The sequence below is a fragment of the Chelon labrosus genome, assembly GCF_963514085.1.
Source record: "Chelon labrosus genome assembly, chromosome: 4".
NCBI lineage: Eukaryota > Metazoa > Chordata > Actinopteri > Mugiliformes > Mugilidae > Chelon > Chelon labrosus.
The window spans coordinates 31,145,117-31,267,217 of record NC_140340.1 but is presented as its reverse complement, the minus strand read 5'-3'; the positions used below and the strand labels follow the sequence as shown (position 1 = coordinate 31,267,217).

General features: G+C 41.8%; 2 protein-coding genes across 4 annotated transcripts; both read right to left on the bottom strand.

Annotated features, from left to right (window-relative positions):
- Positions 1–777: 777 nt before the first annotated feature.
- Positions 778–27,168, bottom strand: slc41a1 (solute carrier family 41 member 1). Of its 3 annotated transcripts, none has more exons than XM_084543780.1 (12): positions 26,910–27,168; positions 24,734–25,169; positions 24,016–24,482; positions 18,708–18,815; positions 13,951–14,022; positions 11,404–11,548; positions 10,248–10,394; positions 7,505–7,652; positions 6,325–6,404; positions 5,872–6,006; positions 5,318–5,466; positions 778–5,055 (listed from the first exon to the last, which is right to left on the bottom strand). In XM_084543780.1, exons 3-12 carry the CDS (start codon positions 24,454–24,456, stop codon positions 4,870–4,872), a joined length of 1,611 nt encoding a protein of 536 aa, XP_084399906.1. In that variant the 5' UTR covers positions 24,457–24,482; positions 24,734–25,169; positions 26,910–27,168; the 3' UTR covers positions 778–4,869. The 3 variants fall into 3 exon arrangements, with proteins under 3 accessions (XP_084399906.1, XP_084399907.1, XP_084399905.1); XM_084543781.1 differs by lacking the exon at positions 26,910–27,168 and having other exon boundaries at positions 24,734–24,802; positions 25,057–25,067; XM_084543779.1 differs by having other exon boundaries at positions 24,016–25,169.
- A 12,526-nt stretch (positions 27,169–39,694) lies between these two features.
- On the bottom strand, positions 39,695–56,828 carry klhdc8a (kelch domain containing 8A; the record flags this gene model as incomplete). The annotated part of the gene is made up of 7 exons (XM_084543796.1): positions 56,012–56,828; positions 55,347–55,557; positions 51,020–51,184; positions 50,694–50,912; positions 41,771–41,872; positions 41,254–41,402; positions 39,695–39,748 (listed from the first exon to the last, which is right to left on the bottom strand). The coding sequence occupies exons 1-7, from the start codon at positions 56,174–56,176 to the stop codon at positions 39,695–39,697; spliced, it is 1,065 nt and encodes a 354-aa protein (XP_084399922.1). The 5' UTR covers positions 56,177–56,828.
- Between the last annotated feature and the right edge of the window lie 65,273 nt (positions 56,829–122,101).

The following is a 122,101-nucleotide window of genomic DNA, read 5'->3' as shown; positions in this document are numbered from 1 at the left end:
TGTCATTCGACCCAAACATTCGACCCAAACACAGACTCTAAGCAAGCTGCCACACTGTTTGCTCAGGCTAGCATCCATCGTCCTGTTGCTCTGCCACAAAGGCCTGCTGATATGGATTGCTGCTGAGACGGGCGCCTTTCTGAACCTGTCACTCTGTAGGACTTCTGACTGCTCTCACCTCCCTGCTCTCACCAGGGAGGTCTGGCAGTTTTTTTTTTGTTGTTGTCCTTTATTATTAGCAAATCGGTTCTCTGCATTTAACCCATCCATCCGTCCACTCGGGCCTGAGCACACTTGGAGCAGTGGGCAGCTGTGCATGTGGCGCCTTTCGCCTAGGCGAGCAGTTTGGGGATTTAGATAGCACCTCAGCTGTGGATGCAGAGATACAGACCAGTGACTTCAAAGTAGCAAATCTTCTCTTCTAACCACGAGGCCAGAGTTACTAGTTGGCCACCTAAGAGTTCTGTGTTCAGGGAACACTCAAAGCTGCAGAATGAGCTGTATACCCTGTCCCTGGTCAAACTTGTCTTGGCACAGTTTCATCACCGAGGTCTACACAGAATTACCCGACGCACGGTGTGAATGAACTATGTCCAGTGAATTCATCCATTTGAAATAAAACCCACCACACAGTGATGTGTATTTCTGGAAGCTAATCGGCCAGTTTCTGTATTTTTAATCCACAACAATTTACTGTGACTGTAAAAATGGTCAAATTAAAGGGATGTTTGGCAGATAACCAATATATGATCAGTCAGTCCAACAACACTACGACAGAGGAATGGTATGAAATAATATAGTCCTTTATTTCCAGCAATGTACAAAGTCCTGCAGGGAGAAAGCCTTCCTCCTGCCTCACAGAAGGAGGGCTTTAACAAGAAGAACACACAGAGAATGCAAAGACCTCAGACCCGGAAAGACTGTATATGTGTTTACGGCCACTCTTCCTTAAAGGCATCAGTGCCAACAGAGACCGGTGGGCATTCAGAGTCCAGGGCTTGATCTTGATGTGGATGTTGTCAGCCTGAGGGTCAGCAAGGTTCCCTGTGAGTTCAGGGGCTCGAGGATTTGAAGCACTGAGGTTAACAAGGCAGTAGGTGGGTGACAGGGTTCAAAGGCTGGCTATGTTAGATACAGTGAGGGAGCATCTGGAATCTTTTTATTTTTTTAGATTTACGGGTATATTTGTGGGTTTAAATGCTACTCCTAATATGATTCCAGACTCCCCAGATGCCATGTAAAGCAGCCTGCTGAAGTTTCCAGCTTTCAAATCCTCATTGTTGCAGAATCATGTGATCCAGAGCTTGTAACTGATGCTGTAAGCCATCTTCTCCACCGTCATATGTCATATAAAGTCACTATTACATTACACATCATAATCAACATACTGCACATTTTTTTTTATTAATCAAAGCTAATTAAAGAGAGCTACTCTGTGGCGAACCCAGCTCCTGATTGGTTACTCTGAGTCGAGCTTGGCTCTGATAGGTTAAGGCCTTTCTATGTCTTATACAGTAAGTATGCTTTCCTTGTGTGAGACAGCAGCACACTGTATGTGTGAGGTGTGTGAAGTCTGGTATTAGGCACTGCGCTAGTCATTAGCCTCGCCACCATTTTATCATGGAGAGCGCCAAAAAGCTTTACTGGCCTTTTGCAAAAGAAAAAGAAAAAAAAAAGGAGAAGAGGAAACTGACAACAACATGGTGACAAAGAAACAGAGCCACAATGAAATGACAAAATAAACAACCTTATATATAGAATAAATATAGTATGTACAATTTGCTCTGTGTGCTTCTAAAAATAAATAGACAAAGCATTACTTGCCCCTTTATAGAAGTATTCACAACTTTCCATTAACATAGAGGCAGAACGCTGGCACCTGGTCAGTTAGAGAAGAGATGATACAGACAGGGAGTGGATAGATCAATGCTATTTTTTTTTTTTTTTTAACAATAAACAGCGAGACTAGACGCTCACACAGCTGAGTTTTGTGAGTCTGAATTGAGAGGACACACGCAGAGAAGCTGTCCAGTTAAGATCACCCCTGCCTCGCTCTCTGGTGGCCGTTTTGCAGATTACAGTACTTTGCTTTTCATGATCAGCGCAGACGAGTCGCCTCGTGTTTAGAGTGGTTGTTTCATGACACAAAACAATAATAGTGAAGCGTTAAGAAGATAAAGGGAAAGGAGGAAAGGAATACTGAAATAAAATCACAATTTTAAATTAATTTTTTAAAAAAATGTAGGAGCAAAACAAAAGATTTAAACAGGTAAGAGAATCAAGTTTTGCACATTCACACTATGTGCCCCGCACATGCACTTTAATTGGCCCCCTTTTTAAACAGACAAGCGCTGATAAGTCACATGCAGGTTTCTCCCGGGTTAACGTCTGTACTTGGTACAGTCTGTCAGAACGGCTCGTGACATACTTTTTCCTTCTCCTCCTCACCTGTACGTCCTCAAAGACAGAGTCAGCTTCACCTGATAGCAGACAGGCAGATTCATGTGGGTTTGGATTTACACCGATAGTAGCACTACAAATTTACCCCTTAATTAATCATCCAGTTATTAACTTTCAAAAAGTCAGGTTCCTCACTCATTAGATAGATTATTATTATTATTATTATCATTTTTATGTGTGACGAGAGAAAAAAAACAAAAAAAACACACAACAGAATTGAATAAACAAAACTAATAAAAAATCTGCCTCAGTGCCCGGTCACAGCAGGAACTGGGACAGCAAAATGAATGTGTATTTGACAGTTAACTCAAAATCAATCATATTTCCAATACTAATAGATCATCTGCCACAGGTTCACTGTGGAGTGGGGTCATCATTGCCAAGATGGTCTGGTTAGCAGTAAAAATTTACATGTTACTCATTATATCATACCCACGAGCTCTGTGTGTATGTTAGCAAGCTGGAAACAGGCTAGTACTAGTCACTCACGCTATTTTTTTCTTTGCTCTGCGCTTTTACTGCCCCATTTTTTTTCTTAGAATTGAATATCATTTCAGCTAGCAACATTTCAGCTAGCAAGTACCAGAAAAGTTCTGCAGCTAACGAGGCACGCTAACTGACAGCAAGCTTTAGCTTAGGCATCTTGTGGTGGCTAACAGGACTGTCATTTTACACACGTGACTCAAACATATGTATTTCTTTCTCCTAACGGTCTACTAACAGTTCTGTAGCAGTTTACATTTCAACAGAGGGGTTAGTTATAGTGGGTAGTGCCACACTGCTAATAAATAACGATTTTATTTTTTTATTTTAGACTACCACCAAAAACAGCTTAATGCTTTTAATCTGGTGTGTACTGGGTCTCTGTTTGTGCTGGTGTGACTGGGCTCTTTGGACACCTTGAAGAACTCTACTGATCTTTTGTTAAATCCTCCTTTAAATATTAGTCCCAGCACTAAAATACATGAAATACGTCCTGTGAGCATCATTGGTATGTCATTAACTAGAAGGATTCAGTGCTCCATTGGGGTCTAAATGGCATAAATGAATTCAAATATCCACCAGTAGGTCATCTTTCATCTGGTGTCAGACTTTGCCAGCTGAACCTGAGACAACTTTCAGTTGGCTAAGCTCTGTCGGTTTGTTCCAGTGTTGAGCCTCTTGTCACTTACTGTATGCCCAGCTTGGGAAACACAACGACAAACACAACTAGCCTGCTCTGGTAGAGAGTTGGCAGATGGTTTCAGACAAGGGGACTGGTGCTGTTCTGACCTGGAACAGCCCACAACAAAATAAGACCTTACCTAACCTCATCAACTAGTGAGTAACAGCTCTGTCATTTTCCACATCCATTCCACATTTTCCAGTGTTTTGTAGACTTTGCCAGCTTTCTCGCTCGATGAAGACATTTCATAACTGCCGTATTCAGTAGATTTGGCCCAAAACTCTAGTAGTAACTTTGAGCAGAGGGCTCTAAGGGCTGAGTGAACACACAATCCTTATTAGCAGAAATTAATGAGGATATTCTGGACCACTAACAGAATCAGAGGTTAAGTCCATTCTCGTAGTGGCTAATGAAATAATAATAGAAAAACAATCGTGGGAATTACAGCCTTGAACTTCCTGTCTCTGTTCAGACTCAAATTAAGCCACCTGCTCACGGAAGTGGCGCCAGAAAGGATTTTGCTGTTTTGTTTGTGATCCAGTCCCCTAGTAAACCCTCCAAACTCTGTTTCCTACCATCACAAGGCCAAAGCAATCACCTATGCATTCGACTAAATCAGAAATTAGCCTTCATATTTATTCCGTATATTTGACAAAGCACTTGGTGATTAAGCATTCTAGGCTTGTCTGGATAGATTCTTTGCTTTCTTTTGTCACTGTGGTTTCAAGTGTTAAAGTTGATCTTTAAAAAACAGGAGGGCTATGGTCCCCATTGAAAATAATGAGGACTGGCCGTGCACATAGAACAGATATAGATTCATATCAAATGCATTATTTTCCAACAATCTTAACGTAATAAAGTAGCAGGATTCAGTTATGAAGCAAAATATAGGAGGAGTAGTGGAGTCTGTGGGGCTGTAACCATGACAGTTGGAGGTTTGTTGGGTGGCTGAGGTTGAGATACGTGGGTTTCCGTTGTTCCATAGGTGAAACAAAGATACAGTCTGGATTTCTGGGCGGCTGCTGTGTCAGTGGCACAACAGCGTCCTGATATCCTGTAGATGAAACGCTACGTATTCTAAACCACCAATCAGAACTCTACAGGAGATTAGCCCTTTTATTCTAGGTGTCCACATTCAGATAGTGTCCCGGCATACAGGTGATCGTTCATCACTGTATGCCACTGCATGTGAGCGTACAGTATGTGGAAGGTTTTTCATCTTGTGCGTGTGTCTGTGCGTGCGTTTAGTTGCCCAAGTTACTGTCTCTGTCTCCGATGAACCAGCGCATGTGGAAGCAGAGGGCGAGGAAGCCGGTACCCAGCAGGTCACCCAGGGCGGTCAGGTAGGGGATGGAGAAGTTGTCGGGGTCCATGCCTCGGCCCCACATCCAGTGGACCATCCAGTCTGCCAGGTAGAGGAGGATCATGACCTGGAGGGAGCAGAAAGAAACTCGGTTTGCAACAAACACTGACTGTGGATGGAAAGTTTGCTCAACATAGGCCATTTTAGAGAGTTAATCCAACACTAATTACTAACCTTATAGACCGAGTTCAGGGAAAAAAGTTAAAGAGGTGTGCTCTACTTAGAGAATAGCTTCAATCTAATATTATATTTAACTCATAGATATTATTTGTTCATTTTCTTTTCTTTAACTGCAACGAATGTGACAAATGCGATGAGGCCGTGTGTACCTGCAGTAGTGCAGCAGCCAGGTAGAAGCTAATGAAGATGGGTGTCAGGGTGGTGTGTCCCCCCCTCAGGGAGTTGATGGTGTAGAGGAAGACGAGGTGACCCGGGGCAACCAGGAGGAAGAGCACACGGGCTGAACGAGAGTTCACAGCTGGAAGAGAAGGAGCGAGAGGAGTGAAATATTTAAGATGTTACTATGAGCTCAGATAAAAACACCCAGACCCAGATCAAAAAGACTGTTGTTTGTAGGTCTTGTGTGTCTTTTTGTGGCTTTGCATGTTTTGTGTTTCTTTGTAGTTCTCTGTAGTTGTGTTTGTCTGTTTGTAGTTGTTTCTGGTCTCGGTAGTTCTTTTGCATGTATTTGAATAATTTTTTTTCCTAGTTGTGTTTGTGCTGCTTTGTCTGGTTAAAGTTGTTGTTGAATCTCTCTGTGGTTGTTTTGTGTCTCTTTGTGGCTTTTTGTCTCCAAACCCTCGGACACCTGGAAAGATCTGTTTTTATGAAATAAGGCGTGTACAGAAACAGTGGAAAATTCCACCGCTACCCGGTGACTTACTGGAGCTTAAGAAGGAGGTGCAGGGTGTGGGGCACTTCCTGGGGGTGGGGTTGGGGTCCCCCATGGGTAGACCATTCATGTGGAGATAGGTGGAGATTCGACTGGCCTGAACTGCCACCAGGTTACCTCCCACGCCTGGTGCACACATACAGGGGAGAAAACATGGAAAACATGAACACACACAAGTTTCGCTTCTGGTGTTTTTGAGCAGCACGCCATCGCCATCAGACACTACCTCTGGCAGATGTTTTTTTGCAAATTTGACTCATTGACTGTAACTAAAACAGCTTCAAATACCAGCACAGATTTGTTGTTTCACTCAATAGCACATCAGCAGTTGCTATTCCCATTACTAATTTTCTTTCTCTAGCTCAGACTCTGTTGCTAAGGTCGCCCATTTCTTCCGGTTCTGTCAAAATCGAAGCACTACCGTTTAGTTTTATGACTCCTCACCGTTAATAACTGGTGTGAAGACGGCCATGCCAGCAAAGTTGGGGTCGGTGACAGTCTTGTCAAGGATCAGGCCACCAACACTGAAAGACAGAGAAGAGAAAAACTGAGATCGGTGTTTTGTGATTCAATAAAAACAGATAAAAATGTTAGAAGGGGAGAAAAGGATACCCAACCCTCCATTCTATCCATAGTCTGTCAAAACATTGTTACCACGTGGAAAACATTATTGAATTTGTTAAAGCAACCGGCTGCCGTGATCCATCAGTTGGACCTGAACAGCTGTTAACAACAGAATCTCAAGTGCTGTATTCACGGTACCACATTTTATGTTTGATATCACATTTGTATATACTGCGTGTCTGTTCTGTGTAGGATGATTGCATCAGCTTTCCAAGCCCTAGATACAAATATAGCCTTTATAGATGCTACTGGTGTATTCCCTGGATATGATCTTAGCTGTTCCAAGTACTGCACTCTTCTGGAAAGAGATCTCAGATGTTGTTCCTAGAATTTGTTGAAGCTACTCTCCCGTATACAAAAGTCCCACATTTTCAAGGTTCGCTATTCTCCACCACGTTCAGAAGGATCTCCCATTTGACCATGGGACTCTCAGTCCATACTCTGCACTTATGTTTCTATACACTATGTCAGCAACTTGGTTATGTTGTTCCATGTATGCCCTGCCTGCTAGCATCTCACACCTTGCGATTATGTGCTGGATTCTCTCAGTGTGATCTTTGCATGATCTGTAAAGTCTAACTACGAGTCTTAGACCCTGGCCTCTATTTAGGATTTCCTGTGTTCCTAGCTCTCATTGTTAGACATGAGGTAGGCAGGTAGGGCAAAGTCGGTGGTGAAATTGACTGACTTGAGAAACCTAAAGTCATCCCATTGACCCACTGAAAGAAAACCTGATTCCTTTAGAGCAGGCCACATTCTTCAATTTGTCAATGGTCCAATTGTGGCTCTCACATGCATTTTGTATTTGCTTTCAGATGTGAAAGTTGGTCATGCAAGCCATGGCAAACTGTGGGTTTTCAGTGGGATCAGACCACATGGGCTAGCTTTCACACCTCACCTCCCTCAGTGAGCCTTGTGCAGACTGGAATGCAGTCTGTCTGAGCTGATTTAATAGATCCCTAATGCTGATGGTCATAGCAGCGATCAGAATGATCCCTACCTGCTGATGGCCATAGCAATGATGACAGGCTCCCAGCCGGAGTAGAGGACCTCTCTTGTGGATGGGATCTTCCTGGCTATGAGCACCCATAGGGGGCATATCGCCACAAACACTGCGCACACCAGCGGGTTGGCATAGTCGTTGTAGTCTGAATAGGAAGAAAATAAGAAGAGAAAATATTATATTATTCATATTTTACGTTATTATTTAAAGCATTTTGTGACTTGTTTACTGACTATTTATCACAGACAAAACAATAGAATCATTCTGTGTAGCGCTATCAAATCTATTAAACTTTAAATGTAATAGCAGCTTGTTATAGAGCTTGAGCTAACATTATGACCACCTTCCTAATATAGTGTAGGTCTCCCTTGTGCCTCCAAAATAGTTGTGACTCATCGGAGAATGGACATGGGCCTTCTGAGGGTGTCCTGTGGTGTCATGGCAACAGGATGTTGTTAGTGGGGGGGCCTTTGAGGGGAGGGGCCTCTGTGGATCATCCCACAGATACTTGATCAGTTTGGGATCTAGTGAATTTGGAGGCCAGGTCAACACCTTGTGCTGTTCTTCATGTTTTTTTAGTTGTTCCTAAAGCATTTTTGTGTGTGTGTCTGTGTCAGGCTGCATCCTGCTGGGGATGGCTGCTGCCATCAAGGAGTGTCATTGCTATGGGGTGGGGGTGCCTGGTCTGGTCTAGGTGGGTGCTACATGTCTAAGTAACATCCACACCAATGAATGCCAGGTCCAGAAGTTTTCCAGCAGAACATTGAATTGTCACAAGATGGTCAATGTTATTTACTTTTCCTGTCAGTGGTTTTAATGTTGTGGCTGATCGGTGTATATGACTTTTAAGCTTGTGAGGACTGCCATTAGTTGCCTTGTTTATCCTGTGGGAGGCAGCGTTACAGCTCAACTGACACCTGCTGGAGACTTCAACCCACCACAAACACAACATATAAGCAGACTGACCAATTACAAGACCCACACACCAGCTGTGTTTGCGTGTGCCTGGGTCAAAATATCCCAAAACAAGTTCAATATAGCACCAACTGTGGCGTTTAAAGTGAGTAAGAGTGTAAAGCTCGTAGACTCTGACAGGATTACTCCACACTAAGGGTGACAGTGTTTGTCTGTCTCTCTCAGTCTGTGCTGTGGACATGATGGAACAGTGGGGAGTGTGGTGGAGCTGGGTGTGTCACTGGTGAAGATACCATCACAGAACTAACAATAAAGCCAAATAGCTGCAGAGCTTCTCACCCTAAAACGCAGCGAGGTTAGGCGTGGGAGGCTTTCATCCTTATTTACCGCGCACAGCCGGACGCTGAGCCACATTTTACACATGCTGCTCCCTTTTATAACTTCAAAGGTAATAAAGACTTTTGGAGCCTCTATGATGACTCCATTATGAATTATTGTTCCACGGATAACGTTGGAATGACTTCCGGGAATGAACTGCAGTTACTATTTAGAAAAATATTTTACGATTGTTGTGGAAGAGGAGTCCTTTGTCAGGGAGTACTTGCAGCACTTCGGTGCTCATGTAAGTGTGGTTAGGTCAGAAGGCAAGTATCTATGGTTAGAATTCTCTAAAGCAGTTAGCAAAATGGTCATTTTAGGCCATTAAGATCAAATCTGGGCTAGCCAGTCACATAAAAGACAGGTGTGAACACCCCCATTGAGATCACATTTGAGAGATCCAATCTCTGGACACATTTGGAGGTGGTCTGGGTCGCACGTGTCTGCATTCCTTTGTTAGTGTGAACGCAAAGAGTCCCGAGTCACATTAAAGACTTCCTACTCAACAGGGGTGCTCCTGCGTCAGCTGTGTTTTGCCTTATTCATTCAGAAAATAACACACAGCTGCTATTGTAAATGATTGCCTGAAAATGAAAAAGCACTGTAAGTGATGTCTGTTCATTAACAGGTATTTCATTCATCAAGTAAGAATTTAATGAGTACATGAGTGTGATTCTGCTTTAATTACTGATGTGGTCATGTTGATGTATGAGGAGCTGTGTGAGGTTAAGTATATTTCCTCAATCACAGTTGTCCTTATTTACCTGAGATTATGGTGCATATGGAAACTTCCAGGGCTGGAGTTATAATCTGAGTTTTGTGTCAAAGTCATGACCTACACTCATAAAACAGCGCTGTTCTTGGTTCTGGAGCAGCGGTAGAGATCCATTAGAGACAGCAGCTGTTAAAATATTCTACTGCACCCCAGATGATGTCAGGGTTTACTTGCATACAGAGTGCGAAACTGAGATCAGATCTGGAGACGCATTTGGAGATGCACGTTAATGCCAGGTCTGAACACGCGGATCTAAAGCTGGTCACTTGAGATCGGATAGACCAGATTGGATCTTAATGCAAGGTCTGGTCAATGTTTACTTTAGGTGAAACTTAAAAACAGATGAGTTAACATGAACCACTGAATCACAACAGCCACATCAATGGGAAGTGCGACAGACTGAAAAAAAAAATGGAATTTGTAAAAGTGTAAGTATACTCAGTTGGGTGTAAATTCATAACTGAATTGTTACTAAGTCCCTGGACTACAAGTTTGAATAAATCACATGTAACTACATCTGAATAAAGCCACAGCTATATTTTGTCACACACTTGCCTTAAACGCTTTATGTGCTTCATATGTTCTTCAGCCACATTCATTTCATTAACATGTACCAGCATGTACAGGTAAATACTGAGCTGAATGCCTCCTTAAACATCAGACTCATGTTACCTAGCTCCTTGTAGAGTCCTGTTGAGATGCCTGCCAGCAGGGAGAGGGTGATCAGGTCTCCCAGGCTAGCAGCAATGGGCGTTGCCACGTTGTCAGGGTTGATGCCGACCTTTCTGGACGCAACAATCACGCCGATCATGATGAGACCTGGGGGGTTTCAGGACAGAGATGTCACAGCTTGCAAGACATCCGAGGACACATGTGATGCACATTTACAGTAAACATTTGAAGCACAGCTCTAGTGTCTTTCTGTCATTTTAAACACCACTTTGCCCCAGGATGAAATATGTCACCAATCATTTTTTTACAGATGCTCACTGACCTCAGAGGAAAAATCCTACAGATACTTCCTGATTTTTCATCTATATATGGTGTTGTATTATAGTGAAATAGAGCTATACTCTCTATCTGATGGATAAAGAGTAAAATATATTTGGAACCGAGATTCATGGTACCCACAGAATAAACCCTAATCCAGTTTAGGTGAAATATCCTCATGATGAACTTGAATGAATTTTGTATTCTTTTAAATTCTCATTTACCACTATCATCAAGTAGACATTTTCAAACACTTTGGTTAAAGACCAAAATTCAAATACATCTAGTTTCTTAATTGTATGCAAAATATTAGCATCAAAATATACTATGATGATGGACATTACACTTCTAATATCTGTTTAAAGACTTCTATTAGCCTGGAACAGACAGACTTAATTCATATCAGAAAAAAAATTCTATTAGTTCTGAATGGTTACTGTTTACTCATCGCTTTACATAGAGATGATTTTGTTTGATTTTGAATATAGATGGTGCATGCAGGTCTATATAAGTGTTTATTTGCAATGAGTGTTTCCATTGCACTTGGTTACATTTAGCTTTTGACAGTTCTCCAACTCAACATCAGCGTAACAACTTGTGTTGAACTTCACAACAATGTCTTACCATTCTGGTTATGTAATTTATCTAGCTGAATGTCATTCAATGTAACCAACCTTTAAGCTTAAATGCCATTCTGCTGATACATGAGCTTCTGGGAGATGTAACTCTGGCTTGCTAAATTTAGACCTGGCACCACAAGTTACTTTAAACCCCGACATGCCTGATGAATAGCTGTTTACACTTTGAATATCCCTTATTTCCCATTTGGTGGCTTTACCTAGCAGCAGAGAAGCGATGAATGCGGTGGCTACGCTGGAGGCACACAGTAGCACTGCGTGGCCCAGCCTGAAGTGACCCTCTGGGATCCAGCCAAAGATCACAGCAGCTATGGAGGCAAGGAACCCTACCACCGTGGCCTGGACCTGGACACACACACATGGAGAAAAGACATTAAAATAGTTTGTGTAGCTATCGATTACAGCTAACACGTTAACCTCAGAAGTATGAAACTCTACTGTTACATGTGAGCATGGACTTCACATATACAGACTGTAATACTACACACTATACACGTGCATTGTCCCAAAATACACAGCACTTCGTGCAGCACCCATGTGACCCAGTGTGAGTGCGTGTTGACCCTATTTAGGAGGTTGTGTCAGCACCCGGCCAGCACCGGTTTAAAGTGTTCCAGGAACCACAGACTCACCAAACATTACATAACCACAAGCCCACATCAAATGGCAGCCCATCAGGAGAGCTGACTGACTCACTGAGACCACTGGAAAGATTCACTTAAGGAGATCAAAAAATATATCATGTCCAGTTGGTTTGGCATTGGGGACACGGCCAACATCTCATTCAGGAAAGATTCTTCATACCCTTGTATACTGTATGTACAGGAGATGCAATGCAAATGAACATCAGCAGAAGAGAAGGAGAGGTCCTGCCTGGCTGTGGAGATTGCAAGTACATTATGTGCCTGCTTTTGCCTCAGAAGGGATTTTCAGCCTTGACTGACATCTCAGTGACCTCTGAAGGTCTAAGCAGGAACCCCTGTACATGTGTTATTGCTGTACCCATTAATGACTGCTCTCTTTGTTTACTGTACACACCTCACAGTGCACTTAGAACTGCTTCCAGGTCTGACAGTAACTTGATTCCTGAATTGACAAATAAACACAACAGTTTTCATTATCAAGTCAAAAGAATTAAGAAAGCTGGTGTTTTTCCAAACAACTAAGACTGAATTAGAATAACTATACAACTCCCGCTGCCTGAGGAAGGCCCAGGCGATACTAAAGGACCCACCCTGGACACTCAGTCTTTGAACTGCTACCATCTGGTAGACGGTACAGAACACTGAAGGCCAGTACTAACAGACTGAGGAATGGCTTTTATGCGAGAGCCATAATCGCACTAAAGAAATAAAGTGAATGTACAATAATTCCCATAGTAATGTGCAATACATGTGTGCAATAGTTTCATATGTGCAATTTATAAAACTTTCATATGTGTAATGTGCAATAATTTCTCACAAACAAGTGCAATAACTTCATGTTGCAATAACAGTGTTATGTCATGCCAGTGTCCATAGTCTTATAGTTTTGTACGTATATATATATATTTTTATTCTAGTTTTCTTACATTCCTCACCTTATTTATCTTTTTATTTTATTTATTTTTATTTTTTCTATTCTGAGACTGGGATTATGCTGTTGAGAGTGAGTCAACAAAATTAAATTTAAATTTAGTAAATATAGTGCAGTAAAGACAGAAAGGTTTTCAGAGTTATTTGACCTAAAAGCTTCCAAGTTACTAAGCACATTTACTGTTTAAGTTACTGTACTATTTGGAGGTACCTGCAACCCTATACTGCTACTCCATTGGACAGCAGATATACTGATCAGGCACAACATTATGACCACTGACATAAGAAGTAAATAACATCTCGTGACAATACAATGTTCTGCTGGGAAACTTCTGGACCTGGCATTCATTGGTGTGGATGTTACTTAGACATGTAGCACCCACCTAGACCAGACCAGGCACCCCCACCCCATAGCAATGACACTCCTTGATGGCAGCAGCCATCCCCAGCAGGATGCAGATACCGGCCCACAAAAATACTAAACTGATCAAGTATCTGTAGGATGATCCACAGAGGCCCCTCCCCACTAACAACATTCTATTGCCAGACACCACAGGACTCCCTTAGAAAGCCCTTGTCCATTCTCTGAGGAGTCACAACTGGGTAGGTCTCCTACACAATAATCTTATGCCTGATCAGTGTACAATACTACACATTTAGGTTTAAATGTTTGTTTCCTGAACCTTGGTTGCTGAGCACTTACCAAAAGGATGTGTAAAGTCTGCCTCCTTGTCATGTTTTATATATCAATGAATCTTAGCATTTGCACCAAAGACACATTTCACCTCAGCATTTCTCACCATGTCACACATTATCAAATAATCCAAGGCCTTTCCACAGTAACAATACAGGTTAAAAAAAAAGTCCATAGCAATGGAAGAGGTTTGACCCCTCAGATGGGAACCAGTGGGCAACAAAATATAATTTGTTATAAATCAACTGTAAAAGGGAAGGTTGGGCTGAAGTTTTTTCCATCAGATCATTCAACTCAAGTACAACTCGCCAATCGTATCTCTCGTTAGTGAGATATTATAAGAGTACGTTCAAAGGGTATTCCACCACTGATCTGACCGCTAAACTAAAAGCATGTAAACTCATCTGATTATTTTTGGATGCAAGTGTCAAAGCTGCACCATGAAACTGGAACTGAGCACGTCATTGTGTTTCATTTACCTGGATGAGGGCCAAGTTCCCCATGATCATCTTCCACATGTCCTTAGTTGTGTCCATTTGACCAATATTTGCCTGAAAGAGACATAACAACACACATCTTATTATCATTACCGGGTGTGTGGCTGCATATATGACATGTACACATTGTGCTGCCTCTTGGTTCCATCAGAACAATAGGATATCAGTTTTCTGGACAAAGACACTCTGATCTGATCCCCCACCCTGTGGCCGACTCCACTTATCTCATCTCTCCTCTTTCACACACACAAACACACACACACACACACTGATGTCTCAAGAGTCAAGTGGTTGTGGCTACAGTGGGCTACTGTGTGTCCAGAGCAATGATTCTAATACCCATCCAGTGTGGGAGGACACAAACAGACAATCTCCTCTTCCTTTCAGTCCTCTTCCATTTACATATGCAGAGGGCTGGGAGACATCTGGACACATGAAAACTGCTAGTGAGAATATCCGCTTTATGCATGGGTTTAATTAACCAGTTTAAGGAGAATCTGTGCGTAAGACACTGCTTTCAGCATGAACAAGCAGTTTCCTGTTTGGTAAAACGATGCATTCTGTGTAGCGTGACACAATTTCTCATTTTAATTTGAAGAGTTAAGATGGAGATAATGACAGTGAAATAAGTTTAAAACATGAACACTGAACATCGATTAAGACATTTGTCGAGACTACCTTAAAGTCAAATATTCTGTTGCTCTGATTTGTAGGACTACCCATTTACATGCAGAGGGATTTTTTCTCACTCTGTATTGCTATTTTAATATGGTGCATTTCATTAAATCTTTTTAGAACATCCTAATATTTTCCCTTTTTTAACATTTCCCACCTATTTACGATATATTGATCTTTGTCTCATAGTTAGAGACTAGTAATGGAAACTGTTACACATCTAGCATCTGAAGAGATGCTAGAGACCAAAATAGAGTTAAAAGCTGAGTAAATGTTTGACGTGGTCATATAAATGACCACCAGTGAATTGTAAGGTTGAAGCAGCCTGTCTGTGCCTCATGCATTTGCAAGCAGGCAAATGTTTGCTAATCCAGCAGCTACAACAACTCATGGCTGTGCATGTATTAGCACATTTCTTTATTATCGTGTTTCTGAATAATGTACATCCTGAAACAGCAACAACATTTCTGAAGTTAGTTTCATTTTCCTTCAAAATTGTAACCAAAAGCATTACAATTCTGCATATGGCTGTGATTTTGTGAATTACAGGCCAGGTTTAAAAGCGTTTCAAATGTCTAAAATGTCTACAGAGCTTAATAATAATGAACAGTTGATGTGTGTGGTGTTTCTCTTCCTCACACATTTCACTTAATCTAGCACCATCTAATATATCTGGCAGCACGTCAAGCCTGACTAAAATGATAATCATGTGTGCAGGGCCTGTACTTCAGTGAAAGTTGTGCGTCTGCCAGATACTCAGAAATACAACACAAGAACCTGCTCTGCAAGCGTGTGCGCAGGTGGCTGCTGCAACGACAGTCACACTCAGAGGGGTCTGCCACAAATAATGATAAGAGGGCTTCAAGCTTACAGATAAGAGAAGGTCAAATATCTGCGCAGAGCGCTTGAGCAACCATGAACTCCCTGTGCAACGATAGACAAGTAGCTGCTTACAGACACATATTTTATCCCTAAAACCTTTGAGGACGAGGAGCCTTAGTTTCATGCAATAAAAGTGTTTTTATATAGATTTTTGAAAGGGTCACAGAATCTAGAGCAATGTATAAATTGATTGATTAGGCAGATGATTCTCAAATATTCAGAGAAACATAGCTCTGAATTAATTTTGAGATGATCTGTGACGATGATGATGATGATGCTACTTTTCAGAAATTTGTGTGTGGGCGGCTGGATTAGCGGTGTCTGGATCCTCACAGGGACGTCGTAAAAGTTTTTTATAGATGGCACAAGATGCATGAGAGGCTGAAATACCCTGAGACTCAAAAGCATTGCATTGTTTTTCAGTCGAATAACACCAGCCTTCACTTTCAGGGACGAACTGTGGAGAAAATCTGCTGTATGAAGCGCTGAACATACGTGACAGGAGTGTATGTTGAAACATTTAATACACATAAAGTGAGTAGACTTCTGTAGCTGTAATCTGATTTCAGTGTGTCCTACTGCGAAGCTCCAGTTATCGACCAAATATGAGGATCCAAATCAAAAATCAGTTAGGCTCAATAACAAGAAAAAGCATGAAATAGAACTGTGAAGCAGTCATTCAACATCTCAGTGCAATTTTAAAAGACATAGAGGTTAAAAAGGGTAAAAATCAAAAAGGAAACACAGTCATGTGAACTGAAACCTCCTACAGCCAGCCTGTACTAGGGATTACATGATTTTTTTTCATTAATAAGCGCATTAGGAAATTTACAGTGGTTCTAATCTGCTCATAATTAGCAGTGGCGTGGAAAGAAACGTGGTCCCGCTGGGGCCAGCCAGCAGAGCTAACAGTAATGTCTCAGGATAAGCACCAGACTCTGGCCTACTTTGTGATGATTGATGTGACGAACATTTAACAGCGATAAAGAATGCCTTAATGGCTTAAAGTCACATATTTTGTTGTTCTGATTGATTGTAGGATTGTCCAATTACACGCACAGGGATTTTTCTCTCCGTGTGTTGGTTGAAATACACCTCATAATAAAATCTAAATGATATGTTCCCAGACTCATATTCTGATAACAATTGAGTCTGAATGATATTCTAATTAGGTACATTTCATTAAATCTTTTAATTTATAATATGTTTTTTTTTTCTTTTCTTGAACATACGCGACTATAGAGTATGTTGAAACATTTAATACATAAGCATGTGTACACTTCTGTTGCTGCTGTAATCTGATTTCAGAGTGGTCTACTGCCAAGTTCCAGTAATCCCCCCAAATACAGTATGATGATCCAAAAAGAAATAATCAATTAGGCTCAATAACAAGCAAAGGCATGACATTGAGCTAAGAATATGGCCACTTATTTCATGTCATTCAACATCTCTGTGCAATTTTTTAAAACACAGACCTTAAAAAAGGGTAAAAATCTAACAGGAAATACTGTCATGCGAACTGAAACATCTTACAGTCAACCAGTACTAGTGATTACATGATTTTCTTTTTAAACAAATCACATATGGATATTTGTTTCTAATCTGCCACTCAACAAATATTGACTTACGGTACAATCAGTGTTGAAGCACTGATAAAACATTGCTGAATCAACTTCCCAACCTGACACTGATTTACCATCACGCTGTGAACTCCATATTCACTTGGAAACAACACAGAGAATTAAAAAAATCATTACACAGACCTTTGGGAAGTAAAAACCAAAAATCAACTTCAGTGGTGTCTCATAAATATTTAACTTTTCCAGTCTGTTCCGCTTGGTCTTTTTATTCTGAAAGTGTTATATTCTACCTTCAGAAGACGATAAAGTGCAGCCTAAAGCAACATAAGCAGGCAGTTAACACTTAATTTGTTGATTTCAAGCTTTGATGTAGCTGGTACGACGCATTCATTAGACTAATTGAATAGTTTAGTTGACCCCTGACAATTAACACCTGTGCAATAAAACAAGAACAGGGGCCTTTCTGAGTGGATTTTGCATGTTCTCCCTGTGTCTGCGTGGGTTTTCTCCGGGTACTCCGGCTTCCTCCCACTGTCCAAAGACATGCTTTCTAGGTTAAGTTGTGATAGGGTCCTGCCGTCCCGCAACCATCCAGAGGACAAGCGAATTTTGGTTTGGTTCAAGCGTGATGCGATGTATTTGTTAATTATAGAAATTTTCCAGGACAAACTGCAAATATGTGCATGAACGGTATACTTTTGCTTGGTTCAAGACTTGAAAACTCTTAAACTAATTCTGCATGTCTTACTAGAAATTGCAGTGGTAATGTGCAGCGCTCTACATGCTGGGTGGGCCACTGCTTGCGATGCTAATCAGCTTCTTCGTCACCTGTTTCCCAGAGGCAAGTGGAAAGAATGTGAGGATTGGTGCGCTTAAGAGCAACACTGGGCTAAATCTCTTTTGCGTTAATAACTGTAGGGTGTGCTGGTAACCTCTGGTTAGAAATGCCGTCAGGTCATTGACCCCCCTGGTGTTTACAATGGACAATGGTGGTGTTAGTTAAGAGAGAGCAATTATAGGCAAGATCTCAATGGAGATTCAAATGGCAATTGTTATATATACATGTAGAATCTAATTCTACTAATGGTAGTTTATTCTCTATGCTATATACAGTGTATTCTCACATTGTCTGTCAGCTGCATCAACACTATCATTGATTCATGATCATGATCATCGATCATTGATTGGCTAAACTAGCACAAGGGAATTAGCAAGATCACTATTTTAGTTACTAGTCCACATTTGGTTCACAGTATTTTCTGTGACTTTGAGGACGGCTGAAGTCAGCATCTTCACACAAAGTTATAAAACCTCTGTCCTTTGACTTAAAGAGACAACTAACCTGTGTGTTCAGTTAAACAGGCTGGGCAGGATCGGTAGAAACATGAGAGGAATGAGGAATGAGGAATGTTGCAATCAGTTTGCCTGAAACCCATATCATATAGCCAATATGACCTCTGACCCCAAGAACAACTAGCTTTAAAGGGTCGGACAATGAGACAGGTTGGGTAACATTTGAAGGCAAAGGAATGTCAGTTAAAGTGAACACATCCAAAAGTAAGACCTCCCCAACACAAATGCAATCCCACCCAGTCTTCTTACCGCTGTAGAAAGTCTGGAGGCCAGCGTCATCTCCAAGTTGCCTTTCAGCCCTAGCAGTGCTGGAACCAGGATGAACACCTCTGACACCTCCGTAAACACCGTCCAGTGCTGCAATGACCGCAGAGTAATATCAGCAACACAACACCAACACAGTAAACACACTGGGATATTGAAACCAGTTTCACAGGACACAGTCACGTACACAGACAGAATTCACTTGTATTTGGGAGCAGAATGTTCTGGGTCTCTGCGACCTTGTTCTTTAATATTGATTCAGGCCTGTATGATGGAGAAGACAGTCTGTCTCTACAGACCTTCCACACTATCTAGCATGCCAGCTGTTCTTCAACAAGCAAAAGTTCAGTGGGTCTTAATGCTGAAATGATTTATCACCCTCCTCTTTTGGCTTCCAATCTCTTATCCTCACAATTGCCCTCTTTCACCTGCATCCACTGCAGATTAAACACAGGTTGACTAAGTCATAGTGATATACTGTTCGCTATTGGTTGTGATATTATTGTTTTTACTTGAAATCTTCCTGTTAACGTGCTATATTTGATCCCTTTTGATGTGTTTATTTTACTGTATACTGCATGGTATTCCAGAACAAAAGAAGACTGCCTTCTCTGTGGTTGTGTAAGTAATGTCATCATGTACTGTTTTACAGTTGTCTGGAGGTCCTAATCCGGTTCCAGACCTCAGATTGCTGCGCACATATTTGATTTGTTCAGCAAATCTAAGGTCTGTTTTGGTGCCCACTAATTAGTCTTTCCATATCCAATAAGAGTGAGATTAAGAAGAATGAGAACATCATTTTGCTAATATACTATCTTGTTACACACATGAAACGGCATCAAGAGAAAGATTAAAAAAAGACTAAAAAGAATGAATGAGATCCCTGGCGCTATATAAAACTGCAGAGTCAACTGAAAAGAGGTGGAAGACTGCCCCGCTATTTTTTTTAATTTTCCTTTTTTATGTGAACACGCTTTTCTCATGCATTGGATGAAAATTATGTTGAAGGACCCCTCCCCATATAAACTGAAATTGGATAAGATTAACATTTATCTTGCTGAATGAATGAAGTGAAATGAAATGAAATGGCAACAGTACAACGAACACATGGATGCCACGTACCATCTTGAAAGTAATGATCATTAAATCCAGTATGGTGTTTATTCAGTTTATTGCTGGTTCAATACTTCTGCCTCAGAGTGATTCAGCATCTAGGCAATCATTCCACTGAGTGGCCTTGCTTGCCCAGCCTCTACCTCAACATAAAGAAGACTGAGTTTGCTGAAACAAAGTCAGCCCAGAGCTAGCCTAGCTAAATCTAAAGAACAGCTTTGGATGGCAGTGGGCTTGCTTGAGAGAATCACAAATCATGTTTAGACTGTGCATGAGCATGTGACTGCTCAGCTATACATATCCAGCATTTGTCCTTTAATGAAATTTATAGCTGGTGATAATAGGCCTCACCCTCAATGCTGGATGCAGGCCAGTTCTTAAGAGGTGGGTTCCCTCTGACTCCCTGCACTTGTCATTGTGGTGAAGCGCTGCCTCCATTAGACTTCATGCAGTGATGGCAGGTTTGTGGTATTGTCAGCCTATTGCTGAGGCTGATGCCATCGATCTATCGCCAATAAAAGTGCTTATCTTTGGAGCTGATCCCATAGGCACCCAGCACTTACAGTTCAGTCTGCCACAAGCTGAATCAATATTCACAGAGGCTGACACAGAAAAGAAAAGGAGAAAATAGACTGTACTGTATGGAGCGACATACAAATACTGCAGGACTATGTTTCACTGAGTTTCTCTCAACAGATGTTCACGACTGATAGGGAGTCTCGTGTACACTTCACTGAATGCGTCATATCAGTAGGTGTGGCAACAAATTTCCAGTGTGGGTGAAACTCCCTTTATCGTCCACTTAGCTGTCATCAGTCCAATAGAGCTCTTTTTCCAACAGCCAGTCTCTCAGCTTGGCTCACTGCCCTCTGCCAACCCAGCAGCCTTGTGAGCACCTCTATGAGCACTCCTCTTCTTTCATGGCCGCATGTTTTCAAGCTCTCTCTCTCTCTCTCTCTCTCTCTCTCTCTCTCTCTCTCTCTCTTTTTCTACTTCTGTCTCACTCGCCTATCTCCCTCTTTGCCTCCCCTGTGGTGATATATGTTGTTGTCTCCATGGAACACTGGCTCTGAGCCAAACAAGCCCTCCCTCCTCATGGCCACCTCCTTGGTTCTAGGAACTCCACTGGACAACCCCAGTACCTCTGTGTACAGACCTATAGGAGCTCTGGTATGCAAGGCCCACAAGGGTCAGGTTGCCCCGTATTATTTGTGATCACTGTATTTGCTGTACTGAGTGGGAAGTTGACCCTGATGGCGTGCAATATGAATGCAACTCCAGCAGTGTCACAGAAACTACATCAAGGGGTATCTGTTTCATTTTCCTGGTGTTGCAGCATAGGGTCCGGCGTTTTATGCAATGATTACATTGTTGTGCCAAATAAACAAAGCTGTGGTCAAGATTAAGGAGCTCACTGGTGCTGAACCTGAAAGATGAACATCAGCAGTGCAACTTAGAGAGAGAGAATTTAGTACGTTTCACTGGTTTTTAGTCTTAGGTGGGACAAATATAAAAAAGTTAAAGTAATTAGACACAAAGCTGTCCTGCATGTATGCAAATTGTGTGATCAAGCTTTAAGCTAAGTTCTAATATAGTGTATGTCCTGGACTAGATGAAGATAGACAAAGGGTAAAGCTCTTAACTATCTGACCAAGGGGAAAGCAAACAAGCAACTTGGGACTTTCCAAGGATTCCTGAGGATCCCTGACAGAGTGAAAGATTAGCAAAAGCTTGGAGAAACACAAAGGCGCTCTAACCTAATAATCCATTCAGTCTCTATCACTCACATCCTAACCAAGTGTCTAAGATATTGTGAGGTTCTAATACCTGTAAGCTGGTATGTTGTTAATGACTATCAGGACATAACATCGTAAGCAGAAAGGGATGAAAAATGGCAAAATCTAACGGACTAACAAAAGAATCATTCAGTCAGTACACTCTGCGTTGCAAATGATCAGACGTTGTTTAGAACTTGTCCAGCAGAGCCACGGTATGAAACCAGGAGTTGGAAAGATGATTCAGTTTGAGAATTAAGCCCACGTTCTGGTTTTACAGTGGCTGCTCAGTAAAAACCAGGCAAGTGGATGTGGTTGGACCAAAATGGTGTCTGGTGGGTAGCGAGGGCTTGGCTGGTGTTAAACCTTTGTGTTGACAATAATTTCCTGTTTACTGGTGCCTATATTTTTAGACTGTTTGTTTTTGAGGCTGAAGCTGTGTCCTGGTTCTTTTCTTTATTTTTGGTTTAAGTCCACAGACACCACAGCGCAGGACAGACGGCTAGACTCTGAGGCAGACATGCACACACAAATGCAAATGATAATTACTGCGCAAGCTTTTTGCACAGCTGACCAAAAGATTTTACACTGCAAGGGTTTTGTGACAGAAAGTTACTCATTTGGCCTTTTGAATCTGGCATTCCAAAGAAGCCCTAGATGACCTTTACAAACCACATGTAACCTTCAGTCCAACTGAGCCGCTCACCCTCACAGTCCCCGGCTTTGGCAGCGAGGGACTGACAGTTTTGGGTCATTCTGCTGCCAAGTCACAAAACAGAACTACTGCTGCAGACGTCTCACTCTCCTATACCAGCCTGGAAAGTCTTTTCTGCATTAGCCTTGTGCAGGAACAATGCCAGAGGCTCTGTGTGTGCTGTAAGGAGTCAAAGTGACCAACATTACAGATGTCACATTTCCAAAGACAAAAAAAGCCAAGTCACACAAGCCTAAACTTCTACACTCAGACTAGATGGACACATTACGTTTCTAGCATGTTACAGTGTTCTAATTCGCTTTTAGCAAAGTGACTGGTGCAGTCTGACTAAACTAGTGCGTGAGAGAGAAGAGATAGAGGGGGAGGCTGAGATAGAGTTAGACAATTACCTTCCCGCAAGGACAAGGGGGGATTAGCTGAGTTAGCGTTTCACGGTGTCACGGAGGGGAGATTTAGGCAGCAAGATGACCTGCTAGATTCTAAGACGAACTCACTGGAACAGTCGTTTCAGACAAGCCTTGCCTCCCATCTCTGGAAGCATTTCTTGCAGGTTTGCCCCCAGGCACATGTGAGGCAGACTAGAAAGGAATGACAAGGCCCCGTACCTCCTATGTGTGTTTTTTCCCAGTCTCACCTCTGAAGGAATGGTGCACGGAGTGTTTTGGAAATTAGAGAAACTGCAGCAGCATGGTGCCTAAGTAGAGGCAGCATGAAAACTTTTTGACCTTAAACCTCTGCATTCCTGGTTAAGTGAGAATACCTAACCACACGGTAATGGAGGCCTTGATGCCGCAATGCACTTTGTTTTCACTCTTGCTCTAGCTCAGCTGTAGTGTGCTGCCATTTGAGGTGCTCTAAGAAAGTAGACTTATTCCCCTGCCTCTCCCCCTCCCCTGTGTGTCGAGTTTCTGGGGTCCACCATGTTGGCATCAGTATCTGTGTACAGAATGTGCCCGGACTGGTCTCATGGCAGCCAGACACCTCTAGCTTTATCTGCACTACAGGCTGACTTAAAAGAAATACATAACCTGTCAGGATGACAGCATTTTGCACAAATAGATATGCTCAGAGCAGGATAGCACAAGCAGTGAGTCAACAGGAAAAACAAATAAGTTGAGTTATATTCTTTAGTGGGATGTAAAGTGAATCCAGAAGCTCCCTGGCTACACACTGCACTGCGCTACAACAAGCAGCTGCCACATCCACCCATTCCCAAATGCAGATGGGCAACCAGAAAGGCCAGCAGCACAACGACTGACACACTGCAGGGAAAACAGGCCTTGCTAAACTAGTTCATTCAAGTGGTCTTGGGGCAAGCTCGTCCCATAGTGTGACTCTGACTCTGCTCAGAAACACAGCTGTTGAATGTTGTTGTTTGGATTGCTAAAAAAGGAATGTCTACTACGTAGATCCATGTCTGAAGATAAAAGTAGGTTGGAAACATTTTTTCTTTGTCCTACCATGGTCCATAGTACACAAAACCATTTGCATTTCTACACATGTGTTTTAGGCTTGTTCAACAGCAGAAAACCATTTGGTGCCAAGAACATTTCAAGAGGGCATATAAGGGAATTAATTGCTGTATGTTGTTCATTCTGATTTGCTATTAAGAGCTCACCCTCATCAAAGAATGCTGCATATTTTCATGATGGATTTTTGCTACACTTTGAGAAATATTAGCATCACTCACCTGGACAATGTCTAGCACCATTCCCGCTGCCACTGTCCCAAACCCGGCCAGCAGGAAGGGGAAAACCACCTGCAGACCAATGGAAAAGGAGGTCTCCTTGAGGGGCGCGGGCGGTTCGGGGCTCTGGTCAGTGCTGGTGTCATCGCTCTCGTTGCTCTGGCTTGCGTTCTCTAGAAGAGCATCCTCTTCCCGCTGACCTTTGGCATTGGCACGACAGTCCAGTGCCACCACAATCTCCGACCTGTCCTCAACCTCCCCAGTCTCACCAGCCCTCTCTGTGAATGTTGTGACCTCAGTGAGCTCAAACTCACCACCAGTTCCTGGGCTCTCCTCCTCAGGGCCCTTGGTAAGGATGACCGGGTGGATGGAACAGTTGGAGTTGACGAAGGCCGGGGTCAGGGGACCTCCCTCCTTCTTCACCTCAATGGCCCCAGAGGACATGTCGATGTCGGGGAGTTTATCTTGTTCTTTCGACCAAAGTACCATGCGGAAGCCTTTAGAAGACAGTGGGCTTGACAAGAAAAAGTCAGCGTGCCTTGGCCTAACAAATTTGGGGGAGTCTGAATGGAACTGGCCACCTGATCTGGTTTTGAACCTGATCAGTGCAATTGATTTATCCCATTAAAGAGGCTGACAGGGAGTGTGGGTCGCTATTAAAGACCAGGAGAAAACTGCCCTGTGGGAAAAAACCTGCGGCAAGGCACATGCAGCTGTGTACCTGCAGAGCCCGTGTTCCTGTCGGTGCTTTGGGAGCTGAACCAGTATGTTCTCCATTCACTTCAAGGTGCTCAGGGAAGGCCGGCAAAAAAAAGAAGACATACTGATTCAAAACAGAAAAGAAAGGAAGAAAAAAACAGGTTTTGGGGCTCACCACAGAAATCCCATCCAGTCACTTGTAAACAGTCTTTCAAGTTCAAAATGAGTAAAAGAAAAATAAGCTAAATCAGAGGTCTGCAACAGCCAGACTGAAGCACGGGCTGGTCATACTCAGTCCACTGATCATATCAGACTGGTCAGTGCACGAGGCTCGGAATGTCTCACCTTACACCACGTGGCGGCTGGGAGATTTTTCAAAGGAGATATTTAAAGGTCTGCAGTGTGAGGATTGAATTACCAACTGCGGAAAAGTACCTCCAACCAGAGTGGACAGTCACCTGGGAAAAGAACAAAGTCATTAATTATTTACTCATAAATGTCTCACATGAAACGACATAGATAAATAGTGATCATGGATACCAGCTATGATGAAATTAGCTGTACATAAAAATCCTAATAATAACATAAGAGGCAAATGTAACTTTCCATCTATAACTGCATACTGGAAAGAAACAAAAGTGTGGTAGTGTTCAGGCTTCCATCTTTGGAATCTTTTCTGCTTTTAAAATATAGCAAAATATAATAAAATATAAGACATTTTAACTTGGCTTATTAGAATTCCTATTTTCCTATTTTTTTTTTTTTTTTTTAATTTTTTAAAAAAAAAAGAAAATCCTGGATTAACTATACGTCTCTGTGCTATTCGCAATGATAAAAAAATAGACTTACTTTTAATAGGCCTTCTAATTTCACACTACCTCATATACCCTATAAGTCCTTGTAACAGACTGTAATAGTATTCAAAATGAGCAGACAGCTCTCTCCGCTGTCATTATGGCAGCGTTGAGGAGAGCAGTGAGTTTAAAAAACAATTTCATCCAGCGCCAAATTTCCTCCCGGTGGCTAAAAATATTCACCATTAACAGAAGTGCTGCGTACATCCTCTGGAAGTGGACGGTCACAGCACCGTAAATTTCACGGCAACACTAGCGCAACTATTCTTGTCGCTCCTTTCAAAATAAACTCCCATCACGAGACTGTATGGCGCTACATACAAATACTGCAGGACTATGTTCCACTGAGTTTCTCTCAACAGTTTAGCCCTCCCCTTTTCTTCCCCAGCATAACCTATAGTCAGCTTGAATAAAACTTGATGTTCAAATCCACTGTATGCAACCATGGAAGACTAAATTGAGCCTTTATTCGCAAGTTCATGTCCCTATTCTACAAAATAGACTAGACTAATAATAATTTGCAAGCTTGCTGTTAAGACGAGACAGGTGCTGCATTACCCACTATGGAATAAATGGAATAAAGACACACATGAGAGAAAACTGGCTAAAGTTGAAGGACAGAATCTGCATAGTCATGTCACAGAGTGTGTGTACTTCTAAAGCACATTCTTCCCATTCTTTCCTTCTTTTATTCTCTTTATATTAAAATGGAAAACATCGTCTGGACACTAGCTGCTGTAAAGGGATAAAATATAATCAGATCAAAGTTGAAGTTTTGCCCCAAATTGTGAATACAAAAAAATAAATAAATAAATAGCAGCTGTTACTTTGAAGGCACATTTATTAGCTTCCGGTTTTATTGTTGCTGACCTGACGCAGCTTTCCTCCGGCTGCGTGTTGCGACATCCGCACAGACTTTGGCTTTCCCCGCTGAAACAATCTTCTGTTTAGTAGTCAGGACCAATACCACCCGAACCCAACATGGCAAAGGCGTAAATTAGTGCTCCCCTGGTCAGAGCTGAATAGACGAGCCCTCCTATTCTATTCTACTGCTCATTTAAACAGGGGCAGAGGGCTCCCTGTTCCAACGCCGGGCTGGAGCCCATGTCACTGCCACTATCACCACGAGTATTCAATTCATAAAAACGAACTCCATGAGCTCTATTACTCTTAACAATAACATGCACATGTTCATGTAAGTGAGGTTGAAGCTGGATTTTTCCAATCCGAGTCACTAAATAACTCATTCCGTCAGATAAAGGAGTACCGTGTCTGTCTCTCATGTGAAATTAAGTCTTAAATGTTTAGCAAGTAGTCAGAGAAAAAGCTCCTCGGGGTGGTTACCTGTTAGTGTCAGCCGTCCAGAGGGAAACAAGTGGACAAACCGGAGTGATGATCAGTGTGAGCACAAGTGACTCCGTGTGGCTGGCTCACTGTATCCTCCACCTCTTGGTAACGCGCTCAGGCTGAGGCGTGGACGCCGGTGCGCACGCCTTTATGTATAGGGTACCGGCTCTGCACAGCTGCCTTAATGGATAATGGTGGTTAATGGTTAAACCCTCCCTCCCGCGTGGTAAAGGCTGCGTCCCAATTTTTCCCGACCCCGTCACATTGCACCCGTCCAGTGGCCCCCGCCGCCCGGCTGCTTGGATGCGCATCTATAATACACCCGTCCGGTGCAAGGGGGCAAGGAAGCCACAAGGCGGGCCCTCCCTCCACACTCGAGAGCTGACGATAGGGACGCCCTCCAGCCCTCCTCCTCCTCCCACCCGGCCCCTCTCGTTCCAACTGCACACAAGCACCCCCACCCCTCCATCCCAGTGAGTGTGGAAATTTGTGCCCGTGCGGTGACAGTCTCCTCCACAAGCCTACTAATTTACTACCAGAGGGCCGAGAAAGAAGTTTTAATTTAACAATAGGCCTAGATTCCTGAATGAATGTGCACCCACGCATGTCTGTACAGTCTAACTAAGCTGGAGGGGATTTTAGTTACTGATCCACGCGAAGAATAAATAAGTCTTACATAAGGGAACGTTTTGAAATATCACCAGTGTGACCTGAATAGCACGGATCCGAACCGAATTTTAAATATGCAAAATGGCAAAATACTCACAGACAAAACAACAAAAACAAAACAAAACAAAAGATTGAAATACCAAAAATAATTTAATATTACCACGATATATTTTTAGGGACCCATGATGAATCCCTGTATTTGACCAGTAACGAGCTTGCTGTTAAAGCAGGTTTAAAACGAACAGTGGAGTTCCCCAAAGCTCAGTCCTGGGACCACTTTTGTTTAACACCAACATGTCCACTCTGTTCTGTTGCAACAGCCACATTGAACAAAATGATTGGAAAGGGCTTAACTGGTTTCAGCTAAACACAGAAAAAAGTAAAATAGCTATAAAAGAGAGTGACTTGACTGACACTTTGATCACTAGAGGATAGGATCGCAGAGTAACCTACATGCAGAATTTACATATAATTACAATATACATTTATGTCCAATATTCATTTTACTTTTAGCTCTGGTTTGGTTTTTCCATTACATCTTCAAAAGTAGCTACTAAACTGGTAGAGTACAGAGAGTTTGTTAGATGTGCTAACATGTGCTTGCTGCCTCTTTTGATGAGAACCATGATAGTACTGTGGGCTGGAAACTGGAATCATTACACTCAATACATCCTGTGATACCATTTAACTATCATATGTGCATGCTGGTTATATTACAATAACAAAGCTCTTCTTTAATGACATGCAAAGTGTGTGAGTGTGTTTTATGTGTTACCTTCCTCAGCCTTCCTATGCTCTTCCTGGGGGAGCAAATGCTCTAACAACGTCCCCAGAGGACTTGCAGCTTTGTTGTGTTGTTTGCCTGTTGCTATACAGCAGCCACTCAGCTCAGCATCAGCAGCCCCAACATAACCCAGTGGGCAAAAGCTAGAATCCATCCACCCCCTACCCCACTGAACTGAGCCTGTTTGCACACAGCATACGCATTCAGTTAAAATGGGGGAATAAGAGTAGGGCAAGATGTAGGAAATTATGGCCTGTGGGCAGATGTGTTTTGGTACTTTCACCCAGACAGTGGGTGAAACAAAAGTTACAACTTCCTTGGACTCTGTGGCAATATTACTCACACTGCAGTTATGCTTGTGGATTGCACAACAAGAGTCACATTAAAAAGTCTGGAAGGAGATGTGTTCTGTTTAGGCTGCAATGTCTTTATGAAGTACACAAGTTTACGGTGAGGCAATCAGCTCTGAACAGAAGACCAGATGGTTTATTCAAAATTAAATTTTAGGCAATAGTTGACACCAGACTGGCCACACAAAAAGTTTTCTGTTCTATACAGCATTTACACAAGTGGCAGGTATGTGTGGATACTACATCATGTGATAAATTAGACTGACAGCTAAAGAAACTTATTTTTATCCTGTTAAAGTATATCAATATCCTAATTTTACTACTGCATTTACACATACATTCTATTTTTTTTTTTAAAGGAAAAAATGCACTTAAACTAACTGAATTATTAGCAATTATTGGTTTCCAAGATGCTTACATTACATCAATGTGCATCTGTATTTCCACCCTAATTTGAAACACCTTTGATGAAATTTGTGGTGCAGACTGTAAAAATGATCATGAATGGAAAATGAGCGGACTGTATCAACCTCTGGGTTTTCTGAGAAAACCCAAATGGTCAAGTTATTTTTTAACATTGCAGATGTGAAACAGTTTCTGTATTTCTAACGTTAATCTCTGACCACAGGCTAATCCTTAGTGTGTTGGTTAGACTTAGACTTAGACTTAGATAAACTTTATTCATCCACAAGGGAAATTGATTGGTCACAGTAGCAGTAACACTCTTAAGAACCACAGATAAAGAAAGATTAAATAAAATAAAAATAAGTAAATAAAATCTAGTAGAATAAAATAAAATAGTACAAGCAAAATGTACAAATTTGCATATTAGCATATGGACAAATGTACAAGAAATAGAGACGGAAGAATATATTATATACACAGGGATGATAGTAAGGTGCAATAGTGTCCACTACCATGACTAACATGGCGTTATCTGTTACAGAAAGGTGAGTTGTTGTACAGCTGGACTGAGAATGGTATGAAAGTAGTCCTGTAGCTGTAAAGTAGTCCTCCAGTGTGGGAGCGGAGCTGGATCAGTCTGTTTGAGAATGAGCTCCGCTGCCCCTCTATTGTCTGGTGTAGTGGATGTGACGGATTGTCCATGATGGAGAGCAGTTTGTCTAGTGTCCTCCTGTCCCTCACTGAGACAAACGTCTCCAACTCACTGCCAATGACATGACCAGCCTTTCGGATCAATTTGTCGATCGTACTTATGTCCTTTTTGCTGGTGCTGCTCCCCCAACAAACCACAGCGAAGTACAGGGCGCTCGCAACAACAGCCTGGTAGAACATCTCCAGCAACTTGCTGCATACGTTGAAAGACCTCAGCTTCCTCAGGCAGTAGAGTCTACTCAGTCCCTTCTTGTACACAGCATCACTGTTGTCCCTCCAGTCCAGTCTGCTGTTCATGTGGACGCCTAGGTACTTATAGTGGTCCACTACTTCCACATCCACATCCACATCCACATCAACATTAGCATTAGTAGCTGCCATTTCCAAATGGAATTTTATTTTCTACAATTCCCAAGGTCATTTAATATCTGCCGGAAGCTGCTGGACATATTCTACCAGACTATTCTTGCCAGTGCCCTCTTCTATGCTGTGGTTTGCTGGGGAGGCAGCATCCAGAAGAAGGACACCTCGCGGCTAGACGAACTGATACAGGAAGTGGGCTCTGTGAAATGGACAGAGCTGGAGTCCCTGACATCGGTGGCAGATGCAAGAACCCTGAACAAAATCCGGTCCATTATGAACAATGTCCACCACCCTGTACAGGACACCATAGTCAGACAGAGAAGCTCATCCAGTGACAGGCTGCTGTCTCTGTCTATCTATCTACTTTGGGATACTATCACGCATATAAAACTCACTCAGCTACATCAACAGTACTACAGATGTCTCCTTTATAATGTTGGTCAATTTGTCACACTGTGCATGTTTCACTGATCTGAGTTAATAGGCACTGCAGGGAAACCAGTAGAGGCCAGAGAAGCAGCTTTGGGACTGTGAGGTCACAGGTTTGCATCCCACTATGTGTGGCTGAGGTGCCTTGAGCAAGCACCCGAACCCAGTCAACTCAATGCCCAGTGCTCAGAGGGTGCACACTGCTGTGTGAACAAATGGGTTAAATGCAGAGAAAGAATTTTCCATGAGGGATCATTCATTCATTCATTCATTCATTCATTCATTCATTCATCTTCTGTAACCGCTTGTCCTCTGGAGGGTCGCAAGGGGACTGGAGCCTATCCCAGCTGTCAGCCGGCGAGAGGCAGTGTCCACCCTGGACAGGTCTCCAGTCTATTGCAGGGCTAACACAGAGAGACAGACAACCATTCACACTCACACCTACGGCCAATTTAGAATCACCAATGAACCTAACCAGCATGTCTTTGGATGGTGGGAGGAAGCTGGAGTACCTGGAGAGAACCCACGCAGACACAGGGAGAACATGCAAATTCCACACAGAAAGGCCCCAGTTGGCTTGGATTCAAACCCAGAACATTCCTGTTGGGAGGCATCAGTGCTAACCACCACGTGCCGCCCCATGAGGGATCAATAAAGTAAATAAAAATGTTAACGCTTATTCACTGCTTACTCTTTATCAATGCTGAATTCCTCTGTGGGGCTTTTTCTGCTTCCTGCTAAGGATCAGGTTTGGCTCTATAAATGACTCTGACATGGACACACACATACGCACCATTCAGTCTACAATGGGTTGATTACATTCAAGTGAGACTGACTGCGTGTTTGTGCCCCCTCTATATGGTCGCTCTATTCCTCTCTGTGTTTTTTCCACATTAACTTGCCCCGGCAAAGCAGCATAGACACATGAAGGGGTGGTTATTAGCCTGAACTAGTGACACCAGCTTAACCATTCAGGTTAGAGGAGATTAAAAGTAAATGACTTTCTCCTTAACAAAAAGAACTCTTTGTCTCGGAAAAGTGTGGAAAGAGTGTGGAAACGCCACTCCAAAATGACGTGACACAAAAGGGCACATGGAAATATATTCATTCCGTAAGGCAGCCTGATAATAGCAAGCTTACAGTTTATGCCACAATCTTTATCTTGTTTAAAGTTGTGTATCAAATATGATACAGCAGGTATACTGTATAACATTCCTCAGTGATGCCATCTGTTAAGCTGCTCCTTTTTTTTAAGCTGCAGATCTATTTCAGTCATCTTGGATACTTTAATGTCTTTGCATTGCTACCTGCTACATGTCAGCTCTGGATATCTCCAACACACCTGTGCGCATTAGTGTGACTTTGATGGCGCACACACGGGGCAATGTACAATAAACTGCACAGAGCGGTGACTCACTGTGGATTTCTGCAGTGAATTGATGGTAGTGGGAGTAACAGCTATGGACTCAAAGTGCATGCTAAGTGCTGAAATACCCTTGTCATTCACCTCATGTGATTTATTCCACAGTAGGAGTTTAAAAACACAATAGAAATTTTTTTACCATCTTTATAGAGATTATTTTTTCCATTTACACCCCACCGGTGTCTGCAACCTGACCTTTCTGTTTTTGAGTCTTACCACAGATTTGCAGAACATTTGACCTCCATCTAGCTTGTTTTATTTTGTGTGTGCACCTGCTTTATTCCCGTTACCTCATAAAGACAGACGACCCCACCCGCAACTAAATGGAAATTGTTGTGTGGACACTTTTGCACATGAACTGACACCGAAACAACACACAGCTGCTCAGGAAAACAAGTTGCCATGTTTGAAACTTTGCAAACTGTTCTTTCTAAATTGATACAAACCTGCATTTCATTTCAACATTTCAGGCTGTAGCATCCAGTGTTTCATTTCAAATTGAATGTGCTCAAGCACATAGCCTAAAGGGCAAAAGAAATGTAGAGGGAACTGTGAAACTAAAAAAATAAAGCCCTATAATTACTATATTAACATGCAAGACAGTGAAGAAATAATCCAATTCTTTGCCAATATGTTTAGACAAAAATACTCTGTTCAAAGTAAAATTCTTGCATTCAAGATGTCCCCTAAGTGGAAAAGTGTATAATACTGTATATAGAGTGTACACCGATGAGCCACAACTTTAAAATCACTGACCGGAGATGTGAATAACATTGACCATCTTGTGACAATACAATGTTCTGATGGGAAACTTTTGGACCTGGCATTCATGTGGATGTTACGTAGACATGTAGCACCCACCTAGACCAGACCAGGCACCCCCACCCCATAGCAAATTCACTAGATCCCAAACTGATCAAGTATTTGTGGGATGATCCACAGAGTCCCCTCCCCTCAACCCATAGGACCCAAAGACCCCCACTAATAACATTCTGTTTCCAGACACCACAGCACACCCTCAGAACTTAGGCCCATGTCCATTCTCTGATGAGTCACAAGTGTTTTGGAGACCTACACTATATTCGGAAGGTGGTCATAATGTTATGCCGGATCAGTGTATACCAGTTCAAAAAAGAAATTCACACATTTGTTTTTCAGTCCATTTTTGCCGTTCTCTTTTTCAACCACATAACAAAATAAAAAGGTTATAAAAAGAATCCTGTTAGGGAAACAATACAATAAAACCAGAAACCATATATATTATTAGAAATGTTCAAAACAGAATGCACTATTTTTACTGTTCTAAAATAATATGAAAACAAATTGCATAAATAAATTGTCATAAATGTCTTATAAGAATAAGAAGAATAAGAATAAGAAAACCTTTATTTGTCCCACAATGGGGAAATTGCAGTTTGCAACAGCATGCAGAAATGACAGAGATAGAATGGTTCGAGTAATACTTTGTACGATAAGGTACGTCCCACTTCTCTCTTATCTCCCCTCAAACTATTTTTGTCTCCATTCTGCAGATTTCCATCTCTCCATGATGAGATGAGTATGTCTGTTTCGTTTAATAGGTGAACCATGAGCTGCCTGCGAGAAGTTACTCTTCACCCACCCCCACATGTATGCACAAATTCAGTCATACCAGTACACAAGATGATTAATGGGTACAGCTGCTTGTCACTCTCTAACGCCTTTCTTCCATTTATACCAAGACTCATTGCGGTGGAGCTTCCGTCTGTCTTACGTCTTTAATCATCGCACAGTTCCCTCTATGTTTGACATTAATATTTTCCTACCACAAACATTGGCTTTGTGTTGTACTCGCCTGCTGGAACAGCCATTTTGAAGGTCGGAGCTCATTCATTACAAGAGCCAGGTCAGGACAACCACTTTCCACCTGTACCCTGTGATCCCCAGTCGAGTTAAGTGTTTTAGTAGTAATGGTTACAAGATGTATTAGTACCAGTAGCTATCGTGGTACCCAGTATGTGGGTCTTAACCTATGGTTGTCATTTTAAATCTACAATAATGTCTTAAAATTTTAACTTGGAGTCCTTGAATTTTCCTTTTCTGATGAGTCCTGGTATGTTTTTACTACGTGCCTTGAATTTCTGAGCTGGGTTCTTTGTGCCTTTCACTTTTATGATCTCACTGACACAACATTATCTCATATAATAAAGGAGGAGCAGCATTTGATCAGCACTGTCATCTCTTGGATGCTCTGGTTTCTGGGTTTTACTTTTGTAATTTTTGTCCTATCTTTTGATTGCTTTGTGTCCTGTTTACAGCATGTACTATGTCCGCTGACTGTTGAGACTGTTACTACACTCACAATTACTATTGTAACATTTTGCATTAAATCACAATTGGCTTAAACTATATCTAGGGCAATAAATAACGAATTGTTGTATATCACTGATTAATTCTTTGTCGCCACTTGTCGCTGGGTTGGAGTCTATCCCAGCTGTTGGTGGGCAAGAGGTGGAGTATACCATGGACAGGTTACCAGTCGATTACAGGGCTAACACAGAGAGACAGATGACCATTCACACTCACATGCCCACCTACGACCAATTCAGAATGACCAATGAACTTAAAAAGCATATCTTTGGATAAAACACCTAGAGAAACCCCACACAGACACAGGGAGAACATGCAAATTCTACACAGAAAGGCCCCAGTCGGCCTGTGGATTCAAACCCAGATCCTTCTTGATGTGTGCCTTGCTGTAGATCAGTTGTTCGGTATTCCTTTTGATGTAGAGAATCTCAGTTTAACCTGGAAGCTCATAGAAGTCAGCTGAGTCAGGCATGAAAGACAGATCCTGCCATCTAGTTACTTCGGAAGTAAGAGCTTGGAATGATGCCACATCTGAGTTGATAACATTCTAGTAAAACAAGTCAGAAAACCGGATACAGTGCAGTGGTATTTGCTCAGTAGCCAGGTTAGTCATTGTGGGCATACAAACACCATACAGCAGCAACAAGTCACCAGATAAAACTTGGGCAGAACTGCCTGTGTGCCTGATTTACTGAGACACACGTAGACAGAAGTGCGAATGAACTCAAAGAAAAAAGCATCAGTATACAGCTTTCAGTTAAACTATTTATGCTGTAAGAATGTACGCTGCAGAGAATTCAAAACTTTTAGCTTATTTATTTTTGACAAAGCATTGTCTGTGAATCAAACATGCAATCAAAACTGCAAAAAGTATCTTTTGCTCAAAATGCACATGTTGGTATTAAAGTTGTCCTCTCAAATTTACATGTAAGCTTCCAAGGATCCAACCCAGTACATAACCCCTAGTAACCCCTGTATATAAAGCTGAAGAAGAGGGCACAGTTCAAATAAATTGCTCATTGCAATTGGTGGTTTCGAGACAGCAGCCATGCTAGCAGTGTAGCCTGGTAATGGTAATGCCAGCTTGGCTGTCCCCCATCCATGGTAAGTCTTTACAACAGATGGCTTGGGGGATATTTGCATTAAACTGTTTCATCCATATAAGTTTGTCTCACTTATTTTTTTCTTACTTGCATAAAATGTCTGTACACATGTATTTCTTGCTCTTCCCGACATCTCTTAAGCAACTTTGATTGGATTTGAGCGGTCAAAAATGAACTTGTTGAGTAGGTTGCCATCACCAAGAGAAATGATGGTGAACACTTAAAGGAAAACAAAAAGTTGTGACGCACTGTGAATGTCTTTTAAGCCAACTGAATGAAATGATATCAGTGACATCACTCTCACCATTGGATGAGAAGAACACCGTCTCAAGCGTGTTGCAGTTTTCTGTGTGCAGAGAAGGAAGGCTGGAGGGTATGGCAAAGAGTGAGTGGGACAACCATTCATCCTGAGCTAAGGGAAGGTTTCCAAAACCCCCCCTCTACCCCCAACCCCTGACATTCTTGTGGGCTCAAAGAAGCCCAGGGACCGAAGTGGCCCAAAACTGGCACAGACCGCCTCGGTGTTGCCAAGGGCTGCCACTCTGCCGAGGCGTTGCTGGGCCCCAGCGCTGTTTTGTCTTTGGTTCTCACCTCACTTCCTGGTTTGAAAGGAAGGAGGAGGTAGAGGATGGAGGATCATTAACCACCAGAAGCACCCCTAACACACTGTATGTCCACATGTAGCCAGACCTACATGTCTTCATTCAGTTAGTTATTTCTGTCTTCATTGACATTACGTGGTACAGTTTTCCTTTCTTTTTTTTCCAGTGCTGTCATCGGGTTCTTAACCTGAAGCAAAGATTATTTATAGCTGAAGTAGTCACACAGACCAGTTGCCAAATGTGTGGGATCATACTGTTCCATGTCTTGTCTCCATGGCTTACAGTGTAACTTTCAGATTAAAAATGTTACATATATCTGGTGACTGGATGAATGCTGTCCTATTTCGTCAGACTGTGAGGAATATTCTTCTTTCAGAAAAAAAAACCGAGACTGTATTAGTTTTCCAGTGATCCTTCCTTGTAATTGGTTACTGAAGTCGTAGGGGTGTGATTTCTTCATAAATGTTGACCTTATTCTTTTGTCATTTAAGCTCCAAAAGTAGGAGAGAGTAGTTTTAAGTAGGCCGACATTCACTGCTGCTATATAAGCCTACTATGTATAATGTGTTGCATGTAGGACAGACAGACCTGGAATAATGCTTTCTTCAGTGTGACAATTATATTTACTCGCTAATCAGATCAACTCTCCCTCACGTTACCGGGACCAGCTTGTCACATTACTCTTATTAAAGTCACGGCAAGTGGTATGGTTATGTTTTGTTCTAGGTTTATAGCAATTATTTACAGCCATTCAGAGGGCGAGATACAATATCTGTTTATCCAAAATAGTCAGATTAATTTGATTGGTTACACTGTTAACCCCAGTCCAATCGTTTATGGTGTGGATGGCTGATTAAGCAAATACATATAACTGATAGTATATATAGATACGCAGTGTAAAAACAAATCAGCTTCGGGGCCGGCAGAGCTATGTTCAGAGGTATTGGATTTTTTCATAAAACATCATGTTGCTTCTATAATGCAAAGACAATTTTACAAAGAGTTTAAGATGTGTCAAGCTGACAAGCGGACTAACTAAAGGCTGCTTAAACTGAGTAGTAGTTTAGGGATATGCACACGTCAGGTTATTGAAAAAAATGTCCAGACATGACTTATCTTTGTTTGATTTAGTTGCGTCCTAAAAAATATGCTGTGTCTCTTTTTATATCCATTGTATGTACAGTGCATGCAACTAAAGGTTGATAACTTGATATGTCTCATCTGAGTAAATGTTAATGATTTTAACGATGTGTTTCTCTGATATCTCTTAGGACACGAAAAATGACATCACATGAAACAAGAGTTCGGAATTTGTAAAAAAAAAATTGGGCTGAGAAGAGCATTTTTACAGAGACTCTCGTGTATTTTTTCATATTTGAAAATTGCATATCATTCACTTGGAAAACTGCTGCACATGGTAAAAGAAGTGTATTATAAACTATATCTTTAAATCGGACTTGGGTTTGTTACACAGTACATTCAGATTTGAATATGAAGCATACTATTTTTGCACTTTTAGTCTGCTGTTGCTTATCTTAGGTATTCATTTATGTCATTTATCACGCCTTTAAATATATAGCATATATGGTATGACATTAAATGCAGATCAATTTGGTAAAGGCTCATTTAAACCAAAACAAAACAAAATCACGCAAAATTTAATGCAGAAGCAGAAACATTAACACACAGCTGATGCTATCTGCCACTATCTTGCACATTAATTTGAACTAGAACTAGAATATATCTTTAACAGTAGATCATCAACAAATGTCTCGTTGTTTTTACTTAAATGAACAGTACTATACTAGCCTTGCAGCTACATAATTAGCTTGAGGTATAGAGCCGTTTCATTTCATTATTCTTGCAGGTCCTGCTGTTAACAAGACAAAAACCATTTCTAGCTATTTTTGCCAGTAAACTTAGCCATTTATGGCCTGGCTTTGGCCTGTGTTTAAATAAATACACAACTTTGAATTGTCTGTGAAGGTTCTTCTTAGTCATCCAGGTCATGGTATATTGTGCTGTACTTGGAGGAATCTTTCAGCTTGTTTTTGAATATAACAATCTTGATTATTCTTCCCGTCTTTCCATATCATGGTATTATTGTATTGTACTGTGTGTTTTTTTATCTTGTAATAGTGATTCTAATACTTCCTAATAATTTGCTCCCGCATTTATTTTTCTTGCAAAATGGGGTTGACGAAACGTATGGCAGATGTGTTATATTGGATTGCACTACGTACCTCAGGTGTTCCTAAAATAGTGCTTAGAGAGTACAAGGTTTAAATGCAAGGATTTTCATTTCTAATTATCTATCTACTGACTTAGACAACACATATACACTGCATATACAGTATATTAATATAATGTATATTAATTAACACTGAAATAGTATGTGTAACCACTGCCATCTTGTGGAAAACAAAGGCAATACAAACTAGAGGTTCAGTTTATTTCACTGAATATGACTTTTCATGTCCTCAATAATACATGACATGAATGGGTGAAAGAGCATGTTGTAGAATGAAACGTTGCAGATGAATTATCAGCACAACTATTTAAAAGAAAAAGTCTACAAGTTATTCATCTGTTTCATGCCAGCCTGAGCCAAAGAGAGCATCAGCTACAAGAATAGCAAACATGACACCACTCAGCAAGATATTTAGAGAGAAATCAATCTGTTGATTAGATCACAGCCTGAGAGAAATATTAAGGGATGACTATTACTGCACAGCACGTGTTGCACAAAAGAAGACATAAATCTGCATGGATAAAATGTGTACAATCAGCATGTGAGTGGGTCAAACAGAATTCATCCTTTTTCTTACAACAGCAGTCTAGTGATTATCATTCAATACACTGTAATCTGTTACATCATATTAATGAGCATTAGCACAAATGTGAACTGTTACAGCAGAGTGACAGATGTTACAGTATTCTTAATTACAACTACACATCACCACTAGAAAAAAATGTCAATGGCATAAACCCCAGTTGCTTTAGTGCAAATTCTATAACAGAACAATTGACTAACGCAACATTAAAGAGTTTTCTTTCCTAAACCCTATTAAATAATATCTAATTATTGCAGTCGTGTCAAACTAAGTTAAAAAACTTGTGTTTAATTCACTCTACATCTACAGATGCTGAGTTGTTTGCAAGCAAAGAAAATAAGACACAAAACCAAACATGAAATGCAAATGTAGGTTTTCCATATATTATCTGTCTACAGCCCTGGACATGATAGCTACAAAATAGTTCCTTCTCCCAGTATGCACTACAACGTACAATACAGAAGTATTACATACTTTAAAGTGTCGAGGAACAACTCGGTAAAAAGAAAGAGCCAGCTCCTCCGGTGGGCATACAGTACAGTATGTGTGCTAACATGTGGGTCTCAGTGTCAGGCAAGCCCAGCAGGGGGCAGTGTTCCGTCACATTACATGAGATAGCCAGACTTGCACCTATCTTTCTCATTGTTTTCAAGGCTTCCTAAGTATTGCACTACAGTCTAAATCAGGAGGGCTCTTCAGAAAGGAGAAAGTGGAGTCACTGATGTGCTGCATACATCTGGATCTAGTCAGCCACTACAGGCTACAGATATTCTTCTTCTTTGATATAGAGGATCTCGTGGGCAGAGCTGGGAACCTGAAAGAGGAAGGAATAGAGGCTTCAGACACTTACCTATGGAAATATTGATATACTGGATGTAACACTGACACATTAAAGAGATGAAAACACTTCAAACCCTGTTTTGAACCTTTGCATCATATTTTAATTACACTACAATGTAAAATAGGACTGCCACTTGGCCACATTTACCATCACGTTTATCACGTTCTGTAAATGCGCTGTAAACTTTGTAATTATAACGTTGTGCTCTTACTTTTGAGCCACTTATGGCTGAGCTGACCAGGTCTCTCGTCCACAAGATTTGATTGCACTGTTAAACCTGTGTTAACTCTGCACATGACAAATAAACCTGAATCTGAATCGTATAGGAAATAACCACCACAGCAACAGTATTTTATCACTAACCATGAATTAGGTGACTAAAGCAAAAGAACCTGGGCAAAAATGATGTTATATTAGGTGTCCTGGTTGGGATACTTTCAAAGGGATGTAAAACTTCAATCAGTTAACATGTACAAGTAATCTGAATCTAGCTTTACGTAACTAGGTAACATGCTAGATAACATGTAGGTGAACAGCAGGTTGAGCCAGAAGTTTACAAACCAGGGTAAGAGAAATTGAACTGATTAATGTCAGTCTCATGAACAGAGAACAGTGAGGCCTTCTGCTACACAATGCTACAAAGCTAACATCACCGAGCGCTCCCTCTCTATCTCATATACTCAGCCGTCTCCCTGTCACTCCCTCACTCTTACCTGGGTTTTCTTTATTTTCTGTGCAGTTGTGGTCACATGTCCTCGTCATCTCTCCTTGCCTCAGCAGCTCTCCCTCACACTCAGGCTGCTAGCTAGCGTAAAGTCCAATACCCTCCCACCGTTGATGTGGGTTTACAGAATCGTGCAAATCAAAGTCTCACAAATCACAACCCGAATGTGTTATGATCTCCAGTCATAACACATTTAAAATTACATTTGCGCGGCTCTGACGGAGAAGCTATTTATCTGTTGTTGCTGTTTACAAGAATAGAACCTAGCTCCTTAGCTGAGGCACAGCTGTTGCTGTTTTCACCTGCTGTAGAGTTCAGAAAAGCTAACATCTCATGAGTTGATGTAGGCTGGTATAAAAATAGAAAAGTAACACTAGTTGTTTTCGAACGAACGTCATACACACGACAGAGCAGAAATAAAAGAAAAACAGGTCCTCTTTAGGATCTGAAGCTATTTTAGGGGTAATAAGTCAATTCAGAAATGGGATTAATTTAAACTGAAGTGTTCCTTTTGAAAAACACAAACTGGGCTTAAAATGCTAAATGAGTGGTCTACTTTTCCAGTCTCGAATTATTCATCAACATAAGATAAATACAGTACTAAAGAAATAATGCAGAAAACACTTATATGGAAAAACTTTTACATGTATTGATCTGAATCTGCTAATAGATGTCTTGGTCCTTTGGCTGCGAAATGACTGTAATTCAGCTCTGTGCAACCTTTACACTAACTGTATATTGAGGCCTGGCGTACCTGGTTGACCCCTCCCACCACCAGGAGGCGGTCTCTGATGACGATGGAAGAGGTGGAGCATCTGGGGAAAGTCATGGGTGCCAGCCTCTCCCATTTCTTCCTCTGAGGATGAAAGGCCTCCGCTGTGTCCAGAGCTGATGGCTCATGACCTAAAGAATGTAGAAGAACATGTAAACTAGCCAGCCCCAAACATCCCCCCGCTCACACAACGTTTGTGGTGAGAAGTTGATCTGGAGTTGCTCTGCTGGGAACTGATCATGTAAAGATCTGATGGACCAATAAAAATGTTTGGGCGGGCTTTATGTGGTGATGAGCAACAACGTCGTAGTCTTTCACATCAGTTAAGTACCATGGAATTGAATCTGTTTACAACAAAGTGTCTCCGGTTGAAGGAGTATCCAACAGAATGCAGAGGCATTGGTTGAAAAACGTCCCATAATGAAATCCAATCCAGCCAGGCTATAGAAGCCAAGGTGTACCAAATATATCTAGTGAAATGTCTTTAAACAAGTGTTACCTAGCCCTCCTGCCACCACCATGCGGCCACGCAGAAAGGCAGCAGCAAAGTCGGCTCTCTTCGTTTTCATGGCCACCGTCTCCTCCGACCTCAGCCAGGCGCCTGAGGAAGAAGGATAACAAAAGATCAGCTGCAGCGAGCAAATGTGTGAGCTTGTAAAGTAATAGGAGGTGAAGTCCAGCGGCGTGGTAATCCACCTTCAGCCGGACAGGATGCCGCTGAGTTTTCAGAGTGTGACCTGCACAAACAGGTCACCCGCAAGACAGCTACAGCCAGGACATGCACAGCACAGACGCACACCTGGCAAGGACGCACAAAGGTTGTAACACACTCAGAGCACTGACAGAGAAAAATCCATGGAACAGGAAAGTCAGACTACTACTAGGATGGGGAGAATGTGGAAATGCTGTTGTTGTCAGCCTGCTTGAACATCAAGAACGAACTCAACCGAACTGGGAAATTACTGAAGATCAATTCAAATGGCTCTAAAAACAACCCAAAACCCAAGTGTTGATCAGCATGCTTTACACATCAGATTCCCTGTTTCTGATATGTGGCAGAAATGTAGGCAGCACAGTGATATAATGTGGGTGGCTTTGTTTGTGGCTATGAATAGTCTTTCACACTGTGCACTTTAAACTGATATCCCCTTAGAGCAATTGTGTTACCTCTAAATTGAACAACACGGTATTTGCTCTTAACTTAACGTATTAACTGTCATTGCATTGAATTTCTCCTTTTGTACTACACTGTAACTTCACAGATATCCTGACTAACTAGCTGCAGTGGCTAATAAAACCATGTGCGCTCCCTTAACAGCCACCAACCCATTACATCGCTGCAGTGTTACTGACAGTGTTTCCTACGAACCTCTTGATTGTGGTTGAAGGAGAAAGTGAAGCAGTCGTAAATGAGAACATAGCCGCTGAATGTTTTACTTTCCACAGCAGGTTCTGCAGAAGTTTTCTTTACATTTTCAGGCTTTGTTGTAGCCCAGTCTTGTTTATCTAAAGGAAACCCAGGCAGGCATAAATCTTGCTAAATGAAGAAAGATGACTTTATTAGGGAGCAGGGGACAACAAGAGAGAATTAGAAAGATAGAGACGGAACAAAGAGAAAAAGATAGTCTTACTCTTTATCTTTCTCATCTTATCCCCACAATCCTCTCATGCTTTCGTGTTTTTCTCCATAATTGTTTCTGCCTTTGCCTTGTTGTTATTGTCCTTTCTTTCCTCCCTCTTTCTCTTTTTGCCATTTCGCCCTTTCTATTTGATGTAGTCTCAGACGCTTTCTTACACAAGAGGAAGAGACAACAATGTTGAGACAATGAAACTGAGATACGAAGCCAGATGGTGAGTCTTCCTTTGTGTTGCAGCAATGTGTAATAAAGAGCTGTGTCTCCCTTTCCAGCCTAGTTCAGTTAAACCGAAGAAAACAGAGGAGAGATCACAGCTGGCCGTCCACTCTGGTTAGTTTTCTTCTCATCTGAAGTATTCTCTTGTATTTGTGTATATGTGTACTTGTATTTGTGTTCACTCTTGTGCACCCCAATGTAATGTAGTGAAGTGTAAACCTCCAATTAGAAAATACTGTGGCTAAATTTAAACTAAAGACCATCTGGTGCTTGGTCACCCCTTTGATCCAGACTCCAATATTTCACCGTTTGGATTGCCATTGCATTTGAATTTGGTACAGACATTCTATCTCCCTTTAAGCTGGGCTTAGACTACAGGAGTATTAAAATCTTACCCGATTTGAAAATCAGGTTGCGTCACGCTGTTAAGGTGAAACTTCACAGATATTCTTCTTTAATCTTTCTAATCACTCAGGTTTGCAGCCCCTCAGGATGTCATGAGGGGATAAGTACAGAACACTGCTGGTTCACATGTGTGAAATTGAACTCTTTTTTTCTCTTTTCATGACCAGCCGTATATGATCTCTGCTGCCCCAGTATCGGCAGATCCAGCACATTTGCATTTAAAGCTCAGGCACTGAAACAGACCCGGGGTTATCCAGGCGTGGCAGAATCAAGAGTCTATACAGTATTTTGAGCTGGGATTTGACATGTGAGACTCGTTAAAATAAGGTACTGTATATATGAGACCTTTAAATGTAGTAAAACAGTTTTAGATGTAAGCTTGGGTAGTTTGAAATTGCAATGAATTCAGAAACCCAAGTTCAAGATGCTTAAAGCTAGATTCTTGCACTCTGTGCCTCCCAAGTGAGACTGGTCATGAGTCACACTTATTTCTTGTCAGCTGAGGCTGGTGAATAAGACTCAATACCAGAGACAAATCAGAATGGCTACCCCGAAACAAACCTAATAACAGAGTGCTCTTCTAATCTTCCTAAAATAATTTGAATTTTATTTTTTTGCGGTTGTGAAATTTGTCATTCATAACGGCATGGCAGATGTTTATTAGCATGTTCGACTTCCATGAGCTTCAGGGGTACTTTGTGTTTAGTGTTTAAATGTTTTCTAACGTAAGATACATGACACAGTTCAAGCACCAGCATGAGTCTCTTAGCATACTGTTACTGCATACTGCATTTAGCTCGAACCACCACCACCACCGCACTAGGTCTTCAGTTGTCCTCAATACACTGCTAATAAGCTGTGTAAGAGTAAAAAAGTGTAAAATAAATAAGAAAAAAAGGATCACAAGTATGGATATATTACCTGAAATAAACACAATTATCGGCCAGTGAAACAGGGACATATGACTTGCCAAGATCTGTGGGTTCTTTTACGTAGCCTCAAAGAACCCACAGATATCTCAAAACTAGCCTTTTTAGACTAAAAACAAGTACATTTGTATTAATAGAAAGGAAATACTGTATTTTGAATTATCACCTTATAACGTAGGAAAATCATTTATGATTTTATGTTAGGCAACATAAAAAAACATTTAAACATTTAAATCAAGTACATTTGTCTTGACACAAAGGAAAGATTTAAGAATGATTTTCTTAATATGCAAAATATACTAAGAAAATCTTATTGTAGTTATAATAGCTTATTAGGATAATTAGTAAACAAAACTCTTAAAGCGAGTCAAAAGCTCTAACCCAAAAACTGCAGAGTGGGAAGAACTATCTTGGAAGACAAAAAACAAGCAAATTTTGGCATTATTTAAGATATTTCACCTTAGTTAGATTTGAAGTGTAAAGACACCAGAAAATTAGAATATCTTTTGTCGCTGCAGTGGGTCATCTGATAATCGTTGGACTTTGATACAAAAACATCCTGTGCATCCATCCACAAAGAATGCTAAAGGTTTGAGCTATTATTAAACAGTGCTTACGGAGTTATGAGCTGGATTTTTGTCTTTAAATTACAGCTGTGTCAACACATCACACTTACGCTTCCATCCTCTAAGACTGAGATGCAAATGCAGGCCTCGTTCCCATTTGCTTTGTGTAGATTACACAAGTGTTCACTGCAAGTTTTTCTTTGTAGAATGTAAGGAAAACACCAGCATGCATTATTTCACTCTGGTGGGAGACAACAGAGGAGAATAAAGAGCCAGAGACAAAGAGAAAATACAGAGAGAGGGAATACAGAGAGGGAGAGAGGGAGACAATAGAAGGAAAGAGATGAGGCGATTCTCTGAAGACTGGGTTTTGTAGCGTCTGTGGTGGTAATTTCAGCCGCAGCTCTCATCTGTAATTGTCCCTCATGATTAAAACTAGAAAAGGATGGTGAATGGTTTTCGCTCTTTGATGAATCATGTCAGTCACGTGTGAAATCTCAGACACCACTGATCACAGAGATCACCCCTCTGGACAGAATGCATGATGTTATGGCATTTTTAGTAATTACATACTGACCCGAGAAGGCACAGGGCTTTTGCGCCGTTCTCATTTCTGCTTCATTCTATCAACTTTGTTATGTTTTATTTCTTTTTGACTATCTCAAGCAGGACATGAATCAAATATACAATACGAGAGTTTATTTGTTGGCCTCATGGGGACAGCACCGTTTGTGGTTGTTGCTGAGTTGTGAGTGTTGCTTTGTCAGATGCAGCAGCAGCAGAGGGATGAATTATTGTAGCTGAGGACTTGTTACAGAACAGCAACTGAATTAGAATGATTTTTCCGTGACTGCGTGGTTTCTCTCAGGGTGTACCCCGCCTATCGCCCAATGACTGCTGGGATAGGCTCCAGCCCCCCAACGACCCTCCATAGGACAAGCGGTTACAGAAGATGAATGAATGAATGAATGAATGAATGAATGAATGAATGTCACAGACAGAATGTTCTGGTTTGTGTTAAATAATGAAGTTAATGCTAAAACAGATTGTACACCATCAAGGTGAATTGGTTTAGTCGTGATTCTTGACTGATGGGTAATGTAGTGATTCTCCACTGACACATTACCACAATGGAGAAGAAAAGCCATGAGGTACCCAGTTTAGATAAAGTGTAGGAAAAACATGCAATATACTCTTACATAAAGCGAAAGTTTCTGTTGTCTGTCAAGCTAGCAGCAAAAACTGGATGATTTATAATGATAAACTGTAACTATACCTGTTTTATACATGATCAATTTTTATGACACCACCATGGATGTTTTCTATTCTGTTGATGAGAACCTGAATTCATCCGGCTAGCTTATAAGATCTGAACATTGAACATTTTGGTTATCTAGTGCCTTGTATCATCCATTAACCCAGGAGGTTCAATTGTTCCTATTGTAAATACTGAAATTCTATAGTTATAAACTATTATAAACTTGTGCCTAGACCAAGACAAATTCCACCTCATGCAAACACAAGCTCTTGTATGTATAAACATACATGGAAATAGATCTGTCTTTGCTTCGTAAAGTTTGAGAAATTATGCATAGTGACATGTCTATATGATTGTGTCAAAATGCACGTGTGTTTCAGACTATTTTTAAATTTAGATCTGTATTGCCGTTTAATTGGTGGGAGTCGGCATGACAGAAGTTTGCCTTTATTGTCATTGTACAGTCAGCTACACTACAGAATTGTGCACTTAGGTCACACATAGCAGATTGTGACAAGTAATCAATACGAGGTAATAAATTAAATGTATTCAATATGTTGGATACTGCAGGTGATATTGCACATATTTTTAAAATTGCACATGTTGATTAGAAATTGGGATCAGTCAGTTGCTCACATGGTGGCTTGCGGTCGTAACAGCTCATGGATAAAACTATTTTGTTGGCTGATGTGAGGACTATAAATTACTTTTTATGCAATGGAAATAACTGTAGATGGATATACCCCTTTGTAAATGATCAACATTGACTTAAAACTAAAAGTTGCATTTATACAGTCAATGATACAATGATTTCGCTGCATCTGAAGAAAGGTGAAGACATTAGTTTGATTTGAGACATTAAAAACTGTCATTATTGTGTGACAGAGCACTCGAGCCAGAAATTACTCATGATGTTTTAATTTTACAATTTAGTGTGTTGTTATTTTTTTTTTTTTTATCTTTCCACTACTCGTTTAAGTACACCACTATTTATCATACAGCATAAGGTCACTGTCAAATATATAAACAGCTGTGGTGAAACAGCTTGTGTTTCACCACTCAAATTCAGACCATGATTTCTCAGGTCAAATTTCAAGATATGTTCCTGAGTTCCTAAAATAGTTTCTGGATCCCTTGAAAAGTTGCTGTGGTGGAAATGGGCAAACGCTGCGCAGTTTCGTTCATCCCGGTTTTGAGATATCTGTCTGAGTTTTCTGCCTCCTCTACAACTTGAGTAGAATTGTTTTGTGTTGTTCACACCATGGAAAGAATAAAATCTTGGATTTAAAAAAAAAAAACTCATAAACATCTGTGTGGCAATATATACGAGTACAGGAAATGGAGGAAATATTTCTTTAGCAAAGCCCAAATGTGCCATTCTCTGGTCATTTTCTTTTCACAACTCTGTTCTTTGTGTTTTCTGTGCACTTGTTGCATCTTGCCTACAATCCAACATTCGCTAACAGGCGTGCATCTTAATACTGGCGATATGGAATGGAACAGTAATAGAATATGACTGTGTGACAGCAGATTGCATGACTGTGTGTTTGTGTGGATGGATATTGCAGATGGATAATAAAGCAATCTGTTTCTGGATCTTGTAATTTAAAGCGCTCCTCATCCCCACCCCTCCCTCAGCAGCTCATCTCCCATCTCATCTCCACCAAAATTAGATTGGAGAAAGGAGCATGACTGGCTTCCCCCACATGTGTGAGTATGTGTGCTTGCGAGTGCTGGAAGGCGTTTTCTTTCCGTCTCTCTTCCTCTATCTCTCACACACAAGGCAAACTTTCTCTGCATTATCATACATTAATATTATCAACCCCGTGTTCTGCTTTATTTGGCTTTCATTCGGCCGATCCCGAAATGTGACCACATATCCAGCTGTCTAAAATGACTTATTGATTTTTTGCTGTCCCATTTCTCCTTCCTGTCCCTCCTCAATTTGTTCACCTGTTACTCTGGGGAGTCTTTGCTGGATAGAAGGATAAATCATCTTGCTGCATTGTGGGACACAGAATGTGCACAGAATTAAGAGAGGAGAGAAGCTCTTTGAGGAAAAAGAACCTCTTCACGGCAGGGCTGGTGTTAAAGACTGTTTTATATGAAAGCACAGTCAAAATGAAGATGGATGCAGTCAGTGATAAAGAAGAATACAAAATAACAAAAAACGAAATCATGGTTTTCATTTCTCCCTCACAGACTTGCTAGATCCGTATTTCCTAAATGTAAAAGTATTGCAGAAGTAACGTGATTTGAAAAGATCAAGATCAATCTTGATATATTTATGTTAAGCTCAGTGTGGTTCAGCTAAGTCAGGAGGTTTAGCTTAGCAGCAAAAGGCTTAAAGCACAGAAAAACACTTAAAGCGAATTAATCTTTGAGTCGCTACTTCAACCATTGAGTACATATGATTCACGATGCCAAATGTCAACAATCAACATGGCTGACCATGAGAAACTTACAAAGCTCATAAAATTTACTTTTCCAACATCGACAGAGCTAAGATGGCCAACACCACCACACTCAGGTTCATGGAGGTTATGTCCCTATTTGTATACTGTTTAATTCATCAACAACATGGAGGGCAACAACAACGCACATGAGAGACTGTCACACAAAATACTCTGCATCAGTTAAGTGAGAATTTTAGACACTATGTACGATATCGTTTAAGAAAACTTTAGATTTAGTTTATGAGACATTGTCCTCATTTGCAGCTGTGCTTTTCAACTCCTGTATTGCGCATAGACTGTATAAAAATATGGATGACTTCCTTGCATTGCCAAACTGATGCTAGTTTCCCCGGGATGCAGTGGACGCCATCTTGCGAGTTTGGAGCCATAGTCTGCACGGTATGGTACCACGCAGAGCTGCGTTATTGATGACTCGCCCACACGTCCGCCAGACTCACTTGCATTTTCGTTTAATTAATACTGTGCTCTGCTCTACCAGTTACAAAGAAGTGTTGGATTATACACTGCGTTTATTATTAGTTTTTTTCCCCTACTCTTACAGTCCTATGGAACCACTTCACGGAGTGGCTGGCATGGCAACTGGTAGTTGTCACTAACTAAAATGAAACTTATCAGAAAAATGGACTTGAGTGTCCATCAGGATTATATTAAGCATTATATTATATTACATACAATGACAGAAACTGTCCTTGAAAACTAATTATTTGCAGTGTACTTTAGTGTTTTAGTTTGGTCCAAATGGAGCAACATGGAGGAGCTTATGACCTAATACTGCAGCCAGTCACCAGGGGGAGCTCTACTTGCATTGGCTTCACTTTAGAGGAGCTATTCCACCATCTTTATTTACAGTCTATGGTATAGTGTGTAGGGTTCACCCTTTAATGTTGAGTATCTTACTTGTTTAGCTCATGCTCCTTTAACAGGGACTAAGGAGGAGGAAGTACTTCTTAGCAAACACCACCTCAGCCCTCAATCTACACAAGTTGGTTGTTTCAACTTATGATTACCCACTGTAAACCTGATGCAATATGTAAATATTTTTTGTACATAACATATTTGTCTGCCTTATTCTATTTTTTTTTGTATCTTTTTTGCATCTTGCACTGTTGTTTCCTGCCGCTGTAACACCCTAATTTCCCCACGGGGATGAATAAAGCCTTATCTTATCTTATCTTAAAGTTAAAATCACTGTGTGCAGCCTTCACAGTCTTTTTATCACAGTGAGGCTGACAGGTTTCTACAAAGGCCAAACCATAACCTGTGCTCACTGAGTGCTGCTGGCAACGTGCATTACAGAAGTGCTGGGTGGACTTTCTATGAATTATTGCTTGTTGTGAAATATTTCCCCCTAATATTACAAATTGTCATTTTTACAATATGACAAGACATACAAGAGAAGAAGAACCTTTTTGTTTAATTGGCTGTGCCTACATAGTTATAGTGGAGTGGTGGCAGCAAATGAATTTTCAGCCGTATGAGAAAGGAAACTTTAATGAGTCAATAAATCCACACATTTAGAAGTTTGGATAGAGAGCTGAAAGTAAAGCAATATTATGTATATATGCGTTTAAAGTCCTCCCAGTGTCTGCGCCCATCTTGACAATTTGTCTTCATTCCAGCTCCTAATTGAAGTCACATACTGCTTAAAATGAGTAAAATATTCAAGCTCAACGTGACATTTTTCGGTATCTGCAGTTCCAACGAGATTGTTTTCAGTGTGATTATTGGTGACATATTTGGCATCTTCTGAAAGTTAGAATTTAAATTTAAGTTTAGAGATTTTTTCACAAAGCTTTGACACAAGGTGTCCTGTGTGTGCATGTGTATGAGAGGAGACACCAGAGGAGCCCCTGGGTGATGTGACCTATTATATATGCAGGTAAAGATGAATAAAATAAACAAGGAGAAAGCAACACAGGGTTCTGTTGCTGTACCTTGGTTGGTGTCAAAAATGTTGACGTTCTTGGTGAACTTGGAGCTCTGGTGTCCTCCACCCTGCCTCAGTCCTCCTAGCAGACATAGCCTCCCCGCTGGATCCCATATCACACCCCCATATGAACGTTTACACGGCATAATGGGTAGTGTAGTCCAAGAGCGTGTCTCTGTGTCATACACCTCGAAGGCTTTCACCGGACGTTTACACTGACGGCCACCTTTAAGTAAAAATATCACAATCTATTATTATAATGTTACCTAAAAAATAGTGAAAAATGTACAGGCTGGTTGTACAATGAGTACAATCAGCCTGATCTGTGAGTACCTGCCACATAGAGTTTGCTGCCCAGCAGATGGGTGTTGGCATCGTAGCGTGGCGTCGGCATGGGAGGAAGTAGTGCCCACACGTCCTTTCGAAGGTCGTACTGCTGCAGGATGTTACGAGGGAGCAGGTCAGCACCCATCCCACCTAAAGCCAGAGCCCGACCATCTACACACAGACACAGACAGAATTTTCAGGCATGTTATAATAGCTGATTCGAAAAGCGAGGCCACCATTTATGTCAGTCCAGCTGATCCCACTTTTAGTTTATGAAGCGCTAAAAAATCTGCTGGGTGAGAAGTTCTTGACAGACACAGGAAGGACAGGGAGTTCAGCAGCAGAATAACAATGCTACAGTCCATGTCTGGCACTTTGGCATGACACCTCTAGCATAAGAATGGAAGTGTTGAAACAAGAGAAAATGCAGCATTACGCATAAGAATGATGGAGGAGAAGAGCTGCAGGGAAACAGTGCACAATTTCGTTATGTTTTTTATTTCATTGTTTAAGTGTTTCAATAAAAATCCACTTACTTCAAATTCTAAATTCAATGCCCATGTATTACTACCATAAACAACAAAGGGGGAAAAAGTTTCCAAAATACTTTATATTCATTCGGAGGAAAATAATAGCTCATTACCTGCAGTTCATTATCTAATATCTGGAAATAATGATCCTACAAATGTCAATAAAATAGCATTGCTTAGTCAATTCACTGACTGACTATCCATTCTAAAATGCCATATTTGTTTTAATTTGGCTCTATTGATCATTTTGTCAGCCTATTTGTCTCTTTTTCGGCTGCTGAGGATGGGTTTAAAAATGAAACCGCGAGTAAAGGGCCAAGGATCGAAGACTGGTCAGGGAGATGGAGAGAGCAGCACGATGAAGCCTTTATACAACCAATAAGTCTGTGTATGCAGCATCTATCTATGTTCCAGCAGACACTGACAGATGCTCCGCTGAACTCAAACTCATCTGAGGCACAGAAGTAGCTCTCTGAAAAGACAGTTTATACTGACTGCAAAATGAGGATAAATCAGAGCCCAAAAATTGCTCCATTGATATCAGACAGGAAAACGTACCAGACTTTATGGAACAAAGTGTTTATCTGAAGTTCACAGTGGAGTGCAGTCCTCTGATTACCTTGTTATAGTTGTGTATAAAGTGAGGAGAACAATTTAAACTAAAGTTGTCAATGTTTAGGGGAATACCTTTCAATGGTGTTTTTTTTTTTCTTCCCTAAGTGATTATACGCTCGTGTTCTGTTATTATAATATCAGCCCAAACCGTAATTTGGGAAGTCAGTACCCTGATTTGCACTGATATGCTTTGCAGCATCAAAACTGCCAAAAATTCCGAAAGAAGAAAGCAAGCAGAAAAAAAAACAAGCAGAAATGGACAAACAGATCTTTATTGGATAAGTTATTTAGATTTACGGTCATTGTGAACTGAGGTATGAACTAAGCAGGGAGCTTTCTGAGCAGCTTTTTAACAGTATTACAAACTTGTTAAAATATCCCTTCCAGGTACAAAAAAAGTCAGATAAATTTGTGTCAATGAAAGTTAACCATGAAATTTGCATTTGTGCAAATTTGTTTTCTTGGGGCATTTTAAAGTTTAGACTCCACAACTGGCACACTTACATATTTTACATACTTCCAAAAGTATAAGTAATGCACTCCAATTTATTTAATCAGTTCAACCATGTAACATGTCTGGAATTGATTCCTGATTGATTCAATTTCAAATGAGCTTAAAGGGCATGTTTCACATGCGTCTTTAAGATGCACAAACAAAACAAATCCATCAGAGGGTAGCAGGATAATTAGTATCAAATACGTTTGAGCAGGATCTTTTCCATTATAAAGAAAAAAAACCTTCACAACTGCAAGTGAAGAACATGTCACAGGAGGTAGACATTTCATCATTTAAGAGAAGACTTCACCAACAGAAGATGCAAAAAACTATGTAAAAGCCTCAACAATAAAAAGACCTGATTAGACTTTGCCACATTTTAACACCAGTTATTGAACAGTAATCCTTGGTCTTATTCATCTAAGATCAACCTGTACCAGAATGAGGAGGAGGGAAAAGTATTAAGAATCCAGGGAATGGCTCATGATCTGAAGCATGCATCATCATTTAAATAATCTGTACGACTGTCAATTGAAGAACAAAACTAAAAACATCTTAAATATAAAATTACATACATTTATATAATAAACAAACAAAACCTACGAAGAAAAATGTGTTTTAAATGTTGGTAGCAGCCACCTTTTCTGTGACAACAACTGTAACTTCAAACATGTGCTTACTGTGTAGGCCAAGCTACTGTATATAATATAAGTCTGCATCACATTGTTGATCTTGTCTTTCTGAGAATGATGGTCCCATTATAGTGCATCCAGAAAGTATTCACACCGTTTCACTTTTTCCACATTTTGTTATGTTACAGCCTTATTCCAAAATGGATTAATTTTTTTCCTTAAAATTCTGCACACAACACCCCATAACAACAACATGAAAAAAAGTTTTTATGAGATTTATTATTTGCAAATTTATCAAAAATAAAAAACGAAGAAATCACATGTACATAAGTATTCACAGCCTTTGCTCAATGCTTTGTTGATGCACCTTTGACAGCAGTTACAGCCTCAAGTCTTTTTGAATGTGATGCCATAAGCTTGGCACACTTGAATGCTGTGAATGTAATAAATTTGCAAAATTCTCAAAGAGAATTTTTTTTTCATGTTGTCATTATGGGGTGTTGTGTTTAGAATTTTGGGGAATTTTTTTTTAATTCATTTTGGGATAAGGCTGTAACGTAACAAAATGTGGAAAAAGTGAAGCGCTGTGAATACTTTCTGGATGCACTGTAAGCACAAACCAGATGGGATGGAGTGTCACTGTAGAAAGTTGTGATAGCCACGCTGGTTAAGTGGTGTCTTCAATTCTGAATTAATTGTCAACACTGTCACCTGCAAAGATCCCCACAGCTCCTCCTCCTCCATGATTCATGATAGGAACCATACATCCAGGTACCATTTGTTCACCTTCTCTGCATCTCACAAAGACACAGTCGGCTGGAACTCAAGATCTCAACTTCGGACTCATTACACCAGGAGTGTCAAACTCATTTTGGTTCAGGGGCCACACACAGCACAATTCGATCAGGCCATTTAATGAACTAACTATGATCTATCAAAACACTTTATATGGGGGAAATATTTCAAGTTCACCCTTAGTGGACAAATTAGACATAGATGCCAATTTTACTGAAACGTTGCCATTGATGTCATCTATGTAAATTTTTCACTTTGCAAATTCATTCTGCGACTGGACCTTCTGGCAGGCCTATTTTGACCGGTGGGCAGTATGTTTGACACCCCTGCACTAGACCAAAGTCTTAATATTGCTTAAGCATAATATTAACTAGCAATAGTGCAATCTTTTGTTTCCTGATGCAGAGCACCAGAAGACAAATATTTCAATCAACAGCTCAGGAATTTAAGTAACTTACAAACCTGCATTGTAATTTGGTCCAGTACATACCAGCTGTGTAGGAACTGGACCCCTATCATCAACTGGTTGCTACTTCCTGGCACACCTCCCATGCAGGTTTAATCAGTGCAATCTAATAGACTTATACACTTTGACACAACAGTTAGCTACAGGAAACTACCTTTTGAATCAAACAGTTTGCACGCTGAATTTGCTGGTATGGCTTGACATTGGACAGCTCTAGACATGACAGTACACAATGTCAAAGCAAAAAAGTGGTGTAATCTGGAAGCCTGATTCTAATTTTATGGATTTAGAGGAGTGATAAGTTTAAGATTGTACTTACTTTGTTCATGTGAAATCGATTTTCTTAATTATTTTTTCAATTATTTAAATTGTACTATAGTAAATTATCTCATTGTTTAAAGGTATCAAACCATTTTATTTAACTGGTTTCAAAAAGGATGAAAATGTTTGTACAAATATGCTAAAAAGCCAGCAACTTCCACTGAATGCACATCTTGTTTTCACATGAACATATATGTGAAAAAATATAATAGCAAAATTGTAGAAAAAAATGAAAACTGTTCTTTCATTTAGTGATGAATAATACTATTAGTTTAGTAATACACTGCCTTGCTGTTCGTTAAATATATATGGTATAATCAGTAACAAATTACATATAATGAAATTCAGCCCACACAACTAATTTTCAGAGGTCTGTTTTTCATTACAGTATTAGTGTGCAAAGACAACTGATAAATCCTGAGGTACTTTTTTTTACAGCACTGACAAATGTTGATTGTCACTATATGATAATCCGTACCTTTTACAGTGATTGACACACCCATCAGTGCTTCCCGCAGAGCGCTCCTCTTCCTCCACCTCCCTTCATCTGTGTTGTACATCTCCACCACCTTTAGAGGGCTCTGGTCCTCTCCCACTCCTCCCACCACCAGGATCTGCTTCCCAAGCACTGCCACGGCTGCACCAGCACGAGGGGTGGGCATGGGGGCCAGGCTTATCCACCGGTCGCCCTGTGAACGGGTAGTAGAAGGTTGAGTTGTCAGAATATCACACAGGTCAGAGTCTGCAGCTCATCTGTGACATACAATTCATAGCATACAGGACAAAAAGGATGTTTTATTAAGGTTAAACATATTCTTATTTGGTGTAGCTCTTCAGTGCTTTTGGTTCACAGCTGGTGTATTATTCATTTAAATAAGTTCGCTTTCAGGTTAAATTTCTACTCTTATTTATTTTATTTAGTTTGCACAGCCAGGTAACATTTCGCTGTTGATATGCACAGGATTTTATGTTTGATTTTCTAGATTGATTTACCCTTTCAGAGCATTAAATGCATTATTGATCACATGAATACACTATAACAATGTATTTCGTCAAATTAGCACTTTGCTGGTACTGTCTATTGCGACTCACAACAAACAATGAAGCACCTGCTCCAGTATCCAGTTGCAATTTATTTCATACCTCAGGAGAGTAGAGTTCAAGGGTTGGGCAAGGCCTCCCAGCAGCATCGCAGCCACCCAGCATGTACATCTGGCCCCCCACCTCACACAGAGTGTGGTAGACGCGGCCGGTGGGCAAACGGGCCAGGCTCTGCCAGTGAAACTCGTGGACGCTAGGCACAGCCATGGCCTAAGTACCTCAGGGTAGAGTCACCAAGGCTGGGAAGGGGAATAGGGAGGAAGGGGAGCACAGCAAGGGGAGATTCAGGTGTGGATCGATCAGGGGACGCTGAGAAGCGAGCTGGTAGAGTAGAATCAGGGCCCCAGAGTGAGGAGAAGGTGGTGTTGGTAAGCAGTGGAAGTGTCAGGTCAGCTAAAGGCCAGGCTGAAGCCTCCTCTCCTCTGTATGGTTAGCCACTTCACGCTGAGCCCTGAAGACGATACAGTATGATGTGAGAATGAATTTACACAGCCAAGCGCAGCATGAGAATGTGATTCCATTTCGGCGTGCAGTGTGTGCATTTTCTGCTGAGTTACAAGAATGGGCAGTTTAAGCAGCCTACAAGATTAGGATTATTTGGAGTGCATCACTGGAAGCATCTCATCACATATCACTATGGTAATTTTGTACTTATGTAAATTTCAGGTACTTCAACAGTCCTTTTCCATTTCAAGATACATTCTCTTTATAGTTTACTACATTGCAAGTGGTGATATGGTATGTTCTACAGCATATGGAGCAGTGTATAATATTATTATATTATCTTTTATTGAGCAGTGCATATAGCATGCCACCAATGCCACATCACAAACCACAGCATCTACAGCCTCAGCTAGTCTCTAATGCTGGCCCTTCTTATACAAGTACACACAATTCAAAATGAGAATATGTACAAAATTGAACAGAACACTAACAACACAAATTATCAAGCACCAGATCATTTATGCCAGCAGGCATTTAAAAGCAGTTTTGACCAAATGATTGTATTATTGGTTATTATAGGTTCGATGTCTAAACAATGGTTGAGAGACAGGGATTTAGGGAACTATCTTGCTATGTGATTTTGCTATGTGGCAAAACATATTCAAGAAACTCAAGTCCAGTTGCCTTTCTTTAAAATGTTTGGATATATCATGACCTGGATGACTGAGAACCATCGCAGACAAAGCCCCATGGGTACGACTGACATAACCATGTAAAAAAGTATTGGAGAAAACAAGAATCTCTGTTATTATCCTTATTGATGAACAATATGAATAAACATCACAAAGAATCTTAAATTTCCACCCAAGGAGATACAAGAATTCTTTGATATGTCAGCTAGTTTATTTGTTTGCCCAGAGTCATAAGCAGGTCTAGCAGTTTCATGTGTATTTGATTTTCTCACACAGAGGATACTACTTGTGTCGTGCACATACTGAACTGTCTGTCCATGACACAAATTATCCTGCTTACAAAATACCTTTGCAGCATAGTGATCACTAACTACAAGTACAAGTACATATGACTGTGAATTAGGGATGTGACGTTAGCAAACAAACCGAATCTAATGAGCAGCTCTTTAAAACGAACTACGGGAACTGAGTTGCAGTTGCGAGCCGTTCTTTTTCTTTTTTGCTGAGTTTCACACACTGTTGCAAACAGAAGCTCCTCCTTTGCTTTGAGACAGTGTTGACGGAGCTGGTGACGGAGCCAGTGCAGTGATCAGTGATGTGCGGTGAGGTTTGTGGCTGGTGAGGCACAGATTTACAATTATGAACCCAATGGAATAGCTTAAATTCACCATTCAATTGGCTGCTTCCACACTAACTGTTTCTGTTTCATATCTCAAATGAGCGTTCTTTACACACATATAGGAACATATCTGGCCAAAAGAACAATGTCATATCTATACCAGTTAAGAGAAAGAATAAGAGAGAACGCTTTTGCCGTCGCAGTTCCACAGTTCATTCATTCATTCATCTTCTGTACCCGCTTATTCCTGTTAAAGATCGTGGGGGTCTGCTGGAGCCTATCCCAGCTGTCATCGGGCGAGAGTCCACCCTGGACAGGTCTCCAGTCTATCGCAGGGCTAACACAGAGAGACAGACAACCGTTCACACGCACACGCACACCTACGGCCAATTTAGAATCACCAATGAACCTAACCAGCATGTCTTTGGACGGTGGGAGGAAGCTGGAGTACCCGGAGAGAACCCACGCAGACACAGGGAGAACATGCCCTGTCGGCCCATGGATTCGAACCCGGGACCTTCTCACTGTGAGGCATCAGTGCTAACCACCTCGCCACTGTGCAAACTGTGAAAATGTACAGAAATTGCATTTATATCACAGACCAGTGGACAAATAGTATGATTTATTTTATCAATAGCATAACTGATTTTATCATCATTTATCATCATTACTTTTCATGATGTCAGGTGAGGCACGTCCCTGGTAATGATAAGCTTACCAGTGGACCCGGGTTCAATTCCCACTCAGTGCAAAGGTGATAACTTAATTTTTCACACGATAAATAAAGCATCTGTCTAAGACTAAGACCAAGATATCCCACTAAGAGAATATGTACTGGTGGGATTTCTACGTTTAAATTATTCTGATTCAAATCTTACCATATCACAGTGCTTATTTCGAGGTCTAAAATAACTGAGCCAGCGTACCTTGTGTTTAAGCTTCTTTCCTTGTCACTGTGATGTGTTGCTTTTTCCTGTGTCATCCCTCAGGAGCTCTCTGGTTCCTGCGTGTAACCCACTTCTGCCTACGTATGGTTTCAAGTGAGGAACAGGGGAGGAAGTCTGTCATTGGCGTGGGAGGAAGCATCCGAAATAAACCCACGATGCACCGCAAGGCTAATTTTATCTACACCATGCACTCCATCGCCTTGAATGCACCCTGTATCACAACCTTCTGTGCCACAAAAAGGGGAATAACAGTAGTCATTGCTGGCAAAGTGATTTAACAAATTCTCTCAGAAGTTTATCCTTTAAAGTTTCACATCTCTTTTTAAACATGGCCTCTCCCCTTTGAAAACTCCAGCCCCTCCTCTTTTGTCCTCCTCTCTGCCTGTATCTGTCCATTTTACTGCCACGCTTTAGCTACCTGTCACACCTTTGATCACCTCAAAGAGGGAGGAATAAAGGACAGAGGGTGAAGATAAAGAGGACTGTCTTTCATAATAAAATCTCCCCTATTTTAGTGTGTGAGGATGGGTTGCCATAGCAACAGTTACACTGTCCTCAAGAGGCACAGCTTTTGTTTTGTTTTTTTATTCGTTTGCACGTGATTCCTTATCGCTTGGTTTGCTGTTAATAATGGCTTATGAAAAAAGGATGAAAAACAAATAAAAGTGGGTGCTTTCCTGTAGGCTGACCCCAGCAGGCGATGCTTGCTAACGAGACAGGGTAGTTTTTGCACGGCCCGGCTCACAGAGTGCATTAATTGCAATCTGTAACCAATTTGGTTCGCCACATCGTTTTTTTTTTTATTAACTGCTTGAACAGCTTGAGATCAACAGTAAGCCCACTAGCATCATCTCAAGTCATTTACAATCAGCATGCCTCCAACTTGAAACTTTTAATTAGGTTGCATAGCTCCCTTCTCTCCTCTCTTTCTGTAAAGGGACTGCCATTGAAAGCTTCATTCATTAAATGAAAGATAATGAAGTGCATGTTAATGTCATATCATGTCTTACCATTGATTAGTTTCTTATCAACCTTTGATAAGGACAATAAACATAATTTATGAGAAACACGTCGTAGTGGAGGAGGAAGATCTGAACTAAGTCCTTGGATGATCTGCTTGTAGATCTCAGACACATAAAAATGCAAATACTGTGATTGCAAAAGCTAACCTGAAGCCAAAGCACAGATTCAGCCAGTAATACCAGTTGATACAGCAAATTGGAATATTTGAGATGACTAAACTGGATCCAACTGCAACTCCATGTGAGTTAATCCCTTATTAACCAAGAAAGAAATCCAGCTTCACAGTTCCCGAGGAAAAGCATACATAAGGGAGTCTGACAGAATTTACTTTTATGCTCTCACATTCATTTATTTGTCACAAGATTGTTTAAGTTTACTCAATATGACATGCTCCACAGAAATGGAGCAAATGTAAATAAGTTCAAATGAAAGAAGCAGAATTGGCAGGTAAGCCTGCCAGTGGGTTTTCTACTTAAAATGCAAAAACAAAACAAAAAACTCAGCTGAGTGGATGGATTTCGATTACTGTTATGCAGTGGGAGCCACAACAGAGTCTACCTTGGTGTTGCCCCCGCAATCAACAATGTCAGTTTCCAGTTGTTTCTATCACTGCTACTACTGCATTTGTGAAAAGATTTTATAAAGCTTTGTGTGTCTCCAGAGGGAATCTTGTGAAGTCACTTGAGTCAGCATCAGTGTTAACCGTGTATCGACAGTGCACGCACAATTTACTGTGTTGATGGGCATTCTCTGCAAATTTAAACTCTGCCTACAATGCTTTGCTTACTTTGTTTGGTCAGTCTTTCCATGCCTCTGTCACTATACAACTGTTGTAACCACTTCCGCCAGTAATGATGGAGACTCGGGAGGACTGAAATACTAGTTAGTGCTTTTTATCTAAGTGAGTAAGACATATTGGGTTGCACAAGTGCAGTGTAAACTGTTAATGGCCACTGAAAATGTTAAAATGAGAGTCAGCTTTGGTTCATTGAATACTATATGACTGTCATTATGATATTAAGGCCTTGAAATAGCTGAAACATTACAGGATAGACAGAGAGAACGATAAAAGGGGAGACTGTGGAAGCACTGAAAAACAATCTCGGAGTCGTAGTTGTTAACCCATTTAGGCCTAAAATGCCTGCTAAAAAAGGCCTTTTTATGCCTAAATACTCTTCTGTAAACCCCCTCTCAAAACCTGAGGTTTTTCAAAATATGTCAACGCTTACTAAAACCTTAATTTCTCAGGCTCTGTAGCAGATAAAAACATGAGATAAAAAGCATTTTGACAGCTTACTTCTTTGGCTTTCAACTTGACTGACTTGCTAGGCATAATCTTCAAATGCATTTTTTTAAAAAATCAATAAACACCAAACAACACCAAATTTTGAAAATCAGTAAAGATCTATTTTTTCAATTACTTCGTCAATATCACTTCCTTCACTTGAGTCAGCCATGACGGATCGCTAGCACGGTGTTTAAAAATTTCGACCAAAACATACTCCACGTGTAGGCTTATTTCGACCAATCACAAAGCGTTTTATTAGTCACATGAGTTTTAAAAAAATCCCTAAGCATCTCTGTCACTCACCCCAAGAATATTTCAGCCAATCACAGTGCATATAATTGGCCATGTGCCTCGAAAAATACGACAACGCTCAAAATGACACAGACGCGTTTGCCGGCCTTAATGGTAACTACGCATAGATGCGTGATCCGGTCTTAAAGGTAAACACGCACAGATGCGTGATCCGGTCTGAATGGGTTAAGGAGGGAGTACCTTGGCCGACTGAATCCCCTGGAAAGCAAGTTTGCAGCTATGGCCTGAGGTTCAAGGTTACATAATAAGCCACCTGCATAACACAACTGAATGTCCAACTGCTGGTGATCTAGTTGTATTATGGGACAGTGCACTGGCTTTTGATCAGGCCATTCTTGACATATCAGCACTTGAAACCGTGATCAGCATCAGAAGTTAAGGTAAGTCAAGTTCAGGAACAAGATCGTGCCCCATATAACTCTACTCCCCGCGCTTACCTATAAAGGTGTGTCTTAACTATCTCCTTTTTTGTCCATCACAGTTCTCAACCCCTACCATCCTCATCCCTCTCTTGTCCTTTCTTCTGCTTCCACCTTTCATTACAGGAACCTGGGAGAAGTCCCACTCCCTGGGTTCCCCCATCATCATCCTTGTTACGGCCCAGAGCATTTCTGTGTATGAATAAGTTATCTGGCCTGGATAACTTCAGGATCCTTTCTGGTTCCTCCCCTGATGCGCCTTCATCTCCAAACATCATCCGGTGTCCAAGTGCCACCAATCAAGCTGTTGTCTTCATCAGGATTGCTGTTTGAAAAGCCTCATTCTAAAGCCATTGGAGGCAGCTGTGTGGTGTGGAGAGCATGATGCCTCATTGTCAGTTTGTTGTTGAAATCTCGTTGTTTGTTGCATGTTTTTGAATGGAGCTTCTGTACCACTTTTTGTCAAGATTAAAGTTTTGTCTGTTTTCGATATACCTCACCTTGCTTACACGCAGAAGTTTCATATTGTGAACCACTAGGTCCAGGGGTGCTACTCTCATCTGATTTATGTTTGTGAAGAACTTTTATAAGGAACTTTGTAACAATCCTTCGACCCCATTTCATCCACCCCTTGACCCCTCTCGTCCCTCATCCATTTCCCCTACATCCTGTGGAATACAACAATATAATTCCAACTATAAGTATTACTGCAAAAAGAGCAAAATAAAAAAGAGGCAAATATGGTAAGTCATAATAATTAATGAATGCTGCAACTACTGCTGTTTTTTTCTTCCACAAGCCGCAGCGCACCAACTCCAAGGCCATTTCCTATCAACACTGTTGTTTGTGTTCAGTATCTCCAGCATATACGGTCTCTTCAACACCTATAGTAATCTAAAACAGCACATACCTTCACATTTTCAGATTTCTGGCACTGACTTGCCAGCTAAGCATCAGTTGTTGTATCACCTGAGTAATCTGCTGAAATATCTTGAGGTTGGTCTGTTTGCTTTCACCCCACAAACAATCTGGAGCATTTGGAGCCTGCAATAAAGGGATCCTGAACCAGTAGTTGGTCTGATGGACAGCTTCCACACCTGGAGGAATTTCAAACAAGCCACTCTAACACAGGCAAACACACCAAACCAAACCAAATAGGTTTCAATCTGGCCACTTTCTGTGCATCAAAAAATAAAACATAAACCAGTAACTCTGCCATTTAGAGTGCCATTAACTCACCACAATCACTGCTCGAACAAATACAGCACATCATTCTCTTCTGTCACCAATGTCTGTTTCACTATGATTCTCCTTCACTGTGACAAGACATTGCTAACACACACAGACACAGATCTAGGTTGTTACCACAGCAACCAATGAAGATTGTTACATGACAACCAAATCTGACGTGGTCACACGTAACAATCTGGGAAGGCAGTTCTATACAATCGAATGGTGTGTAGAGTATGTCGAAACCCAAGCTGATGCCAAAACAAGGGCCAACATTGCACCACTCTGGTGCATGACCGCATTAACATGTGTGTCACAGCTTCTTCTTTCTGGATAATTTGCAAAATTAAAGATGAAAAGGACCATAATGTGGCTACTCCACCAGCAACCACATTACAGCTTGAGATGCACCACCAATCTTCCACTTGCTATGGTTGGAATGTTTTCAAAACCACCATATCCGAGTCTTTGCTTTAATCCTCCTTTCAAGTTTGTTGTACAGGTTGGGCTGTTATATGGGAAAAGGCTTTAACAACCTCCTACTCTGGTTAGTTTTTAGCACAGCACCCTATTTTTCATTATTTACAGGTCAAGTAAAACGCCTGCAGTGCTTGAATTTTAGTCTACAACCTGCCCTCTGTGTGCCCACTCTCTCTTTCTGTGGGTGCAGGCATTTCAGCAAGGGATCATTTATTGAGTTGTATTTAATTAGTCTGCAGTATTCAAATAGCGCATCTGTGCCGCAGTCTGTAGCTGACCTCACTACGTTGCCAAAGTTGCCAAAATCTGTTAGTGTGTGTGGGGAAGTGTATTAAAATGCCGGAGAAGCTTTATCACACTAACAGCTTTTCACACTGGCTTGGTTTTAACAAAGTAGAATTTGTCCACCAGCAGTTAGTTTCCCTGCCCACATCTGATACAATCAGTACTATTTTGGTTCAAACAACCTTTATCTGGTAAGGTTCAGCACAAGCCAACTACTTTGTAGCAGTGAACACTGATACGGATCTGTTTAACTTCAGAACAAAATTTAAAAAAAACAAACTCCTATACAGGAAAGTAGAGACATAGCTTTGTTTATCACTGCAGGCTTCCGAGTAAATAAGCTAGAGCCGTTTCATGTAAAAAAAAATTTAAAAAAATGGTTTAATTCATTTTCTTTTGCTGACTGATCCTTCTAGGTTCCTTCTGTTGAGGTGCTGCAGTGAGGTCACCTGTGCTCTAAAAAGCTTGATATACAGTGGTAAAAGGCATGTGAGTAATGGCTATACTGCCACATCTCAGCTGATCATATCCAGAACTGCATATTTAACAGCAGTAACGAATAACTGCAGTGTATATGGGGGAAGGTCCTGAGCATACTGGCTCACTGAAAAAGATCACTGAGACACTGGAACTCAGCCATCGTCTTTAATTCCACTTGTGCTTTTTCAGTTATCCTATAGCCTACACAAGGAGAACATGTAAACTCATAAAAAGACCCCAGCTAGCAAGTGTGTTTGATCCATAGACTGTATTGGATCAGGCATAACATTATGACCATCTTCCTAATATTGTGTAGGTCTCCGTTGTGCCTCCAGAACAGTTGTGGCTCATCGGAGAATGGACATGGGCCTTCTGAGGGTGTCCTGTGGTGTCTGGCAACAGAATGTTGTTAGTGGGGGCCTTTGGGTCCTACGGATTGAGGGGAGGGGCCTATGTGGATCATCCCACAGATACTTGATCAGTTTGAGATCTAGTGAATTTGGAGGCCAGGTCAACACCTTGTGCTGTTCTTCATGTTTTTTTGAGTTGTTCCTAAACCGTTTGTGTGTGTCTGTGTCAGGCTGCATCCTGCTGGGGATGGCTGCTGCCATCAAGGACTGTCATTTCTATGGGATGGGGGTGCCTGATCTGGTCTAGGTGGGTGCTACATGTCAAAGTAACATCCACATGAATGAATGCCAGGTCCAAAAGTTTCCCAACAGAACATTGTATTGTCACAAGATGGTCAATGTTATTTACTTCTCCTGTCACTGTCATAATGTTATGCCTGATCGGTGTGAATAACCCAGAGCTGCTAAAGGTTGATTCCACCCACTTAGAGCACAATGTTAATATAAATCTACTTTATCTACATTATGGCTGTATGTGCAGAAATAAACTGCTCACAACTTGTAAATGAACTGGAAAGCAAGGCTGGCATGCTTCAGTCTCTCTCAGATGCAAAAACAACTCCAAGACACTGACACAATTCATTAATACACAGAATTAGATGTTACAATCCCTTGTGCCAAAATCCCAGGCAAAACACATTTAGAGGCCCTGTCCAGCTGAGAAACCCTAACAAACCTACAGTCATGTGATATGACACTTAACCTACAATCTAAATAAACTAAGTAAATGCTGCTGGCTTGTAGGCCCACAAAGCAGCTGCCACTGCAAAACCCGTTTTTCTCACCATTAATATTAGACAACAACTAATATTTCAATAATTAGCCTAGTCCTTTTATGAATCATGACACAAACAAATCTACCGTGGTTCATCCCGTTGATGCGGACTAAACCACGAAACAAGACACAATCCATCCAAATAAATGACTCAACAGCTACAGTGTGAAGAAGTTTCAACTTCTCCCTCTTGGGATATCTGCTGTAAAAAAAAGAAAAAAAAAGAAAAAAGACATCTTTGTACAAAAAACACTATAACATGAATCTATATTGTACTTGATAGTTTAAAAAAATACTGTTTAGTAAGCTTTTAATTTAATCATTACTTTAAGCTTAAACTATGTGTTTTGGTAACAGATTGAACTGAAGTGAATATGAAAATCTTTTGTTGCTTTAAACGTCAAACTCACTGTCACGATCAATCACTTGTTCTGCAGCTAAGCAGCTTGCTATTGCCCGCTGGTCAACATGGCATTTATGAGGTTCAATCAGATTTCTGGCTTCCTTTCTCATTCTGTTGCCTGACAACAGAAACAAAGAAATATATGTAAATGAGAACAACAGTTTTGTGGATTTGGCTGCATTAATTCCCAGGGTAGATGGCTGCAGAGACAGAACATAACACACGTTTTTTTGCTGTTTACCTATAAAGACAAAGTCGAACACAAAGGCATTACATCATGGATTCATTTCAAGCAAAGTGCCCATAAACTTTAGACTTTAGCCATGCGAAAGGAGGCGGCAGAGCAGGAAAAAGAGCGACCGTTGGATGCACGTTCACTGGCTAGTCAATAGCAGCTTTAATGGAGCTAAAGTGATTGCTAATGTCCCCAAACCTGTCTAATGTGAACATTCACTTTGACTCATGTGAAACAAGCCACCCTGGCAGTCAGGATTAAAGCACTGAAACAGTATCCAGTCATGTCTGTAACTGTGATGGTTTTAACATGTTAGTCCAATGTCTATTACATGTCCAAGTCATGTTTGTCTAACAGACCTCTTAACAAATATAACATACAAAAGAGTAGGATTGTACAAACAATATGTGCAAAGAGTGGCTCGCTTGACGGACATTAACGCTGCAATACCAAAATACACCAATCACAGTTGGTTTGAGGGCAAATAAAAAAAAATGACAAACAGCACAAAGTGTTGACCTGGCCTCCGAATTCACTAGATCCCAAACTGATCAAGTATCTGTGGGATGATCCACAGAGGCCCCTCCCCTCCACCCATAGCACCCAAAGACCCCCACTAACAACATTCTGTTGCCAGACACCACAGGACACCCTCAGAAGGTCCATGTCCATTCTCTGATGAGTCACAACTGTTCTGGAGGCACATGGAAAACCTACACAAAATTAGGAAGGTGGTCAAAATCTTATCATTGTATATATTTTTTATATTGATTACTGAAGAAGCCTGTGAAAGAACAGGAAGCACTCTTCCTTTCTCTCCAACTCAGTACCCTTCTACCTCTCTGCTACTTCTCACACACAAGTTGTCAAATATTGTATGAGCACAGTGTCTTTATGTAAATGTCCTGTCATACCTGGATCAAGAGATGGTTATTAACAGATACATAGTTCTCACTTTGGCAATTTGATAAAGCAAGGTGTGATACACTTGCACAGACATCACCTATAAGCTTCTGCACATACAGTATTATTTCAGTGGTTTATTTATGATTCTAGCATCTTCGTACTGAAAAGAAGAACAGGCTGTGAGAGTTAGAACAGAAATGACAAAGAAATACATCCATAGAAGCAGAGATTCATCTTAGAAAAGGAGTACAACCTACACCGTTTCATTGACAGGTGATGTCTAGAAAGCAAAAATACCACAATAAAGACAGTTAAGCACTAGGGAAAGAGCTAAAAGGAAAGCTAAAAGGAACTTGTGGGTTTTTTTAGGACGCCAGGCCCTTTTGTCTTCTTTGCTTCAGTTGAGCACAGTAAATGGTACGTGACATTTATAGGGCCGCTTAGCCGCGACGGCTCGATGTGCAGTGTTCACTATGTGAACATACGGCACATTCCAGAGTGAGCATCAGCCTCACATCAGCCTGACAGATCCACAGCTCCTCTCAGCAAGCTGAATCACCACCTTGTTCCCAGCTGCAGCAGCAGCAGACATCCTGCCGCCGGTCAGCCTGATGATTAGATGAAACTCTGGATCACCTGGCTGTCCAGCTGTAACTGATCTAATGGCCCAGACAGGATTAGGTGAATGTGCTGCGTTAACAGAGTAGAGCAGAAAGCTAAAATCTGGAAGTCAGTGGGCTGCAGAGGGTTGCTCAACCAATACTCTCCTCTGGGCCTGAGTTGACCTCTGGATCAATAGGTCACAAGGAGAAATGGGATTCCTCAGAGCCCATGGAGCAAATGGCTGCTCTTTCTGTGAATGGTATCTCCTCTGTGCACAGATAAACACACTGTGTGCTATTATTAATAAATGCCCTCAACAGACAAAGAGACTCTATGGAGAGACATAACAAAGAGGCGTAATAATGTAAGCTCAACCCTGGTAGAAGCATTATTACCTGCTATCACCAGAGCTTCTTTCAGCTCTGCTGCTGCTGGCCACCTCACTGTGGATGTTATCATTTACATATTTTACACAAGATTGAAATGGCAAAATGCTCCAGCCCAGCTGTTCCTGTGTCTGTATTGGTACTGATGAAGTGAATTAGCAGACTAAATCTGGCAGCTCCAGGTCCAGGTCCTATAATGAGAGAGCTGAGACTAAATCAGTTGTGGCTGATTGTTGGCTGAGGCTGTTGTGGAGCAGTTGGTGTTGCTCTTGTCTGCCTTTAAAAGGCAAACAGCTCACTCTGTTCCCCTCCCTCTGGCTATCCATATGCGTTTTTGTGTGTCTGTGTTATTTGCGTTTGTATGGCCGTGTGTCTGTGTGTTCAGCTGGCAGATGCTGTAAAAGCGACAACACTGTCACCGTAGCAACTGGAGTGTTCCATCATGTTAAAGAGGAGAAGAATAGGGAACCTACTTCTTTCTCTTGCACCGCGTATCATGTCATTCTGTTCTTCCATCAATACTGAACACAGTGAGCATCAATCAGCCTGTAAAAAGCCTACTGTGTTGGATAGTAAAAACACTTTATCTAAGTTACCATAAATTAGATGTGAATAATCTAAAACTGTTTTCTTTCTAATTGGTCAAAATATTGCAGAAAATTGGATTTCTGGAAATACCTTAATCAAAAACTAACCATTAACAACATGTGTGGGCTCTGGCATTTACTGTTGTGGGATTCATGTAACAGAGTTCTGTATATGAACAACATGGTCAGTCTGATTAAGCATCTAAGCTATGCGTAGAAAACATTAGGCATATGATGAGAAGCCTTTCTGCTGCTGTCACACACCTCCAAAGGAGCGGCAGGGTGCAGTCAGACACCTCTATTGGTTGCAGCAGTGTCATATTTTAAGTGATGCCGCATCCGCGTCCTTGGGTAACTTGTGTTCACACTGCAAATGGACCACTCAGGGCAGCGATTACAATCGGGAGTAACCTCTGGCTCCTACCTGGGCTCAGTTCAATTAATTTGTTGCAGATTTGTTCCAGCGCGACTACTGTGCAGCTGAAATTAACTAACCTGAGGGATCAACTCTCACAGTCTCCGACCTAGGTGTGAAAGCACCCTTTATATACAGAAATCATCATATGGATGTGTGCTATTTTGTATACTTTTGTTTAACTTAGATGGATATGTTGAGAGTGTTTCTGTATTTTTATTATGTGCTGTAATAGATGGAGTCCTATTGTAGGTGGAACTAATTGGTATATGTGCAAACGAACTGTAAGGACATACAAATGAATAAAAAAAGGCCCCCCACTAGAGAAGGAGGTCAGTCAGTTGGAAACTTAAGACTGGGTCTGGTTTTCTGCTCTCTTGTAGGGTGGTTTCAGCTGGCCACTGGCAAAATAAAAAAGAAGAAAAGTTTTTAGCATATAACGGGAGCTGATCAAGAAGGACAATCATATCCAACACCAGCATGCCTACATGCTGAACCGTCACTATGCAAACTCAAAAAATTCCACCAGCTAAAGGAGATGGTGAAAACTCCCATAAATCAACTGTATGTTTTTATATATACCTGCACCAGAATTTTTTTTTAAATCAAAACAGAGAAACTTACTGCGTTTTTTTTATTACTGAGCAGTTGTCTGCCGATAATGACAGAGTATAACCACTGTTTCAAAAACTAGCCGTCAGCTATGTAATAAATACAGACCCAAATTAACACAACACACACACTTGCTCTTTGATATTGAGATGCCCAAACAAGAGTTTTCATCTGAGATTTGGATTCATTTGTGCAAGCGGTGGAGGCTAATCAGAAGACGTTGCTGCATTTTGCATGTTGCTGCTCCAAGGAGCCATGGAGACAAGACGGAAATAGATTCAGGCGCTTAGGAAGCTAAAACATTAGCAGTGCCGAGGAACTGAAGCTGGATGTATGCTTGGACGTGCTGTGTCTGCATCAAAGACCATGCCTGCTTATGTAAGGCCAGGGTACAGAGCAGTATATTCAATTACAATTGCAATGTATTGTGTCCCTGAAGCACTGCCCCCTCCCCCAGCTCAAATCCTTGTACATTTAGGGCATAGTGGTTCTATTTCCTTTCACTGGCGGCTGTGTAGGAGTGAAATTAAGAGTGAGCTGATCCAGTGCGGCAGCGCTATGAAGGCTTGAGTGAAGAAAAGAGCAGAGGAGGAAGAAGAGCGCAGGAAAGACAGGAAAAGATGCAGGAGAGGCAGAAAGAAGAGGGGGAAGTACTGGTGAGGAGTGGGAGAAGTGGGCAACATTAATGGATGGAGGATATTACATGGAAGGATAATGAGGGGGAGGGACAGCATAATTAGGGGGTGATAGGGGCTGGGTAGCAAAGCTAAAGGGTTATATGGAGCACGAGCTCTATTACAGAGGGGAGTTAGGGACATCATAATCCCTGTGGCCTTATAAGTAATTACTACGTGATAGAGAGAGAGAATGGTGAAACCTATCTACTGTCAGCAGAATTGGAATTAACTCCCTAATGGTTCCTTCACTGCACCATGCTTTAATGTGTGTGTGTATGTGTGTTGGTGTGTGTGTGTGTGTATATTCATATATATGAATATATATATAACACAGAAAGAGCGTGTTACCCCCTCCTCTGTGTGTCGATTACAAAATAGCAGGAGATCTGGAAAGTGTATTCTGGGCCTTTAAAATAGCAAGCAGGCTGGCTTTCATCTACCTGTCCTACAGATACACAGTGCCCAAGCTGCTCGCCTGCAGTCTGGTCTAAAAACATTCACATTGTTAAGCAGAAGAAGATAGACCCCAACATTATGTGTCCCTGTGGATCACTGGCTCCTGTGCTGCATACTAATAATTTAGCAAGCAGTGTGTTGACTCCAAGCATTATATTCTTCCAATCCAAACTAAGTCTGAGCTGAAGAAAATTAGTTATTCATTATTGCTGATCTAGTCCTGCCTATTTCTGGACCTGCAGAGTCCAACCATACAAATACTAAGCCATGCATTGAGTTTAAGCTGCAAATGGTATTCTACCCTCCACTGAAACTCTCTGTACAAACATGGAGCGTTGTCCCTGCTTCAAAAACAGTGCATCACAATGTGCTCGTATTGTGTGCTGTATAGCTTAACTTGACGCTATACCTCTATGAGACCCACAGAACTCTACTGTGGATGTTTGCTCTTAGTTTTTCAGTTGAACCTTCCCAGATTCATGGCTCTACCGTGGTAGGAATGCCTCTAGCGTCACTTCTGTAGCCTGGCTTTTGGTGTGGACAAAACTCAGACCAGCTGGTTAGCACATTGCTCAACAACACCATGACACAGACAGTGTTGCTACTTTTTGGCATAAATACCTCTGTACAGACAGTGGTGATGATTTCATACAAATAGCTTTTAGTAGAATTAGCTCTCACACTCACAGAAACATAGGCAACATACCACATACACACTCAGTACGCACTGCACACATCATACACATTGTGTGCACAAGGCCTCCTCCCTAAAAGAGAAAGGCTCAGCTGGTATCACAGTGTAAAGTACTTCCACACAGCAGACAAGTTCAAGTTTGGTTTAGCTTTAGTGCAGCTGTAAAGCAAATACAAAAGATCAGTTTTGGCTAAATGCCCAATCTGATATTAATCAAAATTATTGAACAGGGCATCTCTAAAATGAATATCACCATGCATAATTTTGTAACATTAACTCATAGTTTTCAATATAGCAGATATACACTCACCGGCCACTTTATTAGGTACACCTTGCTAGTACCGGGTTGGACCCCCTTTTGCCTTCAGAACTGCTTTAATCCTTCGTGGCATAGATTCAACAAGGTACTGGAAACATTCCTCAGAGAGTTTGGTCCATATTGACATGATAGCATCACGCAGTTGCTGCAGATTTGTCGGCTGCACATCCATGATGCGAATCTCCCGTTCCACCACATCCCAAAGGTGCTCTGTTGGATTGAGATCTGGTGACTGTGGAGGCCATTTGAGTACAGTGAACTCATTGTCATGTTCAAGAAACCAGTCTGAGATGATTCGCGCTTTATGACATGGCACGTTATCCTGCTGGAAGTAGCCATCAGAAGATGGGTACACTGTGGTCATAAAGGGATGGACATGGTCAGCAACAATACTCAGGTAGGCTGTGGCGTTGACACGATGCTCAATTGGTACTAATGGGCCCAAAGTGTGCCAAGAAAATATCCCCCACACCATTACACCACCACCACCAGCCTGAACCGTTGATACAAGGCAGGATGGATCCATGCTTTCATGTTGTTGACGCCAAATTCTGACCCTACCATCCGAATGTCGCAGCAGAAATCGAGACTCATCAGACCAGGCAACGGTTTTCCAATCTTCTATTGTCCAATTTTGGTGAGCCTGTGCGAATTGTAGCCTCAGTTTCCTGTTCTTAGCTGACAGGAGTGGCACCCGGTGTGGTCTTCTGCTGCTGTAGCCCATCCGCCTCAAGGTTCGACGTGTTGTGCGTTCAGAGATGCTCTTCTGCATACCTCAGTTGTAACGAGTGGTTATTTGAGTTACTGTTGCCTTTCTATCAGCTTGAACCAGTCTGGCCATTCTCCTCTGACCTCTGGCATCAACAAGGAATTTGCGCCCACAGAACTGCCGCTCACTGGATATTTTCTCTTTTTCGGACCATTCTCTGTAAACCCTAGAGATGGTTGTGCGTGAAAATCCCAGTAGATCAGCAGTTTCTGAAATATTCAGACCAGCCCGTCTGGCACCAACAACCATGCCACGTTCAAAGTCACTTAAATCACCTTTCTTCCCCATTCTGATGCTCGGTTTGAACTGCAGCAGATCGTCTTGTCCATGTCTACATGCCTAAATGCATTGAGTTGCTGCCATGTGATTGGCTGATTAGAAATTTAAGTTAACGAGCAGTTGGACAGGTGTACCTAATAAAGTGGCCGGTGAGTGTATGTTAGCAAGTCACCAGATTTACTAGTCCCAGTAATGCAGACTTAGCATTCAGCCTGTCGCTTTTATGTTTTCAGTGAAGCACACGCTGTGAATCGGGGAATCAGAAACAAAGTGTGTATAAATCTTGCCTCTGAGGGCAGAGATACTGCACTTTTAATGCTCACTTGCAAAAAGAAAATGACTCATACATATAAATGCATGCTTTGCATCAGCCAACAGCATGAGACTAGAGCCGTACTTCACAGTGACACTAGCTGTGTGTGGAACAATTACACCTTCTTATATGTTATATAAGAGTAATTATTATTATGAATAATTTCAGTTCACTGGACAAGCAGGACACATTTTTTTGCTACAGTTTAAACTAACAGTGCAAACTTTAAATGTATTATTTAATTTATTATTATAATTATTATTATTATTATTATTATTTATTAAGTAATTTAAAGGAAAAGCAGGAAATCCTCACACTGATGATGCTGGAACCATGAAAAGTTTTTCCATGATAAACAATTAAAAACCAGAATAATTTCCACCTCTCATTTAAGTGATATTGCCCATCAGTGTACTGTATTACAATCTTCAACCTGAATATGGTCAGTCTGGACTCAAACAATGTGTTCTGAAATCATCATGTTGCAGTGAGATGCATCATGTGAGGAAAAATCTCACAGATATTCTTTGAGTTTAAGCCTGCACTCTATAAAACTCAGTATCATTATTGATTCACAGGGTCCCGATTTGATTCAATATGCATTCATTTAGAGATATTTCAGTTTTGAAACAATTTTACTTAAAACTAAAATTAATGCTGTCACTGGTTCCAAAAATGTGTGATATTTTCACAATATCTTACCTCTAGTTGGGGATTGCTTTGCTTTTGTGTAGTTCTTCTCAGTCTACATACGTTTTAAATCCAGTCAGCCTTCAGACGGGTACTACCAGAGTTGTAGCTTCAGGCATGTTTTGGATTTCAATCACACATGGACTAATCTTATTGTGCTGTCTCGCAAGAAATTGTTGGAGGAACTGGTATGTATTTAAAAAACTGAAGGTTTTATTAATCAATATCGGCTCTTACAAAGAATTGGAAAATAGAACACTGCGTTATGTTTAAGATTTTTTGATTGTTGTGCCAGATGAGGGAGTGCTGAATGCACCATCTCACATGACCTCAAAGGGAAGCGGATGCAAGCACAAAGAAGACTTTTTTACTGCAAAAAAATATAGCAGAAAGCTAAAAGGGTCTGTTTGAGAAAATGTTTGGGGAGATAGGTCAACACAGGGTGTCCATTTTTCAGCAGAAAAGGTGACCTGAGAATTTAACAGTCAGTTTTAAAATCTGTCAAAATATCTGTCAAAAGCAGTATTCTAACGTAAGCCTCGGGCTAGAATGTTTACCATTGGTAGACAACACCGTCAGCTGCTCTCTGTCTTTGTAGTCTCATTTCTCTCACTGGTTATTGTCAAAGTACTGACTAAATCAACCACATTTTAATCAACCAGATCAGACGTTTGCTATTATGTAGTTTGGGAGGTTTAGGACCAGCTCTGTGAATACTACACACTATGCTCTGGGCCGAGCCTTGATCAAGAGGATGGGAACTGGTGAATAAATCACCTCAAAGCCCGATCAGTCTGAGCTCAGCTTAAGTTTATCAGGCTTTATTCAAGTGTATGGTGGACAAAAATAAATTTTCTGCCATTTATTATATAGTTGACCCACAGACCAGTGCTGTCCACTGCTGTAAAAATGATGTACAAATATAAACAGAGCGCTTTACTTAATATGTATGTTTCTGTATTGCAGTATGATGAAATGATCCATAGCATGAGCCACCGTCTAACAAAACTGTGAGTTTAGAGCACTGCTGTCAGTTAAAAATTTTCATATGTCACTCGCCTTGTCAGGAGGCGATGACTGACAGCAATGACTGACAAACATACATCATGTCAGTTTTAAATTTCCACCTAATTTTGACAGGAAGGAGCTCCATCCTCGGTGCTTGGATGAGCAAATGAGCAGGCCAGCATTGATTTAACATAATACATGACCGCACACCATGCACAGCAATTGATTGAACTATTATTGACGAGCCCGTGTGGAAGAAAGTAATCAATGAATGCTGAAACAAAAAAATGGCTGGGGGCAGGAAGTAGAAGTGTGGAGGGGTAGAAAGGAAAGCATAGGGATTGGAGGTGAGGCTCTTCAACTAGAAGAGAAATAATAGCACCACTATACCTTTAGCTTGGTATCCCACGCAGAAAAATCTGGATAATTTTTCAGCCTTACCTGCGAAGTCAAGAAGACTGCAATATAAACTCCACACCATATTGTCTTATAGATGTTTACAGTGCTCACATTTCAATGATACCTACTTATTCAAAACTGCATTGTTTGTATGTTAACACTGATTAAAAAAATTAGTGTTTGACAGGGCTCTCTTGTGACAAATGTGAGAATTTACCAACTCTGCAGCTTCAGTGTGCTTTTTATATTCATTTTAGGCTCATTGTCTCAGCTGTAGCTTGTGGATCAACAGAAGGTCTGTTTTGGCAATGAAGCAAAATAATGCAACCAACAAAGAGTAAAGGTTAGACCAGTATTTCTCTTTAGTTTGTCTACTACATGTGTAAGCAGACAATTATTTTCCAACATTTTAGCCATATCAACTGGCTCTATGTAAGTCAACTTGTTTTAGAGTTAATCTGCCTCCTAGTGGCCAAATGTTCATTTACGCAGCTTTAAAAGACAAAATCTACACTTAATGGTGTACACTTAAAAAAGTAGTGTTGCTATACACTTAAGTTTGGGATCTGGATTATTTCCCTCCGTTTTCTGCACGGAATTTTAAGTTGAGCTGAGAACTTTAGCGCAGAATGTGAAGGCAGAGGAGAGTGACAATGTCCCTGAGGGAGAAGGGAAAGGAAAGAAAATGTCATTCTTCCTCTTTTACTTCTTTGCTGAGCTGGAACCTAGACAGAGCGAAGACAGATGAGCGTGGTGAATATTGAGTAAGTGACCTTTCAGATAAGGCCTGGGAGGTTTTTATATTCACTGTCATCACTGTCAGGGGCACTGTAACAATAGATCCATCATCATCAATCATCACTGATGGAGAAGGATTTAAAAATGAGTTATGATAAATTATGTAAACAATTTAAATATATTCAAAGCAGGGCTAATAGGACTAATGTCATCTAATATCATACCTTAATGAAGGTTGTAATGTTAAGTTTTGGAGATTTATTACACTTAATTAAATGTGTGATATGGCTAGGTATTATACTAAGAGGGGTTGTTAATATTTTGTCCTTTGTGTCTATTAGAAATACATCTTCATGACTGTTAGAATGGCCTGAAAAGGACCTTCATCACAATGACATATATTAACTTGACATATAGATATTTAACTGGACTAGGATCAGCTGTGCAGGTTAGGAGTTCTGTATCTTCTATCTATCAGTGACCTTCCAGCACATGTTATTTTGCCATTGCCACTCTACATTAATGCTTAAATAGTCTGGCACATAATTCTTTTGCTGGTACTTTGTGGTATTCTTCGTTATAATGTTACTAATATTATTGATTTAATTTGTATTTGTTTCTAAAAAGGTGATTTTTGTGCCTAAATACCGTTGACAGGTGTGTTTTAACAGGTGGGAACAGCATTTACCTTGAAAATGTATCATGGACTGAGTGTAGTAAAGAAGGTTTTGTGTGAAATAAATAAAACAGTTAAAACAAGTGCTAGCAACAATACCAAATTAAGTCTTAATGTTAGACTAGGGCAACATTTTTAGTAGCCTACCACTAGCTTAACTGTATTTGTCTCATTATGAAGCTGAGTAACAGTAACTTCCAACGAGTCGCCTAAATAATGTAACGAGTAACGAAACACTGGCAGCTAAAGTACTAGCTTTACTTCAGAAGTGAGCCGGGAGTCACGTCTTCTTCAGCATGAGCGACAACATCTCCATTCCTGTCCCCTCTCGAGCTACTTACTTTTCCCGTCTCCGTCCGTCGCCCCTTTATCCACGGCGCGTGTCGCTTCTGCTTCCCGCTCCTCTCCTCCTTCTGGAAGCGAGATGGAGAGAGGGGGAGAGAGAAGGAGGAGGCGAGTCGGATCCAGGCGGAGGAAGATGGGAGACGAACGAGGCGAGGCGAGGCGAGGAGAGGCGCGCCGCTTAAAGCTCCAGCAGCACCGGGAGCGCACGGCGGAGGAGCGGGCTGGAAACGCGGCGGGGCTCCGCTCACCGAGCCAGATATATCGCCATTATGTGGGTCACGGATGCAGTATTCATCTCCGGCTTTCATCGCCAGTTCAGATTCATTCCCTGCGATGGTACAATCCGGAGAGAGAGCGAGAGAGCCTGGCTGTCCTATATTTGGTAAAGGGAAGCCCACTGCCATTGAGCATTTGAACTGTAGGACGGATTCTGAACTTCAGTTACTGATTTATTAGGGAACATGTGAGCAAAATATGTTATAGTTAAGTCCAAGTGTGTGCTTATAGCCTAAGGACTTGGGAATTTGTATTTATATTTAGTACTCTATTTGACCTGCTTCTGACATAGGCTACAGTTAAGGTCTGAACATTTTTTTTAGAACTGACATAGTCCCACACAGGAATTATCCTTTCATCCTAATTTATTATAATTATAAGGGATGTCCTGATCGGGCTGATCCAGGCATTTTGTACAGTATCGGACTGGGATCTGCCTGATCTTTGTGGTCATTTCTTTAAGGTCCACCATAAACCGAAACCACGTCTCTGTAAACGTCTTCTTCTCCTTCTTCTGTTTTAATAGTAGTTGGCTAGGATCAAAGCTGCCAAAAATAAACAAAATGTAAAATCTAAAAGTAAAATCCAGTGTTTCACTGGAACACCATGGCAGCAGCACTGACGCATAGCTGCAGTTACACTTTTCAGTGAGGTATACACTGATTAGGCATAATATTATGTCCGCTGACAGGAGAACTAAATAACATTGTTTTGCTGGGAAACATTAGGATCTGACATTCATGTGCATGTTACATAGACATGTACCACCCACCTAGACCAGACCAGACACCCCCACCCCATAGCAATGACACTCCTTGATGGCAGCAGCCATCCCCAGCAGGATGCAGCCTGACACAATCACACACACAAAAATAGTTTAGGAACAACTAAAAAAACAACATCCTGTTGCCAGACACCACAGGACACCCTCAGAAGGCCCATGTCCGTTCTCTGATGAGTCACAACTGTTTTGGAGGCACAAGGGAGACTTACACAATAATAGGGAGGTGGTCATAATGTTACGTTACACATCTGCTTACTGGAAAGTTTTCTTAGTACACAAAACCACTGATAATGGGCTTATCCTGCAGCAATGCGTCCATATGTCTTTGAGAAAGTTCTCTTTCTACATTTACATGCACACTTGTCCATCCATATTGATATCTTTGTTACATAATAACCCAGTAACTCATATCTCTGTACGATCTGTGTACAGCTGTGTGAGCAAATAAATGCAATACTCATTTCTGCCTGAACTTGAAATAATCCCATTTAAATGCACTAGTTTTGTGACTTATCCTGATTTTGATCATGTATGAGAAAATGTGTCCCTGGACTATGAGAAACCTTCATACAGAATCCTTACACGGTCATTACCTAATACTGTGGAGTCTTCAGGATAATAAAGGTAAATAAAATGTATGTAGGTCATTGTTACATAATTTTTTAGTGTGGCCTTGAGAGTACATCACACAACAAACTGAGAAAACACATATCACCAACACACAAATGGAGTCTAAGTTCTGGAAATAATACCATTTGGATTTTATCATGGGGCGTGTTTCAACCTATAGAGAATACTGGATAGTCACAGTAGTTGCAAACAAATTCAGCTCCATGGCACTTAGAGGACGTTGCTTTTATTCTTCTGTCCATCACCACAAACGCCCAGCCAAATGATTTGATTGGCCCGGCAGATTTTTGCCGGAGCTTAATCAGTTCCCAATGGATGGGTTCCAGACCAACTTTCCATCACAAAATAATTGTCAGCAGGGAAATAAGTCTGGCGTTTTATGCAATATCGCATCAGTCTACAAATATTACATTCTTTTGTAGATATCAGAAAAGTGTCATTTTTGTATTTTTTATTGTTAACAATGGTACCAAGCAATATGATTTTATTTCATTATTAATCTCTCTCATAAGTGCCAGGAGGTAATAATATTAAAAAGTTACCCATGCATTAATAAAAACCTAAAAGGCTCATTGTTTCTGTAGTTACCTCACTGTGGGCAGCAATACAGAATCCACATTCATCAGTGCAGAATCTACATCTTGTCCGTTAGCCTATGTAATTCTGTCAGAAAGACAGTCCAGCTTTTGTGTTGTTGTCAGTGCCTCTAGAAAATCAAGCCTATTTTCTATGCTCTATTTTTTTTCCCCTTTTGTTTCTATCTCTGCCTCCACATCCTCTGCCCTGCTGAATTTTTTTTTTCTTTTTTTTTTTTTTAAAGCCAGACAGAACTGTGGCCCAGAAATCCAACACTGAAGATGGGTACCAATTCACTGTCAGCACTGCTGTCCGCCCTCCAGGGACCTAGCCTGATTACAGCACCACCATTTTCTTTCTTTTAGTTCTGGACTCACACACACACACACACACACACACACACACACACACAGGAGAGTTATGGCACTACTCTCTCAATGCACATGTGTACTTTGCAGCTCATTGAATATTCCTTTTCAACTGCATTATTATTTTCTAAAGCGGGCTGGATTTGTGTGGTCTCCTGTCACTGTGTCTTCAGGCCCTCTTAAACCTCAGAGTGTGAGACAAAGATGACTGTGGAGATATTGTTGCAGATGACAGCTGGTCAGTCACATAATTGGCTTGCCAACATGTCACTCGCTTCTACTGATGTTTCCATTGGAGCAGAACACGGGTCTGGGGAAAGGGATGCACGGCGACATCTATAATTCAGCTGAGACTCAAACTGTCTACAACCAGCAGTTTTTACTTGGCAAAACTTGGAACTTGCAGTACTTGGCACATGGCCGAGTTTTACCAAGAACTGGGGCCGTAGGGTTTGTTACATTCCGGGTCAACATGAGCACTAATTGTGAGACTAAGATTTATTTTTGTAGACTGTGAAAAGCAATTTCTAAGCCTTACTGATAGAAAAACACTCCTTTGGTTTTGTTATTCTACCCTGTTAAAGGGTAACTCAAGCTCCAGAAGGAGCCACCTGTCCCTGATGATTGCAGGCCCCAGTGCTGACACCTCCTCAAATATTCCATTGTCTGCTCCATAAAACCTGTCTACACCAGTTTTTCCAGTCCGTTCTGTTATGGATCGAACCTGTTCTCATGATAAAACTGACAATGGAAAGAGAAATTTTTAGCACAAATCATAGATAACGTGCATCTCAGTATAGTGGTCCATCTTACTAAGCAGGGCAGTTTCTTTGGAACAGTACATCTGTCTAGGCATATCAGCCAAATGTCTTGTGTAAACAATACATTTTGATCAACTTGCGACCACATTATTGTTTCATTAATACGCTTGAGGCGACGTTCTCCCAAAAATAAGCTGTTAAATATATGTTCCACTAATGTTTCCACACACATGCTATGCTGTATCACCAGTTAACAGTTGACTACATCTGACTCATATATTGTCCATGATCAGACTCATCAGATAATAGAGCAGGACTGGAATGATTCCGCATATCCACAAAACAAGCTGAAACAAGGGAAGGTGGTCTTATTGAGTTTCTCCAAGACTTTTAACCAATCATCAACGTAGCATCTTTAGTTCCAAATTACTTGTTTAGAGTCGGGGGTTTTATTGGGAACACTTGGAGGTGGTACCCACCTGAAACTCATATGACTAGAATCTGTAACAACCAGATACTCACCTGTAATTCGCCTTTGGCTAAGCCCCGCCCCCCTTAGTTACTGTTGCTACGTCCGACATTCTCTTCTGGGCTGTGGTTTTTTTGGTTATCTATAAGGCTCTGGTATCAACATGGCTTATGCTGTGACAGCTCTTCCTGCTGAACTTTTGTCAAACTTTTATAAAGCAGCAAATAAAGTGTCCGATAGAAGTAGGCAAAAGGGGCAAAATCATTTCATTTAGAAAAATGTCATTACAGCTACAATATATCAACAGGTATATTAAACATATAAAACAATAGACCCAGTTGGCCTTTCTCAGTTTGCACATTCTCCCTGTGGCTGTGTGAGTTTTCTGCTCCAGCTTCCTCTCACAGTCCAAAGACATGCTTGTCAGGTTGACAACAGTTGCTAGACTGGTAACCTGTCCAGGGTGTACCCCACCTCTCACCCAGTGACAACTGGGACAGTCTTCAGTCCCGCCGCAGCCCTCTAGAGGACAAGGGATAACATATAATGAGCAATAAAAGCGTAACAGAACTAGTTTAGTAATATTATGCACCTGGTAGTGACTTTCTGTATGAGGGTGAACTGAGCTTTTCACTTAATTCTAGGTTTCTCTGAACTTTGGAGAGAACCTGCTCTCTGTCTTTATGCTACCTGAAGCTAATTGCCTCCTGGGTTTATCTCTTTAGTTAATGCTCAGGAGATTGGATAAAAAAGCATGGTTTGCAATATGCCATTCCCTTAAGGAATATCTGAGTGCTACAGCAGCATAATACTGTGCTGAGCCAATGCAAACGAAATTTCGTTCTGTATACACTTGTTGTATACCTGAACGACAATAAAGTCTGTCTATGTCTGCATCTATGATATTAATAGTGTGCTTCCAACTTTGCATTGTCAGGTTTGGGGAAGCCCGTTCAATTTTCAACAAATAAATGCTCCATAATGAAATGGTTTCCATGTTTGGGCACTGCTCAGAGCCCTTTTCAAAATGCCTAAATGAAATATTTGAATGGGAGTGAATCCTTCTGGTTCCAAAATCTTATGGAAAACGTGTTATAGTAGAAATATACTGTATTTTGGGATGAGACCTTAAAGTATTACATATAGAAAAAAAGTTGGAGTTGGAGAATACTAATTATTCTCACTAATTATTATGGGAGACATGTAAAGATGGGACCACTGCTAAACGGGAGCATCCACCTAATCACATGTTTCCTACATTTTAGACTCTTTACTAAAAAAATATTAATATTCGGAACTCTGTAAATGTATCTAGAAAAACATACAATATTTAATATTTTACATTAAAAGTTCAACTATACACAGCATTGCAGCCAGTAACAGTAAGAGGATAAAGCATTCCCTATTTGGGCTCAAGACAATACATTCTCTGCAGAGTCAAGGGTATAACGCAGAGAAGTCTTTCTCCATGCAAAGACCAGAGTAAGCCCCAGGCAGAGCTTCACTTCTGGGGCCGTCTTGCTAACCGCCTGCCTTCATCCACTTTGATCACAGAAGCGAGCTGAGGAAATTCAGGAGAGCTCGACTTCAATCATCCTGCGGAGCTGCGCCTGTGAAGAGATTCAGTGTAGTGTAGCTTCGTGTGCTGGGAGACTTTTGTATGGTAATTTGTTATGGAGGTGGGGAGAGGGAGGGGGAGGGTGTTTTTCAAAGAACCCCTTTGAAGTTTGCCAGAAGTGTACATGGATGCATGGCAAGATTAGAATATACAGGAGTAATTGTTCTGGCCCAGGCAGAGATGAAACAATGAATAAATTCCTCAGTTATGACCTTCAAGTTTGAGTCAAACAGCTTTTGTTCCAATCTGACTTGAGAAAGTAATTTGACAGTTGAGACTGCTCTGAGTTTTCCTGTGAGGACTAACAGACACAGCAGGCAGGGTTCTGATGTCCTCCATTACACAGAAGCCCCTGGGTGTCTACACTTATTTCACATATCATATGAAGAGATTTCATCTTCTCTTACCAGTGCCTTGTGAGAGAAGCTGGAATCTCCATGATAATAGTTCTAACTGTAGAATGACAGAAACACAGTTCAAAGTGCAGGATCAAATACTTAAAGCTGTAACAACAGATTTTTTTGGCCACTTGGAGGCAGTGGAAACGGCATTTTAAATTTATATTGCAATTTCCTGTGTGAACTTTGCAGTCTCTCTGAATGTCATCAATGAAACATTTGTAGACACATTTATGAAATGTCTTCACTTTACATAGATTTAGGTAAGTTTGTGTATGTATGCATAAAACATATTTAGTCTTGCTGATCTGACCTTATTTATTTAAAAGTAAATATAAGACCTTCAAAATGTAAAAATGATTTCCAAAAATACTCTCAAAAACAATTAGAAATAAATAGGCTACGAGAAAAGATTAATTACATCTTATAATTTTATTAATAATTAATAATAAGAATTCTTATATGAAATATGAAACATTACCAGTTGTCAGTGAGCAAGCTACTAATTGAATGGTGAATTTAACTCACTCTTTTTCATTCATATATTTGTACGAACGAACCTCACCATACACCACTGGGTTCAAAAGTTAGTGAGCTATTAGCATAGCTAACATTGCACGCTAGAAAAGATGCTATTAATGGGGAGTATGAACTGTACAGTTTTAGCCAGGCACCTAAATAAAGAGCTGACAATCACTATGAAGCTCTGTAACATATGAAGTAATACCAGCCAAGAATGACCAGTGTTCATATATGAATTCTTCTCATTGCTAAAGTACTAAAGTACTACTGGATAACATAGACATATGTGATGTAAATGCATAATTAATGGCATTTGTTGATGTGCAGAAGTAAAATAAAGGGTGTTGCTCCTGTCATTACACTGCAGATTGATCCTTTCACATATACTACCTATATGTGAAAAAATATTGTTTACAGCTACTTAAAAGTCTTTTTAGATTAATAGTGGAAACACTGTATTGAGAAGTATTTTAGTGTCTTTCAGCATTATTGTTTTGGTCTTGTGTCTCACAACTTTATTGTTTTTGGATGAATGTCACAGCTCTTAACTTACAGTGTTACTTTTGACCACAGTAGACTGCTGTTTTCAGCAAAAAAAATAAAAATAAAAAAAAGTGATAAACCTACTATGCACTACCTGCCAAACACCAAATAACAGAGAGACAAAGTCAGCAAATTATTTATCAGCTAAACACCAAACAAGATATTTCCCTCAGGAGGTAGTGGAAACACAAACAGAGCTGACAGGACAGTGAATACTGAACCTGACCAGAAACACAGCTCCTGATGTTGGCCAGTGTTCAATGGATATGTGAATAAGCAGCCACTGCATGTACATTTTTAGCTTTAGTAAGGTAACCACATATCAGTGCTGTGTCACAACTTGTTTCCACTGACCTCAAGTGACAATGTGACTTTAAAAATGTGGTCACATCAGGACCATGTCTTCTTCATCGTCTGATTTCGCTGACAAAATAATCCAAGGAGCAGCGGTGTAGCTAGGTTTAGAGCTAGTGATGGAGTAATGGAGCTCTTAAAACACAGGCCTTTCCTAGTGGAGTTTGGATTTGTACTTTTGCAGTTTGCAGTTCACAAGGGATCCTGAGGTATTTTCAGACTGGTAACACATAAAAGTTACAATTTTGTTATTACATATTTTAATATGTATATATTTTAATACAACGGTACCAGATGCAGCTCTGGCCTTTTAGATGTTTAGTTTTTCCTACTTTTTTTTTTTAATTAAAATCATTTTACACTCACAAATAATAATAATAATATAACAGTGCACAGTGAGGAAAAAGCCTCATGTTATCTGCAAGTGCCAGCTTAAAAAATGAAGGCGACACAGATGTGCAAAATATTGCAGTTCCTAAATTGAGCACTTGAAGCTAGTTACAAAAGACCTGATTCCCGTAGACCCCATGTTAAAATGTCCACCTTTACAGCAGAAAGAAACATGTTTACTGCCCGGTACATAATAACAAGGATTTTGGTCTCTTGAGCTAATTTACCCATGGAAGTAAGGTTAATGTCAGGATGGCAACTGCCAGAGTCAACACACTGAGCTTCAAAACCACTCTTCAGAAAACCTGTGCGTACGTCACAGTTCATATTTCTTTGCAGTCAGTGACTACCTGCTGCCTAGCCTGAGGATCTAATAAATGCAGCTGTTCATGCGTGTACAGCAGTCTCAGTCAGAAGCAGGCCTGTGAAGCTCACACATGTTCAGAGTACGCAGACATAATCAAGGGTACTATAAAATAACTAAGATGATTCATCTTACATCCTAATCAGCCCTGAAGCCATCAGTGAGCACACTCCACACGGAAACAGCTTGATGTAGTGTTGCTGATTAGTTAGCCTCTCTTGTTGTGTCAGCGGCCCGGTTTTCTCAAAAATGACAGTGTTAATCTGCATTCTTTGTCTCACTCTTTGATTTCACTGTGTAATTTAACATGCACTCTGTTGCTAGAGTCTCTACTAATGCTGGGTAAGGGAAGATTAAAATAGCCTGCATCTCACAGAGAGGCTCTGGCAAAGAAGAGTGTCTCTTTACAACAGAATGAGAGGCTATAAATTTACCCTAGTTGTCCAGTTCAAATTTCAGGTCTCTTGTCTGCCCACAAGATGAATCACATGTAAAGCCAAACAGAGCCGGAGCAGGAAAAAAAGCTGTGATTTTCTGGAGAGTGGACACAATACATAGCATTTTCCAGCATGAACAAAACATTTTTGACTTGCACATTTGTTAGGATTTGTGGCATTTATTCGACTCAAAAACTGACTTTCTGTCCTACAGTTACCTAATTAAAACTAGATTTCTGGTGCAGCCATAAAAGTGTTCACACTGTTAACTTTTGAATAATAATAATAATAATAATAATTATTATTATTATTAATTCATTCATTATTATAGTGGCATTAATTATTATTAATTAATGACACTCTTACTTCCAGAACCAGAGGTAACACGAATTGTTCAACTTCACAACTCTGTTGATACCAGCTTCCAAACCATTTCTTGAACCTTTCTGGTCCTGTATGCTGTTTTGTATCCCTTGTGTGCAGGGACACCAACATAACCTTTGTTTACATTCACGCCATAATCATCTTATAAAAGTAAGCTTCTGTTTTCTTTCCTGTGCTGGATATTTCATTTTGAAAAGCGCCGGTCTGTGCATCAGGAACTCTCCCTTCCACTGCACCGGTGACTGTGGATGTTGCTGTAATCCTCAGGATGCTGAGCAGAACCCATCATGGGATTTCACGCCTCCTTCCTTCAGCTCCTCATTCCCTGTCCTTCTCACTCCCTCTCACCCCCTTGCCTCCACCCTTTTGATCACATCTCTCCTGACCTTCCTTCACGGAGCACTTCCTCCTCATTTACATTGGAAAGTAGTTGTGATGAGCTTCAGCTTGTTGGGTGCCAGGCTAATCACTAAAACAAGTAAACAAGTGGAAAGGTGAGCATAGTGTGGCGCAATCAATAAAGGCACTGTGGTTGATTGGGGTGGAGGTGGCAAGTGCATCTGCACAGAAACACACACGTGCATGTATACACGGGGTCAAAGAGGTCAATCTGAACAAGACGATGAGGAGGTGGAATCAGTGTTAAATGGTGGTTGCCTGACATTAACAAACAAACAGGAATCTCTCAAAGTACCTCCTGTGACCTCAATTCCTCATTTCCCTTGCTAGAGCACACGTGCACGAACACACACATGACTACACACACACAAGCACATTTGTCGCTGTGTACTGTTTTCCAGTCTCACATGAGCATGCACACACCACATGCACACACACGTGGTTATTAGCAGTTTCTCTCCATTAGGGAGTACAGCTGCTGCTGTCGTGCATTTCGGCTACTTTACTTGATCAGTTAATGGCACTAATTTCCTAGAAAGAGCCTCCACCTGGCTGCCATGCCACTCCATCAGCCACTGATTAAAAGCTGAATGCTAATACCGACACTCCGGTGATCTGTGGCACTCCTGTGTGTAAAGTGGAACGGGATGGAAGGAAGATTTTGAATATTTAAAGAAAGCATCTGCTGACTGTGAAGAGAAGGTTGGAGCATTTTTTAAAAAAAGTTCTGGGGTATAAACTAGGTGAGCACAAGAGACACTTGTGGCAGAGCATTAGCAAGCATGATAAACAACGCTGCATCTTGTGCATGTTACCTGCAGACCCACTGCTCGGGCTTTTTCAAGGTCACCTCGCAACAATTCAGAGCATCTTCATTACTTTTGTTGGCCGTCTGTCGTTCCCATAGCAACCCTGCTGAGCTGACAGATGAGAGGCGCGGGAGTTGGCCTCCCACATGGTCGGAAAAACGCAGGCACGTGTACACACTTTATACACATGCACACATAATTATGTCTGGGGAAGCATCCGCTGCCTTGTTTAAAATAAACCAGGCATCAGAGGCGAGGTGTTGAAGCGAGATTGTTGTACACAAATAGGCCATTATGGCAAAAGTGGAACACAAGGAGTCTCCTATGAAAACAGTGTTCGCTCTCCACTCTAACTCTCTCTTTCACTCCGTGCCTCTCTGTCGCTCTCTCTGTGGGCAGGCCATGTGTGCCTCTATGCTCGTTATCAGAACAAACAGAGATGAGGGTGGAAGAATGGGGTACACACCATGTACCAGAGTGGGAGGATTAAAGACTGAAAAACAAGAGAAAGTCAAACAGCAGGCATGAGGGAAACACCGGGGAATTGTTTATAGCAGCGCACACCTACTTCCAAAGGGAGCCTTGCCATTTTAGTGCATTAAAGGGGCGCCACATCACAACACACCAACACACTCATAAAGAAAAAAAATATTCCAATTCCAGTCGATATTTGATGTACGTTTCCCTGAAGGGTCTAAGCAACAGACAGAAATGAGGGGCTATGCGAGAGCTGCAATAGGCTCGTAATGAATAAGACATTGCATCAGAATTGGAAAGACAGTGAAATCTCCTTCCTGTCTGCTTGCTGTGAGACAAGGGATGTATCATTACCATTTCTGTCTTTTTATGTCCTTGGAAGTGTGAATCCACAGTGTAACGAGTGGTGAAACATTCCAATAAATCTAGCAGGCACAGTGATAAGAGAATCAGCACAATAAAATCCAAGTATCAGCCTTGTCTGGGGATCTGTTGTTTAGAGGAAGCAATCAGGAAGAAATGTATGCAAGAAATGTATGCACATGCACAAAATTGGTTGTTGCTTAAGGGATAGAGTTCTCACATTAGTTACAAATACAATAATGTATGCAAGTTTTGACAAGTTACATTTCTTTGCAAATCATTTTCAAATTTACATTAATTCCAGTTTATGTAAAGAGCTGGCCATTTTAATATGTTATCTCTAAATAATATATATCTAAACAATATATCATTAAGTGTGGTTGTACTAAGCATGGTGGTTCCTTCAGCTAATGCTAAAATGCTGCTCTTTAGCAGGTGGGTTTCCAGCTTTGCAGATTTAGCTTAGCATGCTACCATGCTAATATTTCCTAATGGCTTGTGGAAATGTCATGCATTTAATTGGAGTGATTATAAATCACAAAAAACTATTTTGATAATGGTGTCAAATGTTATTGAGTCATCCCCATGGAAACAAGGATGTCTTCATCAAATCTGATGGCAATCGATTCCCTGACATTTGACTTAAAACCACTGTTCTCAACCAGAGAAATCACTGAAGTTTGAGGGTCTCATCCTCTGAAGACCATGAATGCTTATACACTTTTCAGTCTGGACCACAATGATCAACCAACTGACAACTCCAGCCCTATAGCTAGCGTAGCTATAAATAGAAGTTATGTGCCAAAATATTCAAATTAATGTCATACTCTGCTGCATAGTCATCAAATCATTCCTCGTATTGAACATATTGCTAAATGTAAATAGGAATGTGGCTTTCAAACACCAAGACATTTCAGCATGCAAACTATTATAATAAATATGTATAATAAGATGTGCATACAGACTTGATTAATGTGTCTTTTCAAACTGAAATTAAGCCAGACTGCTTTTAATTTGTGCATGTCAGTCACGTTTTGATTAAAACTTCCCTCCATAGGTCCAGACAACTTTTGTTTTTGACCTTCAGCTTTGCCGATGAAAAACGATTTGCAGCCCGGCACCTTATCCCAGCCTGGAAACCAGCCCCTGCCACGCTGTGATATAGTCACCCATCGAGCTCCCTTATCTCCTGAGGGAAACACCCACTGCCCCGATGTCTGGATATCTATGTAACAACACTGTCTGCTCCGAATCCCAAGCGGCTGACACAGCCCGTAGAGAACAGAGGCAGTCTGGGCTGGAATCAGACTTCTGATAAAAGCTGAAGAAGCTCAGGCACTGACAGCCACGCACACACAAATGTAGCTGATCAGAAATTTGATAATGGCAGGTTGATTGCATCAAGGCACAGAAGAGTTTCATTTTGCGGTTATATTTGTCTGACCTGAGTCACCGAGACTTTAAATCAGCCCAGCTACATCAACGTCAAAGTCAGGATCTTATGTCTGAGGCTGCTGTAGTACTGCAAACTGCCGTTAGGTGTCCCTGCTCCACCAGTAACATCAATGTCTGTGGACTCTGTTGATGAGGTTTTCTCTTCCCTGCCCCCAGTACGCCTGGGGAACAGGTGAATGGGGTGGATGTTTAAATGAGAACCAGAAGCTCTCTCTTTGATTTATTCTTCTTTGCTCTCTATGGGTGGAGTGCAAAAGCGTTAGGTCTTGTGCTTCTCTTCTGTGCTTCACCATCAAGGAGGCAGCTGATCTTCCCCAGATTCATCCCTCAGTTTACTTGAAGTGGCAAAATCATGCATGCTGTATGATGTATGCAGAACTGTATGTGTTATATACTAATGTGTTCAAACTCAGCTGGCACACCTAAGACACACGCAAGCTTGTTTAACGCTGCTATTATCAGCATTTTTTTTTGGAGAATTCTCATCTTATCAACTCTGGAGATCCTCTCAGTTATTATTTTTTTTATTTTTAAGTGATGATGTTGCTGATGATATACTACATTTGGTCAGACTCAAAAGTAGCATATAATATATAATATTCTAATATATTGTTTGATAGTTGGTTTCTGTTCCCCCTACATGACTGTGACAGGTTGTCTTGGTTAAAAGAAAACAAACACTTGACTGCAGTCTCCAGTGCTGAAGTTATCCCCTTTATAAACCCCTACCCTGTGACTTTTAACTCCAGTGGTCATTACTCATGAGGCAGTGCAAGGTCGCTTGCCAGGACAAAATATGTTGTTGTCATTATTTAAGCCCCTAAACCCCAACATATTTTTGTGGAATTTTCACGAGACTTTCACTCAGAAAACAGTGACAGCTCAAACAACCTCTGGCTTTATGGGTCTGAAACTGAGGACTGTCCCTGTCAACAGGCCAAATTTATAAACCAAATTAGAAATTTTATCAGAGCAAATTGGACTAAATGACAACCATATGACAGCCACAGTTGCTGTGTTTACATTCCGCCAATATAGCACTAATAATCAGCAAAATCACTTGTGTAACCACCTCCTTCTGAACGGCCTGGTCCAATCCTGGTGGTGTAAACCTCTGATAAGCCATTTGATAGGAAAATATTAGTGATTATTAATCATGTAATCACACCAGATCTGTTTGTTTCCCTCTGGTTAAAATAAATACATTCTTTCCGTGCATGTTTGACCCACATGGGATAAACATCAGGTACTTCTTCTTCTGTTGAGTGAATTCACTGTTGTCAAAAAAAGTTGGGTAAAACATTGCAAATCACTGTATTTAGAGTGCATGCCAACAGTTACTTTTGAGTCTCTAATCAGAATGATTATATTCAGATTGAAGTTATCAGTTGCAACTCTAAAACAAATCACTCTGGTACCAGGTGGCAGCTTTTAAAAGGGTGGGTTGCAGACACAACACATAACAGATAAAGCTGCTCCCAATGAAGGGACCTTCAGTGTGGAGTGCTTTAAACAAATTTTCTTGCCTGTTGTTTTCCTGGCAAGGACAATCTTGAATGTGAACATAAAAATATCATCCATAAGTCAAAACACTGGTGTAACATGCGTATAAAATAAGCAACATGGTCCAGCATCAGTACTTCAAACATAATTTAAAACCACAAAAGTGGTCAAATACTTTATTTGTAGACTTCTATTAAAAGGAAAATGATGAATAAAATACCCCCAAACACCTTGTGCTAACACCTTGAAGCTAAATGATTGCTCTGTGGGTTCATAGCTCCAATATTTACTCCATTATCCTCTATGTGTTCCTCATTTACAAACCTCACGTCGCCCCAGACGATTTACTGGAGGAGTCTTACGGCTTTAATGTGCCTCTGTATGCTCCAGCACCCCAGTGTGTAAGTCTAAGTGCACCTGTGGCACAGTCTTGTACATTTCAGCCAAAAATATTTTTGTGGGCCATTAAATTGAAAGTTCTCTCTGGGACTGTTGGAGAAACCAAATAGAAGAGAACTTAATCACAAGCTAGAACAAAATATGTTTTACGTTGTGTATTGTGTGATTTTGTTATGGAGTATCTAAAGATTTCTTTCCACAAATAGTTTTGGTTGCACTGATATCGGTCATTTCAGAAGTTTTTTTTACTGTTTGTGGGTGTGTTATCCATTTTCTAAAATAGATGATTATCACACAGATGTCATGAAGTTTTTGCAGGATTGCAGTGGACGAAAAAAGATTTTATCTTTGTACCTTCTAAGGCAATGTGTAATCTTTCCTACTTTTCCAGCATAAACATTTTTTTGCGTGTTTGAGATACTGATAGGTGAGCTGCTACGCCACCTGAAAACTCAACTGAAATGCTTTCTACGCAGACACGCTGTTATAGTATTATCCTTGTGTTACCTTCTGTGTGAGAGACCTGCTGTTCGTGTAGCAGAAAGAAGAAATGATTCCAGTCATGATTTACTAAATGAAAGTGCAAATGATTATGCGTTTCCATCCACCCTTGTGTGATGCCTCACATCACAGAAAGTGATGGCAGGAAGTCATAAGAGTTTGACCTTAATTCAATTGAATTCAGTTTTATTTATATAGCTTCAATGACAGGGTGGCACAGTGGTGTGGCTTTCTGTGTGGAGTTTGCATGTTCTCCCTGTGTCTGCGTGGGTTCTCTCCAGGTACTCCGGCTTCCTCCCACCGTCCAAAGACATGCTGGTTAGGTTAACTGGTGATTCTAAATTGGCCGTAGGTGTGCATGTGAGTGTGAACGGTTGTCTGTCTCTCTGTGTTAGCCGGTTACAGAAGATGAATGAATAAATAGCTTCAATAACAACACATATTGTCTCAAGATGCTTTACAAAATCTGGTCTGAAACCCCTAGAGAAAGTACAAAGGTGATGGTGGCAAGGAAAAAACTCCCTTTTAACAGGAAGAAACCTTGAGCAGAACCCAGCTCATATGGAGGGACCCATCTGCCTAAGGCCAGCCAGGTAGAGACAGAAAAGAGAGAAGAGAACAGCAGGAGAAACGAGATAAACATACATCTGTCATAGATACATACATCTGACTAAAGCGTACACGTAGAATCTGATGATGATACAAATACAACATATAGCTGAAGATGTTACACAACAGTTTGATAATGAATATAAATAAAACTGTTAGTGACAGCAGTTGTTCTATCACAGGTGAGTTAGCTGCTATAATGACTGAATATGAGCAGTATCATAGGCAGGTTGGAGAATGATGCATGGCTCTGATGCCACGCATGCTCCAACAACACTGTCTTATGCTTGCGGTTACATGAATATAAGGTGTTAAAAAATAAAATACAAAATAATGTTTTTTATGGATAAATCTGAACTGAAAATAAATATCTTGTACGTTTTAACTTCTCACCCAACTGCTGAGCCTAATCAGCATTTTATTGCGAACGTAGACAACACAATCCCCTTAACCTTCAGTTTAACATCGGCCAAAAATAGGACTGCAGTAATCAACTAGATACGGCTATACATGATTAAGATTCATGTTTCAAATTTTTGTCATATTAGATGAGCTTGTTTTCGTAATGAGTATTTAAAGCCTCATTTACCAGTTTTGTTCTAGTGATGGCAAGTACAGCTCTTTTCAAAGATTCGTCTCTTTTGGCTCGGCTCCCCTAGAAGGGGCTCCCAAACAGCTCCCAAACCTCTCTTCATTTAGTTACATTTAGCCTTCTATTTTATCCAAATGGTTTGTGTGTTGGTAAGCATTTTTTCGCTTGCTGTTTTCATTGGAGTTGTTTTTATGGATTTTTTTTGGTTTAAAAAAAATACTATTGTTTAACATTTTAATCAAAGCTTTAAATGAACAACTGAACCACAGCAAACAAATAAATACAGGCCAACGTCTTAGCATTATGGCACTGAAACCAAAAGTAGTGCAGGTTCGCATTCAGAAATACCAGATGCCTCAGCTTGGATGTCCAGTTTTCTTCACTTTTCCCCTACTCCCTTGCATTTAAATCTATCTCCCCAGTCTCATTGTTGCTCTGTGTGTAACTGGCCTGTACCACTACACTCGCTGTCTGGAGTGTTTGCAGTATTCATTGCATGAATATTAAGAGTTGGGTGCCATTATTGAACAATAGAGTCCCAGTAAAGCTCTGCAGTATAGGATTACAAAATGTCTCAAACTATGTAAGGCTAGTCGGAAAATGTTATGGCAATTTGGTATTTATGCTTTTATCATGGATCCACAAAGATTTACACCTCTTTTTCACCTCTCCAGTGGCTTCAGAACTGTGTCCTCTGCGTTTATGGTGAGTACAGACTGATCCAAAAGATGTAGGGCATCAGGACCAAAAATTAGAGAAATTTTATCATCCAGCTCGTGTAATGTATCACTGATGACAGCAACTTAATTTTTCTCTTTGTGTGACAACCATGGTATTGGCTGTGTCGTCTTCTTCTTATTTTGCTGATTTTTCCGAGCACGACCAGTATCATTCACTTCATCAGTCTTGGTTCCAGTAGCTGGTTGCCTCCTCGTTGATAACATTATGAAGGTTGTGGAAGACGGTGAGCTGGGATTGGCCAACCTGTAGTCTGTCATGTGTCTTTGCCAAGTGAACTACATGCAGGCGGACTAAATAAAGATTTGTTTTCTTTTTGTGTGTGCGTGTGAAGTAATCAGAACTGAAACAAATGTGTAGTATTCTAGTCTGTAGGATTCACTCTCCTCAACCTTCAGCTTAATACTGGCCTAAAAATACGACTGCAGTAAACAGCTTGATACAGCTACACGTGATTAAGATTCATGCTTCAAATTTTTGTCATATTAGATGAGCCTGTAATGAGCATATAAAGCCTTAATAACCGAATTTCTTTTATTCAGTAAAATTAATCTTTAATTGTCCTATTTCATATGATTTTCTTGTGTCCTTAAAAGCCCACATCATAACTTATTTCAGTTTGTTCAGCAATGTGGGAAAGCTACATTGCTGTTGTTTTATATGCAGTACAGTATTATAAGCAATACACTATTATTCCATAGAATTAAAGTACATTTTAATCACATACTTTATCAATACACCAACTTGTCATGAGTATGCATTGTGTTTGTTAACACTAAGGGTAGTTTTAATTTAGTGAAAATAACCACAAATACATTTGGATGAAAACACACCAAACCCATTTTTAATGTAAGGTTTTACCTCCACGTACACAAAAGTGCCCAAAATTATATTTTTGCTTTCAAATATGAAAGGTTTAATTTGGATCTCAGGAAATAAATGGCAGTTACTCCAGGTATACAGTAGCGAAACAAACAAATAGAGATGGTGTATGAGAAAAAGACAGAAAGGCTGAGAGACAGGGACTGACAGAAACAGAAGGAATAGATTCCCCACTGTTCTTGTAACTCCCTTTCAACTCTTGACGTTCGCTCTGTCGTCGTGAGCAAACTACTTTTTCTTCCCATTTTTGGGCTTCTGAAATGTCAGGGGATTTTCTGTGGCTGCTGCCGAGCTTCATGGCGTCTTTACTACGGGAGAAAGAGGGGGAGTGTCACTGTAATTGTAGTATGAAGACGACTATTGCTCCAGCTCTCATATCACATGTGAGTTTGCAGAGACTTCAGGATGCCGAGGAGAGAATTTTCCTCCTCATTAAAGAGCCTGTGAGAAGGCCTGAGTCTGGCAGGTGCACACAAACACACATATAAATGGGCTCATATACGCACCAGTACACAAGCATAAACACGCAGCTACACCAAGGGTTCAGTCAAGCTAACGGAAACTGGCAGAGCAATCATAGTCGCGTACAAGCTTCTCTCGCATTCTCTCATCTCTGCTTAATCTCCTCCACACCTACATCTTCACATTTTTTTCATCCTGTACTCCATCTCTCCCTGCCCGCTCCGTTTCTGCACTTTTTTTTAATATATTTTTTGTTTTACTTACTGATTCTGCTTTTTCTGATATATTTTCTTTTCTTTGAGCAAACGGCACATAAACTGAAACTAATAAAAAGACATCTGGACTACTGTTTATTTTCCAGACTATGGAGCATAGAACATATGGCCATACGTTACCTCCACAGATGGACTTTTGTGATCATGTGTTCATTGGCCAAAGGTCAACAGAGTTTGGCCCCACCAAGCCCAAAGTAATAGAGCATAGTTTCAATGTGGAACATTTTTAATTAAAGTGAAATTCATTCATTCATTCATTCATCTTCTGTAACCGCTTGTTCCTGTTAAGGGTCGCGAGGTCTGCTGGAGCCTATCCCAGCTGTCATCGGGCGAGGGTACACCCTGGACAGGTCGCCAGTCTATCGCAGGGCTAACTAAAGTGCAATTTTGAACTCAAATTTTAGAAAACAAAACCTGTGCATAAAAAGAGTACTCTCAAAACTTTTACCATTAATGTGGTTGTTTTAGCTTGGTTTATGATAAAGAATGGTAAAGTTGTAAAGTGAACCATTTCAAATGTTGCTTTTGAGTCTGACCAAAGGTAATCACAACCTACAGTGCTGCCAGATACAACTCAAAAGCACCAAAACGCACGCTTTAGATTGACTGACTTTTGTTTGTGCTTTAACCACCCAGACTCCTTAAACTAGTGTAGCCTGTCATAACAACTAATGCAGTCGAAGCATAGAAATCATCAGGAACAAACAAGTCAAATTCAAAACTGCCCAATTGACCGTGAAACCCAATCTGGCAACACTGATCTCCTAATCACCCTGCATATTCATCTGTGCACAATGGATGCATGTGGTTTTATGTGACATCTCATTTACAACATGAGAGGTGAAGAGTGCAAAGATGGCATGACCCATAGAGCCACGTTAGCCACAGCGATGGGAAATACAGCCAAATAAAACTGAATGGTGGATTTATCCTTTAAATTCAAGCTGGAACAGAGAGCAGCATTAATCTCAGTCAGCAGGCTGTAGGTTGACTCTATAACATAATGGCAAGATCATAAAAGGTTTTGTGCCATAGAAACATAGTTTGGCTTATAGCCATCTGAAAGCCAATCCAGAATTTGTTGCTGTTGCTGTTGATTTGGTGGGTTGATGTTGTGTGAACCCTTAAAACACACAAAAATATTATTTGGCAGACAAGAATGCACAATTGCATCTGGTTCTAGAAGGTTCTGAGCGTACAGTGGAGACAAGTGGTGCTTCAATTCCATAGAGTTTTGACATATTTAGTGTTTAGTGATCCTCAGATTTTCCTTAATAATCTGTTAGTCTGCACCAGTTTGTGCCCCTCATTTAATGTGTTCATATTTCATTTATTCATTCATTCATTCATCTTCTGTACCCGCTTATTTCTGTTAAGGGTTGCAGGGGTCTGCTCGAGCCTATCCCAGCTGTCATCGGGCGAGAGGCGGGGTACACCCTGGACAGGTCGCCAGTCTATGACAGGGCTAACACAGAGAAACAGACAACCATTCACACTCACACCTACGGCCAATTTAGAATCACCAATGAACCTAACCAGCATGTCTTTTGACGGTGGGAGGAAGCTGGAGTACCTGGAGAGAACCCACACAGACACAGGGAGAACATGCAAACTCCACACAGAAAGGAACCAGTCGGCCCATGGATTCAAACCCGGGACCTTCTCGCTGTGAGGCATCAGTGCTAACCACCTTTCCACTGTGCCGCTCGCCCCGTGTTCATATTTCAACAGTGCCAAATATTTGCTAATTTGTAAAAGCTGCCTGCGCCTCAGAGAGTAGCACCAGGTGTCTTTTGGCGCATGTGGGTTAACATGGGAGTATCTGTGATATCAGAGACTCTGACAAATGACAGTATTTGACACACTGGGAATGAGAACAATCTCTCTCCTGCATAAAAATCTGAATTATAAAGTAAATCTTTGATTCAGTCTGGAAGCAGAGACAACTTTAGGGAATGAAGTGAACGAAATATCTTTTCAATCTCAGTTAGAAAAGACTCTGAAAAAGCCTTGAATCACCTTTGCGCGGGTTTCAAACATGGTTAACAAACCTTCAAAAAATCCAGTGGTTAACTCTGTGAGCCCAGTGCGTGCTAATACATGGAGGCAGGAACTCATCTGCAAGTGCCCCTCTTTTATTTTGTTGGAGTCAGTGATTTCTCCAGCAAAGTTACCAGTGCAAACAAGCATGTAATTCACAGATGTTTTGTGTTGTTTGCCACAAACCAAGCAGCCTGCTAGGCGTTGAGAGGAATTGATTTTGTGTTGAGATGTTGCTGCAGAGTGTCACCTGAAAAAACTGCAGTCACATATAACAAAGTGGAACCGGATGTTCCGCTGACACAGCATATTATTATCACTCAACGTGGCCTTGGCTAATGTGCAGTCACCACACCCAGGACACTCAAGGATGGATGTTAACTACAGTCCTACCTCCCAGAAAGTGCACAGTATTGAGTGCTCTCCTTCAAGTCAACAAAGGAGACACATCCCAGCGATTTAAGTTGCTCCGACAGTCTCTTTGGCTGCCTTTGATGTTTTTCTTTTCCTCCCTCTCTGTCTGTGGTACCGTGTGGGTGGAGGTGGAGAGGTAATGTGATGCAGAGCAGCGACTGGAGCGAGACGGAGCTCAGAGAGAAAACCCAGTTTCACACCAGGGTGGCTTACACTGCTCCTTTACTCTCTGTTCACACACACAAGTGCACAAGCACCTGCGCATACTCACACATGCATATTCACGGGTACAAGAGCATGCAGTACAAGGAGCAACACACACATTCACACACACATTCAGAGCGGCTTATGAGTTGTGCACCTCAATACCAGCCGCAGTATAGCCCATCTGTGAAAAGGTAAATTGAATTTTACAGGCACAAAGCCGACTCCCCTGCGGTCTTTAGAAAAAAAGCCCCACTTTGTGAGTCTAAAGCTTTTCTAAAGCTTTCGTCTCTTCATCGTTTTTTTCTCCCTATCCTTTTCTTCTCCTCCCTCCCTGTCTCTCTCTCTCAGGCTTTCTCTGTGGGGGAAATGAAGGTGTGAGAAACACTGATCGATATGCTCATTAAAGAGTTGTGTCTTTGGGAGGCCTGCAGAGGGTCTGCACAATGCTGCACACAGAGCGCCGAGGCAAATGCTGCGCTGAAAAAGCCATCGTGTACCAACACAACACGGTCCAGATTTGAACAGCACCACTTTTCACAATCACAAAGAGCTAACGCAGAGGAAAAACAAACCCTCTGTATTTCTCCCTTTTCCTCCCTTTTCTCAACTTTTCTTCCTCCTCCTCTCCTGCTGCCTCTTTGCTTACCCAGAGATGTAGTTAAAGCACTTTTATTCTGCTTGGGCAGAGGATTTTCCAATCTGTGTGCGTATCTCTATTATTAGATGCTCCCATACATAGCCTGTGTTTCTGTGTTAACACAAACAGCTATGCAGCTAGTCATTCAGCCCACACAATTAACCCCCCCACACACACACTGAGGTACTAAGAAAACGCACTTTGATATGTTACATTCTAATTAACTACAGCACTACCGCCTCCACTCTTCTCCCACATGTGTGTGCATGACTGTGCCTGTGTGTATGTGTCAGGCAGGAGGAATAGACACTGACAGGTGGAATAAAATTGCCAGTGCGAGGTATCCATCTGTGCAGGATCCAGCATATGCATTTCAAAAACTTTGCAAGGTTTCCATGCCAAACGATGGAGAGAGATTGACAGTGTTCCATCTGCCAGCGCATAGTGTCTTTATTCGAGGTGTTCAAGTGTAAACAAAGGGTGGAGAGATTATCACAATGTCCCCTTCAGTTTGAAGTGGGACACTATCTCTGGAGAAGAGTGTAAAAATAGTCCCAAATTGTGTAAAAACCCGTGAAATAAAAAAGTGGCTCATTCAAAACGAGAGAAACACATTTGTGAAAAAAGTTTGTCACGGATCGTACAGAACATATGCTGCAGAGGAGCGTGGATTTTGCTGAACTTTTGCATATTCTGCCAAAAGGAAGACCAGAAGACATTGTGCTTGTCAGTCTGTTCAGTATGCTGCTACTGCCAGCAGTCCAGCTAAGGGGTTACTTTAAGTTAGTATGAACACGTGTGGCTCAGTTAGAAATCCTAACCTTATCTAACCAAGGAAAACAAAACAAAACTAACTTGTCGCACCGTTAAAGCTCATTTATTAAAAAGCACCATGTCATTTGTTTAATCCATGCAAAAACTCAGGTGTAATAATGTCGAGTAGTGTTGGCTTATTTGCAGGGAGGACCGTTTCCTGGCTAGGTACAGTTACCTTCTGATATCTCTCCTGGTTGTTTGGAAACCTTATGATGAAAACCTCTGCACACAGCTAAGGAATAGTTCCATACAAACCTCACGAACCATAACATCCAATAACAGCAGAATGTTAACTGAAAATTTGATATTACCGTTAAAAAAGCACTTGTATTTCATGTGTTAAAATCTGTAAAAAGCAAGCCCTCTTAAAATGACCATCCTGGAACAAATCTGCTTTATTATAATAAAAAAGTTTCCCGTACTGTATTCTGCTATAGCACCTCTTCTCAACCTCAGTCTCAAATGCACTGTTTTAGATCCCAAACCCTGCTCTGATTGGTCAGTTTGCCCGCTCTGTCTACACTTGAACAAATATGACAACCAAGACTGGAGCAGTAACAAAGAACAGAGCATGAGTACGATCAACTTAGCTGGCGTCCAGCTTCCAATTACAAATACACCCCTACATTTTCAAAGAGATAAAAAGCAAATTCTATATTACTGCACGTTTAAGTTAAAGTTTGTGATTAGATAGAATGTTGTGAGTGTGAACGATAGTGAGTACCTAGAGCTGAGCAATGGGTTTCTGGCTATTGTTCAAACATCAACTCAGCACTCAAAGTCCTTTTGTTGACCTAACCTCAACATCCACTCTGAGGTTTTGGGATCACAGAGAGACAAGAGTAATAACAGAGGTCCCTCTCAGACTCAGACCAATGGGAATTATATCCAGCATGGGATGATGCTTCATCTCAGGATTTCTGTCCATTATTAACATTTGGTTATTCTAAACTGGCTGTAGATGTCAGTGTAAATGCTCTCTGGTAGCACTGTGATGGACGGGCAACCTTTCCAAGGTGTACCCAAGTGAGTACACCACCCCATCATGTCTTCTCTTGGAGATCCAGGCCTGGAAAGGTAGCAGGGGAACAGCTTTGCGGTCCTCTCTGAAGGTCTGTATCCTGCCACCACACATCAAGAATCCACTTGTTTGATCTTTGAAGACAACCAGTCTGTCAGTTGTTGTGTTGGGAAAGTGTACACCCTCTTGTGCTGCCAGGCATAGGTCTCGGAACACATCTTCTCTTTCATTGATTGTGATGACACCAGATGAAGGTACTGCCTCCCACTTTTCTTTATCTCCAAACTTGACATGCAGGAACTTCTTTTGCTGCTCTCCAAGTCTATGCTATCGTCCCGACCAGCCGTCTTAGATTGCTGAAGCGTCTTTCATCCAATAGCTTTTGGACTGCTGCTACTGCAGGTAGTCTACTTAATTTGGGCTCTGTCTTTTGGACTCTGATTGGATCTTGCGCTTTCTGATGACTTCGGGTGAGTGCTGCGACAAATGTTTTCTTCTGAATTTTTGTGATATTATCTCTTGCTTGTGCAGCAACGTCTTTGGCTGATTTCTTCGGCCACTCACACTCAGGAAGTCGAAGAAACTTTGGACCCAACTGCCACTCGGATTCCTCAGTTATGTCATCAGGACTGGCCCCTCTGGTGATGATATCTGCGATGTTTACTGGCCCTGGAATCCAGCACCAATCTCGGACGTCGGTGCTGCTCTGGATCTCGCCAACGCAGTTTGCGAAGAAGGTCTGGTAGCCATAACTCTCATGCTGTATTGCGCCCAAGACAGTCTGACTGTCGACAAGATGGTACCACCTCTCGACTTCGATTCGGCAGTGTCTCTGGAAGTAGTTCTTCAATCGACTAGCCTCACGTCAACACCATGGCTGCAGTTCCAGCATAGGTACAGAACAGCGCCGTATGCGTGCTCACTGCCGTCAGAGGAGGTGATGCCACTTGGTCTTACACATGTATCTGGCGGCACCGGGGGTCTGGTGAATCCAAGTTGGCTCAGGTCAGCATACTCTTCGAGGAGCTTTATGGCATTTTCTCTGAGTTCTTTGGACAAGGGGGCATCCCAGGTGTCTTTTATGTGGTACATTACTTTTGCTTCTTGAAAAGCTCTTCGATTCAGAATGCCTCCCTTTTGTTTTGCAGGAGCCACCAGGCCAAGTGGATCATAGAGACCACAGACTTGGCTTAACAGTTCTCTTCTGGGGAGTGGATCTGGGGTTTGTCCTCTCACTTCTTCTCTAAGTCCTGACCGAGGCGCATTTTTCTCTTTTTCTTGGAGAAGTTCACTGCAACCATAACATGTAGCTTGTCATCTTCAATGGTGTAACCGAGGCCGAGGGCTTTGTTATCCTCTTCAGTGAGCTGGTTCGGCAGGATCATGGTCTTTGACTCCATCTTCTCACCTCTCGGCCCTTTCCTCCCACTTTGATCGGAGTAGACCCAGGGCTTCATGAAGAATCCTCCAGCTTTAAGGATCTGCTTGATGTTGGACGTGAGGAGTTTCAGGTGGTCAAGGTTGTTGTGAGATGTCAGGATATCATCGACATATGCGTCTTCCTCCAGCACACGTTTCTCCTCTTTGAAGTGGCCGAATGGAGGCAAGTTGGCAGTCTTTCGCATGGAGACTTGGGCTATGCAACCAGCAGGTTTGTCTCCGATGTTGACTCTCGTTATTGCGAAATCTTCTATTTTAGCATTTTCAGTGTCGTGACACAGGAACCTGTGCAGTGGACCTCTCTCTCCTCCAACCAGACAGAGTTGTACATCTTGCGGATGTCACTAAGAGCAGCAAAGACACCAGCTCGGAACCTCAGCAGGACAGCTCTGATCGGGTTTAGGACGTCAGGACCTCTGATCAGTATGTCTTTCAAGCTCAGGCCTCTGTACTTCTGGCTGCTGTTCCATACTAGCCTCACTGGGGTGGAGACTGAGTGTGGATTTGGTGCAATCAGGTGACTTATGTACCACACTGGCCCAGTCCAGCTCTGCAGAACTTCTTTGGACAATTTCACTGCAGCTTTGCGATTAACCATGTCATGGACTTGTGAAGCGTAGGCCGTCTTCCACTCTGGTTCCTTCACCAGCTGCTTCTCTGTTCTGTGGAATGTGGCTTCAACCGTTCTCCTGTTGTTGGGTAGAGATGCTGGATCTTCTGTCCATGGATACTTGGCATGCCAGTGTGGTTCAAGGCTGTGGTGGTCTCCGTTGACATACGTCAAGCCATTTCTCACCATCTCCATCTCTCTTTCTTCAGCCAGTGTCATTTCTTTCCCCCCCGGGTTGGCAATTCCTGCAGCGACATCCTCCACATCTCGGCTCACTTCAGAAAGTCTTTGCTGCTGGTGGCTGTATTGGACTGGGTACAGGGATGATCGGGAGACTGGCAGGAGACTGGATTTTTACAGGTGAGTTCACTGTACTTGACTGCTGCAGTTCTCATGGATCTGGCGAAGTGTGTCTTCGATGTATGTGCCATTAAAGTGACGTCTTCGAAGAGGTCTGGGTGTGTGCCTCCGATGGTCTTGCCGAGCGGGCCGCCCCAGAGCACCAGGTCACCAACAGAACGAACTTTCTGGGGTACCAGCTGGCCTTCTTTGTGGCTGATCAGGAGTTGTATTTCTTTGGGTCTTGTGAGGTCTTTGAGGGGAACATCCGGGAAGATCTTCTGTAATTTGATGGCTGGAACCTGTCTGTGAACTTCTGCAATTTTATCAATTTTGTCCCTCTTGGAGTGGAGTAAACCACCGGTGTCACATCTTCACTCCTAAGGTTCAATTTGCTTGCAGCTCTGTGTGTTATATAGTTCGTGTCTGATGCCAGGTCAATGAGGGTCCCAATTCTTTGTCCATCGTTGGCAGTGACGTCAGGGAGCATCAGGATCACTGGGTACTCATTTAAGCCGTTTTCCTCCAGAAGGCCTCTCTCTGCTGCAGTGGAGTTGTACGCCATGGATGTGACGTTGCAGAAGGCATGTCGACACTGCTGCGCCAGCTCAGGTGAAAGTTTAGAGAGGAACTCTTCTTGGGCTTCGGTGTATCTTTTGCCCTCAGCTCTCACTGGACTGGATCGGACTGTTCTTTGGGACTGGGGTCTGGCAACTGGACAGATAGTGATGTTGGTCTTTGCACTATGGATTGCCACACAGGTATGTAGTTTTTCTGCAGTAGTCGCCGTTGTGGACTTCGAGGCATCTCTTGCAGGCACCAAGCTGTTGTGCTGCATCCCTCTTCTCCGATGGCTTTAGGTTGGTCCTAAACCTTCTGCAGAAATACAGTTTCTTTCTGTGCTTCGGGTCACCACAAATGATGCAGTCTACTATTTCACTGCTGGACTTGGTTGTCTTTGATCTGGCATACTTTAGAAACTTGGTCTTTTCCTTGGAGGGTTCGACGACGTCTCTCAGTTGATCTAATTGTTCATATATTGATTCTTGTGACTTCAGGAACGTGATGAGCTTGTCGAAGCGGTTCTGTTGGTTAACAGTGTTTCCCTCGTCAGCAGCATAGGTGAGCCAGTCTTTCTTCAGAGTCTCTGGGAGCTTGCCCTCAATGGATTTAGTCACTAGTATGTTCTTTATGGCGTCTACATTGTCTAGTTCATTTAAATCATAGAGGGCCTTTTCCACAGTTTGGATGAGCTCTATGATTCTTCTCGAATGGCCGCTCCTGACTGGTGGAGTTGCTTGTAGCTCTTCGACGATCTCGAGGGCGATGGTGGCTTGGTTCCCAAACCGGTTCTCCAGAACTCGGAAGATCTCGTCGGATGAGCTGTATGTTGACAGCCGTAGGTCTCTGGCTACCTTCTCGTCGAGGCTATCGAGCAGTTGAAATTTCTTCACCTCTTTGGAACCGGTCGGTTCACCTTGCTTTTGTAGCGCCTCCCATTCTTTCCTCCATCTGTAGTAGTCTCGCTGGTTGCAGGCGAACTTTGGTAGGGCTGTGGCTTTTAACTTTATCGCTGCCACTGGGGCTAAGTTGCGGTCTGACTTGGGTTCTCGTTCAGTGTCTGTTTTTTATACTTGTTGCTTTGATGAGGGCGGCCTTCCACGACACCAACTTGGGAAGGTGCACCTCGAGCTCTCGTACACTGCTCGGCAGGCGGAGCCCAGCGATTCCAGTTCTGGTGCGCTTCTTTTGCCTTGTGCACCAACTTCTCTAGGTGGGTCAGCATAAACTCACAGGCCTCCAGAGTTGTGTCTGGTTGAGTGGAGGAGACGTTCCTGCACTCAGCCTCTGCAACTTGTAGAGCCAGGGACAGTTCTTTTTCTCCATATGTGGCCCAGAGTGTCTCTCGAATTAGGAGTTTAACTTCTTTAGTCTTTTGCTCACATTCTTTCCCCGTCTTCTCTATGTCGGTTCTCTGTAGGTCGCTCAGCTCCTCTGAAGTAGCTGCGTTGCACTCTGTCGTGTAAGCGGCCTCCATTTCATCGTTTGCTTCCATGACTCTGGAGCCCTCTAGTGTAAGCTTCTTGAAGTTCTCTTTTAACTCCTCCATAGACATCTCCATGTAGGTCCTTGTAATGCTATTGGCAAGACGGGAGAAAAGTCTCTTTACTGTGGTCCTCTGTAGTTTCAGTTCATCGAGTAACTTTGACTCGGCCATTTTGTTCTCTTTGGCTTACGGACAGCAGGCTTTATCCTCCAGGCCCCCAGGTGGAGTGTCCTCCCTCTCGGTTGTGGCTGCAAGTGGAGTCTTCGCTGGTCACTGGTCACTCAGCGGTTTTTCACTGTCAAGTTTGTCTGGCTTCCCAAACTCGAAAAAGGAAGGACTTGACCAGACGCAGGATTTCACTCAGTCCTCAGTTTATTGAAGCAATAAACAATTAAGGTGGAAAACCTTCAAACACAAGAATAAAACAAATGTAAATAAAATTCTGCATTTTTCATCAACCAAGGTAAGTACATGTAAACATATCTTCAGGTCAGTGTATTAAATTAGGTTAAAGGTAAGTATAATTTAAACACAAATCAACCATTATCTCCCTTAATATTAACCCAGGTAAGCACTGTGTAAATTAGGAATTGAATAAACAGAAAAATAACCGTTTACTTTTAAATTAACCCGTTTTTGCCTAAATTATTTTTAACAGATTTTAGATTGACATGTATTTCTGTCACAATTTTAATTAAATACTCATTTTTTAACTTAAATGAAATCAAGCATTTTAAACCGATTTTACTGCAGAGTTTAATAACCGTTTTTAACAGAAATACCCTTATTTTTTATACATAAATTAAGCAATTAATGAAGCAAAATTTCGCTATATTTTAACTAGCATTATCCAAACACTTTATTTACCATTTTCTATACTTAAACACAGTTTAAGTGAGCTTACCGGTAGCCCTTTTGATTTAGTCCTTTTCCCATGCGCTGATTCAATTTGGAGGTGTTTCTTTAGCTTTAGTTCTGCTGTCCTTCGTCGCGTTTCACCGTGCCGAATGGTGCGGTTTTTACATGTGCTGCCGATTAGTCCACTTCCGCTCACCTGCTGAGGTGCGGCGCAGAGCAGCACGCCCGCTGCTACGCGCACACAGCAGCACGACGGTCACTGCGCAGACGCAGCAGTACGCACGCGCGCACGCAGCCACACCTCCAGGCAGATCGCCGCAACAGTTAGTGTAGGTAGATCTCGTGTTTTAGACGTTAAGTCTATCATCTGTCCTCACTGTGGCATTTGACACTTGATTGACATATAATCTCAGCCAGTCTGAGATCTCCCTACGCGTGTGAGGTCAAACACACAAGCTAGTAGGCCTAGTTAACTATATCGAATTTAGATTGACTAAAAAAAGGGTAGAAATGATTATTATCAATCAGACCATACATATGTGACCGTTCATGTATTGTGGCACAAGTGTTCATGCAGTTATACAAGGTGTAATTTCTTTAATGTAGGTAGGTCATTTTGACTTAGCCATTGTAAAAGTAGTTTGCAAGCCAAAAGAGCATTGGCACCCCTGGGCAAGGCAGTTGTCTGTCAAAAGCCAGCTCTAATAAATAACTAGAAAATTCCTGCGAAAATTTTGACTGTGCCGATGATGCTGACGTCCACTTTCAAGTGTGCGTGGCCTAAAGGCCTGGCTGCTAGGCTCAAAGTGACTGGATGGGTGTGAGTTTGATGTCATGCAGGGTACAACAAACCAAACAGGATGACGAGCATGCAGTAGGCCTGGCTGAGAGAGAGAGACACGGAGAAGGGTCGTCCTTTATGCTCTTTTACAAACTGAAGGGCAGGTACATGCAGCAGACCCCTCCCAGCTCCACCTGAAAGCCAGCATCAAATAAGGAAGAGAGTGGGAGGGATCGTCACACCCCCATATATTAAATTACTCCAACTATATATATCTACTGTCATTAATGTTGTTACAAGCCATAAACGTTTCCTACTTTATGTGGTGGAATAATATTTTTTTCAGTTTGACACAGTTTTATTTAAAAATATCTTCCCTTTAAATTGTAAAACTTCAACATTATGTTTTAACTTCAGTGACGGTTTGATGACTTTGATAAGCTCCCGCTAGCAACGCGGCGAATTAGCCGGCGGCTAACCCCACTAGCCTCCGCGTTAGCTCGCGGCTAACTCCCGCGGCTAACTCGCGGTTAAGTCCCGCGGGTCCGCGGTTAAATCCCGGTTAGCTCGCGGTTAACTCGAGGCTAGCTCGCGGTTAGCTCGAGGCTAGCTCGCGGTTAGCTCGAGGCTAACTCCGCGGTTGAGTCCGCGGCGGTTAGCTAGCGGCTAGCTCCGCTAGGTCGCTAACATACATGAGCTATGCTGGAAGGCTAGCCTAAGGCTAAAACATTGGGCGGCTAGTGGTTAACTTCTATTAACAGTTCAGCTATGTTGGGCACAAACACTTAACATATAAATAATTCTAGAAATTCACTTACCTAATAAAGTGATAGCACCAACAGAGGAGGGAGGGAGGGAGGGAGAGAAGGGAGGGGGAAGAGGGGGGGTCATGGCGTGTTCTGCCTCCCTACTGTAGTGAATGTAATGTAATGGCTACCAGGCCTAGCAGCTGTGCGAAAGCACCAACAGAGGAGGGAGGGAGGGAGAGAGAGAGGGAAGGAGGGAGAGAGGGAGGGAGGGAGGGAGGGAGAGAGGGAAGGAGGGAGAGGGAGGGAAGGGGGGGGGGGGGCTTGGGGTGCTCAGCCTCCCTACTGTAATAGTTTGAGAGTCCCTAATGTTTTGTCAGTCTGTGTCTGTAATGCTATAGTGGGAGAGGAGGTGGGGGGGTTGGAGTGGGGGATTCATAGTGTCAGGTTCTGGCCCCTACGGTATAGAGAGCCGAAGTCCCGCCCCCTCTACTTCCGGGTTATGGGACCTATCTTTCGAAAAAATATGAACGGCAGTCTATGGCGAAAGATAAATTATTTTCTGGTCCCGATCGACTTGTGCCTTGGATTATACATATGTTGTTTTTCAGAATAAAAAATGATTTTACATGTCAAGAATGTCACAGTTTGTCGCAAGATAGTTCAGTAAAACGCTATGGAAAATACGTAATTAAACGAACTACAAGTCCCGCATGCTGGCGCGTACAGAACCGACCAAAACTCCCTTCGTGTAACTACAGCTCTCGACATGACCCGATTTATAATGATTTTCACCTCGTTTGATGCTTCTGCCTTCGTCCTGGAAGAAGACGGTAAAGCTCAACAAGGAGACAGCCATAGTTCTCAGACGAGAGATGTAGTTCACTAAGCGATCTCATACAAAACCTAATGTTGTTCATCTTATTTACGTCAAATAATTTATCTCTTGACGTGAAAAATTATCTTTTAAATCCACACACATCATATGTGAAATTCATGCCACAATTCGATCGGGACCAGAAAATAATTATGATCTCGCCATAGACTGCCGTTCATATTATTTCGAAAGATAGGTCCCATAACCCGGAAGTAGAGGGGCGGGACTTCGGCTCTCTATTGGAAGGGGCAGTTTTAATGTTTTGGCAGATCGTCTCCCTCTGTCTCCCTCAGCCAGTTTCAAGTGTGCGTGGTAAATCATCATACTATATCACATCACTCAGCAACAAAGTGACTGGATGGGTGTGAGTTTGATGTCATGCATGTTGGAGGGGGGGGAGAGAGAGGAGGGAGAGGAGGGAGGGAGAGGAGGGAGAGGAGGGAGGGAGAGAGAGCAGGGAGGGGGGGAGAGGAGGGAGAGAGAGGAGGGAGGGAGGGGGGAGAGAGGGAGAGAGAGGAGGGAGGGAGAGAGGAGGGGGGGAGGGAGAGAGAGGAGGGAGGGAGGGAGGGGGGCTTCATGGGGTGTTCTGCCTCCCTACTGTAACAGTCTGAGAGTCCCTAATGTTTTGTCAGTCTGTGTCTGTAACGCTATAGTGGGAGGGGAGGGGGGGGGGGGGGGTTGTTGTGGGGGGGTCATAGTGTCAGGTTCTGGCCCCCTACAGTAGTGGAAGGGGCAGTTTTAATGTTTTGGCAGATCCTGTTATCCACTGAGAAACCTTTTCCCTCCACTTTCTTTGTGCACCTGTGCTGAGCCTGCTTGTCAGGGGCCGTTGCCACGACTACACGCCACACATGATATTCTATATGTTATACTCCCTTCTCTCCTGTACCCTAGGATTTGCCCTCCGAACAAATGCTCATAAATCAAAAACTACAAGTCCTATCGGGAAAACGAACACATTGTGAGCGTCAGCCAAGGGTTTTCTACAATTTAGTGTTGTTCCCACGCGCGTACTGCGAAAATTGTGGCCGTAGTCATTTTAGAAAAAAAAGTATGAGACGCGAAAAATCGTCGAAAAATCGCTCTCGCTTTCCACATACACACACGGGGAAAAATTCGAAAACTGATCGCCGCACTCCTCGCTCGGAGGAACCTCCAGTCCAAACCGTACGTCCCACACAAATATAACCCACACCATCTGAAACCCAACAAAAATCCCTACGTTTTTACGTATTTTTTTATCTCTCTACCTCAAAAACTGTGGCCACCCTGTAAGATTGAAGCTTTTTTTTTTCAGAATTTCGACGAAGCTCTGAAGTTAGAGTGAGCGCTAGAGTGCGTCCATAGAGATCCATTATAAATGATGATTTTTTAATTTTTTTCCAAAATTTCTCCAAAACGTAAACTGCGACCCTGACCAAACCGTAAAAGGTATCGAAACGCCGTTTTCAGAAAAATAAAGCTACACTTCCCGTGCCTCGTACAAACTTCCAAGCAATTTTCTACTCTGAAGCACGGCCGAGTAATCGCTGGACAAAGCGAAGGAGGACATTTCGGAATGTTGGCGCTTTTTTCGGGCTTCTCCATTCATTTCAATGGGCCTAAACGCCCGCTTTTTGCCCGATTATTCTCGCCCCGTTGGAGGGATCGCTTAGAAAAGTCATAGCACACTTGTCCCGATTAAGGCGCACGTCTGGATATACAATTTGTCTATTTTTTTTAAGAACTCTGGGAGGAGTAGCAAACCGAAAAATTACGGAAGAAGGCGGAAGAAAATTAAATGCAAAGCAATAGTAATATATGTGCCATGCACAGGCAGGCACACTAGCTCCCATTGCAATGCATTGCAATGGGAGCTAGTGCATCGGCACAGATAATTAAATAATGTGTATAAAGAAGAGAGAAGAAAAAGAAGAGTTTTTGGGCCTTACTGTTTTCTTGTGGAGAATCTTCAGACACTGGATGCTATTTAAAATTCAGAAAACTCATCCATGTGGACCAGAGAGCAAAATTACTTGATCTGCACATAAAAATGCTGCTCATTTATGGCAGCAATTGCAAATCATTGCCACTCCCTCGGGTGTAAGTGTTTGTGCCGTGTTTGTTCAGACCTGTGAGTGTTAAAATATTAGCATGGAGACTCTGCCTCTGGTTCCCATAGTTGGGCTGGACAACTCTGGTTGCCTGGGTTACTGTCTCCCTTGCGGATGGTCATCTCGCTGTTGCTATGCTAATGAGAGTATATCAAAGCCACGGGCTGCAGCGGCTGCCTGTCAGGTGTGTGTGTGTGTGTTTTATTTACTGACACTCTGGGGTCACAGAGAGGCCAGAGCTTTTAACTTGAAATGTCACACCAATTAAGAATTTGTGAAATTAAGCGGGCAGTATCAAACTTAGCATTTTATTCATTAGGCATGGAGCTGCTCCTAATGGGATTTCCCTATCTCAACACTGTATCTCTTCCCACACCTCCCCTCTCACCTCCCTGCCTGACTCTTACTTTCACTCGCTCCTGCTTCATTATTTACATCCCCTTCTCCGGCACTTTTTCGAGCAGTTTATCAGTTTAATCAGCTTGCGTGGGGAGAGGAGGTGAGGGGAGATGGGAGAAGGGTGGGTGGCACGCGATGTGCATCATTCTCCCAGCCTCGTAGTAATGCATCTTTATTAGGCTCCCAACATCAGCCCAGGAGACGAGTCTCTGCTATCACTGTCAATTAGCAGGGGAGCCGCTCGGGGAAGCGGAATGCTTCTCTTTATTAATATCTCAAAACAACCACACAGCACTCAGATGTATAGAAAGAGGCTTCCTCTTTATTAAAACACACTCAGCGCAACAGTGCAAACCATACAAGAGAATGCCATCAGGCAGTGTGAGGTGCCGTTGCAGAGCTTTACGTTTCATTTAGTGCAAGAATAATAAAAAAAAAAAAGTGGGGGGTGGCTTTTCTTTATTCAGCACAGGGACAGATATTACATTATCATTTCATCATGGCTTTCTGGCAATATGGCTTTTTCAATCAGCGGATACAGACATTATTTATTCATAGATGCATTTTTAAAAGGCACACAAGATACAGCATAGCCAATCTCCATAGAGTTGACACAATCAAATATACATGAATATAATATTAGCGTGAGATGGGGGAGGTGCGAATGGTGGATAAATTAAACTTTATTCATATGGAGAACAAGGAGAGGAAATGGGAAAAAGGATTAGAGAAGAGAACGTTCCCCGCGCCACATTTATTCCTCCGCGTTCATTTCTTGCTGAGATTTCTATTCGATTTGTCCGAAGCTGCTTTGAGTGTGCGTCAGTTTCTGTTAGCCTGTGTGTGTGTGTGTGGTCTGGCAGTATATCCTCGCTTTAAGGCAACTGTCTCTTTAATGAGGCTTTGCTGCAAAAGGAGCTCCCTAGGACTCTTGACGTGTTCTGCATTTCAAACACCCTCTCCTGCACCACGTAGACCACTAGGACATCCTCTCTCACTCACACTCACACACACACACACAATACCTCACAGGTTGATGTGTGTGTGCTGTGCCAAAGCATTGATTGGTGGGTTTCCTGAACAGAGTGAGAGCTTGTCAATGAGAGACAACCTTTCTGAAGCAGTATATCTGCCTTTTACCCTCTTCTGCGCTTGCACTCACTCACTTTCTCTCTCTCACCCTCTCTCCTTCTTTCTCCTCTCTCCGTCTCCCGCTGCGATCCTCTCTGACCTCATGTTTATGTATCTCACTATGTCGAGCTGCTTGTCAATGCTGGCCTGTCAGAGATCCCGTCTCCAGTTTTCTCTCTCCATCTCTAGCTCGCTTGTTCCCTGACGCAAAGCCCCGGGGATATGAATGATATGAGAACTCCCAAGAAAAAGGAGATAGCATTACACGTACTCAGACAAACAGGCTGTTGTGAGTGTTGTTTAGCGACAACAGGCGCAGAAGCCTAAAAAGGGTGAAAAATTTGCAAGATGTTACGAATGAAATCTTGTCAAACAGTCTGGACACTCAGCGAGTGCTGAGTGGCTCTGGCTGGTATTAGACTGAAGGCACATGCTTTGTGTTGGTTTTAGACCATAGGTTTAGATGTCATCACTGGCTTGGTAAATGTGATGTATCCGCTCAAATGAGTGTATTCACATCATAAAGGCTTATCGCCAGAGCAGAGCTTCCCAAACAAAGCCTCAGCCAGCTAGCCGTTACTTATTTGCAGCTCTGATGAACTAACAGTTTCCAAAATTGACTGAAGATGCAATCGGGACAAGTGCTGTCCCTGTGTGTGTTTGTGCACGCAGTACCATGCTTCATTGTTTTTCAAGGAGAATGAAGTGTTCAAGAGCAGATCAGCTCATTAGCGGCCGTGCTGAATTGCTCTTAATGAACGCTATCAGCCACTAATCAAAAGTATTGTTCTTGAGCACAACTAAATCAAAAGGTGTTTAAAGCCCACGCTCGCTGCACTTGCACAGACTTCATCAATGAGCGCTTGGCAAAGAGGTCCCTGATGGTGGACTCCACGCCATGGTTACAGGGGCTAACACCCCCCCGAGAAATCAAACTCTCATTTAGAGCAGAGACACTGCTCAATACCCGCTCCGGTATCGACCGGCTTTAGTGGAGATGTGTGCGTTTATGTGTGTGGATGAGAAAGAGTGTGAGAGAGAATAGGAGGATGAAGAAAAAGCGGAGGAGAATTGATTTATCTCCCATTGACGATCGTGATTTGGCATCAGATATGTGGCACATCTGACCTTATTCACAGCCCCCGGCCAATTAGAAAAGTTTTCCACTGTACACTCTGACAACACAGTTCAAAACACACCTTTTTTTTTTCCTATTTTCAGACCATACAGTAAATAAATAAAATAGCTGTGGCTGTGTGAAAATGCGGTATGTGAGCTTAGATAGCCTGGAGCAGCTGTATAAGTTGTTAAGAGTTATAGAGGTTATAGTGGACTCTGAGGTGATGAGGAAAAGTGTCCATCTCGCTGTGCATCTCCTTTAACCTTCAGCACACTAAGACTAAAACTGAAGGCTCTGGGATATTTCCAGCATTTGAAATGGACATAAATTGGGTATTGTGTTGGCAGAGCTGCTGCTGACTCTGCTGGTGCTTTTAAAAGTGTTCTCATTACCCCTGTTAAATCATGACACCCGTGGCTATTAAGCAAAACCGCTCCAAAACCCAAACCGTGGCAGTGAAGCAGGTTATATCCCACCATGTGAATGTCCCGGTAATATTCCTGGTGCACTGAAGTAAATAAAATAACCTCAGATATCAGCCGTTAACAGCAAATGTTCCACAAAATAATGGAGGCCACCCTCACCCTGGGGCGACTGAGGCAGCTAATTTGTGGGGAAGAGGAAATAGAGTCTTGCTTGAAGTAAGTTTTCATTTTTCCATTTCGTAGTAAATGCCAGGGAAAGATATGAGAGATGTGAATCAAAAGAGTTCATATTTTGGTGCTTTGATGGTGTATTTGTACTAGCAAAAAACACAGAGGTTTGTGCAAACTCTACTTCACAGTCACTAAACTTAAAACTGGTACAAATAATAAAAAGATGTCGATAGAAGGAGTTGGGTTTGAGTTTTTAGGTTAATTTTACAGCACAAAAAAAGGTAGAGTTAAGGAATACTGAGGTAAGGATAACCCAATGCCAGAAATAAATTAGCAGGGTTGTGTTTTCTATTCAGGGATTTTTAGGATTGAGATTTCTCTGCTTCTTCCATTCTTCTTGTTGCCTGAATCCTGTCTGTTCCCTTCAGGTTAATTCAGTTTCCTTCTGTCTGTAAATGGTATTGACCACTATATAAGTCTCTGCCCTATAAAAACAAATATGTGCAAAGTGGCTTCTTATTTTCAGCACAGTTTTTAAATGGTTAATGTCTGCAACTATTTATAATCATTGCTGAAAAAGAAAATATCAAGTTGAAGTAGAACGTAACCTTCCAGAAACAAAACTGTTCATCTTGTTGGGAAATCATGCTGTGTATATCTCATTCCTGCTTTTTATTGGCGTAAAGCATGAATTTTATAAAGCCGTACCCTGAAAAATATACTTGTCCTGTCAAACAATACTGTCAAAATGTTTGATGGCTGCAATTATGTCCAATGAAACTGAAAAGCAAAACCGTAAAACATGACAGAGTGAGAACTTTTTTCCCCAGGATGATGGATCTAAACTCTCTTCAGCAACTCCACATCTTTGGATGAAGAGCGGGACATTTACTGACAGCACCTTAACCTTAAATTTCAGTTACGTCTTGCTGCCATTTGGGTCTGTCAGCGTGTTGAATTGCCAGGTGCAGCTTTAGCAGGGACTTATAAATAAATTTTACTCTACTTAATTTCATTGCTCCTCAGGCCTCGAACACAAGTCTCGAGGGTGTTGGAATTGCTTTTTCATCACCAGCCGGGCGTTCGAGGTAGGCATGCGAACACAAGCATAGATAGGATTGGTCGGGGTCGGGAGGTGTGGAGGGGTGGGGGTGGGGGTGGGGGTGGCTGATAATGAACATGGCGCAGACCTGAGGTTGGCACAGCGGGCTGCAATCTAATCAGCGTTGCACCTTATTTTCATCTAGACGTGGGGGAGAATTAGATATTTAACAGCGGCAGTTTTATCTTCCAATCACACGCTTAGTCTGCACCGTGGACACCTTGTTAAGCTTCTAGATGTGTCCAATCAGCCGGTGTAGGTGGGCTGACAGCAGGAGTGCACGCATGTGTGTGATTGAGTGTGTATGGGTGCTTTTAGGTGGTTAGCACTCTCCAATCAGCAGCGTCTGTGTGTCTGCGTGTGGCTTGTATTGGCGTTTGATATCTGTGGACTGGCACAAATTGGCAATCAGGTGAGGCTGGCATGGACGAGGGCCTCTCCTCACCAGGATCCCGACTCCAGTCGGCCCCTTCTCTGCTCCCCCATCCTCTTGTCTCTCTCTTCCTCTCTCACCAATGCCATTTTAACTTGACCCTGACAGGTGCTCCTGACAAAACCCATTACAGTCTCAATTACAGCATATATCTCTTTCCTCCTCCTCTGCTTGTTTTTATCTCCTTTCTCACGCACGCCTTTTTCCCATTCTCTCCTCTGATGCTCTGGGACTGGTTGGAGCTTTAAGTGGCCAGAGTTGTTGGCTTACTTCTGATTCTCTGTCTCACTAGTCTATCAGTGCTCCGTATCTCAGTCCTCCTAATTAGCCTTAGAGGGGCCATCACTTTGCTCTTCATTAGGCAAAACACAACGAGTGTGAGAGAGCTAAGGAGTTGTAGTGGAGGTACAATAGTCTGATGCAGGAAGGAGACAATAGAGGAGACGAGAGCTGTATAACGGCAGTATCACTGCTAGGGTGGAGGGTTCCTTTCCCAGAAGAGAAGGGCCTGACATTCTCATAAATCTAACTGCATGCAGAATTGCAAGTGGAATATAGTCGCTATTAGGCTGTTTGAACTATTTTAGCTTGCAACCGTGGAGCGTATTTTGAAATGAAAAGAAACGGCATACATGTGGTGAGCGTTCAAGTGTGTGCAATATTTAAAACGTGGCACCCCCACCCTCTGTGATTTGCATGTAGTCGTAAGTTGTATTTGTGAAACAAACCCCTGGCGTTTTGAAAGTTTGGACGTAGGTGTGGAATTCAGGTTGCACCTGAATGGAGAGCACTGAAAATATATGATCACTGGGCAGCAGTCACAGTGGTATTATTTAATGTGTAAAAGCACCTTCCTCTGTATTAACCGAGTGTCTGAGATTTCTTTGGAGGGAAAAGTATGTGATATAGAGGTAAAGCCAACACACATCCCACAGACTAAGGGAATCAATTTGTCATTTTGGAAAATATACCTATTCACCTCCAGTCTATGTGTCCTTTCAACTGGGAACAGAGCCTATGACACAATTGAGAAGTTAGGTCCAGCTAATGAAGTTACTATGACCTAAGTTCAGGAACTAGACCATGCCCCACATGATTCTATTTCCTGCACTTACCTATAAAAGTATGTTTTAACCCTGTTAGTCTTAGTTCTCAAAACCCTATCCTCCCCATCCCTGTTTTTTTTTCTTTTCTCCTTCTTCCATCTTTCATTACAGGAACCATGAGGGCGAGGAAGCAAAGATTCCTGAGTCTTACTCCCTGGGTTCCTCTGCTTCTGAAGACCATCATCCATGTACACATTCGACCCCGCTCATCCCTCCATCCATTTTCCTCCTGGTCCCTGAACTTCCTTGCTTCAATTAAGGCCTGATCTTTGTTAGTGAATTAGAGTGTGTTACCTACTGGGATTATTCAGTGTACTTTGTATGCCCCCACTTCACAGTTAATAGAATGCCATATATTAACATTATCATACCCAGCTGCTTCAGTCTCCTCCTCATCCAGTCACTTCTAGTGATCATTTGTCTTTCCAGTGGCTTTCTCACCAATTCCTCCCATATCCTGTCCTTGTTCCTATCACCCTCCCTCTTCATGTTCTGCAGGTGTGTGCATGACATGTGTGTGTGTGTGTATGAGTGGGGGATAGGAGGGTGGTGGAGCAGATGCGCGAGACGTACAGAGAGCGGCGAGTGATGAATCTCCCAGCCGTCTTTAACACCCTCCGCTTCGTCTGCTCCTCCATCGTTTCTGACCCAAATCTAATGCGACAGGACTCGTTTTCGTTGTCGCACCTCCCTCCCTCCCCTCGCTGCTATTGCAAGAGTCGTGCACCACCCCTCTATTTTTAGCTGTGTGTCCTTGAGTTACAATCCCTGAAAATTGCCATGATCCATAAAGGACTGGGTTGTAGTGCTTGAGGGAAAACACACACACACCCCACCCCGATGCCGACGCAATTTCCCTCTTGCACCACCACCGCATCCTGCCCCCGTTTGTGTGTGTGTGTGTGTGTGTGTGCAACAAATCGTTAGCAATTTCAAATCTTTGGCCATTACTGGAGCGAATATTCCTCTCATTAGAGAGGGAGAGTTAAACGAGTGCAACACCGACAGATCTGGCTGTTCTTTTTGCTGCTCCCCCTTAACACACACACACACACACACACACACTCACCCCCGCATCAGAAAGTTATCCACTGTAGCCAATTAGCATGACTGCTCTGTCTAGCATTAGCCCCCCTCTTCCGTATTCAACTCTAGCTCTCATTACCGTCTTTTTCACTCTTCCTCTCCCTATCTTCCTCCAACCCGTCCTCTCATTCTCTCTCTTTCTCATTAGGGCTGCGTCGTAACACAGTGAATCATAATAGGTGCTCTACACTGTGAAATGGCTTTAGCTTTGTCTCATTTCGCTGCTTGTAGTGGGAGAATGAGTAAACAGACAATCTATTTCACGCAGGCACACACACACACACACACACACACACCAACAGACACAATCAGGGCCGTCCATTAATCTGTCGTAAAGCAGCTTTTTGCCCGCCTGAAGAAATCCCTGATATTCAGTGTCAGAGAAAAAGAGAGTGGGGGCTAATCTATGGGAGCTGCCATGCAAGGCCATGTACTATCCACTGATAATAAACAGATGAATCCGACCAAGGAGAGAGTTTTAGGAGAGGTGTAAAAGATGGAAGAGAAGGAAAGATAGCGAAGGGAAACAGGGGAATTAAGTGGAAGGCTGAAAGGTAGACACAGATGAGAAAGAGGAGGGCAGCGAAGGGCTGGGGGTGCGAGCGGAGTGCGGCAGGAGGTGGAGACGGCGGCAGCGAGGCGTTTTCTAAGCCGTGAATGTAAATATGCGTGAGGGGATTATCACAGAGTGCCAGGCGCCGCTTTTGGGGCTTTGTTTCCGTGACACCGTGACGTTGGCTTTGTTTCCCTGACAGCAGACGTGTGCGTGTCTGTGTGTGTATGTCACTGTGTGTGTGTGTGTTTGTGTGTGACATCCAGGCATCTGTTTCCTGCTGGAAAAGGTTAATTACATCTCCACTGCCTGACTGGACGTGCCATGCATAATCACACATGCTAATGGGACCTGTGCGTGTGTGTGTGTGTCTTTGTCTTTGCGTCTGGATGTGCATTCTGAGTTGTACTATAGTGGTTGAGTAGATATCTCACCCACTTGTTTCAGCTTTGGAAGTCTATTGTTGCAGCCAAGAAGAAACACAAGCACACACATACGTACAGCATTACACACTCAAACAGGTGACAGCTGGAATAGCACCGCGGTGACATTTATGGACAGACACTCCACTCCCACCGAGGGGGCATTAATCAATGCGTCTGCATCAGTGTGTATGGGTATTTGTAATTACTTGTCTGCCTATTAATGAGACAGATATGCTATGGCATCAGAGAAGGGACTCCACAAAAACCCTGTTGCTCATTCTGACCTATGACTCCTATCTTCACACTCCAGCTAAGCTGCTGATTGGACAGCTGCTCGGCTTTAGATCGAGCCCAGCTCAGCGTGAAAAGCCGAGATGGGTTCTGGCCCTCCATGGGTGACTCTGGAAATTACCGTACACTTTTTCACTTGGCTGAAGTTTTCACTAAGTTGATCTGACATAAGCAGGTAGGTGAGGAGGTGCAGAGCTCTGCTGAGCTTTGGTTCCATTTCAGCCTCCGTGGAGGAGCTGCGATTAAAGACGCGAAGGGGGAGATGGGGCGTCGCTGAGTAGTGTGACTGAGAGGAATAATGGATTTCTAGAGCCCCGTCACCCCCTTCACACCTTGTACAGAACACCAGCTTTGGCAAGAAATGAATCAAACAGATAAGATTTAGTTTTTGGAATCACATCAGCAAAAGCAAAGTTCTCAGTCAGCTGCCAAGGGAAATTTGGGTACAGCAGGGACGGGTAATGGGAAATGAGCTGAGTTCATATTCTTTTATTTTCATCAGTCTGATTCATCTCAAAAAGTAAGGCTTGAGACAGAAATAGAAAAAAAGAAGAATGTGAAGCCTTTGTCACAGATAGTACTGAATAAAGTGGGCGTTTTTGAAGCAGATACTGTTCTTAGTATCGGCTGCAACAACGCCCACTTTATTCAGAACGTCCAATAAAAGCTGTGCTTGCTGAAACCCCATTACCATCCCTGTTGTAACATCCTCAGATATCATAAGAGGCAGTCTGAACTGAGCCACACATTTCAGTCCATTAAAGCATGAAGACCCATGAAGACTCTGGTGACAGCACTGCTGTCACACCTCTGTCTCCTGGTTCCTCCATTGCTCTACCTCCTCACACTCATCTTCCTCCACTTGCTCCTTTTTCTTCTTCCTCCGTCTGCGGCAGAAGCCGTTGAGGCCACAGAAGCAGGCGCAGGTGAAGGGCATGTCCTATCTGACGCACCTCATCCGCATGAATCTGCAGAGGGAGGTGGGGTGGGTAGGGAGAAAAGAGAGTAGGCATTAAAACATTCCTTCTTCATCGAGCAGTTTGCCAAGACATCACACTGCTTCATGAGGAGTTTTCTTCCAGGAAGTCTTTTGAACACACATGGGTATCTGGAATCTTTTCTGCAAGTTGAGGCAAAGTCTTCTGATTGGAACTTTTAATGGAACACTATGATGAAGAGATTATTTGTTTTAAATAGACTCACTTACACTATGCTGGAAAGAGGGAAATATGATCAAGTGAGCATGTAGTGCTGGCAACTTTGCTAGCTACACTAGAGGATAACACTGCAGAGCATCATAGTTATTGACATGAAAACAGTTTGGTGTTGGGGTGCCTTTAAACAATATCCATGAGTTTGTTTTTTGTTAAAAGTGTAGAAAAAGAATGGCCTGATGTACCCATACTCAATTCTTATCAGACTATCAGTCTTCTAATTCAACATTTGGATTGTATTATGGGGCATGTTTCAACTGATGACAAAAAAAAAAAAAGCCCTTTGCTTAGTAATTTTTGTTGTCAACAAATTCAACTCCACAGTTCTAACTGTGAGTCACTCTTCTGTCCATCACTGCATAAAGCCCGCCCAAGCAATTTGATTGGCCCTGAAGACCTTTGCCAGGGCATTTTCAGTTCCCAGCGGAGCAACTCCAGACCAACTTTCCAAACTTTTGTGGGTGGTGGAATTCAGGCTGGCTTCCAATCCAGGAAAGGTGTTGAGGTCAGTACGAAGATGTGTATTTCTTTATACAACCATAACAACAAGCTTTTGGCTGCCAAACGATAACTGAGATCTTTCTCCGACACTTTATTACAGTGAACGAAGATTGAAGGACATTTTGATTGGGTCTACATAGCTATGAAGAGCTATGCAGCTATGAGATAAGAGAAAATAAGATAATCTTTTAATTGATCCCACAGTGGGGATTAAAGAATATACATTTTCATGTGGTGATATATGATTCGCAGTGTTTTGGTCGCAAACTAATCTTTACTAATCTTTAGTAAATATATAACAAACAGCTGTTGACATACCCCTCAAGGCAATGTGTGTGTCTGGGTGTTTGCACCGCACTAAGCTAGAAACTCACACACAAAGTTACTGAGGTTCAATCAAGAGGTCAGTCCACACACAAACATATGCAGACACACAAACACATTTCCACACACTGCAGGAAAGACTGGAAAGGCAGTCGACTGAGGGCTGTCACTTGAGCAGATAAAAAAAAATAAAAAATACTATTCCCTAACCTTTTTTTTTTTTTCCCACATTCGTATTTGCATTGTTACTCTTACTCGTCCACTGTTTCTCCATCTCTAGCTCTCTCTTCCACCACACACACAAACACACAAAGAACTGACTCACTAAAGTCCCCACGTTAACATTTTTCCGCCAGCGTGGTAACAGCCAATCACAAACGAGCGCCGAGATTAGGTGAAACTGAGAGCTTCATTAAATACCAACCTGAGTCAGCAGCACTTGCAGGCCTGGCTGGGGAGTGTAACTTTGGTGTGTGTGTGTGTATGTGTGTGTGTGTAATGCCAGTGGGAGAGACTGTGTGACAAAAACACAGGCCCATAAAGTGTCTGCATTTGTGTGTGTGTGGCTTTAGGGATTGATATGCGCTTCAACCTGTCTCATATGGGGGCAATTAGCTGAGCTAGACTCTGGGCTGCCTGCAAGCAGAGACAAAACCCCTCTGGCCATGCAGTGTATACATGTCTGTGTGTGTAGCTATGTGTGTGTGTGTGTGTGTGTACGTATATACCATTGAACCCCCCTGTGCTTTTCTTTTATCCCTTCTCTGCCACCCCATATATCCATCTAATCCTTGTCTGCAGATCTCCCACTCTGTACCCAATGGCTTTAGACCCTATGTGACATGCCAGAGAAAATCACATAGGAATAGAAAGCCATAAAACACAGCAGCGAGCCAGTCATGCCGGTAGCCGGAGTAAACTTTTCTCTCCACACAATGATTCCTAAGTGTGTCCACGAGGGTGTGTAGCTCTCTCACTTCATGCCTTTAACACCCTCAGCTTGTGTGACAGCTTACAAGGCCCAGCAGAGGATTTACAACAGTGCTGAGACACCTCTCTCCACTGTGTATCCTTCTCGTCTCCCATGTATCCTCCAATCCCTCCCCCTTGTCCTTCGATCTCTCCTCCACTCGCTTTCACCTGCTCCCCCCTCTCCCTCAACCCGCCCACTCGCTGGCTCACCATCCTCAGCCACGCTGCCAGCCATCAGAGTCGGTGTCTTGTTTTGGTGGTGTGTAATTTCTAGGGGTTCTTTCACACGCGAGTGCGGAGATGACACAGATGAAAACATGGCCTGCAGACCCTCTGAATTATTAACTGGTTAGAAATAGATGAGTCAACATTAGCAGCAAGAGAGGGAGGCAGCGCGGCCCACGTGCATCCACAAATACACAAATAAATGAACAGCATGGCACCTTGCATGAACCAAACATGGTGGGATTCAAACTATGGTTAGACCATTAGTATATTTCTGTTAGTGATACTAGCTGAGGAAAAAAGGAGATCAGCAATGAACTGAATTATTTAATACTCTGATAAAAGTTTCACTTGTAAATTATTCATTTCTAGGCAGTGATATGCCCAAGTATCCCTCCCGCTGAAAGGCCAATTGGCTCAGTCAGCTCTGACGAGCAGTAACTCCTGCAATTAATAACTTATATATAACGGCCTTC

Coding starts and splice junctions, on each gene's coding strand:
- slc41a1 (XM_084543779.1), bottom strand. CDS start 24,501: ATGGTACTTTGGTCGAAAGAACAAGATAAACTCCCCGACATCGACATG. Junction 14,023..18,707: donor CCTCCAGACTTTCTACAGCG/GTAAGAAGACTG, acceptor TGTCTCTTTCAG/GCAAATATTGGTCAAATGGA. Junction 5,056..5,317: donor TGGCTGCTGCACTACTGCAG/GTACACACGGCC, acceptor TGCTCCCTCCAG/GTCATGATCCTCCTCTACCT.